The 144,179-nt window shown below is 37.7% G+C and overlaps 3 protein-coding genes across 4 annotated transcripts; 1 reads left to right on the top strand and 2 right to left on the bottom strand.

The window, feature by feature from the left end:
• Nucleotides 1–27,802: 27,802 nt before the first annotated feature.
• LOC127811394 (uncharacterized) lies at nt 27,803–81,393 on the bottom strand. Of its 2 annotated transcripts, XM_052351205.1 has the most exons (9): nt 80,490–81,393; nt 48,554–48,625; nt 34,437–34,526; nt 33,996–34,038; nt 32,634–32,740; nt 29,720–29,815; nt 29,042–29,232; nt 28,847–28,916; nt 27,803–28,190 (listed from the first exon to the last, which is right to left on the bottom strand). In XM_052351205.1, the coding sequence occupies exons 1-9, from the start codon at nt 80,502–80,504 to the stop codon at nt 28,083–28,085; spliced, it is 792 nt and encodes a 263-aa protein (XP_052207165.1). In that variant the 5' UTR covers nt 80,505–81,393; the 3' UTR covers nt 27,803–28,082. The 2 variants fall into 2 exon arrangements, with proteins under 2 accessions (XP_052207165.1, XP_052207167.1); XM_052351207.1 differs by lacking the exons at nt 48,554–48,625; nt 80,490–81,393 and adding an exon at nt 34,775–37,212.
• LOC127811392 (uncharacterized) lies at nt 74,825–137,750 on the bottom strand. Its single transcript, XM_052351203.1, has 10 exons — nt 137,411–137,750; nt 128,361–128,432; nt 114,155–114,244; nt 113,717–113,759; nt 112,385–112,491; nt 83,044–83,139; nt 82,365–82,555; nt 82,170–82,239; nt 81,400–81,528; nt 74,825–76,160 (listed from the first exon to the last, which is right to left on the bottom strand). The coding sequence occupies exons 1-9, from the start codon at nt 137,588–137,590 to the stop codon at nt 81,421–81,423; spliced, it is 957 nt and encodes a 318-aa protein (XP_052207163.1). The 5' UTR covers nt 137,591–137,750; the 3' UTR covers nt 74,825–76,160; nt 81,400–81,420.
• On the top strand, nt 91,077–92,093 carry LOC127811393 (zinc finger BED domain-containing protein RICESLEEPER 3-like). The gene is made up of 2 exons (XM_052351204.1): nt 91,077–91,651; nt 91,735–92,093. Exons 1-2 carry the CDS (start codon nt 91,091–91,093, stop codon nt 92,056–92,058), a joined length of 885 nt encoding a protein of 294 aa, XP_052207164.1. The 5' UTR covers nt 91,077–91,090; the 3' UTR covers nt 92,059–92,093.
• Nucleotides 137,751–144,179: the final 6,429 nt, after the last annotated feature.

Genomic DNA, 144,179 nt, shown 5'->3' with positions numbered 1-144,179 from the left:
CTTGATCTGCATAACTCCTAACTCCTCAATTAATTGTTTCAGCCACATTAGCTCACATGTTGTTATGACCATTGCCTTATATTTAGCTTCTACACTGGACTTGGCAACAACAATTTGTTTCTTACTTTTCCAAGAGACTAGATTTCCACCCACAAATACATAGTATCCAGATGTGGATCACCTGTCACTAGGTGATCCTGCCCAATCAACATCTATATATCCCACAATTTGACTATGTCCATGATTATGATACAATACACCTCGATCAAGGGTAGCCTTAATATACCAAAAAATACGAATCATCACATACTAGTGTGATTGTGAGGTAATTAAGTTTCTCAACTAGTCGACGGTAGAGCCCAGGGTGAGAGAGAGGTTCCCCCTGTCTCGGTAACAATTCGATATTCGGATCCATAGGGGTATCTATTGGCTTACATCCAAGCAACCTTGTCTCCTCTAGCATATCCAAGGCATACTTTCTTTGAGAACAATAGATGCCTTGCTTTGATAGAGCTACCTTAATACCCAAAAAATATTTCAAGGAACCCAGATCCTTAGTCTAAAACTGTTGGTGAAGATATGCCTTCAATTCAGTGATATCGACATCATCATCCCCTGTAAGTATTATATCATCAACATATACCACTAGAAAAATGTGACAGCTAGACTAAGAGCGATAAAAAACAGAATGATTAGCTTCACTATGAGTTCACCCAAACTCAAGAAAAACTAAACTAAATCGACCAAACCAAGCTCAAAGAAACTATTTTAAGTTGTATAAGGATTTTTGAAGGCTAACGAAAAGAGAAAATAAGGAAATGATTCAAAGAAGGTAACATCCGCTAAAACAAAATAGCAAGCTAATTGAGGAGAGTAGCAATGATACCCCTTTTGAAGGCGTGAATAATCCAGAAAATCACATTTGACGGAACGAGCGGATTGCTTATCATGACCTAGGGCAAGATGGCAAACAAAACAAGTACTCCCAAAGATACAAGGAGGAAGAAAATATAAGGCAACTCGAGGAAAAAAGAACAGAATGAGGAATTTGGTCATTAAAGACAAAATATGGCATTTGGTTAATTATGTAACATGCAGTTAAGACAACATCATCCTAGTATTGAAGTGAAACATGCATATGAAAAAGAAGCGTGCGGGCTGTCTCAATTAAATGACGATTCTTTCGTTCAACCACCCCATTTTATTGTGGGGTTCCAGGATGCAATGTTTGGTGAAGAATCCCATTAAATTCCATATAGGATTTAAATGATGAGGACAAATATTCAAGAGCATTATCACTACAGAGAACACAGATAGGCACATTAAACTGAGTTCTAATTTCAACACAAAATGTAGTGAAGATAGAAAACAATTCTGAACGCATTTTCATTAAATATAACCATGTAGTTTGAGAAAAATCATCAATAAAGGTTACAAAATAACGAAAATCGTCTTTTGAACTAATACAACTAGGACCCCATGCATCCGAATGGACCACTGAAAAAGGAGAACTAACATGTTTATTGACTCTACTTGGGAAAGAACTACGACTATGTTTCCCAAGTTGACAAGACTCACACTTTAAGGAAGAAATATTAGAGAGACTAGAAACCATCTTCTTGAGATTGGGAAGAGATGGGTGCCCTAACCGATAATGGACCTGTAGTGGGGAAGTAGTCGTCGTGCATGCCACTGATTAAGTAGGGTGAGACATATAGTAGAAATCATGAGACTCAAGCCCCGTGCCAACTGTCCATCTGGTCCTGAATAAGAGCAGAATCAGACAAAAATGTTTTAGAGTAATTAAGACGACTACGAGTGAGTTGACTTACAAAAAGCAAATTAAAGGGACACCATGGTAAATGTAAAACAGACGACAATGGTAAAGTAGGAAAGGGTGACGCAGTGCCGATACCCACGACTGAGGCATGAGAGCCATCAGCCAATGTAACAGGAGGTAGAGACTTCAAAGTTTGAATATGAAATAGAAGAGAATGATTACCAGACATGTGATTGGTGGCACTAGAGTTGAAGATCCAGGGGTCAAGAGAAGATAAGGACTTAGTAAAGCAAGTAGTGGGGTTACCGGTGAGAGCAAGGGATATGATAGGTGAAGTGGCCTCTTTTTGCCTTGGGATGGCTAGTGTTGTAGTTCTGTGCTCTGCTCGAGGTTTGGCCCAGCTGTGTTTGTAGACGTTTGTGCGCTTGTTTTTTTGTTCTATATATTTCTTATTTACAAAAAAAAAAAAAAAAAGAAGAAACTAAAGGAATTGAGCATACTCCTCCTCAGAGATAGTCACTGGTGAGGAATCACTAGGTGTGATAGATGCCTGACCCTTTGAAACGCCAACAACAGTGTTAATAGTAATAGCTGCTTAAGGTGGGTGACTGTGTAAGTGATAGCAAGTCTCTCGAGTGTGACCAAGATGATTACAATAGGAGCACTAGGGCCGAGGACACCCACCACCACCACGACATCCACCTAAATTACTTCCATGACTAGGATGAGAATCAGTTTGGGTAGTAGCAAGAGCTAAGTGATTTTCAGGTACAGACATGTCATGATCAGTAGTAATAGAAGAGGCTCAAGGGTTAAGTGATCTCCAGGTACAAACATGCCACGACCAGTAGTAATAGAAGAGGCTCTAAGTAACATGGAAAATACTTCCGTCAAAGGAGGTAGAGAGGCATTGTCGAGAATCTGTGTCTTAATTGATTCAAGATCAGGTCGAATCCCATGAAGACAGAGGACAGTAAACATTTGATCACGTTGTTGTTGCTGTTTCTTGATATCTGTATCAAAGGGCATTAACTCGTTAAAATCAGTAATGGAAGCTTGGAGCTTATCCAAATAGGTGGTCATATCTAAATCAACATGTTGTAGATTGAACAAAACACCAATCACATCATAAATACGAGTGATGTCACTCGTATATAGCTCACGAACCTAAGTCCATAGAGCACTACACTCACGAAGAGGGCGAAATATATGCATCAAAGTCGGAACAATAGTTTGCCACAACAAACTTAGTAATTGTGCATCCACTTGTCACCAAAGAGGTTGATTTCCCTCGAAAATAGTTGAAATGGTCATTGCCAAATGATCCTCAAGGCCATGTGTAAGAAACCAAATTTCAATCGTGGATAACCACACAAAATAATTTTATCCATTCAATTTCTCTGTGGTAATAATTGGTGTGCCCGAAAAATGGAAAATAGTTATAGTTGTGGACGTGGTGGAGAGGCTTGTGGTGAGTGTTTTGTAGATAAAGACATGATACGGAAAGAACAACCCGTTGTTCTGCTAATTGGAATTAGAGTAGGGCGGATTTGGGCTAGATCTAGGCAAGATCTGGGTGAGAAATGTGAAGCTTCTTCAATGATAGAAGCTTGTAGGGATCGACCGCAACAAGGAAGCTAGAACGGTTGCCGACCACGTGCAATGGAAGGCCAATGGTGACGGTAGATTGGGGACACAACAAAGCGAGATTTGAAACGACCGCAATGGAAGGAGGCATGATTTGAAACTGGTCGTGACAAAAGGAGCAGCGATGGCAATGGTAGATCAGCAAAGCAATAGCAATGCATGAGATATGAGAACTAGTGTTGGATAGCGGCAGTGACGGCGACATACGAAGTGACTGGTGGAGGTACCATCAGTTGGCGATAGCGACGACGACGACGGTTGGATCTAGGGTTTGTCTAGTGGCTCTGATACCATGTGAATAAAATAATATGTGTATATTCTACTAAAAGTGTATAATACAAGAGAATATATACACAAGTATTTTAAGTTAATTACACTAATACCCCTTACTTATCTTATTTAACAACCATATTGTACTTTGTTTCTGCCATACAAGTTGTACCTTTCAGTTAACAGTTGTAACTACTTGAAAACAACTTGCATCCTTCAGTTAGCAATTACAACTGAAAGCTAGCAAGCCTATAAATAGGCCACTACTTGGAGAATGGGAGATGATGATGTGAAATAACAAGAATTCATTCTCTCTGTCTTTTCTCTCTCTCAACTCTTTCTTTGTTCTTCATGTTCTTTCTATTATCTCTCTCTCTCTATGTTCTTTTTAATCTCTCTCTCTCTCTCTCAATTACTTTTTCTTTTTGTTTCTTTCTAATTACTTAAGAAACCCTAAGTCAGGTTCAAGAACCTGACATTTGGTATCAGAGTAAAGATCCTCGGTTGTTGAATTCAGAATCAAATTTTGAAGGCGAGCAGTGGAGATGGTCGAAGGAACTCACACAAAGTAGTTGGAGGCGAGATTGGATACAATGGAACTAGGCTTACGACAAACTTAGAAAGAGGTGAGTCGCTGTCGAAAAGAAAGTGTTGTGTCACGAGAGGAATCCCATTTACCTATCCTGAATTTTCTTATTGCTGTAACTTTCTAATTTTTCTTTTTCTGCTGTAATTGTTAGCTTTCTTGCTGTCATTTTCTGTTGAGAAGTAGTTAGTCCTGGGCCCCACACATAGTGGCTAGGAAAAAACAAAAATGTTGGTTGCAACCGAATGAGGGAGTAGGATCTGCTACAGCGGACCTACCTCCCACGGCTGAGTATATATTCTCCCTAAGGCTATCTTGGAGGTGTTCCCTTAATGATTTTGTTGTTTTACCCGAAGGTATGTATTTTGAATTCCAGAATGTCCCCCCAATGGAGATTTGTGTAGGGCATGCAAAATTTTCCTCTTGAGGTTGACACAATCACCTATCACAATTCGGCCTTCATATCTTAGCAACCCATCCACCAATGTATACCCTTCCCATTCCTCTGATCCCACAACCACTCTTTCCAACACTTTCTTCACCTTCTCGTCACCCTCATAGCTTTGTATTACCTCCAGGCACCAATATGGAATTACAGCAGTCATGGCTGCATTATTGCCTTCTTCATAACATCTTGATAGGGCATCGTGACCCTGTTTTTCGTGCCCTTCCGGTACTGGATTGAGTAATCCAAACCCATCAGCTTATCATGGCTTCTTTCAGTTTCTCGAAGGCTTCCTCTACTGCTATTCCCCAACTGAATCCTCATTTCTTAAGCAACTCATTAAGGTGGAAGGACAAGCCAAGGAAGGTAATCTCATGATCTTAATCGACAGTAGGAGTACCCACAAATTTCTCGATGAAAGCACGGCCAGGCGAATGAAGTGTCCACTCTCGGGAACACCTCCCTTGAGCGTGATGGTGGCTAATGGCCAAAAGGTGTTGAGAAGGTCGTTCTGCAATGGTTTCTGTTGGAAGATGCAGGGAGAAAAATTCGAGGCAGATTTGAGATTGCTACATTTGGGGGGGCTGTGATGTGGTTCTGGGAGTAGATTGGATGAAAAGGGTAAGCCCTATCAGCTTTGATTTCAACAAAATGGAGGTATCTTTTGAGAAAGAGGGGAGGAGGATGACATTATCGGGTAACAAGGAGACCGGATCTTGCTAGATGATCTCTGGAAAAAGGCTACAAAAGGTATTCAAAGGAAGATGGAATCAGCTGGCACATTTCTTTTCAATGGTGGCCATCAAAAAAGGAGTGGAGGATCCAATGATGTAGGGGGAGTTCGGCCTTACTGTCAGCAAGCCCCAGGGGGGTCCCGACCAGGTACACTACTTAGAAATCATTAATAAACTGCTAGTTGGTTATGAGGATCTATTTGTTGAGCCTAAATCCCTACCCCCAGCCAGACTGTTTGACCATTCAATCCATTTAAAACCCAATGTAGAACCCGTCAACAGTAGGTCCTATCGCTATCCCCCAATCTAAAAGAATGAGATTGAAAAGATGGTTAGAGAAATGCTTCAACAAGCAACCATTCGACCTAGCCAAAGTCCTTTTGCTTCTCCAGTCCTACTAGTTAAAAAGAAAGATGGTTCATGGCAATTTTCCGTGGACTATCGCCAACTTAATGCCATAACTATCAAAGATAAATTCCCTATACCCTTGGTGGAGGACCTTTTGGATGAGCTTCACCATGCCCGATACTTCTCTAAGCTGGATTTACGTTCGGGATATCATCAAATTAGGATGAAACCCGAGAATATCTACAAAATTGCTTTTAGAACCCACCATGGGCATTTTTAATTCTTGGTGATGCCATTTGGGCTCACCAATGCCCCAGCTACTTTCCAATCCCTCATGAACAGAATTTTTGAACCCTATCTTCGAAAATTTATACTTGTATTCTTTGATGACATACTTGTCTATAGCCCTACCTTTGATCAACACTTGACTCACCTTAAATCACCCTTGATATCCTCAGATCTAGCCAGCTCTTTATTAAGAAATCTAAGTGTGCATTTGGACAAGGACAGGTAGAGTATTTGGGGCACATTATCTCAAATGAAGGGGTGAGCACCGATCCAAAGAAGGTGGAAGCTATGATGTCTTGGCCAAGACCGACCTCGGTGAGGTCCCTAAGGGGATTTCTAGGGTTAACCGGTTATTACCGCCGGTTGTGTTAGCTTGTGACATTTGTAAGAGATGCAAGTATGAAAATACCACGTACCCAGGACTATTGCAACCTCTGCCAGTTCCCGAACAGGCTTGGTCGAGTGTCTCAAAGGATTTTATCGAAGGGTTACCAAGATCTGAAAGGAAGGATAGCATCTTGGTAGTAGTAGATCGGTTAACCAAGTTTGCCCACTTTATAAGACTGGCCCATCCTTACACCGCCAAAGAAGTGGCTCGGGTTTTTTTGGATCAAGTGATAGCCATACATGGGATCCCCAAGATGATAATCTCTGACCGTGATAAGATTTTTACAAGCCTATTGTGGCAAGAAGTCATGAAGGCACTGGGGATTAAGCTAAATATGTCCACCGCTTACCACACTCAATCGGATGGGCAAACCGAGAGGGTGAATCAGAGTTTGGAAACCTATTTAAGGTGTGTATGTATCCTACAAACCAAGACCTGGCATAGGTGACTGACTTTAGTCTAGTGGTGGTATAATTCAAGCCACCACTCCTCCCTAAAAATGTCACCATTCGAAGCTCTCTTTGGGTATAAGCCACCTCTCTTACCGGCCTTAGGGAATCATACCTCTGCAGCTGCAGTTGAGGAATACTTATTGCAGAGGAGAGAGGTACTACGACAATTAAAATAGGAATTGGCATCCGCCCAAAACCGAATGAAGCAAGTAGCTGATCGAAAGAGAAGTGATCAAGAGTTTATAGTGGGAGAGAAGGTGTATTTGAGGCTGAAACACTCCCATATCAAATCAATTACACGAGGGCATGTATCAAAACTCAGCCCCCGATACTTTGGACCCTTTACTATCGTGGCTAGGGTGGGGAAGGTGGCCTGTAGGTTGTAGCTTCCTGAAGAATCCCAAATTCACCCAGTTTTTCATGTCTCGCTTTTGAAGAAAGCAGTAGGTACTGAGCTGGTGAATGCAACATTACCCTCCCTCCCTAGGGAAGAAAATATAATGGAGGAACCGGAGGCCATATTGGATAGGAGGGTAATCTACAATTAGGGAGCCCCACTCATGCAAGTGTTAGTGAAATGGAAGGAAGGATCGGCTGAGAACAACTCATGGGAATACTTGCCTGACTTACTCAAACAATTTCCAAGAGCTGCCAGCCTCCTCATGATTTCTTGAGGACAAGAAATCTGTTAGGGGGGAAGAATTGTCACAAGAGGAATCCCATATTTACCTATCCTGAATTTCCTTATTGCTGTAACTTTCTAATTTTTCTTTTTCTGCTGTAATTGTTAGCTTTCTTGCTGTCATTTTCTGTTGAGAAGTAGTTAGTCCTGGGCCCCACACATAGTGGCTAGGAAAAGACAAAAAGGTTAGTTACAACCGAATGAGGGAGTAGGATCTGCTACAGCAGACCTACCTCCCACGGCTGAGTATATATTCTCCCCAAGGCTATCTTGGAGGGGCATGAATGAATTGAATACAAAATCTCCGTTTCACAAACACTCCCTCTCACTCTCTCTCTCTTTTCCCTTTAACGTCTTCTTCCCCCTTCTACCTATATGTTCTTGTGTTGCTCTTAAGCTTCCTAATTCAATCGGAATTAGAAAGCCGACCACTGTCTCGGACTAGCCGTGACATGTTTCAATAAGAGAAATTGTGTAGACATTAGAGAAATGAGTCAAGGAAGACTTTGCTAAGTTTGGCCACAAGTTGGACGAATTTTTGAATAGGTTATCAAAAATGCTTCAGGCCAACCTACTAGTGGATTTTCCTCCAAGATCCACTACAAAATCTATTTTTACAAGAGTTGGAATCCTTCCCCATACTTCTGACTTATAGGAAGATGAGGAACAATTTGAATTGGACCAGTCATTTGTAACTTAAGATTTTAGTGACTGTGATTTCTTGGTAAAAAAATTGATTCATTAGATATTCTGGCTATAAATCACGTCGGAGATGAAAGTCGCGATTATGAGATCTTTCATGCATTTGGTGAGATGTGTCCCTTTGGCATCTATTCTAGGCTGGATCAAGTTTTTGACGCTCCACATGTAGTCAAAGAAGTTTCAATTGGGCAATTCAGGCTAGAACACTCTTATACCGGTTCCCTCTGATGCATGAAAATGGCTCAGAGATGCCATTTCGGTGTTTTCGAGATGTTTCCTATTTCAAAAACGTTAAAAACTGCCAAAAATGTTTTCTGGGCAGTTTTTGTAATTTACGAAACATTTCGAGGGCGTTTTGCAATTAAAGAAAACTTTCGGAAACGCGTTTCTGATTGGAAATGAGTTTTCGTCCGACGACTGAATCTAGTTAGAGATGGAAGTAGCAAATATATATATATATTATATTGCTCATGTTGCCGTTGATTCGAGCCTCGATCCTCTCATCGTCGTTCCTTCTCGCTGTCGCCGTCGGTTGCTTGTAGCTCGATGCTCATGTCATCGTTGATTTGAGCCTCGATCCTCTCGCCATTGTTCTCTTTGATCGTCACCACTGATTGCTTGGTTCTCATGTCGCCGTCGATTTGGTTGCTCACTAGTCAATTACTTGTATTATGTTTTTTAAATTTATTGTTTGTTTTTAATTACTAAGTCATGGTGAACAATGATAGAACTTATGTTTATTGTTGATGGTTGCTTGAATGCATTATGGACTTTATATTTATGTTTGTTTGAATGCATTATGGAAGTTATATTTATGTTTGTTTGAATGTGTTATGGATTTTGTATTTATGTTTGCTTGAATGCAACGCATTATGAAATTTATGTTTATGTTGATTGAATGCATTATGGAAAGAATCTTTGTTTACTTTTAGATTGAATAACTATTTTTCATAATTTTCTATATTAAAAATTATATTTATAAAAAAACCCTATATTTTTTTAATTTACACTTTATCTCGCATTTCCGTTTTCTACTTTTTTTTTTTTTGGAAAAATGTTGTTTTTTCATTTTTGTTTCATATCGAAAACATTTCCCATTTCTGTTTCTGTGCAACCCAATTGGTTCCAAGGAAACTGATTGTAGGGCTGATGAGGTCCTAAGACTGAGAATTTTGGACCTTTAGACTCCAGAATATCATTACATATGGTCTAAATCTAGATATAGAGGTCATGTTTCAGCCATTGTGGAACCTACAGAACATTCTCGTCCCTTCCAATGCAATCAGGATGTTGGGAAAATTGAGAGGCTTAGGACTAGGAAAATAGAACTTGATGAAACTATTGAAGTCGCAGATGGAAGTCTGAAGTTTCTTCAAATTGAAATAAGACATACAAAGGATGAAGCATCTAAACTTAACTCGAGAAGATTAACAATATTATACAACTTGAGAAGAGAAAATGGCATGACATGGAAAACCGTGTTAATCAAAGGAAGAGAAAGTTGAAATCAATGGAACAGAAAGAAGACTGGGATACTGTCATTGCAAATGAGAAAGAGGTGGAGGATTGTCGAAGGCAATTGTTAGTTGCAAAGAGGCATGCAAAATCAATTGCCATAATCACTACAGAACTTTATTGTGATTTCTTGGGGATAAGAAATCTTTTAAGGAGGGGAGATTGTCAAGACCCTAGGGCTATAACAGTAATTACATTTTGTTGCAATTACTATACATACTTTGTTTTTGCTATACAAGTCGTACCTTTCAGTTCACAGTTGTAATTGCCTAAAAGCAACTTGTATCTTTCAATTAATAGTTACAACTAAAAGCTAGTATGTAACACCCTGCCTCGCCAGGCGTGTCATTATAAGGGTATTCCCGAAAATCTTTTTTTTTTTTTTCCAAGTTCATCACGCGCTGTGATTTCAAGAACAATCTTCACATGCAGATAACTAACCCAGAGAATCTTAGTCTTGCCCGTTTAACAATATCACAAATCTTAAAGACTAAGCGAGACATATTATAACGCAGGGGATACATTAACATCAAAATACCGTGGCCTACCACGGGTTCTTACAAGGCGTTTCTACACCAAACCACTTATTACAAAACTACCAAATAATAATCAACATTATCATACTACCATTCATACATATACTAAGATAATTACTATCACCTCAAAATGATACAATGACTATCATTCTAAACACCATTGGCCCTCGACTGGCCACGTCCTCGCCTTCGCAGCAGTCCCTGGCTGGAACGTTTGAATGTTCCAAGGGCATAACCCAGATTAGATGATAAAACATCTAAGTGACGGCATGAAACAGTTTACATAATGCATAAAAGACATACGAGCATGGCATATACAGAAAAAACGACAACATGCATACACGTCTAACTTGAGAAATCTCCTTGACATACTCAACCTTCTGTGGAAAATCAATTCCACACACCATTGGGGTTGACCTTGTCGCGACATACTTAATCTCTCGAGTGCCCTACCGTGTCACTTGTCACCTGGATTAACCTTGTCCCATTCCCAAGAAGACCCCATCCAATCCCATACGAACCCAACAACGACACAAAAACCGACACCCCGATGATATGAAAATCACACGCCATGCACCAACTCTTTTGCAAGTAAAAACAGTTGATGCAATATACCACATGTTCAATATGCATACAATGCCAAAGTTACATAAGTAAAACGCATAAATATAACATCCTGAGTTCTTAAGGGTACAATCACCCACCCGAACTAGTTCAATCACGAGTATCCTAAGCTCGGAAGGGTACAACCGCTCACCAGAACCCACTATACACACACCAAGACATTTTCAAGACAAGGTAAAACTAGGATCAAACCACTCACCTCGAATGTATTCGGATTACCTCGATCCTCGTGCACTGCCTCGATTTGCGTACCAAGTCACAAACCTTTGAACTTATACTCAATCTCGAGCCACGATACTCCCTAAACATCATATTTAATCAAGGAAGCATTAAAATCCATTTTCCTTAATTTTTCCATAATTTCCTCTATTTTCTCCCAATTTTCACTTCGATAATTCCAAAATAATTATCTCCTCACACATTTTTCCAAATTTTTCAACACAATAAATCCTAAAATAAATATAGAAAAATACTGGCAAAAAAATTACTGAAATACCCCTTCTCACGCGCCCTCACTCGCCCAGCGCGTGAGTGCGCGTGAAGTGTGGCACGTGCAGCTCACGCACCACCTTCTTCTCCGATTTTCAGCCGGCGACAGCTCATCTGATGACCAATTTGAGCATACCCCCTTCAGCTCACTCTATGTCGATCACGATGGGGCTAGTTTCAGGCCGAAAGACCACCAGAAAGGGGCCTAAACGGCCGGTTGTAGGCGTGGCGAGGCGGGCCGCCTCCAGTTTCCGGCCGACCCTCGAACGGCCACCAAACGCACTCCAACCGCTCCCAAATGCTCCAAAAACGTTCTCCTTGATGCAAGGAGAAAAAGCCCCTTAACCACTCCCTTCGATTCACTCCCAATCACGAGCAATTTGAATGTGAAATCTCGGCCAAAAACCTAGCTATTTATAGCAAAATTCCGGCCGTTTTGCAACCAATCAGAGGCCAAGGCTTGCCCCCCAAGCCTCCTTGAGCCGTATAATACCTTCCCCGAACCACCCTCGGCCGTCCTATCGCTGGAGATAGCCTCCACGTGCGGTGGATTTGCGGCGGCCGTTTTTGGCTGTTGTGTTCACACCCCAAACTTTCCATTTTTTACACTTTCACCCCCTAATTTCTTCCAATAATAGTTCTGGCCTTTCCCAAGCACCCTTGATCTATCCAATACCACCATTAAGGCCCATAAGTTTTGTACTTCTCATTTTACCCTTGAAATTTCTGAAAAACTACCATTTTGACCTCTCTCCGACAAATTTAGAAAATTATATTTTGGCTCGATTGATCATTTTGACCCCAAATCTCTTCGTTTCAACCCGAAATCGCTCAAGGGTTATTTTATAGATAAAATCTAAAACCCCAAGATACTCCATTGACTTTTCGGATATTCCCTACGTCGATTCGGTTTTCTCAGCCTGAACGACAGCTGTACCGAAAACTGTTCTCGATCCAATTTCTTTCATCACCTAAAATCATAATTCATATTACTCGTCGGTATTATATCATTTTCCTTAGCTATCTAGGGTCTGGGGTACTCCCTCCGATCAATTCGGTCTCTTAAAACATTGATAGTGTACCCTACTGCCTATTTCTTTCAATAATTTCGGTTATACCCTTCATCAAATACCCTTTATACTCTTAATAATTTCCTGGGTATTACATAGTAGGCCTATAAATAGGCCATTGCTTGGACAATGGGAGATCATGATGTGAACTAACAAGAATTCATTCTCTTTGTCTTTTCTCTCTCTCAGCTCTTTCTCTCTGTTCTTCCTGTTCTTTTTGTTATCTCTCGTTCTCTCTCTATTCTTTTTTATCTCTCTCTCTCAATTACTTTCTCTCACAGTTTCTTCCTAATTGCCTAAGAAACCCAAGGTCAGGTCTAGGAACCTGACAGTAATCAATTACAATAAAAGTTGATTGTTTTAGGTTAAGTAATTGTTGTTATAACTGACTCTTATGCAAGGTAGGCAAATACTTTTCCTTCAACTTTTGCTTCATGACACCCCATTGGGTGATAGGAGGTTCACATAATCTCTCAAAATTTTATTGAGCCTTTTGCCAACATTTCTTTGTAGGACTAATCAATTTCATCTTAGCAAAACGAACCCTCTCAATGTTGAAGTAATCTTCCATATTGTCTAACCAATCTAAGAACACATTGGGATCTAACTTGCCATCATACTCTAGAGCATCCGCTTGGACATTCCTAGTAATGTCCTTATAGTCTTCCTACCTATACCAATGGGGAGGCGGTGATTGCCCATATTCTCTGTCTAAAATTCTATCACAGTGTGTAGTGATCCTAGGGTTGCCACTTATGGGTGCTTCAAAAGTTAGAAGCCTTCAATCATACCTAGGTGCTTCCTAATGGTAATCCAAATGATGTGTATCTCTCTCATGGTGTTGCCTACGTTCTAAACAAGGCTTCCTATTTGAAGCAAGGTGTATCCCATAAGAATGAAGCATACCATGCACAAACTCACTAGAATGAGAGTACTCCACTTAGTTATCTCCTGTCTTTTGCCTACCTAATATTTTGAGGACTTGTGCCATGCGTTTAGTAAGTGTTACCACCATATTTGAAAGACCCTCAAGATTGTGCATTTTGGTTTCAACAACTTCTATGGAACTTTGCAATGACTGGAGGTCAGCAAATATAGTGGAAGAAGTTTGTTCTTGTTTGTTGGGAGCCATGAGAAATCAAACAAGTGATATTAGGAAGGTCAAAAATAGGTGATGTAAGAGATAGGGAATGTTGAAGAATCAAATTGCAACTTAAATGCAACTAACAAACCTAGCATGGTGCACAAAAATAGGGCTATGAAACTTAAATTAAATAACAATGTTAATAACAAAAAAGAAAATACTTTGGTACATAATTATGTACACCTTGGATTACACAATGATGTACCAATGTCTAAAATGACCTCACCCAAGGCGGTGAGATGAGAGGTATTTATGTCATTTATGTGCATTGTGTAGCCTAAAGTGTACATAAATGATGTACAAATAGCATGGCCCTAACAAAAAATAATGCTCAATATGCAACAAGGGTAAGGGAAAGAAAATTAGATGGACCTAAAACAAATTTACTAAACATACCCAATAAAGAAATATCAATCAAGCCTTCAAAGTGAAGAATATACCTTGACCAGTGGAATTGAAACCTTGATGGTTCACAAGGAATTAGGCCTGTTGGTAATTGGATTAACTAATTAATGGCAAGGTTAAGCTTTAATGGCTTTCAGTTGGGTTGTGCAATTGTGGATGCAACAATCCAATAGGTAAAGGCATCAGGTTGGTAGATCAGAGGGGACGGGTTGTTGGGTTAAATGGGTTGGGTAATTGGGTTAAGTTGCTGGGCTGTTGCGTTTTCAAATTGAGTTAGGGTTTTGGTAGAGAAATTGGGCAATCTGGGTTGAAGAAATTGGGTGGGGGGAGGCTTATGGTGAAGGCAACAAGGAGATTCAATGATGATGGTCGTTGATAAGTTGCTGTAACGTCCGACAAGGTCGGTGAAGGCTTTTGGCAAAAAGAGCAGGGTTGGCATGGCCAAAGATTGAAGTTGTGGCATTGAAAAGATCTAGGAAGTCCAACAATAGCATTTCCCGAGTTCATCGACATCAATGAAGGCTTTTGATGAGACAAACGAGTGCAATGACAACTGCAAACAAGTTGAAGGGGTTCCAATCTTGTCAGTTGAGGATTCTGATAATTTTGTTGGCTTCGGATGTCTTTAATTGCAGCAGTGAGTTAAACTGGGGTGGTAACTTCTAGTTTGACTTTGTTGAGGAAGAGGCAGTTTTGCTTAGGATTTTTTTGAATAACTTTAAGTGATTTAGTTTTTAATTTAAAAGTTAGATATTATTTAAATTAATAATGTATTTGGATAGATGTGCTTTTAAGTTGTCAATTATTAGTTATGTGTTTAGTTTATAAAAGTTAATAAGCTATCAAAACTTAACAAAAAGACTAAAATAGACATGATACTGAATAATATAATTAAAAAGCATAAAAATACTATTTTTATCAAATAAATTATAAATTAATTTTTAATTAATAGAATACTTACAATTACAAGTTAATAAATTATATATAATTATCAAAAAATATTAATACAATACGATTATATAATTATCAAAAAAATTATATGCAATTACAAGTTTATACACAATATATTTTTTTATATGTAAATAAAAAAATATATACAACTGATGAAATAAGTTATATATAAAAAATATATACATATAAATACAGGAAAAAGAAAATAATACATAGCATATATATATATATATAAGCTGATGAATAGAAGGAGGAGGTTGCAAAATATACCAGAAGGGACGGACGGATCTGGAAGAATGAGGTTGTTGGAAGAAGGAGGTCGCTGGAGATAATGGCGACGGGCGGCTTGCGGCGATGAATCTGGAAGAAGGACCGGTGATGGCGCGACCCGGATCTGGAACGAGGCTGCTTGCAACGACTCGCTGAATGACAGCGATGACAGTATAAAAGAGTGGTGACGGCACAGCGACGGTAATGGTAGCGTAGAGGTCCTGGAGAAGATGATGGGTATTTTGGTATTTTTGTTGGTCAACTTACCAGCTTTTGCTAAACGCTGCTATAACAACTTTTCAGTAGGGTAGTGTATAAGTTGAAATGCTCAGCCAAACACTTAAGCATCAAACGCATGGCGGATAAACTCCTATAATGGCTTATACGCGGTCAAACCGTTAAGAAGTCAAGCGGATTTTCTAATGTTGGTGAGCAAACCTTCACTTGGTCCGGAAGTTGACAGACATGGTTTTTCAATAGTTCGGATGAAACCTGAAGATACAAAACTCCTCCACGATGGTTTTCAAATGACCTTCGATTGAATGTTCTAACGTGGTCCGATTTGACTGCCTGTAAGCTATCATTGCAGCTTAAATGCCGTATAATTTATTTTGGAGTCATGCTACTTGTACATCATTTATGTACATCTTAGAGTACACAATGCACATAAATGATATAAATATTCCTCACCTCATTGCACCTCAACGCCTTGAGTGAGGACATTTTAGACATTGAAACATCATTATGTAGCTCAAGATGTACACTATGATATACCAATAGCATTTTTCTTTATTTTTTTACATGTTTCTTAAAAATTTAAGAAGTTAAACGGTGTCAAATTTAGAAACTGTGTTTATGAGGGTTTTGAAAAAGGTATATCCTACATTTTCAAAATAAGTTGTTGGTAGCTTATTGGGTTGATCAAGATATTTGTCATTTTATCCTTTTAAAACTCTAATATTTTATTCTCTGCCCTTAAACATTATCACATTTATAGTCGTTACTCTCATCTCTTGCTCGCCATCTCCATCAGTCCTATCTCGATCGTTGCGTCCAACCCCATCATTGTCACCTCCATCTCTTCCTTCATCATCGCCTCCAACTTCCTTTATAGCGCCTCCTTCATTATTGTCATCAATTGCTTCATAGTTTCATTGTTGGCTGCATCGAGGTCGCTGTCTCCGTCGCTCTGCCTTTATCTTTTGTATAACATATATATATTTATATATTTAATATTTTTATAAATTAAATCTAAATTTAAACATAAAATATTATATTAATATATTTTTAAATAATTATATATAATTTATCAACACATAATAGTAAAAATTTTATTAATTGGATATCAATTTATAATTAATTTTTATTAAAAATTAATATTTATGAATTCATTTTAATTTTTTTTGTTAAGTTTTGATAATTTATCAATTTTTCAAATCAAATATATAATTATATAAATGACAATTTAAAATACTTTTATTAAACACGTTAAATTTTACATAATTTATAAATTGAAAAACTTATAAGCTAAGAGGGGGGGGGGGGGCGGGGGCTAAGCCGCCCTCTGAATGTTGTGATGTTAAATGATGCACATTGTGGGCTTCGACGACTGAAACCGGTGGTTGATGATGATTATTGGAGCAGTGACGAAACGATGCATTGATTACTGTGAGGATATATAGTCAATTTTCTTTTGTTTTTTCCAGCAAATTTTAGAAAGCCCCTAAACAGATTTAGGAGTTTCAGCTCTCAAATTAATTGATAAAGAACTCAAAACAAAACATAAGAGTAATCCAATTATTCAAATTAATTCTCAAATTCAATATCATTATCAAAATCTGCTTAATAATACATCTTAAAAGGATTTATATAGACTAGAGATCCTAACTAATTAGAAAATATATTGAAGATAAAATCCAAACCTAATTAGCATCCCAAATGTTGGGAATATAGTATTTTTCAAAATTAATTAGGAAATAAATAAACAAAAATATTCTAGAATAAATAACAATATATATTATTAATATCTTCTAAAATACTTCCTATATTGTCCCATGATATAGTCTTCACATTAAAAGCTAAAAGAGAAAGCAAATAAAGTTAGAAGTAACACAATGGCTTTTGTCAAGGAAAACAAAAATTCATATATCAATTTTTTACCATAGAGTGGTCATTATGCCATATTCTCTTAATTTTGTGTGAAAATATTATGATATTCGTATTGAGCAACATAATATTTGTCTGACGCGCCGATAACATAATATTTGTCCGACACGAATAAATTAAGAGGGGGGTCATAGAAAATGACCCCCCTGACAAGTCCATGTCAGACGACATATTATTGCTCGACACGAATAATATAATAGACTTGTAATTTCGTAAATATGTTTGATTAAATACCTAAAAAATAAATAAGACGTTCTTTTAATGTGCAAGGATTGTATAATAAATAACGTATAACTTGCAAGTATCAACAGAATCATACAACAATAAACCAAGTTCAAGGGAAACTTACCTTCTCCTATATGTAGTATGAAACCATTTACTTCGTTCTACATAGATCTTATTCCATTTAGTGTCATGAGGCCATGGCTTGTGTTATACTTGAATAAATTTCTTTGCACTTCTTACTCTTGCGATAGCTTGACAATATGTGTTGTGTCCCCCCTCCCCTTTGGAAGACCAACACGAGGCATTCTCAGAGTTGTTCTCAACTGGTACCTCCAAAGTGGTTTTGATAAGAGATTTGGTTTAAGTCCCAAGGTCATAGGAACAATTCCACTCCTTGGGGGTGTGCAAACAACCTGTAAAATCCTAGAAACCAAATGGAACCGGCTTTGGTTCACAACTTTAAATAATCGTAGAACTTGGTTCAGTTTTGATCATTGATGTTAGAAAACTAAATCAAATTAAAATCCGAACTAAGATTGATAAAAACCAAACCAAATGAACATTTTTCGAACCAAACCCACCTATGAATAATAGAGAAAATTGCTTACTGATCTATGCAATTTCTCCAAGATTTCCTGATTCCAAAATTTATCTTTTACCCACCCCAAATTATTGATCAAATTTCAGGTTTGACTCTTCAAATTTTATTTTTGGTGTGTTTATGTATTCAAGATCTATAGAAAGGAATAGGTACATTTAATAATCTTTTTTTATGTTCTTTGGCCACAACTTTATGCACTCAAATTATTATATATCTCGAACAATGCTTTTACATGTAATTGTTTTGTGTTCCTTCATCAGTTCTAATCATTCTTTTTCTTTTCCCCATCACTGCTTCATTGACTTTGGTCAAACATATATTTTCTCAACTGTTGTACAAAAATTATGTTTACAGAAAATTCATTTTCAAAAACATGAATGTCTTAATGCATTGAGCATGTATGTTTCTTAGGCAAACAAACATGTATTTTTCAAATTTTAGTAAAAAAAAAATAAAAATAGTCGTTTAACAAAAAAAACTAAAACAGAGCACTCAATTTCCGTTTAGTTTGCCACTTCAGTTCGATTTTGGTTCGAAGATTCTTAAAAATCGAATGATTTGGTTTAACTTGTTTTTAATTTAACCGAGTCATGCACTCCGCTAGAAAAACATTATGTCAAATTGTACATATGGTAAATGTGCAGTACTGGGGCTCTTGTAGAAGATACCTGCCAAGTGCACAAGGGGTTGGGATGCTTCACGTTCCTAAAAATTGATCTTAATGGCAGGATCTCAAATTTTCCCAAATGTATTTCAAAACAACTGTAGCCCATTTCACGCTGGCATGGCCAATCTCTTATCAAAGCACCTGTACTCCATCCAACAATGGCATCCTACCACAAACAGATGTTTTACTATGTTTAACCATCATGTCTGGTAATGGTCTCATACCATTAAGGTCGCATATCCGTATCCTATTGCTTCAGATTGACAATATTACTAACAACAATATAAAGCCGAGATATGTAATCATTGTATAGCTTATGTGCCCGGACATAGAAAGTACCAAGTCTTGTACAGCTGAAAGATATTTTGGATCAAAACAGATTGCCAGAGTAAACAACAGAGTTGGGCATCGATTTTCTTCCTCATAATCTCATCAGTGGTGGGAAGATCATTAGATTTATTTGTTAAGTGCTCTTCTTGTCCCTTTCCTATAAACCCAACAAAACAGATGCCCAACCAGGACAAATAATTTTTTAAAACTAATCTATTTCTCAATGTTGTTAGTTGTCAGAATATCTTGACAATATTACTAGAATATTTTATACATCTGTTATGTATTCTATTCTTTCTAACCTTTTCATAGTTGTTTATTACCATTTTAGATTAGTCTTCATTGTTAACTTTTTAACCCATTGTGTACCTTTTATATTATTATAATAGTCATACAATATTTTCTTACTTTTACTTGACATCAGAGCCTGTTTAGTTTATCTCATGAGTCTTGTGCTTTTTGTAAGTCTCTTGTTTTCGCAAACAAGAGAGATTGATTATGGGAAATAGCAATGATTATTGATCCTCTTTTCTTGCAACATATTTTCTTGTTTTTCATTTTTATTTTCTTTCTTCCACTGCATGTCTCTTAGCCAAGGCATACTCGCTTCATCATCAACTTCTTCCACTTTGATTGGTACCTCTAAAGCATGGAAAAAGCTTGGAGGTACCATTTCAATATTTTCGAACTGTTTTCCGTTTTGAAAACGACGAAGATGGCCTAAAACGTTTTTTGAGTTATTTTTGTAATTTGTAAAACATTTTGAGGCCATTTTACAAATTATAGAAAATGGCCAGAAACGCATTTTCGGCAATTGAAGTCTCAAATCCCGAAGTGTCCTCTTTTTAGTCTTATTCTTCTTCTTTCAGTTCTTTGTTTCTGAATCTCGAAGTTCTCTCTCTCGATTGTTAGAACGTACTGCTCCAGTGCTCCTTTATTGTTGTTTTCGATCGTCGTTGCTACTCCAGTGCTCCCAAAGTTCTCTCTCTTAGTCGCTGTTGTTGTTGCTTAAACAAAGGCTACATAAAGAGGACAAAAGTGAAGAAATGAGTGTCCATTAGAGATGACAAATGGGCCGAGCGACCCGCCTCACAGCCTGCCCCGTCCCAGTACTATAGCAGATGGGCCGGGCCAGCCCAGCCCGCCCAACAAAATGAGGGTCGTGCCGGGCCAGTAATATGTGGCCCGCAGCCCGGTTCACCAAAATGGCCTGTGGATCGGCCCACCAATTGGCCGACCACCAAAAAATAAATAATTATTTAAAAAATTATGTTTCTAATTAGTAATTATAAACATATTTTAAACATAATAATTAAAAATTATGTTTGTAAAATTATGTTTACTGTAAACATAATTTTATTGTAATATTTACTATAATGTTTGTAAACATAAATTTACTCTAATATTTACTGTAAACATTATGTTTGTAAAATTATATTTATAGTAAACATAATTTTACAAACATAAAAATTATAAGTAAGCATTGTTTATTTATAAACATATTTTAAAAAATATTAGTTATATTTAAGAAAAAAATAAAAAAATAAAAAAATTAAAAATAAATGACTCACATGCCGACCCAGACAACCAGGCCCACGGCTCGGGCCGGCCCGCTTTGGCCCATTTATTAAGAGCCACAGGGACATGTCGGGCCCCAATTTCCATTTTCCTGGCTCGGCCTGGCTCCCTTGTCGGCCAAATTTGGCCCAACCCACCAAATGAGTGGCCAAGCGAGATGCGGGCTGAGCCGGGCCGGTCCACCCATTTTCCATCTCTAGTGTCCATGCATGTGTACTCGGCTGGGCTGCCTTCTTTTTCCTCTTATTATATATATTATTATCATATAATATATTGTGTATATTTATATATTATATACATAAGCAAATCAGGACAGTCAAGAGGAGAAGCATTTCTCTCCCTTTCACTTTCACTTTCAATTCAATTTCAATTTCTTCTTGCAGGCAGGCATAGGATTGCGCCTACAGCCCATTGTCTCACCCCCATCAATCCATTATTCCGTGCATTAATTGCGCATCAGCTGAAAGTCATATCTAGAGTTGGCAAATGGGCCGGGCAACCCATGGGCCAGCCCGGCCCGCCTCCTAAGCCAACCCAATACTGTAGCAATTGATCATTTCTTAATATTAATTAAGTATAATAATTATATAATTAATATTTTTATAAAATTATAAATGTATTTATTAATATATTTGTTTGTATTATGTTTGAATTATATTTATAAATTTTTTTATATTTTTTAATTTACATTTTATTTCGTATTTTTTTATTTTTTTAAAAAATATTATTTTTTATTTCTATAATATTTTTCCTTTTTATTTCGTATATGTTGGTACAACTGTCAAGTCACCAGTTCCTTTGTTCGAGAAGGTCGCCAACTGCGTCCGGTTGGGTCACCATGATTAACCTCTCCCACGTCTTGTCGGGTTGGGTGTGGAGAGCGCTCGGGATGAGCGATTTCACCTTTTGGACCAAGAAGGTCCGACTACACATGTTCTCCATCTGCAGCCACTACTCACTGTGTCTGGGCCTTCTTACCCCTCTGCTACTGCTGTCCTTGATTTGGTTGCTGCTGGGTAACTCACTGTTTTTTCCTCCTTCCAGTTTATCTTTTCCGACAAAGGTCATTGTTGCATGACTGCTCCATCCACTCACCTGCAGTTGTATCACCGACCATTTCACACTGTCCTCTGTTTTTCCAACATAGCCACCACTTTTATGCGACAACGGCGACAAGCCTCTGTTAATCCTGGTTGCTGTGGTTTGCTATCTGAGTTCTATTTGTTCCCTGCTGTTAAAGGAAGAAGCAGCCACTGCCGCTCGTCTGGCTCGGACACTCTGCCATTGGATCGCACACAATTTGGACCATTGTTGCATCTTAGTCTCCACAGCAGCGGCAGCCGTCGAATCTCATCACATCAGCTCTCAAGTCCTTATTGATAGGAGAATGAGTGTTAAATATCCTGTGATTCTGCTCCACTACCTTGGTGGCATCATCTTCGATCTTGCTCTCACAGCTGCCGTTATGGACACTAGATTCCACACTGATTCCGTTGCCGGAGACAAGAGAATTCATAATTCCTGTTCCTGTTTGTTAGATCCTACGGTTGTTAACTGGTTTGCACTGTTGTCCGCTGCTTGGGTAGCCACTGTTGTTTATCTCCCAACGTTGCTGTATGGATAGGTGAGATCTACTGTCACACTGCCACAGGAAGCCTCACGCCTCCGCTGCTTGGCCGCTGATTCTGCAAATTTATTTGTCCACTGTCGCTGTTTTCAGAATTGGCCACCAAGTTCAAATTGCCACTGGTTTTGTGCAATATACATGGGGCAGTCTTCAGTTGACTGCTTTGATTCCCTTCAATTTATTATTGAATCGATTAGTGCAATTGTTAACCTTCAAAGTCTTCACTGATTGAAGGGCCAAATCTGGTTACTGTCTCCCCGCTGATGTCGTTCTCCATCACCTTTCCGAGTTTTTTTTATTTATTTATCAATAATAAAATATATAGATCAAAATGAACTGTACAAATACATATGGCATGCCCAGTTAATACAAAAGAAATGACCAAAGCTAATGACCCATAGCAAGGGCCTCATAGTGAGTTAAAATATGAGGATACAAAGCAAAAACAACCCTATATACATGTGTTTTAAATCTCTTAATGATGTTATTCATGGATGGACTTTGGCCTTAAAAAAATATGACGGTTCCTAGCTGTCCAAAGAAAGTAGACCGCACTAGCAAGCGTAATTTTCTTGACCTTACTCTGCCAAGAAGACCCACGAGCCTTTTTTTTAAGCCATTTTAAGGTGTTAGCAATTGAAGACATACACCTGTGGATGCCAAGCCAGCTTTATGCCCCCAAATCATTGAACTCACTAAACACTGGAAGAAAACATGCTGATGTGACTCGTCACAAATCACAAAGACCGTAGCTTCTGTTGATGTCCAAAAATCGCATATTATCCTTCATTAACAGCTTGGATTTAACACTAAGCCACAGCATAAAGGCATGCTTAGGGGTAATAGACGCATTCCAAACGTCACCGGCCCATATCTTTAATTAGAAAAGACCATGCTGCTGCTCGTCATGGCTCTCATTGGCCTACTTCTCTCCGCTAGTGCGTCTTTTTGGCGATGCCTCTCACTAGCTGACTCTCTCAAGTGAGTGGTAATCCCTGTTGCTCAGAACAGGTTGCGGCCCTCTAGATCATGATCGTGCGACGCAGGACCCTCGGTATTTAGAGATCATGCACTTCATCTACATAGGTGCTTCCATGAGTTGATATCCAAACTCAGGTGTAGCTAACTTCTTAGCTTCTTGAGTTGGAGAGAGGATATCAGAATATCTAGACAACATTACTTGAATATTTTATAGATCTTTTACATATTCTTTGTAATCTTTCCATAATTTTCTATTACCTTTTTAGATTAGTCTTCATTACCCTTTTAGGTTAGTCAAAGAAGCTATATATACCCAGTATACACCTTTTACATCACTATAACAAACATACAATACTCTCTTTAACAATAACAAGTCCTCATTGAAGAAGAATCATACATATGTTGCTCATGCTAATTGGATCACTAATTGAACAATTTTTTAGACAAGTGAATGTATTTATTGTAAAAAGGTGTTAGTCAATTTAATATCGCGCTCCTAGGTATGATATGTATACACAAGGTCAAAGAATACAAGAATATTTAAACCAATGCCTTTATACCATATACTAATTCCACTCAAAGCTATATACCATGTGCACCCAACTTCTTGTAAATATAACACGACCTTTACAAAAATGATAAACATGTCAGCTAATTGATCATTTGAGTTAACAAAATCAATAGCTATATCTCTTGAGAGTAACTTCTCTCTAACAAAAATGACAATCAATCTCTGTGCGTTTGGTTCTCTCATGAAATAATGTGTAAAAATTGTCTAGTTATCAACAATGAGTTTCATAGTGCCAGTTTCACCACATTTCAACGAAGGAGATGTTTTAGCCATATAAGCTCACAAGTTCCTAAATCCATGGCTTAATATTCAACTCTTGCACTTGATTTTGCAATTATACTTTACTTCTTACTTTTCCCATACATATTGCAACCAATAAGAACACAATACCAAAAAGTTAAATGCCTATCTAGGGAGAACTTGCCCAATTTGCATTTGTGTAACCAACAATTTGAGCATGTCCCTACCGGTATAATAACTACCCTCTTCCTAGTGCTTCCTTTATATATATGAGAATCCAAACCACATCCCACCAGCTATCACATGGTGAATTCAAGAATTGACTAACAACAATGACTGCGAGGTAGTTTGGTTTTCCAACAAATCATTAGTATCTGCTAGTATCAAGTAGTAACTCCCCCTGTTCTAGTACAAGTTGGACATTTGGATCCATATGAGTGTCCACAGCCTTGGAACCCAAGAGGCCCATTTCTTCAAGAACATCTAAAGCATATTTTCATTGTGAAATTAAACACCATCTTTTGAATTAGTTACCTTTATTCTCGAAAAGTATTTTAATTTTCCCAAGCAGATGCTTCAATTGGAAAATACCTTCCTAATCATCCCCAATAATGACTATCTCATCCAAATAGGCAACAAATAAATGGAGAGATAGATTGAATTACGACGATAAAAAACAAAATGATCTACCTCACTCCAAGTCATACCAAATTGTTGTATAATTGTACTAAACCATCCAAACCAAGCACATATAGAGTGTTTCAGATCATATAAAGAATTATGGAATTAGCATACTAATCCATACTCTCTCCTTAAGTAACAGACCCAAGTGGTTGCTCCATGTACATTTCCTCTTCCTGTTGATGATGCGGTTAATGCTGAATGGTGGTAATACAAAGAAATAACAGAGAAAATGTATCGCCATGGTCCATATTAGAATTTGAACAAATCTTAGCAACAACACAAAATATATCACCATAGTCCATATTAGAATTTGAGTATGAACTTTGGCAACAAGAATGTTTGAGGCAGGTGGATCCTCAAAATGGGAGCAAGGACGATGATGATAAGTCTGATATGATGGAGCTAGGGCAAATGCAAAGGAGCCAACAGAATATGGAGTTGGAAGGACATCAAAGCAAGGAACAAGAAGAAAATAAAATATAAAAGATGAGTTGAAGCTAATGTGAGAGAACAATGGGGTGGTCTCAAAGAAGGTGACATAAACAAAGATAAAGTACCGATGCAAATAAAGAGAATACACTATTTTATGAAGCCGAGTAGCCCAAAAAGATGTAATTGATAGCCTAAGAAAAAAGGTTGGCCCCTCCAAGAGTAAGATCTTGGACAAAATGGGTACACCCAAATATATAAGGAGGAATCGAATACATAGAATCAATGAGAAACAAAAGAGAGAGGAAATGCATGGTGAAGCATTGGGGAAGGCATGCAATTAATCAAATACCAATAATTAAGAACATCACTCCAAAAATGAAAGGGAACATGAGCATGAAGTAGGCAAGTACGTATTGTTTCAATCAAATGACAATTTTACGTTCAAGAACTCCATTTTGTTGTGGGGTATGAGAACAAGAGGATTGATACAAAATACCTTGTGAAGACACAAAAGTGAAATAAGAAAAATATAATCACTAGCATTATCACTTCACAAAATATGAATAGGGACTCCAAATTGGGTATGAATCTCAGCACAAAAAGATCGAAAGATTGAAAACAACTCAGAATGTTCTTTCATTAAAAACAACTAAGTACAATGAAAATAATGATTAGTGAAGGTAACAACAAAATGTTGAAATCCAAAAGATGAACGAACATGACTCATACCCCATACATCATAATGAGTAATAGAAAAAGTAGACTCATCTTTCTTATGAACTTGACTAAAAAAGAAGTATATGTTTCCCTAACTAACACCACTCACAATCCAAGGAACTTAAACCAAAAAGATTAGGGACCATCTTCTCAAGCTTAGAGAGATTAGGATGTCCCAAATGGTCATGAGTCAAGGCAGGAGCATTTGTGGTTGTGGCAAGAACAGATGATGGAGGTGGAATGAGATGGTAGAGCCTCTGTGACTCATGTCCTATACCGATTGTTTGGACCGTAATCCAATCTTGCACAAGAACAAAATCAACAATAAAAGTGATAAAACAATGAAAAGTGTGGTTAAGCTGACCAATGGAAATCAAATTAAAAGGGCACCTAAGGATATGCAAAACAGAGGACAAGCGTAAGAAGGGAAGGGGTTGGGCATGCATGTACAAGACCTTTGGTAGGTGATTGGCAACAATTTACCATAGTAATAGTAGGAAAAGACTCAGAACATTCAATATTAGTAAAAAGAAAGGGATTACTAGAGATATGATGAGAAACACCTGAATCTAAAATCCAAGGACTAATAGAGGTAGACTGAGAAACAAAAGCGGCAGAATTACCAACGTTAGCAACAAGTGCGACAGATGATGAAAACAAAGACTGTTTGGATGCTTGAAAATATAAGAACTCCTGATAATCAGAATCAAATAGTGAAATGGTCCGAAATGATTTCTTGACTGATAAGTACACAGTAAAATTAGTTCTAGTTTGAGCAACATTAGTGGTGTGAGGCGGTTTCCCAAGAAGAGAGTATCAACCATCTTGTGTGTGGTAGCACAATTACAATTGAGTGTAAACTGTGTAGTGCGGGCAATTACCCAGCCCCCTGCCACTACAATTTCCCCCACGACCTCCTTAATCACTAGTTTAAGAGGATAAAACAGAATGGTCAGCATGTACAAACTGAAAAAGGATAGTAAAAGAGGATACTAGCAACAACTAAGAGAAGACATCATCCATAGAAGTAGTCTCACAAGCCAAAATTCATCAATGAATGATGGAATCAAGATCTACCCAATGGGATGATAATGTCAAGGACCACAAAAAATTTGTCTAGTTGAGTCCGTTTCTTTATCAACAATAAGGGTAATCTGCATTGGCTCCTTAAATTCCTCCACAAGAGCCTGAATCTGGGCAAGAAAGGTCTGCATATCAATATTATGTTACTTCAAATTGACATACTAGAACCACTAGGGCTAAAAGGTGGAGTGGCCAAAGAGAGAGACAGTTAGAGACTGAAGACGCCAGTGACAAGAAGAAAGTATGGCAGTAACGTCACCTATTGCTTGAAATTACGATGAAGGCTTCTAATTTGTTTTGTTTTGGGGAATTAGGGGTTTTGACCAAAAAAATAGGGTTAGGCTTTCATACCACGTAAAAAAGAGCTACTAGTGCACGGGACTCCTCATTTTATGAAGGTCGTATTTATACACAAGTTCTTAATTAATTTGCAAAAAGGGGGTTTCCACAACTCAATCCCGTGAGCATGACCTTCACGTCACAAAGGAGCAACCTCACCATTTCTACCAACACCGGTAGACCAAGGATACTCATGTTGTAAATTTAAGCTAAGAACCTTAAGTCAACACAACATCAATGGTTCAATAAAACACACCATACAAGCACCATTTTCCCTCTTAGAAACTACAAGAAGCTCCAACAAATAAAGTAGGAAAGCATAAAAAAGAAATAACAATTGGCCACAGTTAAACTAGACTAGAGTCAAGAGATGTCTTCATTCCACCAGTCCAAGACTATTGATCCAAGTAATTACTAAGAAAATACCTCAATAACACAACATAATTAAGACATAATACTAAAGCCCAAAGGGCGACAAAAGAGAGTTTCGATACCACTTGCATGTCACTTTAACATTAGTTCATTCGCATATGGTCAAATTCCCTTCTAGCTTGCAGTGCAACCCGACGTCCCTCGACTTTGTCAAGCAATTGCTGTAACCACCTCGTTGTTGTTGCATCTTCCTGAAAGTACAATATCACTGAAGTTATCATCCACCAAATTAAGGAAGAAAAATGTATTTCATCTTTAAAGCACACTTGGAAGTAAAGGGAGCTCCACATGCTTAAGAATACATTATCTCCACACACACAAAAGGGTAGTATGGGATATGTAGTTGGGAAGAAAATTACCAGTCTGATTGAGTATGCTACCAAAAAATTTCTATACCCCAAACACGCACATATGCCCCCACACACAACATATAAATGCCATTTATTTTCTGAATAAACAGATTTATCAACAAAATTGCAGCTACATAAGAACAATGGTAACACATTGAAAAGTCAACATATAATGAAGATTAGACAGGCAATTAAACTAGAAGATTGGTTGTCCATAAAATTCATATCTATAATGAACTTGGTTATGAAGGAAAGGGCATTCCCCTCTAAACTAACACGGTATGTTACAAAAGGCTAACACCCGTTAAAACCCATATTTTTGTTATTGTGATGCGCTAGCATGTATGAAAGACTGCCACATGGGGCAACCTCTACACAAAAGAACCCAAGAGACTACTCACAGAGGTGACTGGTGAGCCATATTAAGTTCTGAGAAGTTACACAACGAATCCTCAAAAACCAGAAGATGGAATCTAAATATTTTAATGAATACTTACCTGAAGGGCAGCACTGAAGGTGCCATCCCTCAGCATGTCTGGCAGGCAGCTAGTCAGTGCATCACAAGCCCTGTATCACGAGGACCAAATTTCGATCTAGTACATGGCAGTGCTGAACCAGAGAAAACATAAACAAAGTGCAAACATACTATAATCTTATGACTGCTTTCACAGCAAACTAAACAATTGACCAACCTCCGGTTGTCAGATAGCCGAAGATAACAGCGAATAATATGTTTTAGCAGGCGTGACGAGGGTTGTTCAGCAAGTGCAGTCACCATATTTCCCAAGACTTGAGCTACAGCGTAAAACCGCTCCGCTGTCATACATATATAATCCAAGCCCACATCGTCCGACAAAATTTTTTGAAGAATAAATGTAGCAACCTGTCAGTATAAATATTTAATCAGACTTCAATTGACCTAAAAGCCAAGTCTATGGAGTTGTAAAAACATTTTTGCATTTGATTAATTTGAAAATGAAAATTTTAGATATGAAAGATCAGAATCTTGGTAAATTGAAGTAATTTTATTTGATATTTGAGTGTTCTATAAGTTAAAAAAGGAAGCAATTAGAGAAATGTGATTTTCCAAAAGGAACCATGTGCGTCTTCCCATGCTACACCATAGTTACGAGCCTATTATCTGGCTCAGCAATCACATCTATTTTCTTCCAAGAATCATACAAGTGGCCAATAATGACATGCATATGGAACAAAGATCATTCAGGTATAACCAAAGATAATCACTTCTTCCACGATTCAAAATGGTGACATCAGACCATTGCCTATCAGCCACCATCAAGTGAATGATGTTTGACCAAAAATTGTAGAAGGGTGGGCGGAATTTGAAATGATTCACAAGGAGAACATACTGTTTTTGATAGTTCACTGCCCATCTGCATACTCTTTAGGCATAGAGGAATTATTTCTGTAGAGAGAAGGAAACTGATGACCTCTGTATCATCAACCTGAAGTAAAAAGAAAAAACAAACAGGTTAGGTTTCAGAGAAAACTACAAATCACAAAAATGAATGTAAAATTGAATTTCACAAAATTTTCAGAAAAGAAAAATTATTCTGCTCTTGGAGTTATAGAAAGCAGCAAGCAATGGTGATAATTCCTTTAGTTTGTTCACAAAAGAAAATGTTTCCAACAACACCACCACTAATGTGAACAAACAGCATTTCTTAAGATCTTCACGGCCAATGTTTTTATGGGTATAAATTTTGATGGCTTTAAGGGAGCATTGTATGAGAACCTCTCTGAAACTACACTAAATATGCAAGCCAAGGTGACATTAAGAAAAATATGCCAAATAAAAAGAACAAATAACTAGCTGCTAACTACCCTATATTATCAAATGCTGAGGGTTTAAAATTTTAAAAGAACGGAGAAGTGGACAAAAGAAGCACTTAAGGAACAAATATCATAAATAATTCAACATCACTAACAGCAAGATAGGGAGAGAGAGAGAGAGAGAGAGTTCAACATCACATTCATTAAAAGAATAATAAAAAAACCTCTGTTATAGTAAACAAAACTTCAAGAGTACCCTTGAGGTCTTAAAAACAAGATCTAAAATGTTGGTTGCAAACTGCTTCTCTATATACACAGCTGCCTTTAACAAATAACATCAACAATTAAGGGACTGTTTCAAGATGCTAGTTTTTTTTTGTGTTTGTTTTGACAGTATGTTTCATTCCACTTGTGCCGTGTTCATTTGGGCTAAAAAATATGGAAATCGAGCCTGAAAACAATGATTGATTTTGGTAATCCGTGTCCTTTTTTGTTGAAAAAACATGATAGAATCAAATTTTTTATTTTGTCAATATGTTCTTACCTACAAAAATTTAGCCAAATTAAGAAAATCCAAGAAAATAATAAGAATAAATTGAGAAAAAATTCAGAGAAAATCAGAAAGATACTTCTTCTTCTTCTTCCTTCTGATTGTGTGTATCCATATATATATATATATATATAGAGAGAGAGAGAGAGAGAGAGAGCAGTCAAGGGTTACTGAAAACCAGATCAAGGGTCATCTTGTTCATTTTAGTGTGCAGTGTGTGTGTGTCCACATATACACATATATAGAGAGAGACCCGAGAATGGGGGTCATGGAACCCAAATCTGGGTCCGATTATCAAAGATCGGGGGTTAATGAACCTCAATCTAGGTTTGGCAACCCCAAATCTTGGATTGCCCTATTCATTTCTGTGTGTAGACAGAGAGAGAGAGAGAGAGAGAGAGAGAGACCTCGAGCAAGATTTTCAGTATGCATATGTATACATAGAGAGCAAGAGAATCATTAGAGGCCATTGTAGGAGTCATCGTTGCTGTCGAAGAACGAGAGAGAGGGTTCGTACAGAGAATGCTAGTGCCTGAGAGTGAAATGGAAAGAGAATGGGATGGAAATCTTTTACAAGGAAAGGGTTTTTTCCTGCTGCCGTTTTTGCAGTTCATTTCATTTGTTCTCATTATTTAGGATAGAAAATGAGATAGCCAAGCAACCTTCCAAATTTTCGATTCTGAAATTACGAAAATAAAATACAAAATGCAAAAATGGCCACGTTTTCAGACATGCCCTAAATGGTTCTGTTTGTTGTCTTGGTTCAAATTTCCACAGTAAAATACTCAAATAAACATAAGACCAAGGAAAAGTAGGGGAAGGGTAGAGGGAGACAGGTGACCAATACCTAGACAAAGAAATCTTTAAATAGAGCAAAGTGTAAATTTATAAATTCTATGAATGAAAAATAGCATCTTAGTGCACGAGACTCCCCACGTCGCATAGGATGGGGGAGGGTCATGTTTATATGCACCATTCCCATCACTTTTTTCTCAAAGAGACTTCACAATTCTAACCCATGACCTCTTACTGTCACTATCAAAGCTAACCCTCTAAATTCTAAGAGTGTATAATATTAATCAAAATGCCAGGAGCACTAAAAACCCATGCCTATAATTATCAGAGTATGAAAATTGGTCAATGATAGCCTATGAACCACAAACATGGAGAAAAGACATTTTCTAAAATAGTAGGATACAACACAACCAGGAAACAGTAATTAATAAAATAAATTTTTATATATCTAATAGCATAATAAGTATCAAACTATATTCCAAATAATCCAAGTATCCACTTGAATAAGTCTAATATAATTAGCAATCAACTCACAAATCATTACTCATTTCAAATTCAACCACCAAAAGGTTGAAAACTGAAGTGCCATGGATCAAAACGACAAAAAACTGAAGAGTAATGCAATTGCCAAGTCAAGAAAGTGAATAGTTATACATACATACATATATATATATATATATATATAAACTTAGTCTTTGAAGTGTCCATAGAGGGAACCTGTGTCCTATGTGTGTCCCCTATCCTTCAAAGAAAATAAAAAGAGTGTTAGATATGCCATATGAGGATGTCCACATTGGTGGCTTCAGTGACAGGCCAATGACACCAATACAGCAGCCCCTAGAGAGTGCCTGTGCTTCTCATGTGGAAGATACTCCGATTCCTGATTCACTTCCTGCTAGAAGTGGAGTTCAAGAGATAAGATCAAGTATGCATCTCATGCTACCCATGATTATTCTGCTGTGAAGTCATTTTGGAAATTTGTACACAGAAAACCTTTGAATTTTAGATGAACAGGCATTTCTTTTACTAGCATACATATAAAATATGTCCGCGAAACCATCCCGTATCAAGATTGTTTATGCACCTCAACAGTAAAGATTAAGAATACCAGTCACACAGAAAACAATATCAGTTGGATGAAGCACCTTCACCAATGCACCAATGATGCCCAAGGAATTAAGCCTTAAATACTCAAATGGCCTTGAATTGCTGGTTATCTTAAGGAAAGGGTACACATATAAAGGAATTTGTGCTGCAAAGGAAAAACCATCAATTAGAACATTTTCAATAAATCCAGACGGACTTCAAGAAATACGTGTAAAGCACAACCACAGAAACACTATTTTTGTAATATTACACTCCCAAAGAGGAAGAAATATAGTACTTCAAAGGCTAAAAGGTATATACAAATGACCAAAATCTAAAATATTAGCCTATGAAAAATATTAACTTCAACTATTCATAAAAGGGTCAGCGGAATTTAGTTGTCTATGAAAAATGAGGATAAATAGAAATCAAATTCCTAGCTGGTTGGAGAACTTTATGATCACTAGCAATCCACAGATCCTCTTAATACATTGTACTGCAATAAGCAAGAAGTGTAGCACAGACAAAAAGGTATGTGACATGGAAATCTCAAAAGGAAGAAAAAGACAGGCGCCAATAGCAGGTATGCTACTCACAGACCATAACTGAATCTATTGTACTGCAATAAGAAAGAGGTGGAGAACCCACAAAAAGCACGTGACGTGGAAATCTCAAAAGGAAGAAAAAGACAGGCGTTGATTCAGGTCATTTATTTGCACAAATAACCATTACCAAATCTAATGTTCAGCGCTGTAGCAGTAGTAATTATTAGAAGAGGAAAACTAGCAAACTGACCATTACAATATGTCCTCTTCATTTATTTGTAACTAACCCAAAATGAAGTTTTGGAGATGAGAATTTTTTAGTATTCTGAGAGGACTAATATACTAAGAAAATGCCCATACAAGAAAGGTAAATATGTAAATAAAATCAAAGCTAGAAAGTTGGACAACACTACTGAACCTTTTGTGATGTTAGACTTTAATTCCAAGTTAGAAAGATACTGTCAAGTATCAGAATCCTTGACTGTTATTTCCATAATCTCCAATTAATACGGAAAAAAAATAATAGGGAAATAAAAAAAAAAGGACCCAATTCCCTTCCAAAAACAAAAGAACAAAAAAGGGGGCTGGGGGGCGGCAGGGGGATAGAGGGACAGAGAGAGAAGAAATACCTGAAATTGATTTAAGCATTTCAGAATGTTACAGGTAAAAATAAAAGATGTTATACTTGATTTCGTGCGTTTTTAACACAAATTAACTACAAAAAGAAGCCACGTAGAGAAAGGCATATGCATGATTATACATAAAATCAAAAGGGGGAAGGAATCTTTAAACACGGTAAGGAATTATAACCTCATGCAATTACAATTTGTGCAGGTAATGGAGCCTTTATGTGCTAACATAATGAGAGAAAATTACCACTGAGGAATGGCATTCTCGTTTCTGGGTGTGAGGCGACAGACTGCAAAATAGATTAATGATATACTTTGTAAGTATTCAAAAAAATAATGATGAAAAAAAGATGGCAAATATAATATCCTCAACCTTTGACTCTACTCAAGTTTTCAATGCTATCCTTCAACTTTTGATTTTTCTAGTTTAAACCCTTGCACTTCAATAATTAAGTGACTGAAGTCCAACTTATTAGCAGAAGTTAGAAAATTGAAATCAGTGTATCACTAGAATCTTGCATTTCAACGTAAACTAGACTTGAACGTTATTTGTAACTGCAAAAGCTTCATCTCTCTATCTTGTATTCGTTCCCCCCACCCCCCAACTCAAAAGAACTCCCCACCTTCCCCTTATTATAATTGTAGTGAAAAAATATGTATTAAAGAAACACCAAAACAAACAAGGTACCTGGAGAAGAGCAAGTGCATTACAAACTCGATTAGATTGTCCTGGGGTAAGGTTTGGTGGGGATAAAAGAGGGTACATTGAAATTATCTCCTGCAAATAATGAGCAAATTTGGCAGGATCATACAGACGGAATATATGACATAATCCAGTCAATTAGTAACAAAAAAGTGAAATACTAATCCTAAAAATTTACTTATTCCTGGTATGATGGGCTGTAAGTAGAAAGAGAAAATGAAAAGACTAAAAACACAAGTACTTTTCTTGACAGAACAAAAATTGAAGTTTAGCATAACAAATCACGATTAATATATATTTGACAAAGCTCGTCTGATGCCCACCTGATTAACAAAAAAAGTTTTGGACCACCATTAAAGGCTTCCACAAACTTGGAGGCCAGAAATTCAGTCTGGACTGATTAAAGCTACTTTGACTCTGTCCATGCCACCTTTTTTAGTAAATAAAAGTTTTCTTATAAGAAGCAATGCATCAAAAAAGGTAATGCCTTGAGGAGAACAGTATTATGTGATAAAAGAAAAGCCTATCTCTGGGTAGAAATGATTCAAAAGATAGACTCTTTTGACATATAATCAATCTTACCTAATGAGATTATGGCTTTGATTTGTTGTTTTTGTAAAGAGAAGAAGAGAAGATAATTTCTTCTCTTTGCCTGCAACCTTATTATAGGAATGCAATGCCCCTGTAACAAGGAAAGGACATTGTGCCCTCGTAATAGGGAATGTTCAGAACAGAGTCCCTCCTTTGTTACATGGAAGCAGTGTCCTCGTTACATGGAAGTGATGCACTTTGTGTCCTTATACCTATGTGGTACCAGCAATAAGTGAACACCATTATGACATTGGCTGGTACCTTAACTGATATCTTAACTGAAACTGAATGACAATATTTTTGTATCAAAGTGTTTCTGGTACAATATGTACAAGCCGTACAAAATTGGATTCACATATTGTTCAAACTCATAACTTCTAGCCTATTCTACTACCATGTTAGATTGTTAGCCAAAAGCTCATCTGAAAGTTTAAACTTGAAGAGAAATGGGTAATTATTTTTTTTATATTACTATCGTTGCTCCCAGTGGCCCATAATGCCTCCACTCATCTGTTAGTATAGTGAACCAATTCATGAATCCTAAAGAAGAACACATGGAAGCAGTGTATTGCATTCTAAGGTATCTAAAATTAACTCCATGCAAGGGATTAATGTTCAGAAAAACTGCAAACAGAGATGTGGAAGTATACAGTGATGTAGGCTGAGCTAGTTCAGTTCTAGACAGGAGGTCAACCTCCGGGTACTGTTCATATGTGTGGGGAAATCTAGTTACTTGGCACAGTAAAAAACAATCTGTGGTCTCTCAAAATAGTGCGGAAGCTGAATTCAGAGCTATGGCTCAAGAATTTTGTAAAGGAATATGGTTGAGAAGATTACTACAAGATATGAAGATGAGTATTGCAAAACTAATGAAAGTACTGTGTAACAACCAATCTAGTATTAGCATTGCAAAGTATCTAGTTCATCATGAACGAACAAAACATATGGAATTTGATCGACATTTCATCAAAGAGACGTCGTAAGAAGGGGTATTTCAACTTATTTATACACCTACCAATAGTCAAGTCGCAGACATACTCACTAAAGCCTTGCTGAAGAAAATATTTGAAGATTTGAATTGCAACCTTAGTCTAAACAACATATTCAACCCAGCTTGAAGGGGAGCGTGGAGATTTCAAGCAATATCAGTCATTAGCCGACTGATTATTCTGTTTCCTATTTTCTTAGTTTACTATTTTTTTTTTTTGTGATAAAGTCAACTTATTTCCTTGTTTGAGTAGAGAGAATAAATCAATCTCTCAAAGTTAGCTGTAGGTTTCCTAAATAGTGTAGATGTAACTTCCTATTTTAGTGTACATAATAGTAAACTAGAAAGGATGTATTTTGTATATATATCGTTCACTTTGATGAATACAAAAAAAAAAGTTATTCTTTGTAAAATTTCTGCACTATTTAACCAAAATCTAGACCTAAAACAATTACCAATTTTAAAATGAAAATTCCACCAAAAATATAATCTTAAACAGTTACCACCTTCAAAACAAAAATTTAAAAAAAGTCTGCTCAAACTTTCAATCCCTCAACACCCCTCTGTGATGCCACCACCCAATAGGACAAGAAAAGGCACCAAATACCACCCAACCCACAAACTACCATACTAAACCACCACCAGACTAATAAAATGCTACCCCTTCTATAATCAGCCTCGAAGGAAACTTATTGAAGGGCATTGTCAATGAATTTAAGATTCTCAATCCCCAATCCACGCATCAACCTAGGAGGCTTGCACTCCACACCAACATTTGTATCATCCATAGGATCACCAAGAGACAAACAATTATGCAAAGGTAGAGAACAGATGGTGCTTTTATAAAGGAGAGCTTCCCGGCTTTTAACAAATATTAACCCTTCCATTGTAGCAAGTTTTATCTTAATTCTCACCAACACAACATTCTACATAGATTTGGGCTAGGTTTGAAGCTATGGCTAGCCCTATATAGGACAAGGGTAGAGACTCGACACTACACCCACAGGAAGTAGCCAAATACCCCAAAAGTTGTTCATACAACCCACCAAAATCATCTCACTTTTAGTCAAAGTAATGTGGAGGCCTAACACAGTCTCAAAGCACAAAAGAACACACGTCAGGGTCCTCAACTCCCTTTCATGGCATCAAAAGCAAGGTCCATTAAATGCCAAATCCCTTAACTTGACCCAATGGAAAATCACATTTTCTACTTCATACCATAGTTAAACAATTTGTGGCACCTCCCCCCCCCCCCCCCCCCAAATGAAACTGTGTTTCCGATCACATGAATCTATTTGCGATACAAGCATATATTGGAACAGTGATGGATGTGACTTGGATGGCCAGAAATGATGATCCCAAAATTATGAACAGTACAAGGGCTGATAAACTGGTTTTATTCATTCAAATATTCATCTTCAATCACGGTTTTGTAGGACTTTATAGAAGATGGGATACTGATACGGATAATGATAAAGGATTTTGTTACTAGATTGGAGGAGATGAGATGTAGTTCTCTAGCTATTGAATATGTTGAAATGCCAAGTGAAGAGGAAGCTACACAAGATTGCTCAAGAGGGTTGCTTGCTGCCACATACAAGCCATCATCTAAGCTTGTGAAAGGAAGCAATTCTAAAGATAGGGGGGAAAGGTAAATCATAAACAAGGTGGATAGAGATGTGGGATTTAGGTGCTCTTATCATTAAGCTTTTGAGATGATTGTTAACTTTAAATTTATTATGTTAGCATTCAGTTGTTTTTTCTTTGTTTCAGTTCTACTATTATGGCTTTATGTAACTGCAGACTTGCTTTTAGTTAAGTTGAACTTTATTTTCTTTGCAATATCTTATGAACATACAAAAATGTTTCCTTCGAATTTTAATAAGCGTACCAATACATTATTCAAAGTGAACCATGAACCAAATTGGCATACCAACTAATCCTACCCCCCAAGAATGTGTATCTAGCTAAGTAAGATACCTCATACCTGAATTGGGATGGCTTAGCCTCATTTGGAAGTATAATGTAGTGCCCCACCCCTGAGATCATTCGACAACCAAAACTGGGGAAGACTAAATTACAAAAACCCAAATGCTCGATATTAAATTTTAAATTTCCACACTCCCCAGCTAAAGGTCACTCAATTAATTAATACTAAACCTCTAGTGGGTTTTACCTTTAGTCATGTTTAACTTTCATTACCATTAAGGGTGAAATTGTGCAACAAGATCAAACCTAATCACTATACAACCATTATTTACATATATCAATTCTCGCAAAAAACCAGAATGGGCACAGTATATAAATTGATATATCATTACATAATTGACAAAATTTGAGAGAAAAAATAATTGCTTGATTTCATTCATTCTTTATACATACAATCAATAGAAAAATCTACAAAAGGAAAAATTTTAATTATGGAATTCCTATAATGGAAGGAATCCCTCATCTACTCTCTAATTTACTGACTAAAACTATCAATATCTGTACATTGAATCTCTATCTATACATTAGGAAACTATGCCAAATATCCCAAATCTTCTTAATTCATAGCTTTCCAAAAATACTTGAGTAAATTTGCCAATTATCTGATTAATTAAGCCAGCTTGTTTTCTAACACTCCCTCTCAAGCTAGTGAATAGATATTTGTCCATTCCCAGCTTGGAAATTAATATTTGAAACTGAGGGTTGCCAATTCCCTTTGCGAACACATTTGCTAGTTGGGACTCTAAAGGCACAAAAGGAGTACAAATGAGACCACTGTCTAGTTTTTCCTTAACGAAATGTCTGTCAACTTCAATGTGTTTTATTTGGTCATATTATACGGGATTTTGTGCTATGTTGATGACTAACTTGTTGTCATAGTAGAGCTTCATAGGACCATCCTACTTAATCTTTAAATCTTCCAAGATAATCTTTAGCCATAGTAACTCACATATCCTCTGTGCCATAGGTCGGAATTCAAATTTAGCACTTGACCTTTCCACCACATTTTGCTTTTTGCTCCTCCAAGTGACTAAATTTTCTCCAAGAATTGTGCAATACCAAGAGGTAGATCTCTTGTCTGTCACTGAACTTGCATAGTCAGCATCTGTATAGGCTTCAGGTGCAATCTTTGCATGCTTTTTGAACAATATTCCTTTTCCTGGAGTCCCTTTAAATAGTGTAATACTCTATAAACTGCCTCCAGATGTATTTCCTTCAGATTATGCATGAATTGGCTCACAACACTCACTGTGTAGGCGATGTTTGGGCATGTCTTAGATATATAGATTAGCCGATCAACTAATCTCTGATACATTTCTCTATCTATTGCTGTGTCACCTTTAGCTTCCTTAAGTTTGTGATTCAAATCTATAGGTGAGTTCACAGGCTTGCATGCCAACTTTCTTGTATCCCTTAATAGATCAGTAATGTACTTTTGCTAAGAAATGAAAAACTCTATCTTGGACCGTGCTACTTCAATTTCCAGGAAGTATTTAAGGTGTCCAAGCTCCTTAATTTCAGATTCCTTCCTCAAGCGTTCCCATAGATTATGCCTTTCTTGCTGATCATTCCCTGTCACTATTATGTCATCCACATATATAATGAGGGTTGTGACTCTCTCTAAACCTAAATGTTTGATAAACAGAGTGCGGTCTCCTTGACTTTGTTTGTAGCCCATGCTTACCATAACTTTAGTGAATCTCCCAAACTAAGCTCTAGGCAACTGTTTCAAACCATACAGTGCTTTCTTAAGTTTGCATACCTTATTTGAGGCTACGTTCTTAATGTAACCAGGTGGAATCTCCATATATATTTCTTCCTCAATATCTCCATGTAGAAAGACATTTTTCACATCAAACTACTGAAGGGGCAAGTCAAAATTTAGAGCTAAAGACAATCGAATTCTCACAATGTTTATTTTTGCTACAGAAGCAAAAGTTTCTTAGTAGTCTATCCCATACGTTTGCATGTATTCTTTTGCTACCAGCTTGCTTTGTACCTTTTTAGTGTTCCATCTGCCTTGTATTGCACGATGTATACCCACTTGCACCCTACTAGTTTCTTCCCTTTTGGTAGTTCTACAACCTCCCATGTATTGTTCTTCTCCAAGGCTTGCATTTCGACATTCATAGCATTTTTCCAATTCTCATATGATAAAACCTTAGAAAGGGTGCTGTGAATTGTCACGGTGTTTAAATTTGTGAGGAAGCATCTATGACAGGGTGAGCATCTCACAAATGACACAAACTTTGAAATTGGATACCGTGGCTGTTTAGTACATTCTCTGGTTCCTTTCCTAATGGCAATAGGCAAATCAATTTCAAGTGTAGACCGAGAAGGATTAGAAGGTATTGCCTCATTTCTGGGATCTGGATTTGATGCTTGAACTAGCCTTGGTTTAGGAGCTAGATCTTTCCTTCTTGAGTAGATTTGAGAAAACTTGTTATCAAAAACACTCATTCCCCCCATCTAAGGATACAAGCTCCGATTCAAGTTCAAATGGGGCTTTAAGTGGATGTTCAAAAGGTTTAGGATCAGGTTGAGGTTCAGAGGCTTTAAGAGGATGTTCAAAAGGTTCAGGATTAGGTTGAGGTTTAGGGAACCGTTGATGTTGCCTGGTTGTTAGTAGGTCTAGGAGAAAAAAATCCTTATATTTCACAAGTGTTGGCACCCTCTGAAGATAAGGTTTGGTGAAGTGTGGCTTTGTTTCATCAAATGTTACATCAGCAGAGATGAGGAATTTTCTGGCTGGTGGATGATAGCATTTGTACCCCTTTTGAGTTGAAGAATGTCCCACAAAGATGGTTTTGAGAGCTCTTGGATCCAATTTCCCTTGGTTTTGATCATGGACATGAATATACGAGATACATTCAGATATTCTAGGAGAATGATGGTTGGTGATGCTAAGACTTGAATAAAACTATTATGGTACTTCCATGGGACTTTTGAGACTCAATACCTAGGTAGGAAGGTGGTTGATAATATGAGTGGCTATGAGAACTGCTTCCCTCTAATAATGTTTTGGAACATTCCTTTGGAATAGTAATGCCCGGGTTGTGGAAAGGAGATGACCATTTTTCCTCTAGGCTACAATATTTTGTTGGGGGTATAAACACAAGATGATTCATGAATGATCCCCAAACAATGCTATTGAAGTAATCCCTAGCATTGTTTGTTTGAACCTTTTAACTTGGACATCGAATTGGGTTTTTATCATGGAAAGAAAGTTTGGAAGTACATCACTAACTTCACTTTTGGATTTGAGCAGATATACCCAAGTAACTTTGGTACAATCGTCAATGAATGACACAAACCAACGAGCCCCAAAAATATTAGAAATTGTGGATGGACCCCATATGTCACTATGAATCAAATCAAGGGAATAGAGCTCCTTTTATTGTTAATGGGAAAGGATGCATGTTTGTGTTTTGCAAACTCACACACCTCACATCCTTTAAACAAGAAAGGAAATATAATTTCAAGAATTTTAAAAAGGGATGACCAAGTCTATAATGATGAAACTAGATCAAGTCTTCATTGGTGGAGTGGTGGTGTTCGGATAGGAGAGTTAGTGGATGATTCTGCTCGCTGATGTTTGGTTTCTCAGACACATCAAGATAGCATAATCCGTCCTTTTCCTCCGCACGTCCAACCATCATTCTTGAATGCTAGTCCTGAAATAAACATTGAGTTGGAAAAAATATAACTTTACAATTTAGATCTCAAGAGATTTTGGTGATTGATACCAAATTTGTGGACAATTTCGAAACACGAAGGATATTTTTGAGGGTGAGGTTTGGACTTGAAAAAAATAAATATCCTAAGTAGGACTAACTTAGGTAGGATCGGAGACTAACAAATCAACTTGCTTCTCACTTTGTATTGAGTTTGGAATGAATATATATACACGAGCTTAGCCACGGTTGCTACTAAAATACTGGGGTAAAGTACAAGAATACAATTTCAAACATGTTACAACTAGATAGGATAGACTTTAAACTTGAATGGTAGTTTTATCCTATTTTTATGGAACCACTTTATCTCTTCATCCTCTCATCTCCTTAATTTCAAATATGCCTTATCACTTCACCATACTTTCGGTTTTCTATTCAAAACAACAACTTGAATTTCTGGTTTTTCATCTTATCTTCTTTAACAGGACTGATTCTTATATTTCTTATTCCAGCTACTGTAGTTGGTGAGCCATCTACAGTGGATATTTTTCGATTACTTGAATAGGGAGTATATGTTCTAAAGTTTTGAGAGACATGGGTCTTGTGATATGTGACTCCCAAATCAATAATCCATGAGTTTCTAAAGGACCTTTCTAAGACATTTAAACCATGAGAGATTGGAAACTTACTTGAATGTGCCAATGAACAGGTACTTGAAGGTTTCTCGAGAGATGCCAAGAAGTTCCGCAGTTTCTCAATCTCCTCTTTATTGAAGTCTTTTGATTCCTAGACTTTCTCTCTTCTCCTTGTGGTGCTGTCACTTGGTGTGCTTGCCCTTTTTGCAGCTTATTCTATCCGCCTTTGTTTCCCCACTCTTTGTTAGGAGGATTCCCATGCAGTTTCCAACACTTCTCCCAAGTATGTCTTCATTTGTTACAGTAAGTGCACCATAGAGAGTCCTTTTCTTCCCCACTTGCAAACTTTGGTTCAGTCTTCCAATGCTCCTTTGGACCACGATTTGCAGCCTTTGTCAGCATGGCCGAAGCTTCCAATGGTTGTCTCCAACATCAATCCTCTTTTACTCTCCTCAACCAAAATGATTGATACTACCTCAATAAGTGAAGGCAGATCTTCCTTACCCAAGACTTGGATTCTCAAAGGATCAAATTTTGCACTTTGTCCTGCCAGAAAATCATAGGTTCGATCCTTCTCAATAAATGCCTTTAACATGGCTGCATCCTCGCTATCTTTCATTTTTATCACTTGGTGTTGGTCCATCTTTGGCCACATCCCTTTCAAAAAATTCACATATTTTGTGATAGTTTTATCTCCCTGCTTTGTTGACATGGTTTGGACCCTCAACTTGTAAATTTGAGTCGCATCCTTGACTTTGGAATAGGTTTGTCAAATTGATTCCCAAATCTCCCTTGCAATTGGTAGAAACATGCATGTGTCATTGATCTCCGGTGACATAGAGTTCCAAAGCCATGCCATAATCATAGAGCCTTGCTTGTCCCATGAGATGAAATTGGGATCACCCTCCTTGGGGCCGGTTCCAAGTGTGATTGAGTTTACCTTTTCCCTTTAAAATGGTCTTAATCAATTATGACCATTTTAAATAGTTCTTCCCATTGAGTCGATATGCAGCACTAATTTGCTGTAGTTTGTCGGTCGTTGGAGTTGATAGCACTTTGTTTGTGGTGTGAGAGATGACTTTAGTAGAGGCAGACACCCTTAGGAATATGAAGGCACTTAGGGAAACAACGATTTAAATGGCAATGGAGGCCTTGATAGACAGTGGCAATGAAGGCCGTAAAGGAGAATTGCCCACGAAAGGCTGACTGAGCAGCAATGGAAATGAAGGCCGAAAAGGGAAAAATTACCCACAAAAAGTATTCCTAAGGCTCTGATACCATGATAGAATTTGAGAGAAAAAATAACTGTTTGATTTCATTCATTCTTTACAGTCCTATATATACAGTGAATAGACAAATCTACAAAAGGAAAACCATTAATTAGGAATTCCTATAATGGAGAGAATCCATAATTTACTGACTAAAATTGTCAATATTTGCATATTGAATCTCTTATCTATACATTAGGAAACTATTCAAAATATTCCAAATCTTCCTAATTCACAAATTTCCAGCTTTCAAAAAATACTCGAGTAAATCTGCCAATTATTCGATTAATTAAGCCAGCTTGTTTTCTGACACTGACAAAACATAACCGAACCCAAGTAATTTTACATCCACATAGAGGGTTCCTTTTGCTTCTTGAGCTTTCCTTGCCCTTCCTTAAACATGTTACATCTACATATATATAGTTTTATACTTTCACTTGTTTTTTGATCCTTAATTGTCCTATGATCACGGAATGCTTTATGATCACCAAGTAATTGACCCTTGCCCCTTACTTAACAACCCTTGATGAGCTATAAGCTTACCCTATAAATTTTCTATATTCAATGTGACATCAAAATCTATGTTGATTCATTAATTTCAATCATTTTCAACTTGAACACACCCTTGGGCTTGTTATAAAAATCCTGACAAAATCTCTACGCTTAATTAGCTTACTTGTTGCCCCTTTTGCTTTTTAAACTCAAACACTTGATTATTCCTAATGAAATCAATTAATTAACTTAATTTCTCAAAATTCACAAATAATTATAAAAATGTAAATTTCCGTTTTTAATAAAAATTCTAAAAAAATACATTGTAACACAAGGTGTTACATGTCCATGGAAATACAAAAAACCTTCAACATTCAAGAACATACGTCTTAGGAAACACCACATGGTGTCAAGAAAATGAAGATATCTACATTTTTTTCAAGTATAATTCAAGAAACTAATGGGCTGTTCAATTGTGGAAGACAACGCCCGTTTTTCAAAAAATTACTCCATAGAAAATGGAAAATAAGAAAACTTGTTGAAATACACAAATTTTCTAAATAAAAAATGAACAGCTGTAAAATGCGGTTTTCAAAAATTAAATTGAGTTTTCCAAGTTCACAAATTTGGAGATTTGGAAAACAGGATTTTTCCACAAAACTTGCCCCAAAATATCTCTCTTTTTTTATCATAAGTTCCAGGTTTCTAGATTGGCAATTAACTTTCTGTACTTACTAACATTTGATCTATGCAAATAAAAATCAGAAATTTTATAGATAATAAGAGATAGAAAACTAGAAATCATTTTCCACAAGAAAACAACCCTTAAGGATCAGTCATCACCTCCACTTCTTGTACACTTCCCACAAATAACGGTGTCATGTTCCTAGGGGCAGGGCAATAATTGTGTTTTTTCTCTTATGCTTGTTGCGTGTACTTAGTTAAAGCGGTTGTGCTTTACTAGATTGTACATTTTGGATAGATGTATTGTTAGGCTATAAATAAGCCATAGCTAGAGGTTGGAAATCATCGTGTGAATGAAGTGAATCCTTTCCCCCCACTTCTCTCTCTCTCTCTCTCTCTCTCACACACACACACACACACACACATTCTCTTTCCTTCTTGCTGTTTCCCTCCTTTTCCGTCTGAACTCTCCCTCCAAATTCTCTATACTTCCCAATTCTACAAGCGACCCCTTGCCAGATCTGAGGATCTAACAATTGGTATCAGAGCGAGGCAGTTTCCGACCTTGCAACAAAGCAGAGTTCTATGAATTGCAGCCATCGACAATGATTGACTTGGAATTGTGGATTGTCGATCCACAGTGGGTGACGACATGAATCCGCGATTGATTGCGAAACTGATCGAGACGCAATAGGAGTTCTTGGAAGCAGCCATAGAATTGATCAAACAATTGAGTCGATCAATTATAGGTGGTGAGCGTAAGGAGGAGCGAGGCGATTTTTATCCAGCAAACTCGGAAGCGAACCAGAGCCAGGCGATCCTCGGCCATCTGATTTCGATCAAGCGGACGACAAGTAGTAAATCCAAGTGATTGAAGATCAATGCAACTGCGGTTGGATACGAGAAAGAGAAAGTAGAAAGGGAGGGAAAGACATAACTGAACAGAGAGAATTGAGGGAGAAGAGAGAAAGAACTGAGGGAGAGATAGGAGAATTAAGAGAGAAAACTGAATTCAATTCATTCATCAACATAAACCCCATCCTCCTACAAGTGGCTTTTATAAGCATCCCTAACTAACTGAAAGCATATTCTAGAAACAGCATCCATGTGCACTTCAACAAAATTAATAGCATCTCCTAACAAAAAATTGTAACTAATTACAATATTACCCCTTTAATTCTCCTTGGGTCGTGACAAATACCTCCACTGATTAGATCTGGTGCATTATAGTAGTTATTTGATCGAAGGTGTGATTGGTGAATTGAGTGATGGTAGAAGAAACTAGAATGAAGTAGCTGGAAACTCGATTGGATGCATTGGAGATTAGCCTTTAACAGAATCAAGAGCAACTGGAGAAGAGATTGGAGACGTTGGAACTCGGCCTTTGCTAGACTCAAGAGGAGGTGAGTCGAGGCAGAGTTGAGATGATGATCTTGGAGAGAAATATGATAGAAGACTTCTCTAGTCTCAGAGAAGAATTCTTTGGTTTTGGACAACAACTAAGCACCGTCTTAACAACTAATCACCGTCTTAAGCCTTGTTCTTTAGAATGCCTAACACAAGCTTGTCAGAAGACTTTTCTCTGAGGACCAACACGACTCCAATTCTTGTTGGATCTTAGAGGTAGACAACATACTCTTGATCCTATAGAAAAAGAGGAGTGGATGGAGTTGGTGCCGGAATCGTCAACAAGAGGAGCCTATAGAAATCCATACCATACTCTAATGCCAAGATTGAACGTTACAATATTCGAAGGAGACAAACCAAGATGCTGGATAAAACGATGTGAACAATTCTTCTACCATCTCTATTCATGGCCATATCTTCTTTAAGGCTATTGTATCCTAAATCAAGAATGGAACCTTTATTAGCAGCTGGTTACAAAGACCTCACATTTCTTTTTGCAGAGTAAAAAATGTCATCATATGATTTCATTTTTTTTTTAATTTATTTAAATATCTACACAACTCTCTCAATTTTATAGAGAAACTAACATGTGATGAAGTTCTGACAGTCATTTACATGTTAATTCTTCTCTTTTACCTTGTTTTCTGGGATTCAAACCCCATGCATAATTAACTTGAATACTTATGCAACAAGTAGACTACAATATTGTTGCGAATAAACTATTTAATGAGTGTCTTTAGACACCCATGGTTCCTGAATTTTATAATTCTAGTTTTCTGAATGTTTTTCTCCCTGTAAGTCTCAACAAGTTCAGTCTTTCATGAAGCTCATACTCAAATGGGGCCCAAGCTAATCGAGTCAGGGACAAATGAGATTATCATTCAACCGGTCTGAAAAGACATTTCTACAAAGGTTTTATGCACCACATTAACCTCACTTTGGGCATGTATCCCTTTTAAGGATGCTTAAAGAAACACAATCTATGTGTGATAGACAAAAAGATAAGTTAGAACAACTTGTTCAATAAGCACATCCAAATTAGCCAGTGATCAAGGAAGAATTCTGCAGCATATTTTGACTGAAAGGAGAAAGACTTGTTGAATGTTGTATTTATTGTATAATTGACTCAGCTGATTAGTTGATTCTGTAGGATGATTTATAGGTTGATGTATATTTGATAGACTGCTTTATAGGTTGATTTGACGGGCTGTATTTCAGGCATAATTCTTTGCCTAATTTTTTGCTTTAAATACATTCCACATTATTATAAATATAGATTAAAAACGAAACTCTTGCTCTCAGGCATTCAGCCAATTCTCTCTTCCCACATGGTATCAGAGCAAGTGTGAGAAAATTCTTTCCCACTATGCTATCCCTCCAGCGGTGCCTTTCTTCTCTTTCCTGCTGTGCTCCACTAGAGGTGCATTCCCTATTGGGAATTTTAGTTATGGTGTGCATCAGAAAATTCCAGTCGGCCTATTCTTGAAATCTCGAGCCTGCATAACTTTTTCACGCGCTTCATGTGCCGTCGCGTCCTTCACTGGACAATGCCAAACCTTCTAGTCTGTTCTCTCATTATGACATCCACAAAGGTTACTTCTGACATGGCAATGAATTCTCCCACTTTTACCTCTGTTTTTACTGGAACCCCTATCAGTACCTATGAATTATTGGTGCTGCTAAAGATCTATCTGGGTTGCTGCCATTGAGTTGTGGTTCATAGGCCAGGGGCATGAAGATCACTTGACCAAGCAAGCTGAATATCAAGCTATGGCTTTAGAAACCTGTGCACTCATAAGGTTGAAGCAATTGTTTCAAGAACTTAAATTTGGAGACATAAGGCAAATGAGTTGATCTGTGATAATGAGAAAGCTCTTCACATTGCCTCTAATCTAGTTTTTCACAAAAGAACCAAACATATAGAAATAGATTGCCACTTTGTTAGAGAGAAGGTTCTTTCAAAAGATATCGTTATTGCATTTGTGAACTCTAATGACCAACTAGCCAATATCTTCACTAAATCCCTCCGTGGGCCAAGGATAACTTACATGTGTACCAAGCTGGGTGCATATGACATGTATACTCCAGCTTGAGGGGGAATGTTGAATGTTGTATTTATTGTATAGTTAACCATGCTGATTAGCTGATTTGATAGACTGATTTATAGGCTGATTGGATAGACTGATTTATAGGTTGATTTGACAGGCTGTATTTCAGGCATAATTCTTTGCCTAATTTTCTGCTGTAAATATGTTCCACATTATTATAAATATAAATTAAAACTGAGACTCTTGCTCTTAGGCATTCAGCCAATTCTATCTTCTCACAAAACTGACTAAGAAAAAAGTGTAATGAGCAGTAGTATGGAGCATACCTGTAAGAGTATAATAATAGTACCAAAGGAGTTCCACAACAATGGAGCCAAATCTTGGAACAATTCTCTCATCTTAAAAAAGAAACAGAGAAGACAACGAAGAATTTAACACAGGATATAACAATTTGAATTGTGTATATATACACACATGGATAAGGATATGAAATGGATACAGAAAAAAGAGAATGTTTTTATATTTTTTGATAATAATGTTTATGGACAAAAGAACCAAAAAGAGCCAACAATATTAAAAGAATTACCACCAATCCAATATGAATATTCTATTTCAACCACAAAGATAATAATATATAAATATTAAAAAGAATACCACTGACTCAACAATGAAGACACTCATTCAATCCATAATAATTACTATATAAACATAATAACATTATGCCTACTAATCCATAAAAACTAACAATACATTTTATTGGAGTTGTCATCATAGGATGAGGCACTGTTGGAGTTGTGATCACTACCACAGCTGGCTTGGTTGGAGGTCATGAAGAAAGAAGAGTGATTTCACTGAAAATTGAAAGAGAGGGAAAGAGAGTGAGGAGGAGGAATATAGAGATAGAGGCAGGGTGGGGGCAGAGGGAAAGAGAAAAGAGCCTGCTCTTTCCATCACACAATGTCTATAGTTTGAAAGAAATTAAGGGCTCATTTGACACTGATTTTTTTTTTGTGTGTGAAAAAGTTGCCTTGCAAACCAATAAAAAAACAAAAAAGAAGTCTGCCTTAAGAAAAAAGGCTATTATGGAGTGTTTGGCTTTTCTTTGTCATTTTCAATGTAAAATAATTTAGAAAATGATAGCAATATCCCTAGAATAAGATAAATATTATACTTTAACATAAAAGTGAAAATATTTTCTTCATTCTACTGAAAATTGCCCAAAAAAGGAAGTCATTTTTGTACTTTTTTTCTTGTTTTTTGGATTTCTTTAAATACTACAATCTTAAAACTTTTTTAAAAAATGGTACTGATTTGAAATTTTTCTAAAAATGCTACAATCTCTCCCTAATCAGCATCCACGGTGGATAAATGCAAGGGTGGCCATTTTAGCTGCATGGAACTCGCTACTAGGAGTAGCGAGTTCCTTGCAACCATTTTAGCCAGTTAGTTACTCACTCCTATTAGGAGTAAGTTTCATGCAGCTAGCTAGCATTAATTCATTGTAGATATTAAATTGGAAGAATTTGCAGCATTTTTGTAAAAAGTTTGAAATTTTTTTATTTTTTTTTATATACAACCATCTTAAAACTTATTTAAAAAATGCTACTGATTTGAAACTTTTATACAAATGCTACAATCTCTCCCCGATTAGTATCCATGATGGAGAAATGCAACCTTGGTCATTTTAGTCACATGACACTCACCATTAGTAGTAGCAAGGTCCATGCAGCCATTTTAGTCAGCTAGTTACTCACTCGTATTAATAGCGAGTTTCATGTAGATGGTTGGCATTAATTTATTGTGAATGCTAACTTGGAAAAATTTGCAGCGTTATTTTGTAAATAGTTTGAAATATGTACTATGTTTTAAATAAAATTTTAAATTGTAGAAGTTTTATTTATAAAAAAAAAGTCCCTTTTCTTAGCCTTCTATATTTTCTTGCCCAAAAAGCTCTTTTTTTGAGCCAAAAAAGCTAGCAGCCAATTGCCCTTTTTTTTTTTTAACCAAAGGAAGAGCAAAAGAAACTAGTGCCAAAGGGACCCTAAACCTCAAGTTGTCCTTTTCTTCTATTCCATACACAAAAAAAAAAAAAAAAAAAAAACTATATTTGCATACCTTGCTCTGAACTAAGTTTTGAAAAATTATATATAGAACCCCAAATGTTTGCCACACACCCTAGATATATCAAGAAAAATAATAATAATAATAAAAAAATTAGAACACACCACTTGGCATGTTTGTTGTGACATATCTATGACATGGTACCCAAAATAAAATGTTAGTTCTTACGTGTAAGAGCTAGAGAGAAAACATAAATTAAAAGGAAATAAAGAGAGAGAATCAAAACTGTACAGACTGAATTGAATGAATATTGCAGCAAGAGCAGTGAGTTTATATACTGGTCTCTGTTATTCAACAACCTGACAAGCCAGCTGTCAGTAACAAACATAATACTAGTTGTGTTTTCCGTATGTAACAAACTGACTGCCACATAAGCTAAGTAGGAAACCGCAAATAAATTGTCCACAAAACAAGAAACTGAATAAATTCTCCTCCTTGTATTCTCTACTCCCTCTATCCTTCACAATTAGAAGTAATATTCTCCTTAACATTCCCCTTCAAAAGACACCTGGTACCTTGCATAGAAGCATTGTGCTCTTCTTGCTTGAGTCTTAAAATCTTTTAAAATTCCGTCTTCAGCACTGTCCTTTAAAGGAAATCGAGGAGAAATCTTCAAACATAACTTGTAACACAAAGATAAGAAACTACCCTGAGAAAGCCCCTTTGTAAAAAAATATCTTTTGTCTGATGCTCATATGGGACATATCTGATATCAACATCACCATTTTCAACTTTTTCCCCAACAAAATGAATATCAATCTCAATATGTTTAGTCCAAGAATGAAAAACAGGATTTCTAGCTATACTTTTTGCTGCAAATATTGTCATGTCATAGTACAGATGATTTGGGAAAAGGATAATCAAGCTCAGAAAACAAGGACTTTAACCACAACACTTCTGTGATTACTTGAGCTAGAGCTTTGTATTCTGCTTCACCAACTGATCTTACCACTACTGAGTTTCTTAGAACTCCAAATAAGTAAATTTCCAACCAAATAGACACACAGACCACTTCTAGATTTTCTGGTAACCATATAGCCAGCATGATCTGCATTTGTGTATAGCTCAATATTTAAGTGAGATGAGGGAGTGAAGAAAAGTCCCAGTCCAAAAGTACCTTTAAGGTACCTTAGTAGTCTCTTATAAGCCTTTCCAATGTTGCTGTTTAGGAGCCACATGAAATTAATTCAACCTATTCACTGTAAATGCAATATCTGGCCTAGTGTAGGTCAGATACTGAAGGGGACCAAAAAGTTTTCTATATAAAGTAGGATTAAAAAATAGATCACCCTCAACAGTAAGCTGAGTACCAACTGTAAAAGGTGTAGGACTAGGTTTACAATTCTCCTTACTGGCTTTGACCAACAAATTGGTAGTATACTTGGACTGTGTGAGATATAAGCCTGTACAATCTGTGAGCTTCAAAACCCAGAAAGGTAACTCACTGAACCAAGAGTTTGAGGACAAAAGCAGCATCAAGATCACAAATGAAAGATTGTAAGAATGCATGGTCGAAACTAGTCCCAAGAATATCAGCAGCATAAACCAAAACAAACAAAACAACTGACTGCACTTTTTAATGAACAAAGAGGCAACAAAAACTGCATTTTGGAAACCCCAAGATTTAAGAGCAGTCTTAGGTATGGTATACCATGCTTGTAGGACTTGTATAAGTCCATAAAGAGACTTCTTATCTTAAGTTTACACATATGAGCAGGATACTCAGAATCGTCAAACCCCTCAGGTTGAGACATATAAACAACTTGTTTAAGTCCATAAAGAGACTTCTTAAGTCTACACAAATGATCAGGATACTTAGAATCGTCAAACCCCTCAGGTTGAAACATATAAACAATTTCTTCTAAATCTCCATTAAGAAAGACATTATTTACATCAATCTATTGAATATCCTGGGCAAATGTAACTGACAGAGAGATAAGAACCAAAATAGTAGGAGCCTTAATCACTTGACTGAAAATTTTTAGAATAGTTAATGCCAGGTGTTTGATGAAAGCCTTTAGCAACAAATCTAACTTTGTACTTAAGAATTGAACCATCCCATTTATAATTTGACCCGAAAGATCCATTTACAACCAATCAGATTGATATCAATAGATTGTGTATCAAGTTCCCAGGTCTTGTTATTCTGCAAGGCAGCAAATTCCTCTTGCATAGCCATGAACCATCTAGGATCTAATAAAACATCTTTAACTGAACAAGGCTCCCGTTCATTCACTAAGGCAACTGATGGAATAACAGGTGAAATGGTAGAAGGAGACATGAGTAACTTGCTCTCTGATCTGGTAATCATAGGATGAACCGAGCAAGGAAGAGGATTAGGTTTTGGTTGGGAAGTAGGCAGAAGAGGAACTGGAATTGAATTGAGAGATTGCTGAGATGTAAAAGAAGTGTTCTTATTGAGAAGGAGAGGTACCAGGAAGTAGTGCCATAGAAGAACAAGGAAATGAAAGGCTGAAGAATGTGATTGGTAAACTAGAAACTGAGTGTTGGTGAATAGGAGATTAAACGATGTTTAAACAAAGTCTTAAAGTCTTAAAAATGACAAGTCTGGAAATATAGATTCTTCATTAAGGATGTAAGCATTTGTATCCAGCATACATTTGCCTATATCCAATGAAAACACACTTAGAAGAATGAAAGTAAAATTTATGATGGTTATAGGGTTGAAGATAAGGAAAACAAGCACACCCAAGCGGCTGAAAATGGAATAATTTGGATGCTTGTTATAGAGCAGCTCAAAAGGAGAAGAAAACTTTAGAGCTGAATGAGGTAATAGGTTAATGAGAAAAACTGCAGTTTGAAAGGCTTCTACCCAGAATTTTAAGGGCATACATGCATGAGCAAACAGGGTTAAACCTGTTTCAGCAATGTGTCTATGCTTTCTCTCAGCAACACCATTTTGTTGGTGAGTGTGAGGACAAGGAAGTCTAGGTAAAATTCCATGTGGCTGAAAATGAGGAAGAAAAACTTTAAACTCCCCACCATTGTCGGACTGAAAATGTTCTAGTGTTAAACTGAAGTTCAGCAAGTTTATTAAACTGAACAAAGGTAGAAAGGGCTTCAGATTTTAGTTTCAAAGGATATAAACAGTGATCAGCAAGTGGGTTTACTCAAGTAAGGATGATAAACTTACTCGAATAAAGGATGAATTTCGCTGCCTAACAAGAAGGTTTGCTCAAGTATGAATTAGGGTAACTGACTAATTGAAAACAGCACTTGGGTAGAAGGATAAATGCATAAGAGAATGAGTCTGTATATTTGTGGAAAAATAGACTAGAATTCTTTCTTACATTCTGTATGAATGAGACTGCCCTATTAATAGGGAATTAAGTTACAACATTGGAAAGATTACACGTGTTAACAATAAGGAAAAAGTAAGCTGTACAAGATATAAAAAGATTTCCTATATCAAGGATAGGAAAGTATCTAAATCTGGACAAATAATACTTTCCAAAAAACTGAAGATTAGATCAGGAATAAATCAAGGATTGCATAGAAGTTCTACAAATCTCTTGGCAGGCAATCCCTTTGTCAATATATCAGCCAATTGATTTTCAAAAGAAACAAAGGGTATGCAAATCAACCCAGCCTCTAATTTCGCCTTTATGAAATGCCGATCTATGTCAACATGTTTTGTCTGATCATGTCGCACTAGATTATGTGCAATGCTGATAGCTGATTTGTTGTCACAAAACAATTTGATTGGACCATGACTAGTAATCCTTAGATCATCTGCAACAATCTTTAGCCACAACAACTCACATAGACCAAGGGCCTTAGCTCAAAATTCAGCCTCTGCACTAGACCTAGCCACTATACTCTGCTTTACTCCTTTGGACATTGGATTCACTCCTAGAAACACACAATATCCTGTCGTATACCTTCCATCCACAAGAGAACTCCCATAATCAGCATTTGTGTATCCGATAACAGCCAAGTTATCCCTTGATTTAAATAGAATCCCTTTTCCCGGTGTTGCCTTTAGATAGCACAAAATCCTCCTCATTGCTTGCATGTGCTCTTCTATTGGGCTGTGCATAAATTGGCTAACCATGCTGATAGCAAATGCAATGTCAGGCCTTGTATAGGATAAATAGATTAGACGCCCCACCAACCTTTGGTATCTTCCTTTGTCTACCAGCTGATAGTTAGGCCTCTCCCCTAATTTGAGGTTTGGTTCCACTGGTGTACTAGCTGCTCTTCCTCCTAACTACTCAATTTCCTTTAACAAATCCATAATATACTTCCTTTGAGAAAGGAAGATGTCATCTTTAGAGTAGGCTACTTCTATTCCCAAGAAATACTTGAGCTTACCAAGATCTTTAATTTCAAATGCACATGCCAAACTTTCCTTCAGCTGCTTTTGTTCCTTAACATCATTTCTAGTGACTATAATATCATCCACATACACAAGCAAAGCTATCACTCTATCATTCTCGGAGTGTTTAATGAAAAGAGTGTGATCTCCCCTAATTTGCTTAAATCCTATCTATCTCATAGCTTTGGAAAATTTGTTGAACCAGGCTTTTGGGGATTGCTTCAACCCATAGAGAGCCTTTTTCAACCTGCATACCTTGTTTGAAATCCCTCTAGTGCAACCTGAAGGTGACTCCATAAACACTTCTTTCTCTAGATCACCATGGAGTAAGGCATTTTTCACATCAAATTGTTGTAACTCCTAACCACAACAGCTAGCCAGTGATAGAAGTATCCGAACTGTAGTCATTTTTTCCGTTGGAGCAAATGTCTCCAAGTAATCTATTTCATAAGTTTGTGTGTATCCCTTGGCAACTAACCAAGCCTTATGTTTCTCTAAGGTGCCATCTGCATTGTACTTCAAATTAAACACCCATTTGCAGCCCACAGGTTGAACCCCCTTTGGTCTAGGAACCATCTCCCATGTTAATTCTTCTCTAAGGCTCTCATCTCTTCCTGCATAGCCTGTGTCCAATTCTGGTCCTGTAAAGCCTCCTCAATTGTCTTAGGAATGGTTATGGAGTCAAGGGAAGACAAGAAACTCTTATGCTTTGGTGAGAGCCAGTGATAGGAGATGTAATTGGCCAAGGGATGCTGAGAGCAACTTCTAACTCTTTTTCTAATATCAATAAGTAAATCCAAATCATTGGGAGTAGGATTAGAATGAATAGGTGACCGAGGTGGTTCAATACCTGGCTTTGGAACAAATGTTGATTCCTGCTAAGAACATGAAATAGGCTGAACTCTTCTCTTGAAGACATAGGGTGAACCCCTAAACCTAGCAGGTGATGGCATCAATGGTTGTGTTGGAAGAAAAGAACTTGAACCTAGTTTTGGTGATGACTCAACGGAACTCAAGGACTCTAGCACAGGTAGGTTAGAACTATTCTATGGATCAGGTGCAGTTGAGACCAACTTTGGTGTAGTGTTAGGTTGTGCCAAGTCCAAGTTCAAGTCCAAAGTGGGAAGATCTCCATGGTCACCAGTGACTGTCTCCCCCTGGTGTCTAAGAAGAGGAGACCCAAAAAAGGACTGAGTTTCAACAAAGGTAACATCCTTGGACACAAAGAATTTTCGAGTTGGAGGATGATAGCACTTATAGCCTTTTTGAGTAGGAGAATAATAAAGAAAAATGAATTTAAGTGCTCTAGGACCAAATTTATCCCGGTGGTGTTTAGAAATGTGACCAAAAGGCACATAACCAAACACTTTGAGGGGAAGAGAGGCATGAATACCAATTTCAAGAAAGTGAGAGGACAAACCCTAAAAGGGGCTAAGATTTTGCAATAATTTAGAAGGAACTCGGTCATTAAGATAGGCTGCAATCAATATTGCCTCTCCCCAAAAATACTTAGGAACATGATGGTGATGTATAAGGGCTCGAGTAACATTAAGTAAATGCCTCATTTTTCTTTCAGCAACCCCATTCTATTGTGGAGTATCAATGGAAGAAGATTCATGGATGATACCTTCTTGCTGAAAAAGTAGATGTAGGTGTTGATTAAAATAGTCTCCTGCATTATCAATCTGGAATCTCCGAATGGAAACTTCAAATTGGGCAGAAATCATCTTATGGAATAGTGGCAGAATATTGCTAATGGATGCCTTACCCTTTAATAGGTACACCCAAGTCATGTGTGCAATCATCAATAAATGAAATGAACCATCTAGCCCCAAAACAATTAGGAATCCTAGATGGCCCCTAAACATTAGAATGCACCAAGGAAAAAGGAATGGACGAGAGTTTATTGCTAATTGAATAAGATACCCGATGATGTTTAGAAAATTCACACATATCATAGTGAAAATCAGTAATATCTAACCCATGAAATAGAGAAGGAAACATAGTTTTTAACAAGATGAAAGGAGGATGGCCTAATCTAAAATGCTGAACCCAGACATCAGTCTTGGTAGGAGTAGGTTGTGATGAGCAGGCTAGGATAGGTTGATTCTTGGTAGGAAGCTCACAATCTCTCTTCAAGTAGTACAACCCATTTCGTTTCTCAGCAGCACCAATCATACTGCTCAAGTCCAGTTCCTGAAATACACAAGTATGTGGAGAAAAAACCAAATGGAAGTTAAGGTTTTTAATAAGCTGATGAACAAAAATTAGGTTGGTGGAGAGGCTAGGCACATGAAGGACATGTTGGACAGGAAGTGAGGGGTTCAAAAACACACTTTCTTGACCTGCTATAGGGGCTGTATGACCATTAGCTGCCATTATTCGTTTGGAACTAGCTACCTGGGGTATTGGTTGCAAAAGCATTTAGGTCATAGGTCATGTGGTCTGTAGCCCCAGAATCCAAGATCCATAAGTCATTCTTAATAGTATGTGAGGTAGTAAAGGACTTAGAATTAAAACACATACCTGTTTGGGCTAGAGAGGATGATCCATCTTGAATAGTCTTTAGGAAAGATTTTAGTTTACTGATTTCTTCAGCATTTAACTCACCCAAATTAGAAGTGCTAGTAAACTTATCCTTTTCTATTAGTTCCCTTTTGCTCTTTATGATATGGTCACCGATCAAGACCAGGCCCAAGGCCAACCCAACCACGCTGGAACAGTATTGCTAGGACAGTAGCGCCAGAATAGTATTTTAACACTTCATATGCTTTAGGATTCTACTTAATTTATGATTCTATTTCGTGTTTCTACTTGATTTAGGATTTTATTTTATGTTTCATTAGGGTTTTATTTTTATTAGGATTCTAGTTGACTTTTACTTAGGATTTATTTCTATTAGGATTCTAGTTGAATTTTAGTTACAAATATTAGATGGATTTAGATTAGCCAAACACTATAAATATACTTAGAAGTTAGGGGTTGTAATAATTTTCTCAATAAAAATTTCAACAACCTATTTGGGTTTTCTTAGCAAAACAGCCTTATTTTTGCGTCTTCTTGAAAGCTAAGCTTCGGTCATTGAAATTTGTTCTTTCAAGAGTTTATTTTGATGTGTTTTCTTCACACACGTGCTACACACTACATCACTTTGGTTGTAAGATGAACCTGTGCTTGATTTCTGGACTGCAAGTTTCCGAATCCTCCCATCTTGCTTAAAACATTCTCTTTCCCATGCAACTTAAAGCATGTCTCTCTAGTATGTTTCAGTTTCTTGTAGTATGAATGCCATAGACCCTTTGGTTCTATGACTTAGAGTGAAAATCATTCATTCCTTACTATAACTTAGACCAAGATCCCTGCTCCTTGTTAGACACCATAGCTAACCCCTCAAAATTAGGATCATTAAACATTGCTATCCTCTTATGTTCTTCACTATGAATTATGAAGAACACCTCATTCAGAGATGACAACTTCTCTCTAGTAAGAATCTATACCCTTACCTGATCATACTCAGGATTAAGTCCAACCAAAAACTCTACAATCCTATCTCTTTCAAGCATGGAAATGAGAATGACAACATCTTCACTACACACCATTTTAATATCCTGGTAATCATCTAACTCAAGCCAAAAACCATTCATCCGATTGTAGTAATCGGTTACTGACAGTGACCTTTCTTAGTATTACTAATTTTTGTTTTAATCTCAAAGACAATAGATACATCTTGCACCTTAGAATAAGTCCTCCTTAACTGTTTCCCAAATATCCTTGGCTATAGATAGAAACATATAATTCTTGTGTTGAGTTATATGGTTATATTTATATAGTACACCTAGGGTTAATCTTATGTTAGAACCCATGGCCCATGGCCCGTTTGTTTTTTGTATATATATAGGTGTATAGTCTATGAGTTTAATGTATGGTAGATACATATTTCTTATAACTAATTAAGGATAAGGATAATATAGCTTGATTGATTCAAATAAGCAAGAACAACATCCTCTTTTAAGGAGAGGATTATGAACAAAGAAGGAAAGAAATAAACTAAATATAGACAGCATCCTAATTTACATCTTTTACTTAATATATTTACATAAAACATAAATCCTAGAATATTCTAGGATCAAAGTCAAATCTCCCTTGATTTAAGCATATTTCCAGCACTCCCCCTCAAACTGGCTTGTAGATGTCTTCCATAACTAGCTTGCCAATAAATTTATCAAATTGCTTCTTGTGAAGACCCTTAGTTAGAACATCAGCAATTTGTTCAGTTGTTGGAAGATATGGCATGCATATTATTCCAGCATCGAGCTTCTCCTTGATGAAATGTTTGTCCACTTCTATATGTTTTGTACGATCATGTAACACCGGATTATGAGAAATAGAGATGGCAGCCTTGTTGTCACAATAGACTTTTATTGGTTTCGACTGAGGAAACTTCAGTTCTTCAAGTATCATTTTGATCCACATTCCCTCACAAATTCCATGAGCAACAGCTCTGAATTCTGCTTCTGCACTACTTCTAGCCACCTCATTTTGTTTTTTGCTTCGCCAGGTAACTAGGTTTCCCCCAACAAAAGAACAGTAGCTTGAAATAGATCTCCTATCATTAACACTTCCTGCCCAATCTGCATCAGTGTAGATCTCAACTTGCAAGTGGCCATGTTTCTTAAACAGTAAGCCTCTTCCAGGAGTCCCTTTCAGATATCTTAGGATTTTGTAGACTGCTTCAAAATGCTCTGGCCTTGGTGAGTGCATGAATTGACTCACCATACTTATTGCAAAAGCAATGTTAGGTCGCGTATGAGACAAGTAGATTAATCTGCCCACAAGTCTCTGATATTGTTCCTTGTCCTTTACTTCTTCAGCTTTGGCAGCATATAGTTTCACATTAGGCTCGATGGGAGTCTCTGACACCCTGCAACCAAGTAAACCTGTTTCTCTAAGAAGGTCAAGAACATATTTTCTCTGATTAACAAATATGCCTTCTTTGGATCTTGCAAACTCTATTCTAAGGAAGTATTTTAGGATCCCCAAGTCCTTGATTTGGAACTCCTTTGCAAGTTTCTGCTTGAGGACTGCTAACTCTGTCTCATCATTACCAGTTAAAATAGTGTCATCAACATAAACAATCAATATTGCAACTTTACCATTTTTTGAGTGTTTATAAAATATAGTGTGATCTGCCTGACTTTGAAGGAAGCCATAACTAGTAACTGCCTTTCCAAAGCGTTCGAACCATGCTTTTGGGGACTGTTTGAGACCATACAGGGATTTCTTCAGTCTACATACTTTGTCACTCCCAAGTTTATTTTCGAATCCCGGTGGCAAGCTCATGAAGACCTCCTCTTCAAGATCACCATTAAGAACCGCATTTTTGACATCAAGTTGGTGTAGAGGCCAATCTGAATTTACTGCAAGAGACAACAGGACTCTAATAGAGTTTATTTTTGCAACAGGAGCAAAGGTCTCCTGATAATCAATCCCATAAGTCTGAGTGAAGCCTTTAGCTACTAGTCTGGCTTTGCACCTATCAACACTCCCGTCCGCCTTACATTTTATTGTAAACACCCATTTACACCCTACTACTTTTTTGTCTTTGGGCAGGTTAACTAACTCCCAAGTACCACTTCTCCTTAGAGCATTCATCTCCTCTATAACTGCTAATTTCCAGTTTGGATCATCCAAAGCTTCCTATATATTCCTTGGCACAAACAAGTGCGAAATCTTAGATGTGAAAGCCTTATGATTCTTTGATAGTCTGTGGTAGGAGAGATATTTAGCAATAGGATATTTAGTGCAACTTCTGACACCTTTCCTAATTGCTATAGGAACATCAAGATCAAAAATAGTAGGTAAGTGATTGGAAATAGTTAAAGAATCAACTTGAGAACTATTAGGTAAAGTGGAAGAAGGTGGACTAAATGTTGAAGTGAGATTTCCTGAACTTACAGTGCCATTTCTCGGGTTTTCAGGCTGATTTTGTGCAGGATTGACATTCAAGTCTTTGTTCATTTGATGAAATCTCTTCCTAGTATAAACCTGAAGCTCAAAATTTAGATCATGATGATCAGTTTGTAGTAATTCTCCCCCTGCTCGTGAAACCCCTTTACTTGGCATCAAGGAACTAGAATCTCCTACGTGACTATTATCAGAAACATGCGATTCCTGAGTAGGACAGATTGCGTTTGGAAGAGGGGCAGAAACATCCCAAAAATTGTCTTCATCTTCATGTTTCTCCCCCTGAAGGAAATTTTTGGAAAAATAGGGTTTGTTTTCAACAAAGGAGACATCCATACTCACGTAGATCTTTTTTGTGAGAGGATCATAACACTTATAGCCCTTTTTTTGAGAGGTATAGCCCAAGAAAACACATTTGACAGCCCGAGGATCAAGTTTTGAGCGAAATTGAGCAGGGATATGAACATACACAGTACATTCGAAAACTTTGACAGGGAGGTCCGAATGCAATCTAGTGTTGGGAAAAAAATCTTTTAGACACTCAAGGGGTGTTTGGTACTTTAATACTTTAGTAGGCATCCTGTTTATCAAATAGGATGCCGTTAAAACAGCTTCACCCCATAAGTATTTTGGAATATGCATAGAAAACAGGATGGCACGTGTTACTTCGAGTAAATGTTTTTTTTTATGTTCAGCAATGTCATTTTGTTAAGGAGTATGTCGACAAGTAGATTGGTGGTGAATACCTTTGGTTTTCAAAAAATCCCCCAAGTGCTCATTGAAATACTCGGTGCCATTGTCAGAGTGTAAAATGCCAATTTTGGTTTGAAATTGGTTTTCAATCATAGTGTAAAAGTTTTTGAATAAATATTCCACTTCAGATTTTTTGTGCATCAAATAAACCCAACACAAACGGGTATGATCGTTTATAAAGGAAACATACCATTTTTTTCTAGATAGAGTAGAAATTTTAGATGGACCCCAAACATCACTATGAATTATATAAAAAGGTTTGGATGCTTGGTAGGGTTTTGGTAAATACATAGAACGATGATTTTTTGCTAAAATGCAACTTTCACATTGAAAAGAAGAACAATTCATTCCTTTAAATAATTCAGGAAACAAACGTTTCAAATAGGCAAAACTAGGATGTCCTAGTCTTAGATGCCATAGCATAATTGTATCGTGAACAGGAATTGAACTAGTACTACTAAAGCCCTGAGCTTTTTTATTACCAGACGAAATTTCATCAAAGTGGTAAAGACCTTCAATCATCCTAGCACGCCCAATCATTGTCCCCAAGTTCTGGTCCTGGAATTCACAATGGGATTCAAAAAAGGTAACACGACAGTTAGAATCTTTGCAAAGTTTACTAACAGACAAAAGATTGTAGGCCAAGTTAGGAACATGAAGGACATAATTGAGATTAATTTTCTCGGTTAGTTTAATAATTCCTTTTCCTACAATAGATGAAAAACTTCCATCGGCAATTCTGATTTTTTCATTGCCAGAGCAAGGATGATAGGTATTAAATAAATAAGGAGAACTAGTCATATGATCGGAGGCTCCAGAGTCAATAACCCATGGAGAGGAATGTAGACAAGAAAGAGCTTTAGGTTTTCTACCGCCAAGGAAACACTAGGAATACTAGATGAGGAACTGGATTGTAACAGCTTCAAGAGTTGATCAATCTGCTCTTTGTTGAAGGGACTTGTGTCAACCTCATTTGCAATAGGGACCCCACGATTACTGCCCTTGTCTCCTTGCTTGTTGCTCTTCCAATTTGCAGGTTTGCCATGAATTTTCCAGCAGGTCTCATGAGTATGGCGTGGCTTGTTGCAATGGTCACACCAGACCCGAGGCCGTTCATTGCTCCAACGCTGGTAATTTGCAGCCTTGAAGGCAGTAGAAGCAGTAAACAACGCAGAATTTTCAATCAACTCACCAACAGTTTTTTTGCCAAGCATGACACTCCTTCGGCTTTCTTCCCTTCTAACCTTAGCAAATACTTCACCAATAGGAGGAAGGGGAGATCGACCAATAATCCTCCCTCGCACCTCATCAAATTCGATATTAAGACCAGCAAGAAACTTGTAAATACGACCATCTTCAACCAGTTTCTTGTGGTGATTGCAATCTTCAGTAGATTTCCACTCATAAGTGTTGAAGAGGTCAAGATCTTGCCACAATCTCTTCAAAGAATGGAAGTACTTAGTAACAGAATCATCTCCTTGCCGAATCTCTCCCAGCTTCAAAGTTAACTCAAAAACCTGAGATTGGTTACCCAGGTCAGAGTACATCTGATTTACATTATCCCACAATTTCTTAGCAGTAGGATAACACATATAATTGGAACTAATTTCTTCATCCATAGAATTGACTAGCCAAGTCATGACCATAGAATTTTCAGCATCTCAAATGGAATGGCTGGGTCATCCATTGCAGGTTCCATCTTGTCTCCCGTGATGTAGCCAATTTTTCCTTGCCCGCAAATATACATCCAGACAGATTGAGACCAACGAAGAAAATTATCACCATTTAAACGAATGGTGGTGATTTGGACAGAATGGGAGCTAGAATGGTTTGGCTGGGTTGCTGGAATTTTTGTTTGAATGGTAGCAGTAGGGTTTAGGGTAGTTTCAAAAGTAACTTCCGACATAGCTTATCACTGGAAAAAAAGACTAAGGAACAATAGGGTTACGAAGATCTGGACAATGGCCAAGGCAGTAGGTGGCTGAGGCAGAGAGACCGCAAGCAATTGGTGGCTAAAGCAAACCCAACAGACCCAATCGAAGTGGGTGTCTCCTTCCTGAAACGATCTGGCGGTTGAAACGATCTCGCCCAGAGAGAACTTGCACTCGCAGGAGGTAGAAACGATCTTGGAGAATGACAATGGAGAGAAAACGACCTTGGGTAGCAGCAACTAGTAGACCCAGAGAGCAGTGACGGCTAGGAGATCTGCGTGGCCGCGACCGATTGACTGAAAATGGCCAGCTTCAAGCTTCAGCGGCCAATAGAGAGGCTCCGACAGTTGCAAGGTATGGCAAAGGGCAAAGGGCCTAGGTAATGGATGGCTGAGATTTAATCTGAGGCTCTGATACCATCTTATAACTAATCAAGGATAATATAGCTTGATTGATTCAAATAAGCAAGAACAACATCCTCTTTTAAAGAGAGGATTATGAACAAAGAAGGAAAGAAATAAACTAAATATAGACAGCATCCTAATTTACATCTTTTACTTACTATATTTACATAAAACATAAATCCTAGAATATTCTAGGATCAAAGTCAAATCTCCCTTGATTTAAGTACATTTCTAGCAATATTAACAGCTAGGGTTTTCTTCCTAAGCTTCACATCTTGCTTACCTCTGGGAACATAGAACTCCAAAGCTAAGACACCAGCACTGAGTCCTCTATATCAAATGCAATAAATGTTGGATTAGAGTTCTTAGGTGCTGGTCCAGTAAGATGAGTTATTTTCCCTCAACCCTTTAAGAATGTTCTCACTAATTGCGACCACTAAAGGTAATTTCTGCCATCCAGTCAGTATGAGTAATGCATCGTTGGTAGCTCGCTAGCAAGAGCACCGCCAGTTGGTTGTTCGAAGGGTATAGCATTCTCTTGTAGAGATGGGAAATGTTGTTTTAGAGATTTTAGACGTGGTATAAGGCTACAGAAGGTCGATAAAGAAACATGGCAAAGGAAGACAACTGTGGCAATGAAGGCACACAATAGACAACCGGAAAAGGATTAAGTTATGACTCTGATACCATGTGAAAAATTATACTAGAATTCTTTCTTACATTTTGCATGAATGAGATTGCCCAATTAATAGGGAATTAAGTTACAACATTGGAAAGATTACACATGCTAACAATGGGGAAAAACTAAGTTGTACAAGATACAAACAGATTTCCCGTATCAAGGATAGGAAAGTATCTACATGAGGACAAATAATACTTTCCAAAAAACTAAAGATTAGATTAGGAATAAATCAAGGATGATTTAACTAATGAATCTCTTGAGATCATAGCCAATTATCCCATAATTTGACAATTATAGTAGGTACATTGGGACCAAGATTAACCACCATGGCCACTACAACAACTCCTTCCATTACCTCCGCGATTAGGATGGGATCCAGTTTGAGTTGTGCAAAGGGAAAACTGTTCTCTAAGAACTGAACCACCACGATCAATAGTAGAGGACGAAGAGTGAAGTAATCTAGCAAAGACCTCAATCAAGGGCGAAAGAGAGGTACTACCTAGAATCTATGTTTTGACAAGCTCAAGCTTTAAACAAATGCCTTGAAGGCAAAGAACAATAATCACCTGATCCCACTGTTTTTGTTGCTTTTTTATATTTGCATCAAATGGCATAACCTCATTGAATTCAATAATTGTGGCCTAAAACTTACCTAAATATGTCATCATGTTTGACTCATTATGTTGTAGACAAAATAATGCACTATTAACGTCGTAGATACAAGTTATGTCACTAGTGTACAACTCACTGGCATAATTCCAAAGGGCCCTACATGCATGAAGAGGGCAAAAAATGGGCATTAGGGTGGGTTTAATTATCTATCGCAAGCAGCATAATAACTAGGCATCCACTTTTTTCCATGTTAGTCGATGGTTCGTAGGAATATCAACAATTGTCTTGGTCAAGTGATCCTCAATTCTTTGACTAAGAAACCAAATATCTATGGCAAGACCAAGTGGGGTAATTTTGGCCATTTAGGTTTTTCGTGTTAATAATAGGTGTGCCAAAAAAATGTAAGACAATGATGGTCACTAAGATCTTAGTGACTAGGGTATCATTGGCTGGCATGGATGAAGATCAGATTTGAGATGCACGAAAGATAGCTGATGACGAGGATATTGCATAAGACAACAAGATTTGACTTAGATTTGGGTCAGTAGATTTGGCTCATCGAAATTTGGGTTGATAAGACGACAAGAGGAATTAGAGTGAAGGGTGGTCGATGACAACTGCTAAATAAGATAAGTAAGGGGTATTAGTGTAATTAACTTAAAATCCTTTATATATATATATTTTCTTGTATTATACATTTGGTGAAATACATACATTATTTTATTCACATGGTATTAGAGCCACAACCCTAACCCTAATCCCAGTCACTGTTAGTCGCCTTTACCGCGGTCGTCGGCCTTCTCTATAGCTCGACCGGCTGCCTTCGTGGCCAACGATCAGCCTCTGCCATCTCGACCTCTGTCTCAGTCACCATCGCTGGTCATTCCCTTGTGGAAATCATCGGCTAGCTAGCCAGCTGTCATCGTTGCCTTCCTCGTCTCTGCCTGTTGCCGTTGTTGTCGTTGTTGCCATCGCCATTACTGTCGACTTCTTGGTCGCTTTTGCTTTATTCAATCATGCCTCACTGTCGATCGGCCCTGTTCAGATTCCGCCTTGCTCCATCACCTCGCCCAGCAACTGAACGATTGTCAGCTTTCTCTGGTCATATTCTCTGTCAGCCACCATCACCGATCTTCCTCGTAGCCGTTGTTGCTTACATCGTTTTCCAATTTCAAGTTCCAAGTTGCTATGATTTTGACCAAGCTTCTCACCCGAATCTCAACCCAGATCTGGTTTGTCCTACTTGGATCCACGACCCGCTTCAGATTTGGTCAGCCCTAGAGTTGACCCATTATTTGAGTCATCTCCTTATTTTCTCCCTTCATCTAAGTTCTCCAAGTTTGTGTCCACTGGCTTACCTTTGCCTATTCTTTTTCTTGACCTTTCCTCTTCTCCTTCCCCACCACCCTCTACATCTCACCTTGATCACCCCAACCTTCAGGCCTATTAGCAACGTCCTCAACCTGTGGCTCCACCAACAACACCTATCGTCGCCAGTCCAATGGAGCCCTCCACTGACTCAGCCTCTGTGCCCATTGGTTCTTCCTCCACTGGTTCATCTCCCTCGGTTTCTAATCTTGACTTACCTATTGTTCTTCGTAAAGGTACTCGTCATTGTACTACTCTCCATCCCATTTCACATTTTGTTAGATATAATTCTTTCTCTCCTGGATATTCTGTTTTTGCTTCTTCCTTATCTTCTATTTCTCTTACTAAATCTGTTCCAGAAGCTCTTTCCCATCCCAGGTGGCAGGCTGTTATGGTTGAAGAAATGATTGCCTTACATTCCACTGGGACTTGGGACTTGGTACCTCTTCCCAAGGGTAAGTCTACTGTTGGTTGTCACTGGGTTTACATAAGGTTGGTCCTAACGATCGGATTGATTTCCTTAAGGCTCGCCTTGTTACCAAAGGATACACTCAGGTTTTCAGTATTGATTATGGCGATACATTTTCTCCTATTGCTCAGATCTCCTCTATTTGCCTTTTCTTGTCCCTTGTTGCTATGTTTCACTGGCCTCTTCATCAACTGGACATCAAGAATGCCTTCCTTCATGGTGATTTATAAGAAGATGTGTATATGGAGCAACCTCCTAGCTTTTTTGCTCAGGCGGAGTCTGGGCTAGTGTGTCGTCTTCAAAAATCCTTATATGACCCAAAACAGTCTCCTCAAACTTGGTTTGATCAATTTAGTTCAGTTGTTCTTAAGTTTGGGTTAACTCGTAATGGAGCTGATCATTCTGTTTTTTATTACTCTTAGTTTGACTGCCACATTCTTCTAGCCGTATATGTTGATCACATGGTACTTACAGGGGATGATGATGTTGGTATCACTGAATTGAATGCACATCTTCACCAACAGTTTCAGACTAAGGATTTGGGTCCCTTGAAATATTTTTTGGGTATTAAGGCAGCTTGGTTAAAGCAAAGCATCTATATTTCTCAAAGAACGTATGTCTTGGATATGCTAGAGGAGATAGGGATGCTTGGATGTAAGCTAACAGATACCCCAATGGATCCGAATATTAGATTGTTATTGAGACAGAGAGAGCCTCTTTCTGACCCTGACCGTCAACTAGTCGTGAAGCTTAATTACCTCACAGTCACACATCATGATATTTCATTTTTAGTGAGTGTGGTAAGTTAGTTCCTGGATTCATGCAATCACTGGATTCACCTCTGGTCGAGATGTATTCTATTAGAATCATGGACACAATTAAATTGTGGGATATACGGATGCTGAGAGCAAGATCACCTAGTGACAGGCAATCCATATCTGGATATTATGTATTTGTTAGTAGAAACCTAGTCTCTTGAAAAAGTAAGAAATAAACTATTGTCGCCAGGTCCAGTGCAAAAGTTGAATATAGAGCAATGGCCATAACATGTGAGCTAATGTGGCTAAAACAATTAATTAAGGAGTTAGGAGTTACTCAGGTCAAGTCTATGCAATTGATTTTTGACAATCAAGCTGCAATGCATATTACTCTTAATCCCGTTTTTCATGAGAGAACCAAGCACATTAAAATCAATTGCCACTTTGTTAGAGAAAATGTGTTCTCTGGGGATGTAGTTACAACATAGTGGGTTCCAAGAATCAATTGGCTTTTTTACTCACCAAGTCACTTAGAGGTTCTCTTGTGAATTATATTTGTACCAAACTGGGCATGCTTAATATATATGCTCCAACTTGAGAATGAGTGTTAAATAAGATAAGGGGCATTAGTATAATTAACTTAAAATACCTACTGTATAAATATATATATATATATTCTCTTGTATTAAACATTTGGTGAAAAACATACATTATTTTTTTCACAAGAGCAATGGCAACTCAAATCTAGCAAGGATGATTAACAACCAACAATCTAAATGGGCAATAGCAACTGGCAAGGATGACTAGTCATTGATGAGACCGACCAAATGATCTTGATGAGGTGTGCGAGGATGGCTAACGACGAAAAATTCTAGCTGCAATTGCAAAGGCAAACGATTGAGATAGCGTTGGAAATGGATGACGACTACGATGGAAGGTGGCTACTACTGCTTCTAACCTAACTTAACAAGGGAAGGGTTAGGGTCATGGCTCTGATACCATGTTATAGAACAATGCATCTTTTCCCTTCACCGTTGAATGGTTATATAGCCTTTATATGCATGAACTTAGACTATTAAAAAAGGAAATAATATATCCTAGATATATTCTATATATCTCAAGATACATGGTTACTATATTGTAGAGATATTGTATACAAGTCATATCTTAATAGTACCCAAAATAAAATGTTTGTATTTCTTAAGATACTTGTGAGAGAGTTGTAACAACTAACAGCAACAAAAGAATACCATAGAACCAAAAAAGAATGTTGAAACTAATCCATGCTAAACAATTTTTTTATATTTACATTAATTAAGGACCAAGTTACCATATGCAAAGATAGAATTGGGAAAAAAGAAAACAAAAGAAAAGAAAAGAAACACGCTAGAATAATTGCCTATAACAATTTCTCAAAAATCTCCATAAAATCTTTAAAATGATTGTTTAGGAAAGGTTCATCACCCCCCAAAGAACCAACTACACTAAAACAAAGAGGAGCATTATTCAACCTAAGAGCGTCTTTTAAGTCTTGAAAAGATTCCAATCACCCCTGTCACAAATAATCCATTTAGCCAAGCCATTTTCTCATACTAACTATATATCTTCCAATATCCAAACATAAGATCGTTATTGTTGAAAGAAAGAACCAAAGAACTGAAAAATCCAATCTCTATTGATTCATCCGTAGGTTACAGAATATATACAGGCCTACAATTCTAAGTTAGGCAGTCTTCCAAGAAGAGAAAGATATCTAAACAACCTTAGGAAATATCTACAATAAGGAAAGATTGTACAAGATACAATCCACTAGTAATACAAGGAAATAAATAAAATAACAAGAATAAAGGAAACAAATTAGAGAAGCAGTAAAAGGAAACAAATCAAGAAAACAATATCAGCCACTGAAGGAAAGATTGCACAGTATGAAGAGCAGTCCATGTGTGTAAATTCCAACAGTTACCATAACATCGAAACTACAAAAGAATTACCATGGCACATATAACACCAACAAACCAATTTGACCATGAGGAATCCGAAATGAAAATTCTAATGCAAGCACAATCCATTTCAAGAATAGAAGATGATGAAAATATTTAGGGTTTTAAAACAACAAAAACAAGAAGCCCTAGTTCCTCAGTGTAATGTCAACTACATGCCTCATATTTCCTAAATTTTGTCCATAAACACAAAAATTGAGCATTATTTTAGGAAACCAAATCAATGTAAGAAATAAATTTAACTCTTTTCTAATAACTCCAAAACAAAACAGATATGTTGCTAATTCAGAAATTCCACCTATTCCATATACCATATATGAAGCAACAAATCACCGAATTAACATATCTACCTTAGATAGCTTGAGAAGAGCGTTCTCTCGGAGATCATGGTTACTAAGATCAAGCACTAACTGCTGGACCACTTGCATATAGCAATCCTTGTTTCCTTGAGTTCCGCCAGTGCTTGGAGCCAAAGCTAACGATGAAGGGCCACCAAATGGAGAGTTCATGAAGAGAGATTGAGGGAGCTTTGCCATGGAATGGAAGGAATCACACTCGCACTACTTTCCCACCGTTTTTCTCACACTTTCTTTCTTTTGCTAATTGGGAGAACTGAAGGGGTAAAGATTTTTTTATGTTAATTGGGGTTTGAGTGTTGAAGAGACAATAGGGAGTTGAGAGTTGAGGTGTTTTCTTCTCCTCATACGTGTCAGTCTTAGAAACGTTGTGTCATTAATGTGTATTATTATGTAATATTATGAAATCTATGTAATATTCCATACATTATTATGAAATCTATGTAATATTATGAAATCTGTGTAATATTTAATAACTTATTAATATGTAATATTTCACACATTATTATGAAATCTATGTAATATTTCATACGTTATTAAGAAATTCGTGAAAGATTTCATGTTATTATGAAATCTATGTAATATTTCACACATTATTATGAAATCCGTGTAATATTTTGTATTATTATGAAATATGTATAATATTTCATAAATTATTATGAAATTTGGTCTCTCTTACCTTCTATTTTGTTAAATATGTTTGTTTCGTCTAGTGGTTACTTCTTGTTATATATGCAGTAAAGATTTTTGACCCATTAATATCATGGGATGTGCTCACATGATTAGTTGAGAATGGATGTCAGGTGACACGATGGAGGACTTGCACACCCAATTGACGCATACACTTCAAGCCCTTGTAAGGATAGTGTTAGAACTTCAGGGACTTAGGTTAGAATCGAATGGTAGAGGTTAAAGTTACCCTACAGCTCATTCTCTTTATTTATATAGAATGGAAAGTACAAAATAGGAAACATAAAAGAAGGAAACAATACAAAAGGAAATTACAGAATTTACAGCATATTTATAGAATAACAAAAAGCTATCTCCCTTGACTATTGCCTAGGAACTAGCTGTCATAATTGGTTGTCATTCTAGTCAACCATCCTATATTTAGCTCATAATATCCTTTCCATAATTACTTCCAACACTCCCCCTCAAGATGGTGTGTGAATATACTTCATGCCCATCTTGCAAATAATAGTATAAAAATCTTTACTACTTAAGACCTTAGCTGATGTTCTGATTTCAGAAATTGTTGATTGATTCTCGAAGCTTATGAGGAAATTGGATGATGATCTCTTGGGCTAATCTTCCTAAATTAAGACATATTCTAAATGAGGCATCCTAATTAAAGCAAGTTGTGTCCCAAAAGTATGAAGTGTACCATGCACAAACTCACTAGAAGAGGAGGACTCCACTCAGTCATCTCCTATCATTTGCCTAGCTAGTATTTTGAGGACTTGTGCCATTTGTTTAGTAAGTGTCACCACAATACCCAAAACACCCTCGAGATTGTTCATTTTGGTTTCAAGGGCTTTTATTGAATTTTGCAATGATTCTGTCAACAAGTGTAGCGGAAGAAGTTTGTTCTTGTTTGTTGGGAGCCATGGGAAATCAAATTGGTGATGTAAAAGATAGGGAATGTTCAGAAGACTCAAAAATAAACCAAGTACGTTGCACAAAAATAAGAGTATGACATTTAAATTAAATGACAATGTCAATAACAAAAATAATGCTTATGTTTTTTTTTTTTTTTTCCCTTTTGAGGGGGGCTTATGAAAGAAAATTAAACATGGACCTAAAACAAATTTACTAAACATACCCAATAAACAAAAATCAATCAAGCTTTCAAAGTGAAGAATATACCTTAACAAAGGAATTGAATGCCTGATGGTTCAAAATGAATTAAGGCTACAGGTAATTGGGTTGGCCAATTAAAGGAAAGGCTAGGATTTAATGGATTTAGGTCCTATTGTGGGAATTTGATTGTAATAGTTCAATAGGTAAAGGCATCAGGTTGGTAAATCAGGGGCAAGTTGCTGGGTTAAATGGGTTGAGTAACTGGGTCGAGTTGCTAGGCTGTTGGGTTTTAAAATTATGTTAGGGTTTGGGCTGAGAAAATTGGGCAATCTAGGTTGAAGAAATTGGGTGACAGGCTTATGGTGAAGGCAACAAGTGGATGCGACAATGATGGTTGCCAATGAGTTGCAGCAACGTCCAGCAAGGTTGGCAAAGGCTTTAGGCAAAAGGAGCACTATTAATAATCTTTACTAATTGTTGGTGTATGAAATTCCAAGGAGAAAGGGAAAGCAGCTGTCCACGACCACATCTAGTATGTTAAGGATTTTTTAGAAGTTTCCAAATTCTATTTTTGGATAGTTTCCTAATTTCAAATTTGGATACTTTCCTAATGTGTCATATTGTAATCTTTCTTAAGTTGTAAATATTCAACCCTATAACTAAGGTTGTATGTTAATGAAATACACAAGCGTTTCTGTTCAATCTTATATGGTATTAGAGCTTTGCTTCTAAGATTGTTCCAGCCTTCATTTCCCTCTAGCACTATGTTCTTCTTCTAGCCTTCATTGCCATTCCCCGGCCATTGGTGCCCTTAACTACTTCTTGTTGTTCTTCCTTTATTGCACTATTCTACTCCATCTACCTTTCCAAACATGTCTGAAATTTTCGAAATTGCTCCATCTACGGCCTCAGGAGAGACTAATCCTTTTGATACTCCACTAGCAGGTCTGCCTACTGGCGATATACTTGGGATACACCAATCTTACCAATTAGATGGACGGAATTACCTACAATGGGCTTAGTTGGTGAAGATCTTCCTAAAGGGAAGAGGAAAGCTAAGTCACTTAATGACTCCAAGCCCCAAGGCATCAGATCCCGTATTCCCAGCATGGGATATAGAAGACTCCGTGATCATGTCATGGTTATAAAATGCTATGCAGCTGGAGGTTAGTAAAAACTATATGTATATGTCCACTGCTAAAGATATATGGGAGACAGTTAGGCGTACTTACTCTAAAGTCCGGGATGCTTCAATTATTTTTGAAATTAAGATGAAATTAATTAGCACTAAGCAAGGGGCCTTAACAATAACTGAATATTACAACAAGATGAATGGGTATTGGCTGGAACTTGACCACTACCAAGACATTAAAATGGATTGTAGGGCTTGATGTGGTAGAGGCTGTCAGGAGCTTCTTCTCCTCAGGCCGTCTTTTAGGTCAGATGAATGCGACTATCAATAGTCTGGTTCCTAAGGTCCATCACCCCGAGTCGCCGTCCCAGTTTAGGCCAATTTCTTATTGTAACATCTTATATAAAGTCATCTCCAAGATTTTGGCCAATAGAATCAAACCCGTGCTTTCTGGTCTTATATAAAGTCATCTCCAAGTGCAAGTGGCTGGGATCCTTCACATTCAGAAAAAATGTTAAAAAATATTCAGATGGCAGGATCTCAAATTTTCCCATGAATGTACTTTTTTCTAAATCTGGGGTCCTTCTGCATAATATTAAAAAAATATTTCAATATACTACATTTCCCAATAATTTCAATATCCTAAAGATATTAAAGAGTTTAGGATCAAAACAGATTGTCAGAGTAAACTAGAGAGTTGGGCATCAATTTTCTTCCAGATAGTTTGATGAATAGTGGGAAGATCATCAGCTTTATTGTTTAAGTGATCTTCAAGCACAACTCAACAGATGCCAATCAGGACAAATAATTTCTTAGCACCAATCAATTTCTCAGTGGTGATAAATTGTTAGAATATCTTCACAATTTTAGTAGAATATTTTATAGATTTCTATATACTTTGTAATCTTTCCATAGTTGTTCATTACATTTTTAGATTAGTCTTTATTACTTTTTTAGGTTAGTCAAAGACCCTGTATATACCCATTAAATACCTTCTACATTACTATAACAAGCATACAATATTCTCTTGCTTTTAACATGGTATCAGAGCCTTGTTGATCTCATGAGTATAGTGTTTTCTCAAACATGAGAGATTGACTATGTTACCAATCATTATTGATCCTCTTTTCTTACAACATATTTTCTTCGTTCTTTTCCTTCACCATTATTTTCTGTTTGTAATTTTCATTCTTCAGCTGCATATCTCTTAGCCACGACACTATGTCTTCATCATCATCTTCTTCCACTCAAGGGCGATTGGTACAACTATCCATTCGCTGGTTCCCTTGCCTGAGGTTGCCGGTTGCACATCATCTCCATTGCTGACCACTATGCAGCCTCTACTTGCCGCCACTAGGCCTCCTTGCCCTCTGCTTCTGCTGCTGTCCCCGATTGGTTGCCGCTGGTAACCCAGCATCGTCTCCTCCCTGCAGCTTTATCTTTTCAGATCAAGGTCGTCGTGCTCTGCTGCTCCATTCACTTGCCAGGGATTGTCACCACCATCTGTTGCTCCATCACAGCTGCTGCCGTCATGTGACAATAGTAAGAAGCCTCTATTGACCCTGTTCTCTGTGGTTTGCTTTCTGATTTCCATTTGTTCCCTGATGTTAAGGAAAGAAGCAGTCAACCCACTTGTCTGGCTAGGTCACTCCACTGCTAGATCTCACACAATTCGGATTTTGTTGGATCTTAGTTTCACTGCCATAGCTGTTGCTGTCGGATATCATCACATCAGCCCTGTGGTCCTCATCATTGATCAGAGATCAACAGCTACATCTGGTGGTTCTGCTCTGTCACCTTGGCGGCATCATCTTCGATCTTGTTTCCACTGCTGCTATTGCAGACACTAGATTTCACCCCTGATTCCGTAGCCCGAGATGAGAGAACTCATTATTCCTGTTCCTGTTCGTTACATATTATAGCAGTTTACTTGTTTGCATTATTGCCCGCTGGCACACCTCCACAAGAAGCCTCATGGCTCCGTTTCCAAGTCCCTTAGTAATATATGTTACTATTACGCTAACAGTTGATATATATTATTTTGGATCACTAATTGAACAAGTTTTTCAACAAATAAACGTGTTTATTGTAAAATGGGGTTAGTCAATCTGACTATATGCTTCTAAGTATGATGTATGTATATACACACAAGGCCAAAGAATACAAGAATATTTGCATAAATACCCTTATACTATACCGTTGTCAGTAAGAACAGAAAAGAAAAAAACTTCGGCTTTTTATATATTGAAATATTACAGCCTATATATACATATTATATCTGAGATAGGGAACTATCTTAAAGAATAATAGGCTAGAAATCAGGCCTAATAATTAGGCATTATAAAGGATAATGTGCACCATAATGACTCCTAAAATTATTTTATCAAACACTCATCAACATATACAGGTATACTAACAATCCCCTTCAAGCTGGAGCACCCAGCTTGTTGCAAATATAGCTCACTCTAGAACCTCTAAACAATTTGGTAAACATGTCAGCTAACTGATCATTTGAGTCAACAAAGTCAGTAGTTATATATCCTGAAAGTAACTTCTCCCTACAAAATGCCAATCAATTTGTATGAGTTTGGTTTTCTCATGAAAGATTGAATTAGAAGCAGCGTGTAAAGCTGCCTAGCTATCATAAAAAGGTTTCATAGGACCTGCTTCACCAAATTTCAACTCCTGAAGGAGGTGCTTTAGCCATATAAGGGTCACAAGTTCCAAAAGCCATAGCTTGATATTCAGCTTCTGCACCTTGCAACTACACTTTTCTTCTTACTTTTTCAAGAGATCAGATTCACAACAATAATGTAACGCCCCACTTTTCCAAATACATGATGATATCAAATATAAGTTAACATCACCTATGGGCGTTATGGAAACCCTTACCAACGGAAGCATTGAATCGAACCTGCAAGCTTAATCAAAGCTAAATAAAGGGGTTTCCACTATATTTCCTTTATATGTACAAGAAATGCATATACAACTCGCAATAAATACAAAAGATGGAACTCACTACTTGAAATTACAACTGCAACACACGCCCAAACTAGTGAATAAACCCTTATCATGGAAGTCTTACATAACCCTTGTTTATACAATTGCGATACAAAATTCTCATTTAAATCCAAAGGCTACACAAGATCCATAGCACATGATCAACATGGAGTTAAACTAAACATTGGCCTCCTCATAGCCTTTTCTCCTGCTTGTCTCCAGGGTACCTGGCATGCTAATATACCTGGGACATTGAATGTCCCAGGGGCATCAACCCAAGTTAGATATTGGCATCTAAGTGAGATGGTTTCAAGAAAGAAGTAGATCATGTATGAAATGCAAGTATGCAAAGTGAAACCCCCTTTGTGGAAGCCATGCCAGGGTGTTGCAATCACCCCCGCGCACGCCATGCTCACCTCAAACACGCATATGTGACTCCACGAGTCACTCATGGCGGCCACTAGCTTGCCACAAACAACCACATGCCATGAAATGATGAAACAAGTAAAGTAACATGCTAATCAAAGAGAGCAAGTGAGTATGTCCACATTCAACACAAATGGTTCAAGTAATGATCAATATGAAGTACAAATAATGCAAGAAACCACTCACCTCGATCGTTTCCCCTCGGTAGCACTGTTTATAGCCCGATTTCGAGCACCAGGGGTTGTTCTGCAGAAATCACGTATTTCGGTGAACTAAACCTTAAATATTTCTACTCAGGGTTGTAGGTAATTAAAATAGAAGAACAACGGTGAAAATTCCAGGCCAATCGGAGGCTGGATGCGCCCTCACATGCCCCCGGAAGGTGGCCACGCGCATCCTTCTCTATTTTGCAACCCAAAATTAAAACGGTCATATCTTGCTCATTTTAACTCCAATTTGCTCTCTGTTTGAACCTACGGACTCCTCTTTTCATGCTCTACGATCCTACAGAAAGAAAAGTGGCTTACCTTTTAGGTTTCTTCCCCGTTTTTGGTGATTTCCAATCTGATCTCTTTACTTTGGCTTCTTTTGTTTTCTTCCTTTGGATTCTTCTCTCCCTTGCTTTTCTCTTCTATTTCTCCTCTACGTGGTCCACTTCTCCAACCCTTTTATAGCCCTTTTTCCTCCAAGCTTATGGGTGCACTTACCTCTTTTGATTGGCTATTTTCTTCCTAGCCATAATTACTATCTTTGAAAAACTTACCCTTTGATCTTATCTTCTCTTGGAAGCCTTTACTCTTCCAATCTAATTCTTCCATTTGCCCATTACGTGACTACCTATTCAACCCATCTTATCTTCACCTTTTAGAAAGCCAATAGGATGCTTCCAAATCTACTTACTTTTGAATTAAGGGATAAGAGTAATCATGGTTATCCTATCTTTAAGACTTTTGTGTAAAATCATCCAATACTATTTTACCATCTGAAGGCTTCTCAAACAAGCCTTACCATCCTCTTTCCTTGCAAGCAACTCCTAGCCAATCCTAATTCTCCAAGTGTAGACTTTAGGGTAAAAATCAATCATTACTTCCTTTGAATATTTTTATCTTCCTATTCAAGCTTCTCCTTTCTTCCAATCTTAAACTTCCAAATACTCATTCACATGGCTTTAGGATAAGTTCTATCATTCTCTTCTTTTGCAAGCCAATATAAACTTTCCAAGTTTCAAGATCACACTTAGCCTTTAAGTTATCTACTTTTCTCCCCTAGTAATGATGGCTTATCTTTGAAATTCTTTCCACTTGATTCTTCCTTCCTTTAGAAGCCTTTCATTCTTCCAATCTCATGCCTCCAATTGCTCCTAACGTGGCCTCCAAGACAACCCTTCTTATCCATTTGCTTTGGTGAGCCAATATAATTCTTCCAAGTTTTCTTCACTTTGACTTTAAGGGTGAAAGTAAGTATTATCATCATAAGCTTTAGGACTTTTAAGTTAACCCTCCAATCCAATTTGTCCAACTCAAAGCTTCTTAAATAAGCATTTATCATTGCAATATTCTTATTGTTGGAGAAGTTATCCTTTCTTACCAATTATGATATTTGCTTTTGGGTCCTAAACCATTTTCCATTTACACTTAAATTCAAAACTTCCATTTAAAGCACTTTATTGCATCATCCAACTTTTACATAAAATTTTGGGGTATTACAAATAAGAACACAACATCCTGAAGTTGAATGCCTGTCTAAAAGAGAAGTTGCCCAATTTGCATCTGTATAACCAACAATTTGAGCAGGCCCCCTATTGGTATATAATAACCCTTTCCCTATTGCTCCCTTTTTATATTTGAGAATCCAAACCACAACATCCCAATGGCTGTCACATGGTGAATCCAAGAATTGATTGAAAACACCCTGCAAAGAAGATATCAGGTCGAGTGGTTGTGACATAGTTTTGTTTTCCAACAAGTTTCTGATATCCACTAGGATCAAGTAGTAACTCCCCCTATCCTTGTATAAGTTTGACATTTGGATCCCAACATGCTCGGTTCTTCAAGGATCTCCAAAGCATATTTCCTCTATGAAAGGTACACACCATCTTTTGAATTATCTACCTCTATTGCTAGAAAGCAGCTTAATTTTCCCAAATCCTTGGTTTGAAAGTGACAAAAAAAATGATGTTTCAATTGAAGAATGCCTTCCTGACCATCCCCAATAAAGGCATCGGGTTGGTAGATTAGAGGGGACAAGTTGTTGGGTTAAATGGGTCAGGTAACTAGGTCTGCAAATTGGGTCGGGTTGTTGGGAATTTGAGTTTTCAAATTTATTGAGAAATTGGGTAATCTGGGTTGAAGAAAATGGGTGAGGGAGGCTTATGGTGAAGGCAATAGGGAGATGCCATGATGATGGTTGCTAATAAGTTGCCGCAATGTTCAACAAGGTTGGTGAAGGCCTTTGGCGAAAGGAGTAGTGTTAGTGTGGCTGAAGACCTAAGTTAAGGGTATGGGAAGTCCAACGACAACGTCTCCTAAGTTCATCAGAGTCAATGAAGGCTTCTGACAAGAGAAACGCGTGTGATGACAGTTGCGAATAGGTTGAAGGGGTTTCGATGTTGTTGGTCAAGGATTCTAATAATTTCGTTGGTCTCGGATGTCTTTAATGAGGGTAACAAATTGAACTGGGTCGGTAACTCCTAGTTTGACATTTTTGAGGAAGTCAAGTGGACTTTCCAATGTCTGCAAGTAAACCTTCATCTGGTTCTGAAGTTGTTGGAAGGGTTTTTCAACAGTTTTCATGAAACTTGAAGATAGAGAACTCCCCCATGATGGTTTCCAAACAATCTTCTGTTAAATGTCGTTATGTTGAATGGTGAACACTGTGGGCTTCGACGGCTGGAACTGATGATTGATGATGATTATTGGAGCAATGATAAAACAACACATTTAGGGAGTGAGGGTAGTTTATTTTCTATTTTTTTTCAGAAATTTTTAGAAAAGCCCTGAACATATTCAAGACTTCCAGCAATAAAATCAATTGATGCAGAATGGGTGATGGAGGTGGAATGAGATGGTAGAGCCCCCATGACTCATTTCCTATACCAATTGTTTGGACCGTAGTCTAGTGTTGCACTAGAACAAAAAATCAACAACAATAAAAGTGAGGAAACAATGTAGAGTGTGGTTAAGCTGACTAATGGAAATCAAACGAAGGGAACCCAGGGATACACAAAACAAAGGGTAAGTGTAACAACGGAAGAGGTTGGGCATGCATGTGCAAGACCTTTGGCAGGTGATTGGCGACAATCTACCATAATAATGGTAGCAAAAGATTAGGAACATCTAATATTAGTAAAAGAGAGGTATTAGTAGAGATATGATTAGAAACACCTGAATCTAAAATCCAAGGACCAAGAGAGGCACACTAAGAAACAAAAGCAATGGAATTACCAATGTGAGCAACAGGTACGACAGGCAATGAAGACAAAGACTGGATGGTTGAAAATGAAAGAACTCCAGATAATCAGCATCAACTAGTGAAATGGTCCAAAATGATTACCTGCCTGATAAGTTCGCAATAGAATCAGATCTAGTTTGAGCAACATTAGTGGTGTGAGGGGGTTTCCCAAGAAAAGAGTATCAATCATCTCGTGTGTCACCTATTACAATAAGTGCAGTGTGCTTCACGCCCGCCACTACAATTACCTCCCCGACCTCCTTAACCACCAGTTTGAGAGGCTAAGACAGAATGGTCAATGAGAACAGACTAAAAAGGGATAGTAAAAAGAGGACCCTTGCAACAACTGAGAGAAGACATCATCCATAGAAGAAGTCTCACTAGCCAAAATTTGTCAATGAATGATGGGCTCATGATCTAGCCAAAGGAATGATAGTTTAAGGACCATAAAAAATTTGTCCAACTAAGTTCGCTCTTTAGCAGTTCCCTAAATTCCTCCATAAGAGCCTGAATCTATCCAAGAAAGGCCTGCATATCCATATCAAGTTGCTTCAAATTGACAATATTACCAAACACATTATAAATCGAGAGGTGTCATTAGTATAAAGCTTACGTACCCAAGCCCAGAAAGTATAACAAGTCTTGCATAGTTAAAAGATATTAATGAGTTTAAGATCAACAGATTGCCAGAGCATACCACAAGGTTAGGCATAACTTTCGTCAATATAGCCTGACTAACAGTGGAAAGATCATCTGCTTGCTTGATAAAATGCTCTTCTTAGCTTGTCTCAAAAACCAAAGCTCAATAGAGGCCAACCAGGACAAAAAAACATTTCCACCAATCAATTTCTTAGTGGTGATAATTAAGAGTTCCTAAGAAAGCAGGAGCAAACGTGCTAGAACCACTAGGGACAAAAGGTGGTGTGACCAAAGAGAAACACAGTCAGAGACTGATGATGACAACGACAACAACCTATTGCCTGAAATTACGATTAAGGCTCCTAATTTATTTTATTTTGGGGAGTTAGGGTTTTTGATTAAAAAATAAGGTTAGGCTCTGAAACCATGAAAAATTTGTTACTAGTGCACAAGGAGACTCTAATTTATTTGTTTTGAGGAATTAGGGGTTTTGATTAAAAAATAGGGTTAGATCCTGATACCATGTAAAAAAAGAGTTACTAGTGCACGACTCCTCATTTTATGAAGGCTGTATGTGGAAAAGGAGGTTTCCACAACTCGATCCCTTGACCTTCATGTTATAAAGGATCAACCTCACCATTTCTACCAACACCAGTGGACCAAGGATACTCATGCTGTTAATTTAAGCTGAGAATCTTAAGTCAACACAGCATCAATGGTTCAACAAAACACACCATACAAACACCATTTTCCCTCTTGGAAACTACATCAAGCTCCAACAAAGAAAGTAGGAAAGCTAAAAAAAGAAATAACAATTACCCACAATTAAACTAGATGAGTGTCATGATCTTCATTCCACCAGTCCGGGACTATTAATCCAAATAATTACTAAGAAAATACCTCAATAACACAACATAATTAAGACATAATACTAAAGCCCAAAGGGCGACAAAAGGGAGTTTCAATACCACTTGCATGTCACTTTAAGATTAGTTCATTTGCATATGGTAGAATTCTCTTCCAGCCTGCAGTGCAACCCGACGTCCCTCGACTTTGTCAAGCAATTGCTGTAACCACCTTGTTGTTGTGGCATCTCCCTGAAAGTATAATATCACTGAAGTTATCATCCACCAAATCAAGGAAGAAAAATTTATCTCATCTTCAAAGCACACTTGGAAGTAAAGGGAGCTCCACATGCTTTAGAATGCATTATTTATAATATGGGATCTGCAGTTGGGAAGAAAATTACCAGTTTGATTGATTATGCTACCAAAAAATTTGTATACCCCCGGACATGCCCATGAGCCCACACACACAGCATATATATGCCATTTATTTTCTGAATAGACAGATTGATCAACAAAATTGCAGCTACACAAGAACAATAGTAACACATTGAAAAGTCAACATATAACGAAGATTAGACTGGCAATTGAACTAGAAGATTGGTTGTCCATAAAATTCATATCTATAATGAACTTGGTTATGAAGGACAGTGCATTCCCCTCTAAACTAATACAGTATGTTACAAAAGGCTAACACCCATTGCAACCCATATTATTGTTATTGTGATGCGAGAGCATGTATGAAAGACTGCCACATGGGGCAAACTCTACACAAAGGAACCCGAGAGACTACTCGTAGAGAGGTGACCAATGAGCCATATTAAGTTTTGAGAAGTTACTCGAGTCCTCAAAAACCAGAAGATGGAATCTAAATATTTTAAATGAGTACTTACCTGAAGGGAAGCACTGAAGGTGCCATCCCTCAGCACCTCCGGCAGGCGGCTAGTCAGTGCATCACAAGCCCTGCATCATGAGGACCAAATTTTGATCTAGTACATGGCAGTGGAGAACCACAGAAAACATAAACGAAGTGCATACATACTATAATCTTATGATTGCTTTCACAACAAACTAAACAATTGACCAACCTCCGATTGTCAGATAGCCGAAGATAACAGCGAATAATATGTTTTAGCAGGCGTGACGAGGGTTGTTCAGCAAGTGCAGCCACCATATTTCCCAAGACTTGAGCTACAGAAAAAAACCGCTCCGCTGTCATACATATATAATCCAAGCCCACATCCTCCAACAAAATTTTTTGAAGAATAAATGTAGCAACCTGTCAGTATAAATATTTAATCAGACTTCAATTGACCTAAAGGCCAAGTCTATGGAATTGTAAAAACATTTTTGCATCTGATTAATTTGAAAATGAAAAATTTAAATATGAAAGATCAGAATCTTGGTAAATTGTAGTAATTTTATTTAATATTTGAGTGTTCTATAAGTTAAAAAAGGAAGCAATTAGAGAAATGTGATTTTCCCAAAGGAACCATTTACATCTACCCATGCTACATCACAGTCACGAGCCTATTCTCTGGCTCAGCAATCACATATATTTTCTTCCAAGAATCATACAAGTGGCCCATAATGACATGCAATATGGAACAGAGATCATTTCAGCATAACCAAATATAATCACTTTTTCAAAGATCTAAAAATGGTAACATCAGACCATTGCCTATCAGCCACCATCAACTGAATGATGTTTTAACAATACTTGTAAAAGGGTTGGGAAATTTAAAATGATTCACAAGGGGAACAAACTGTTTTTGATGGTTCGTTGCCCATCTGCATACTCTTTAGGCACAGAGGAATTATTTCTGTAGAGAGAAGGAAACTGATGACCTCTGTATCATCAACCTGAAGTAAAAAAGAAAAAGAAACAGGTTAGATTTTGGAGAAAATTTACAAATCACAAAAATGAAAGTAAACTTGGATTTTGCAGAGTTCTCATAAAAGAAAAATTATTCTGCTTTCAGAGTTGTAGCAAGCAGCAAACAATAGTGAAAATTCATTTAGTTTGTTCACATCAGAGAAATCATTTCCAACAACGCCACCACTAATGTGCACAAACAGCATTTCTTGAGATCTTCACAGCCAACGTTTTTATGGGTAAAAGTTTTGATGGTTTTAAGGGGGCATTGTATGAGAACCTCTCTAGAACAACACTAAATAGGTCATGTTGCCTCTCATGTGAGAGGGAGATTACTGCAAGCCAAGGCGACAACAAGAAAAATATCCCAAATAAGAAGAACTAATAACTAGCTGCTAACTACCCCATATTATCAAAATTTTAAAAGAACAGAGAAGTGGAGGACAGAAGCACTTAAGGAACAAATATCATAAATAATTCAACATCACAACTAGTAAGATAGGCGGAGAGAGATAGAAGAGAGTTCAACATCACACATTAAAAGAATAATAAAAAAACTCTGTTATAGTAAAAAAAAACTTCAAGAGTACCCTTGAAGTCTTAGGAACCAGATCTAAAATGTTGGTTGTTAACTGTTTGTCCATAAATACAGCTGACTTTAACAAATAACGTCAACAATGAAGGGGCTGTTTGAGATGCTCAGTTTTTCTGTGTTCGTTTTCAAGATGGTTTCATTCCATTTGTGTTGTGTGCGTTTGGTTGGGCTATAAAACACGGAAATCAAACCTGTCATTTGATTTTTCTGTCAGTTGTGAAAGAGGTGGAAAGAAAAACTGGGAACGATGTTTGATTTTTCTAATCTGTGTTCCTTTTTGTTGAAAAAGCATGATCGAATCAAATTTTTTATTTTGCTAATATGTTCTTACCTACAAAAATGTAGCCAAATTAAGAAAATCCAAGAAAATAATAATAATATATTGGGAAAAAATTCAGAGAAAATGATAGGACCTTACTCAATTGATTGAATTTTAGCTCTTAGTAGGAACTACCAATTATAGTAGCTTACAGCAATGGATAATAGGAATAGCAAGAAAAGAAAACAAAAGAAATCAGGCCTATTCGAGAGGGCCCCACTCTCCAACGGTTTCTTCAAAAAATTTCCAGATGTCCTCTCCTCCTCCACCCTCCCCTTTTATACCTCTCTCCTATTCTGTTTCAGCCACGTGAATGAATATTCTCTTCTAACCAACTTCTGACTCTTTTGCCCCTGACTCAATTCCCTTGGTTGCCCCTATTGTTCCTCTCCTTTTACACCTTTGATAGGTGAGACTAATGGGAATCCTAACAATACTCCCACCCACAAGTTTCACCTTGTCCTCAAGGTGAAATTCTGGAAATTGATGCAAGATTTGTTGATAGGGTTCCCAAGTGGCCTCTAGGGGTGGCAACCCCTTCCATTGTATCAGGGCCTCAAGGCTCCGTAGATTCTTTCCCCGGCCCGGCCTTACACCCAACAAAAATTCTAGATGTACCTTCAATTCCCACTTAGCTGTTAACTGGTTGGGAAATTTGGTTGTTTCCCACACCGCTCTCTTCGCTTTGCAAAGCTGGGAGACATGCAATACCTGATGGATCGCACAAAAAGGTGGTAGGGACAGCTTGTAGGCCACCTTCCCGATCCTTTTCTCTACTGCGAAGGGCTCGTAGAACTTAGGTGACAACTTCTCATTCATCCGAGTAGCTAAAGTCTTCTGCCTATAGGGCCGAATTTTAACATAAACCAAGTCACCCACCTCGAATTCCACATCCCTCCTCCTTTTATCTACTGTCTCATTCATCCTCGCTTGTGCCCGTAACAGTTGGGACGACAACTCTTTCAAAACAGAATCCTGCTCCAACAACTGCTGTTCAATTATCAAAACAGCCATGGTGCCCCTTCTCGAACCTCAACAATAGGGGAGGTTCACGTCCATAAACTATCTGGAATGGAGTCAATTTAGAGGAGACATGAAAAGAAGTGTTATACCAATATTCAGCCCATGGCAGCCAGCTGCACCATACCTTAGGCTTGGAGGAGGAAAAACAACGAAGGTATGTCTCCGAGGTGCGATTTAAGACCTCCGTTTGGCCGTCGGACTGTGGGTGGTAGGATGTGCTTCTTCTCAAGTGAGTGCCTTGTAGCCTGAATAACTCTTCCCAAAAATGGCTAACAAAAATTTTATCTCTATCGGAAACTATAAAACTTGGAACTCCATGCAACCGGACTATCTCCTTCACAAAAATCCCCGCAATGCTAGCTGCTGTAAAAGGGTGTTTCAAGGCAATAAAATGTCCATATTTACTTAGTCGATCCACAACCACCAAGATAGTATCCATCCCAGCTGACTTAGGTAACCTCTCGACGAAGTCCATGGACACATCTTCCCAAACTCAACTAGGAACTGAAAGTGGCTGCAGCAATCCATTGGGTGATAGAGCCTTATATTTATTCTGCTGGCACACATGACATTACTGAACATATTGTTGAATATCTTGCTTCATTCCAACCTAATACACACCGGCGATTATCCTCTTATAAGTCTTGAGGAAGTTGGAATGACCCCCAACCAGTCCATCATGCCCTTCCTTCAACATTAACAGAATTAATCTCGACCCTTTAGGAAGATACAGCCTGCTCTTGAATAGCAAATGGCCATCCACCAACGCATAGTTGGGTCTGCTAGAAGGATTCACCTGTACCTCTCCAACTGGCCATTCGCCTGCTCTTTGAGTTGGTCTAGTTGCACTATTTGGGGAATGGAAAGAGCCATCAAGGTGGCGGAAGAAGGGAGGCGTGAAAGAGCATCGACTGCTCGGTTCTCCAATCCGAGACAATATTGAATCTCAAAATCGTACCCCATCAACTTCATGACCCATTTTTGACACTCCGAGCTAACAATCCGCTACTCCATAAGAAATTTCAGGCTGCGCTGATCTGTTCTAATAACAAACTTACGCCCAAGTAGGTAATGTCGCCATTTCCTCATTGCAAATACTATTGCCATCAATTCCCGCTCATACACAAATCTAACTCGACCAGTGGGGCTTAGGGAATGGCTGAAAAAGGCAATTGGTCGCTGCTGCTGCATCAACACTGCCCCTAATCCCTGCCCTGATACATCAATCTCAACAATGAATTCCCTTGAAAAATCCAGCAAAGCCAACACGAGCAGATTGGTCATTGTCCGTTTGAGGGATTGAAAAGCCTGCTCCGCCACTTCATCCCAAAAGAAATTACCTTTCATCCCAAAAGAAATTACTCTTCCAGAGGCGATCTGTCAATGACCGTGCCACCTTTCCGTAATCCTTCACAAATCTGCGATAATACCCCGTAAGACCCAAGAATCGTCGAAGTTCACGTAAGGATTTGGGGCTGGGCCATTCCATAACCGCCTTAACCTTAGAGCTATCCACAGCCACCCCGTCTTGAGAGATGACATGCCCCAAATACTCAATCCCCCGATACGCAAACTGACACTTCTTCACATTGGCGTACAACTGGTGGACTGTTAGGAGCCCCAACACACACCTCAAATGTTTCTTATGCTCAGCCATATCCTTACTGTAAATCAAAATGACGTCAAAGAACACTAAAACAAAGCTCCTCAAATGCTCCTTAAAGACCTCATTCATCAAAGATTGGAATGTAGCGGGGGCGTTTGTTAGCCCAAACGGCATAACCAAAAATTCATAATGCCCCTCATGTGTGCAGAAAGCAGTTTTAGGAACGTCATTAGGTGCTATTCGAATCTGATGATACCCCGATTTCAAATCCAACTTGGAAAAAATAGCAACCCCATTCAACTCATCCAATAGTTCTTCGATAACTAGAATTGAAAATCTATCGGGAACTATTACCTTGTTTAAAACTCTGTAGTCGACACAAAATCTCCAGCCACCATCCTGCTTCTTGACCAGCAACACTGGGCTGGAAAATGGACTCACACTCGGCCTGATAAGTCCAACTGCTAACATTTCTCGAACCAGCCTCTCAATCTCGTTTTTCTGAAGGTGGGGGTACCAATAGGGGTGCACATTCACAGGGGACACTCCTAGTTGCAATGTAATCACATGATCCCGCCTCCGATGCGGAGGAAGCCCACACGACTCCTCAAAAACCTGCCTGAACTTCGTTAGCGGCTCCTGCAAGCTGCCGGGGACTACCCAGCCAGCATCTTTTTCTTGGGTAGTTAAACTCCCCAACTCCAACAACACCCTTTCTCCATTCTCTGTAAATGCCCTCATCATTGACTTCAACATTACCAAAATTTTGCTGAGGCTAGGATCCTCATACAATGTGATGGTAGTCCCCCCTGCTCTAAACTTCATGACTAATGAGCCCCAATCCACTTGTGTTTCCCCGAGAATGGCCAACCACTTCATACCAAGGATTACCTTCGAGCTCCCCAGCTCCAATGGCATGAAATCTTCCACTACTTCCACATTTTGCAGCATTAAGGTTATCCCTTTACACACTCCAGCCCCCTAAATGGCCATGCCCGACCCCATGATCACGCCATAGCCTCTCATTTGCAACCTGACCAATCCCAGTTTCTGCACCAATTCCGACGCTATAAAGTTATGGGAAGCCCCGCTGTCAATGAGAACCATCACCTCCTAGCCTTCTATTTCTCCCCTGATCTTCATGGTTTGTGGAGGGGTTAAACCAACTATCGAGTTTATAGACAGCTCCACTACTTCCCCCGTTTTGACCATTTCGCCTTCCTCCCCTGAATTCTCCCTTGTTTCAGCTTCTCCTATATCTTCCCCTTCCTCTTCCCTTTCCCCCTCGTGACTTACCATCACCTGCAGCTCCTTGTTCTTACATTTGTGCCCAATCATATATTTCTAGTCACAACAGAAACACAACCCCTTAGCTCGTTTAGCTTGCAATTCAGTCTCACTTAGCCGTTTAAACGGGGAATTGTTCCACTTACCGACATTAGGAGGCCGGTGAGAGGAGCCAGGGATGGTGGTAGTCGATCGGGGTGATGCCACCGGGAGAGGCGAGACCAGCACTCGCTGGTGGTTGGCAGCTGAAGGTCTGTGACCTGGTTGCACCTGGACTAGAGTGGCCCCCTCGCACCACTAGATTCCTTTCCTTAATTCATTGGGCTAGGTCCATCATCTCCTCCAGCCTAATTGGTCTTAGTACCCTCATCTCCGCCCTTATGTCAGCCTTCAATCCATTTATAAAGTGGCCTTCCAGCAGCGTCTCTGGCATGTCCTTGAAAGGAGCAGCCAAAGTCTAGCAGAGGCGGCAATCCTTGACAGACCCTCACTGCCGGAGCGCCAAGAACCGTTCTTCCACCGTGCCTTCCTGCGTGGGCCGGAATCTATTCCTCATCATTGCCTTAAGCTCCTCCCAGCTTCTCACCCGTTGTCTTCGCTGCTCCCATTGGAACCAAGCAAGAGCTGCTCCTTCAAAGCAAAGAGCAGCAGAACCTAATTTCTTCGCATCCGATAGCTGGTTCACGGAGAAGTACCGCTCGGCCCGAAACACCCAACCATCTAGGTCGTCACCTTCAAACAACGGCATCTCCAAGCGCCGGACCCTTCCATCTAACCTCCCATACGAATCGAACTCACCGCTAGCTTCCCTATGCCGATTTCCCAGTTCTGGCATGGCCTCCCTAGTGAGGGTCGAACTCACCGGCATGTGCTCGCCCGACTATTTCCCCTTCCTCCCTTTCTCCTGATCCTCCCATCTCTCCATCAACAATCCAAATTGTTCCATCATCGTCGCCCTGTTTTTCTCGATGTTCTACACCCTCTGGAACTCTTTTTTCATTGATTCTAAACCCATCTGTAATCCCTCCATCTTCCTTTCAATCTGCTGTTGATAATTCTCCATTCTTCCCTCCAAATCCCCCACTCTCTCAAAGACGGTCACCCCCATGAATCGTTGCTCTTATACCAGATTGATAGGACCTTACTCAATTGATTGAATTTGCTGGAATTGTGCTGATCTAACCTTGATCCTAGAATATTCTAGGATCAGTGTTTTATGTAAATATCATGTAAATATAAAAAGATAATAATGGTAGGATGCAGTCAATTATTTCTTTCCTTCTTTGCTAATAATCCTCTCCTTAAAAGAGGATGTTGTACACATTTATTTTGTATAGAGATGGCAAAATGGGCCCGGCTCGACGGGCTGGCCCGTTGGGGCTCGGCCCGAGACCGGGCTAGGGCCAGCAGTTTGCTGGCCCATTTAAGGCCGGGCCGATTTGGCCCGGCCCGCTTGGCTCGGCGGGCCAAATGGTGGCGGGCCGGGCTGGCCCGCTTGGCCGGCCGGCCCGTTAATCGCCCACAAAACCCCCCACCCTCAGCCTCGCCCTCGCCCTCACCCTCGTCTCGCCCTCTGTCGCCCTCGCCCTCACCCTCTGCCTCACCCTCGTCTCGCCCTCTGTCATTCTCGCCCTCGCCCTCGCTCGCCCTCTGTCTCGCCCTCGCCCGCACCCGTGCCCCTCGCCCTCGCCCGCGCTCGCCCTCTGTCTCGCCCTCGCCCTCTGTCTCGCCCTCGCCCTCGGCCGCGCTCTCCCTCTGTCTCGCCCTCGCCCTCGCCATCGCCATCACCCGCGCCCGCGCCCCTGGCCCGCGCCTCTCACTCTTGCCCTCGCTCGCCGCCCTCGCCCCTCAGTTGCCCTCGCTCCCCCTCTATCGCCCGCACCCCTCGCCCTCTCTCGCTCACTACCTCGCTCACGCCGCCTGCCTCTATTGCCTAGCTAAAGCAAGGTAAGTTAAGTTTTTTTTGTTAATTATTTGCCTACCTAAAGTTTTGTGTTAATTATTTAAAATGAATTATTTTAATTATTTACAGTGAGGATTCTTCTATTAGAAATTTAGAATGGATGGTGATGATCAAATTTCGAGAGGAATCCCTAGTAATGTTAATGAGGAATTCATCTCACAATCACAATCAAAAAAGCCTAAGATTTTAACCTCTGATGTGTGGAACCATTTTGTGAAAATTGGTGTTGGTAGTGATGGCAAACCAAGGTGTAAATGCAAGGGGTGTGGTAAAGAATATTCATGTCCATCTAAATCAGGAACCTCTCATTTAAGTCGTCATATTCCTAAATGTATGATGATTTCTAAGTATAATGATGCGGGAGATATGCTTATTGATTATGAAGGGAAGTTGAAGAGAAAAAAATTTGACCCTAAAGTAAATCGTGAACTTATTGCTCAGATGATTATTTCACATGGTGCTCCCTTTAATATGGTTGAGTGGAGGGGGTTTAGAAATTACCAAAAGTTTCTGAATGAACATTGTAAGTTCATTTGTAGAAATACTGCTAAAGCGGATGTCTTGAGAACATATGAAATAGAGAAAGAGAAGTTAAAACAACAATTGGCCCAAATTCCTGGTAGAGTTTGTTTGACTTCTGATGTTTGGACTGCATGCACTAATCATGGATTTATTTCTCTTACTGTTCATTATGTTGATGGCAATTGGAAGTTAAATAGTAAGATATTGTCATTTGCTCATATGAAGCCACCACATAGTGGACATGAATTATCATTGAAGGTGTTGGAATTTTTAAAGGATTGGGGATTGGAGAAAAAAAAATTTTCCCTCACTTTGGACAATGCCACTTCAAATGACAACATGCAAAATATATTGAAAGAACATTTAAATTTGTCGAATACTTTGTTGCTTAATGGAGAGTTCTTTCACATTAGATGTTGTGCTCATATACTGAACCTTATTGTTCAAGATGGTTTGAAGGTAGCTAGTGAGGCATTGCATAAAATAAGACAAAGTGTTCATTATGTGAGGGGTTCAGAAGCTAGGATGAGACAATTTTATCAATGTATTGAGCAAGTTGGTGGAATTGATACAGGAATTGGGTTGAGACCGATGTTGTCACTAGATGGAACTCCACCTACATAATGCTTGAGAGTGCACTCAAGTATCGTCGTGCATTTCATAGTTTAAGCTTATGTGATAAAAATTATAGGTGGTGTCCATCAAGTGATGAGTGGACAAGAGGGGAGATAATTTGTGAATTCTTGAAGCCATTTTATACTATCACTAATTTGATTTCTGGATCCTCTTACCCTACATCTAATTTGTATTTTGGGGAAATTTGGAGGATAGAGTGTCTCTTGACATCCAACTTGGAAAATGATGATGAGTTGATTGCAAGTATGAGTGCAAGGATGAAAGAAAAATTTGATAAGTATTGGAGTGATTATAGAGTGGTTCTTGCATTTGGGGCAATTCTTGATCCAACCAAGAAGTTTAACTTTTTGAGGTACACTTATTCAAAGCTCAATCCTTATAACTATGAAGAGAAGTTGGAAAGGGTGAAGACGGCTTTGTATAGGCTTTATGGTGAATATGTTAACAATGGTTTATCAAGTTCAAGTTCAATGCCTTCCTCAAATGTTAGTGGATCACAAATTTCCATTGGAGGTGAACAAGCAAAGAAGTCAAAAAATATATATGATGTAAGTCTATATTTTTTTAAAACACTTGTTCATATATAATGGATATAAATATTTGGTTGACTATTTTTTTGATTATTTGATAGGATTTTGAAGCATTTGATTGCCAAGTTTCTAACGATGCCGGAAAATCCCAACTTGATCTTTATTTGGAAGAGCCAAGGATTCCAATATCGGGAGCATTTGATGTCTTGGCATATTGGAGAGAGCGAGCTAATAGAGGGAAAATTATTACAAAGATGGCTTGTGATATATTGAGTATTCCGATAACAACTGTAGCATCGGAGTCCGCTTTTAGCATTGGATCTTGTATTTTGAACAAGTATAGAAGTCGTTTGCATGATGAAACAGTTCAAGCTCTCTTGTGCACACGGAGTTGGTTACATGGTTTTGGAGGTAATTTTTTTTAAACTTTCTAATATCTAGGATTTAACATAATATTAAACATTTCTCTTATATGATAAATAATTAACATATGTAATTTTTTATTATAGATGATGATGAGGAGGAGGAGTCAAGCATTGATGATATAAGACTTTCTAAATAAGACTCAAATGTTGTTGTTGATGAAGAGGATGAAGATTAGAGGCATAATTTTTAATTGTTTTTTTTTCTTATTTGTAATTTGGCCTCCAGAAATGACTTTTTGAGCAGGTTGTTTTTCTTCAAAGTGGGCTAAATGGCCAAATATGGTATCAAAAAAAAAAAATGGGCGGGCCCGTGGCGGGCCGGGCTAGGGCCAGCAATCTGCTGGCCCGTTTTTAAGCGGGCCGATTTGGCCCTGCCCGCTGGCCACTTGGTGGCGGGCCGGCCCGGCCCGTTTGCCATCTCTAATTTTGTATCAATGAAGAGATTTATGGGTCTGATTTCTTAGTTGGTATCAGAGCCAAATTAAATCACAACCATACACTGTGAAAAAACCCTAGGCTGCTCTGTCAGTCATCTGGAATCACCAAGCCGCCAGCGCCTCTCCATTGACAACCCTTAGTCGTCGCCAATCTCAGATCTATCGGCCCCTCTCCATCGGTAACTCTCAATCGCCATCCCCAAACAACATCGATGCCGCCGACTGTGTTCCCAGATGCCATCGACCGCACGTGATCCCTGTGCCACCTCCTCCCAGCATCGTCTCCTTCCAACGTTGTTGCCGCTGCCTCCCAGAGTCGCTGCCGCCTTTACACCAGCAGCTTCTTCCCTGATCTTATCAACCAGTTTAATCTTCCTCAGCCATGTCCGGAGTTACCTCTGAAATCTCTGCTGTTGTTGTCCCAACAAAAATGTCAGACAACCCATTCTGTCCAAATCACCACTATCCGCTTAAATTGTGATAACTTTCTTCGTTGGTCTCAATCAGTCCGGATGTATATCCGTGGGCAAGGGAAAATTGGCTATCTTACTGGGGACAAGAAGGAACCTGCAGCGGATGGCCCATCCCATTCTATTTGGGATGCTGAAAACTCCATGGTAATGACATGGCTAGTCAATTCCATGGATGAAGATATCAGTTCCAATTATATCTGCTATCCTACTGCAAAGGAATTGTGGGACAATGTCAATTAGATGTACTCTGACTTGGGGAACCAATCTCAGGTTTTTGAATTAACTCTGAAACTGGGAGAGATCCGGCAAGGAGATAATTCTGTCACTAAGTACTTCCATTCTTTGAAGCGATTGTGGCAAGATCTTGATCTCTTCAACACATGAGTGGAAATCTACAGATGATTGCAACCACCACAAGAAACTAGTTGAAGATAGTCGTATTTACAAGTTTCTTACTGGTCATAATATCGAGTTTGATGAATGGCGAGGAAGGATCATTAGCCGGTCTCCTCTTTTGCCTATTGGTGACGTATTTGCCGAAGTTAGAAGAGAAGAAAGCCGAAGGAGTGTCATGCTAGGAAAAAAGGCCACTGGTGAGTCACTTGAAAATTCTGCCTTAATTGCTGATGCTATTGCCTACAAGGCTACAAATTACCAGCGTCAAAGCAATGAGCGACCTCGGGTTTGGTGTGACCATTGTAACAAGCCACGCCATACTTGTGAGACTTGTTGGAAAATTCATGGCAAACCTGCCAATTGGAAGAGCAGTAAGCAAGGAGACAAGAGCCACCGTGGGGTCCCTATTGCCAATGGGGTTGATACCGGTCCCTCCAACAAATAGCAAATTGATCAATTTTTGCAACTGTTAAAATCCAATTCCTCATTTGGTATTTCTAGTGTTTTCTTGGCACACAAAGGTAGAAAACCTAACGCTCTTTCTTGTCTTCATTTCTCTCCATGGGTTATAGATTCCGAAGCCTCCGATCATATGACTAATTCTTCTCATTTTTTTAATACCTATATTCCTTGCTTTGGAAATGAAAAAATTAGAATTGTCGATGGTAGTTTTTCACCTATTACCGGCAAAGGACTTATTAAACTGACTGAGAATATTCATCTCACTTATGTCCTTCATGTTCCTAACCTACCCTGCAATCTTTTGTCGATTAGTAAACTATGCAAAGATTCTAACTGTCGTGCTACTTTCTTTGACTCTCATTGTGAATTTCAGGACCAGACTTTGGGGACGATGATTGGGTGTGCTAGGATGATTGAAGGTCTTTACTACTTTGATGATATCTCTTTTGATAATAAAAAAGCTCGGGGCTTTAGTAGTACTAGTTCAATTCTTGTTCCAGATACAATTATGTTATGGCATCTTAGACTAGGTCATCCTAATTTTGCCTATTTGAAACGTTTATTTCATGAATTGTTTAAAGGAATGGATTATTCACTTTTTCAATGTGACAGTTGCATCTTGGCAAAAAATCATCGTTCTACATATTTACCAAAACCCTACCAAGCATCCAAACATTTTTATATAATTCATAGTGATGTTTGGGGTCCATCTAAAATTTCTACTCTCTCTAGCAAACGGTGGTATGTTACCTTTATTGATGATCATACATGTCTGTGTTGGGTTTATTTGATGCACAAAAAATCTGAAGTGGAATACTTATTCAAAAATTTTTACAATATGGTTGAAAATCAATTTCGAACCAAAATTGGTATTTTACACTCTAATAATGGCATCGAGTATTTTAACGAGCACTTGGGGGATTTTTTGAAAGCAAAAGGTATTCACCATACATCTATTTGTCAGAATACTCCTCAACAAAATGGCATTGCTGAACGTAAAAACAGGCATTTACTCGAAGTCGCACGTGCCATAATGTTTTGTATGCATATTCCAAAATATTTATGGGGTGAACTTGTTTTGACGGCATCCTATTTGATAAACAGGATGCCCACTAAAGTGTTAAAAGTACAAAACCCCTCTTGAGTGCCTAAAAGAAGTTTTTCCCAACACACGGTTACATTCAGATCTTCCTATCAAAGTTTTTGATTGTACTGTGTATATTCATATCCCTAATCAATTTTGTTCCAAACTTGACCCTAGGGCTATCAAATGTGTTTTTTTGGGTTATGCCTCACATAAAAAAGGCTATAAGTGTTATGATCCTCACACAAAAAAAAAATCCATATCAGTATGGATGTTTCGTTTATTGAAAAACAACCCTATTTTACCCAAAATTCTCTTCAGGGGGAGACACATGAAGTTGACGATAATTTTTGGGATGTTTCTTTCCCACTCCCAAATGCAATTTGCCCTACTCAAGAACCACATGTTTCTAATAATAGTCACTTAGGAGCTTCTGGTTCTTTGGTGCCAAATGAAGGGGTTTCTCATGCAGAGAGAGAAGTACTACAAACCGATCATCACGATCTAAATTATGAGCTTTAGTTTTATACTAGGCAGAGATTTCATCAAATGAACAAAGACCTGAATGTCAACTCTACACTAAACCAATCTGAAAACCCGAGCAATGGCACTGTAAGTTCAAGAAATCCTACTTCAACATCTAGTTTGCTTCCTTCAATTGTACCCAATAGTTCCCCAGTTAATTCTTCAAATATTAACAATTGTTCTCCTACTATTCCTAATCTTGATATTCCTATAACAATTAGGAAAGGTGTCAGAAGTTGCACAAAACATTCTATTGCTAAATATCTCTCTTACCATAGACTATCAAAAAATCATAAAGCTTTCACATCTAGGATTTCACACTTGTTTGTTCCAAGGAATATACAGGAAGCGTTGAATGATCCGAATTGGAAATTAGCAGTCACAGAGGAGATGAATGCTCTAAGGCGAAGTGGCACTTCTACCTGCCCAAAGGCAAGAAAATAGTAGGGTGTAAGTAGGTTTTTACAATAAAGTGTAAGGCCAATGGGATTGTTGAAAGATACAAAGCTAGACTGGTGGCTAAAGGCTTCACCCAAACTTATGGAATTGACTATCAGGAGACCTTTGCTCCTATTGCTAAAATAAACTCTATCAGAGTCCTATTGTCTCTTGCAATAAATTCAGATTGCCCTCTACACCAGCTTGATGCCAAAAATGTGTTTCTTAATGGTGATCTTGAAGTGGAGGTCTTTATGAGTTTGCCTCCAAGATTCGAAAAGAAATTTGGGAGGGACAAAGTATGTAAACTAAAGAAACCCTTGTATGGTCTCAAACAGTCACCGAGAGCATGGTTTGAACACTTTGCAAAGGCAATTACCAGTTATGGCTTCCTTTAGAGTCAGGCAGATCACACAATATTTTATAAACACTCAAAAGATGGTAAAGTTACAATTTTGATTGTTTATGTTGACGACATTATTTTAACTAGTGATGATGAGACAAAGTTAGCAGCCCTCAAGAAGAAACTTGCAAAAGAGTTCCAAATTAAGGACTTGGGAATTCTAAAATACTTTCTTGGAATGGAGTTTGCAAGATCCAAAGAAGGTATTTTTGTCAATCAGAGAAAATATGTACTTAATCTTCTTGGAGAAACAGGTTTACTCGGTTGCAGGGTGTCTGAGACTCCCATTGAGCCTAATGTGAAACTATAGGCTGCTAAAGCTGAAGAAGTGAAGAACAGGGAATAATATCAGAGACTTGTGAGCAAGTTAATTTACTTGTCTCATATGCGACCTGATATTGCTTTTGCAGTTATTATGGCAAGTCAATTTATGCACTCACCAGGGCCAGAGCATTTCGAGGTGGTCTACAGAATTCTAAGATATCTAAAAGGGACACCTGACAAAGGGTTAATGTTCAAGAAACATGGTCACCTAGATCTACACTGATGCAGATAAGGCATCAAGTATTGATGATAGAAGATCTACTTCAGGCTATTGTTCTTTTGTTAGGGCAAACCTAATCACCTAACAAAGCAAAAAACAAAGTATGGTGGCTAGAAGTAGTGCAGAAGCAGAGTTTAGAGCTGTTGCCCATGGAATTTGTGAGGGAATGTGGATCAAACGAATACTTGAAGAGCTGAAGTTTTCTCGCTCTGTACCCTATAAAAGTCTATTGTGACAACAAGGTTGCTATTTCTATAGCTTATAATCCAGTATTACATGACCGTATAAAACATATAAAGGTGGACAAACATTTCATCAAGGAGAAGATCGATGCTGGAATAATATGCATGCCATACCTTCCAACAACAAAACAAATTGCTAATGTTCTAAAAAATGGTCTACACAAGAAACAGTTTGATAAACTTATTGGCAAGCTGGCTATGGAAGACATCTATAGTTTCAAACTCCCTTACACTCTTTAAAACAACTCTTCCCTCTATGCCGTATATATTCTGAGTAACCCTTAAAAGTTTTTGAATGTACTTGCTTTGTTTATGTTCCTCAAATATTTCGTTCCAAATTGGATCCCATAGTTGAAAAATGTGTCTTTCTAGGTTATGCACCAAATAAAAAAGGGTACAAATGCTTTAATCCTGTCGCCAAAAAAACTTATATTAGTATGGATGTGTCTTTCCTCGAAACTCAACCCTACTTTCCCAAAAATCATCTTCAGGGGGAGCATATTGAGAAAGAAGATAATCTTTTGCATTCTAGTATTGAGGAGGATAATTCCTTAAAACTTTATGATCCTAGTCCTACCATGATTGGTGCTTCTCTCCACTCTGATAAACAACTCAAGGATATAAATGTTCCAAAGATTGTGGAACAGGGCGTGTCTGGTTCACAGATGCCTAGCATGATAGGATTAGAACCAGGGGGAGAATTACCACAAACGGATCAAAATATTCCAAAACCGGAGCTTCAGTTTTATACAAGAGGGCAAACCCTGAACAATACTATCAATTCGAATATTCCTCTAACTACTGAACAATCGACATCTTCGAATGATGGGCCTTCCGATAGTACTTCTTCATCTCATGGTAACTCTAAACTCACTCATTCAGATTACTTTTCATTTGACTTGTCTGATCTTGATGTCCCTATTGCCACTAGGAAAGGAGTGAGATCTTGTACCAAACACCCAATTGCTAAATACCTGTCATACCAAAAATTGTCTAATTATCATAAGGCCTTTCTTTTAAATATTTCTAACTTGCATGTCCCAAGAACAATTCAGGATGCCCTTGGTGACCCAGATTGGAAGTTAGCAATCCAGGAGGAAATGAGTGCTCTTAGAAAAAATGGAACTTGGGAGATTGTGAACAAACCAGAAGGCAAAACAACAGTAGGTTGTAAGTGGGTATTTACTATAAAATGCAAGGCAGATGGGAGCATAGAAAGATACAAAGCAAGGCTAGTTGGTTGCTAAGGGATTCACCCAAACATACGGCATCGACTATCCAAAAACATTTGCTCCAATAGCTAAAATAAAGTCCATTCAAGTTCTTCTCTCCCTTGCAGTGAATTTTGATTGGCCACTCCACCAATTTGATGTAAAGAATGCCTTGCTAAATGGTGATTTAGAAGAAGTGTTTATGGATCTTCTACCAGGATTTGAGAAGAGTCTCGGTACAAACAAGGTATGTCATTTAAAAAAATCCTTGTATGGTCTAAAATAGTCTCCGAGAGCATGGTTTAAAAGATTTGGAAAGGCGGTGAAAAGCTATGGTTACATTCAGAGCCAAACAGATCACACACCGTTCTTCAAGCATGCTAGTGACGGTAAGAAAGCAATCTTAATTGTCTATGTGGATGATATAATAATGACTGGTGATGACAAGGGAGAGATTGAAGAGCTTAATAGGAGATTAGCTCATGAGTTCGAGATCAAGGACTTGGGTTCTCTAAAGTACTTTCTTGGGATGAAATTTGCAAGATCTAAGGAAGGGATCTTTGTTAACCAACGTAAGTATATTCTAGATTTGCTCAATGAAACAGGGAATACTTGGGTATAAGGTTGCTAAAACTCCCATTGAACCCAACTTAAAACTTCAACCTGTCGAGGCCAAGAATGTGGTAGAAAGGGAGAAATATCAAAGACTTGTAGGTAGACTTATCTATCTATCTCATACTCGACCAGACATAGCCTTTGTTGTAAGTGTTGAAAGTCAATTTATGCACTCACCTGGTTCACAACATTTTGAAGCTACCTAAAGAATTTTGCGGTACCTAAAGGGAACCCCTGGGAAAGGTCTACTTTTTAGAAAACGTGGACATCTTCATATAGAGGCTTATACAGATGTAGACTGGGCAAGCAGTATAACTGATAGAAGATCTACATTAGGGTACTGGACCTTTGTGGGAGACAATCTTGTTACTTGGAGTGTAAAAGTTTACAAACAAGAGATTGAAGCTAGGGTTAACAATGAGAAAGAAAACCAAGAGCTGTAATATTCTCAACTCAACAGAAAAAAATGAAACACAGAATGAATGTTGCTTATATACACAATAGCTATACACAACAATCTTTAATAATGTGCACCAACACAAAGCGCACATAATAGAGAGAAAGAGCAGGCAAGCTAACTACCAAGATTAACAATCAGATAAAATATAAACAGAAGTGAAAGACAATAAAAACAAAACATAGCTTCCTTTCACATTCCCCCTCAATTGTAACTATCTTTTGTCAAGTTGCCTGCATATAGAGTCATCAAAGCTTGAGACTGATTGTATAGGTGACGTCTTGAGATTAAGTCTCTCACACAAAAACTTGAATCTACTACTAGGCAGTCCCTTAGTAAAGATATCAGCCAACTAATGCAACGAAGGCACATACCGAATGTCAACAATACCATTTTCAACCTTCTCACGAACAAAATGAACATCAATTTCAATATGTTTGGTGCGAGAATGAAATACTGGGTTTTCAGCAATACTTTTGGCTGCTAAATTATCACTCCAAACTATAGGAGTAAAGGCACACTTAAAACCCAATTCAGAAAACAAAGATTGCAGCCATAAGATTTCAGTTACTCCTTGAGCTATGGCTCTTTATTCAGCCTCACCAACTGATCGGGCCACTACTGCTTGCTTCTGAGAGCTCCAAACAATGAGATTAGGACCAAGAAACACACATATTCCACTTGTAGATCGTCTGCTGACTTTATAGTTAGCATGATCTGCATCTGTGTAAACTACCAAAGGAAATCCAAGAGGAGCTGATGCAAAGAATAGACCCAAATCCAAAGTACCCTTAACATATAACAAGAGCCGTTTACAAGCAACCTAGTGTTGTTTCGGAGAAGATAAAAACTGACTGAGTTTGTTTACAGCAAAAGATAGATCTGGTCTAGTGTAGGTAAGATACTGAAGAGAGCCAATAATAGTACAATAAAGAGAAGGACGATCAAACATTTCACCCTCATTGGTTAAGGAATTTATGGCAGTCATAGGTGTATCACTCGGTTTACAGTCTAGCATACCAGCCTTTTTCAATAGATCCAAAGCATATATGGATTAAGTGAGATGAATTCCAGCCTTAGTTCCATGAGCTTCAAAACCAAGAAAATAATGGACTGAACCCAATGTCTTGAGAGCAAAGTTTTTATCCAAATCATGAATGAAATCTAAAACAGCTTGAGCATCTGATCCAGTTACCAAAATATCATCCACATAGATCAAGACAAATAGAACAAATGTAGAGGTTCGTTTTATGAAAAGTGATGCATCAGATACTGATCTCACAAATCCCCATGACTGAAGAGCAACTCACAGCTTGGTGTACCAGGCTCTTGGAGCCTGTTTTAAGCCATAAAGAGATTTCCTTAACCGACAAACATGTGAGGGAAAAGACTTATCCTCAAACCCTTCAGGTTGAGACATATATACCTCCTCTGTTAAGTCACCATTCAGAAATGCATTGTTGATGTCTACTTACTGAATATCCCAGCCAAAAGTCACTGCTAAAGTAAACAAAACCCTGATTGTTGGAGCTTTAACTACTGGACTGAAAGTTTCCATATAATCTACACCCGGGTTTTGAAGAAACCCTTTAGCAACTAATCGGGCCTTGAATTTTAGAACTAAACCATCAGGATTGTATTTAATTCTATACACCCATTTCCAACCAATGAGATTCATACTATCAAAATAAGGAACTATCAAAATAAGGAACTAGCTCCCAAGTCCCATTCTGTTTTAATGCTGTAAACTCTTCAGTCATAGCCTTAACCCATCTTGGGTCTAAGAAGGCCTCATGTACAGAGCTAGGAACTAAAGAACTGGTTAGAGCATGAGGAGAAGTTAATTGAAGTTGTTTAGCCTTGGACCTGGTAAGCATAGGATGAATGGAAGGCTGAGACAGAGCTGTGTATCTGGAAACACGTTGTATAGATCGAGAGGAAGACTGAGGTACAGAAAGTGCAGGTTGAGAAGTAGTAGGAGAGTTAGGGACTTGATTAGAAAGAGATCTCACAGACTGAGAAGAATGTGAGCTTGATAAGGAAGAAATCTCAGGTTGTGCTACTCCAGAGAGGTTAAACAAAGACATAGACTCAAAGTACGAAGTTGGAAAACTAGCAGAACAAGAATGAGGAGCAAGATTAGAAGAAAACAATGAATTGTATGGAAATTCATCAGGATTAAACTAAACATGCCGAGAAACATAGATCTGACCTGAAGGATGCAAACATTTGTATCCGGCTTGTGTATGACTATATCCAATGAAAACACATTTAGTTGAATGAAATTCAAACTTGTGTTTGTTATAAGGACGCAAATAAGGGAAGCAAGCACAACCGAAAGGTTATAGCATGAGATAATTGGGTTGTTTGTGGAAAAGAAGTTCAAACAGAATTTGAAATTTAAGAGTAGCAGAAGGTAACAAATTGATAGTATATACTGCTGTTTGAAAAGCTTCAACCCAGAATTTAAGTGGCATATGAGAATGAGAAAGCAATGTCAACCCCATCTCAGCAACATGATGGTGTTTACGTTCGGCCACGCCATTTTGCTAATGAGTATATGGACAGGTGAAACGAGGTTGTATGCCACAATTATGAAGATAAGGTAAAAATGCTTTGAATTCTCCTCCATTATCAGTTTGTAAGGCTTTAAGCTTTGTTTGGAATTGAATTTCAACAAGTTTATGGAATATCTTGAAGACAGAAAGAGCATCCAATTTAAGCTTTAATGGATATAGCCATGTATATCGAGAATAAGCATCCACAAAAATGATATAATACCGATATCCCACAATGGACAAAACAGGAGCTGGACCCCACAAGTCAGAGTAAATCAACTCTAGAGGCTTAGTTGTTGTAATTGGACAATCAGCAAATGGCAATTGACTAAGTTTGTCTACTTTACAAGAGTCACAAAAGACTGCTTTAGAAGAAGAAGAAGGCAAACGTATCTTATTAAGAATCAAATGCAGAATATTGGAGGATGGATGCCCTAACTTGGCATGCCATCTACGATACAATTGTTCTTTACAAGCAAGCTGAACATTAGGAGACAGTCCATGATAAAATGGATCTAATCTCTTACATTTATTTGCAAAAGAAAAGGTATTTTGCAAAGAGGTTATAGGCTGAGAATCAAGGGATTGGGCCGAGGAAGATGAAGTAGCAGGAACAAATGCTAAACTTAGCTGGTATAGCCCATCCTTAAGATGTCCTTGGAGTAGCATTGCCCCAATACTCTTGTCCTTAATCAAACAAGAACTAGAATTAAACTCAGCAACAAGATCATGATCTCTGGTTAGTTGAGAGACACTGATTAAGTTCTTCTTTATATTAGGAACATGTAGGACATTAGGTAAAGAAATAGAAGAAGTAGGTTTGGTTTGAGTATACAAATGTCCAAGACCTATATTAGAAATTGAGAGTTGCTTACCATTTCCAACAAAAACACATTCACTGCCACTGTAAGGAGAGTGAAGTGAAAGGTTGTTGAGAGTAGAAGTTATGTGATTTGTAGCTCCTGAATCAACAAGCCAAGCAGGATCTATAAAGGATGACTTTGAGGCATTATCAATTGGCTGATAAAAGTGATTGTAAGAAGACTGAGGAAACTGATTATAAGAAGGTCCTGATATAGTTCCTAGCTCATTCATGTAGACCACATTAGAACCATTCAGGGAGGCTGAAAAAGCATGAGTATTTGGTTGGGAAACCATCTGAGGCAGTCCAACATTCTGATTATATACAAAATTTCTCTGAAAATTGCTATCAAATCGATGATAGCACTTGTCAACAAAGTGACCTAGCTTACCACATAGTTGGCAATAAATTCTCTTACCAAACTGCCGTCGTCGACCTCTTCCTCCTCTATTTCCACCACCTCTGTTTAACTGAAAACCTCCACCTCAATGATTGCTAAAATTCCGTGGTGTAAATGCAATCATATTAACATGCATTGGTGAGGACATAACTAATTCAGCATTAACAGTAGCAGACGCTACATTCTTTGACTGCAATCTTTGTTTGTGCATTAGTAAAAGATACTACACTTTTTCAAGATCTATATCATCCATCTGATAAGTAATTAAACTTACTACAGTCTCATACTCATGATCTAAACCATTAAGGATTGCAAGTAGCAGATCCTTATCACTAAGAGGCTCTCCTATTGCTGCCAGCGAATGTCCTATTGTCTTGATCTTTAAAATATAATCATTAATTGATAAGGCATCCTTTTTCACAGATCTAAGTTGTTGTTTCAACTGAAATGATTTAGCTATAGTTTGACGAGAATATAAGCTTTCTAAAGACATCCATACCTCAGCAGATGATTCACAATGAATCACCTGCGCCAAAACTTCCTTATTAATCGTGGAAAAGAGCCATCCTAGCAGCAATTGATCTGATCGCATCCAATTCATGAATTCTGGATTCAACATTGTTGCTCCATCCTCATCGGCATTCGGATCAGATATAAATTTTGCAGGAGTCGAACCTTTGTTGAGAAACGACTGAAGATCAAAGGCACGTATCATAGCTGATATTTGTGCCTTTCGGAAGATATAGTTGTTAGGATCAAGTCGAATTGGTATATAATTGAACGCCTTAGCCATCGCAGTGAAATCGGATTGCGAAGCTAATGAGAACGATGATGATGAGTGAGGTGGAACATAGGAAGAGGTACTTCAATCAGGATTAGACGCCATGTTTGTAAAAGTTTACAAACAAGAGATTGAAGCTAGGGTTAACAATGAGAAAGAAAACCAAGAGCTCTATTATTCTCAACTCAACAGAAAAAAATGAAACACAGAATGAATGCTGCTTATATACACAGCAGCTATACACAACAATCTTTAATAATGTGCACCAACACAAAGCGCACATAATAGAGAGAAAGAGCAGGCAAGCTAACTACCAAGATTAACAATCAGATAAAATATAAACAAAAGTGAAAGACAATAAAAACAAAACATAGCTTCCTTTCACATGGAGGAGTAAGAAACAAAATGTGATAGCCATAAGCAGTGTTGAAGCTGAATTTCGTGCAGTTGCCTATGGTATTTGTGAGGTCATGTGGATAAAGAGGCTTCTATCAGACTTAAGGGTCTCTACTTCCCTACCAACTAAAGTTTACTGTGATAATAAAGCTGCAATCTCTATTGCTCATAATCTAGTTTTCCATGATAGGACGAAGCATGTAGAGGTGGGTAAACACTTTATTAAGGAAAAAATTGATAATGAAGTAATTTGTATGCCCTAAATTCCAACAGTTGACCAAGTGGCTGATATTCTTACAAAAGGATTACACAAAACTCAGTTTGAGAATCTTGTGAGCAAGCTTGCCATGGAAGATATCTTCAAGCCAGCATGAGGGGGAGTGTAGAAATAGAAGTATTTTGAATATAGAATATTCTTTGTATATCTTAGAAGCTATGTATATTCTGTGTATATTCCTCTTTTCTTTTTGTTATTTTCTTTTTGTATTATTCTCTTCCTCTATAAAGGAAAAGGGGGGAATTAACGTGTAACCTTAAGAAAATAGAGAAATATATTTTTCTCAACCTTGTTTAGAATATGTTTTTGGCTTCAACAAAAGAGATTTAGGAAACGGTGAAATAGACTTACTCTAAGATTCAAAAAGCCTCATTAATTTTTGAAGTTAAAACAAAGATTAGTAGCACTAAACAAGGGGGATTGACTGTAATAGAATATTATAACCAAATGAATGGTTTGTAGCTAGAGTTAGACCATTATCAAAATGTCAAAAAGGTGTGCAGTGAGGATGCTTCCACCCTCATCTGAATACTTGAAAGAGATAAGGTTGTGGAATTCCTAACTAGTCTCAACTCAGAATTTGACCAGGTTAGAGTGTAGATTATTGGCAGAGAGAGACTCTCTTCCCTTAATAAGGTGGTTGCTATTGTTAGAAGTGAAGAGAATCGGAGGATAGCCATGCTTAGTGAACAGGTTCAGCTATGGTGTTAAATAAAGGGGAAGGAGAAAGGCTTAGAACTGGGAAAGCATAAGTTCAAACTAAAACCTCCAATAGAAAAGGACTATGGTGTACTTACTATAAGAAGCCTAGGCACACCCGAGACACTTACTTTAAGCTCCATGGGAAGGAGGCTATTCTAAGCTGAATGGAAGGCTTCAAAAGCCTAACAATAAAAAACCAGGCTTATTTATCTAACAAGGGACAAGAAGAAGGAGGACTTGTTGATAAGACAGAATCCATCTCCGGTTCTAATCTTAATTAGTTGAATTCTAAAGAAATCAACAAACTCATGTCTTTCTTAAAGACAATTCAGGATGGGGCATGCTCACTTGCTCATCAAGGTAATCCAAGTATTTGTCTACATTTTGCTTCCTTTCCTACCTCAAAAACTGATAAAAAGACATTTGGATCCTAGATTCAGGAGCAACTGACCATATGACTCCTAATCTAAATGTTTTTGACACATATAAACCTCTTGAAACCTCTAAACAAATCACAATAGCCAATGGAACCTCAGTTCCTATCACAAGATAGGGCAAGGTCATCCTTAGCCCAAATTTTCCTATTAAATATGTACTTCATGTACCAAATTTATCAACCAATCTTGTGTCTATTCATCAACTAACCAAAGATTTGAATTGTTGTGCTATTTTCTCCCCTCATATGTGTGAATTTCAAGTCATGAAGACAAGGAAGATAATTGGTGTTGCTAGAGAACAGAATGGGTTGTACTATCTAATGAGGGAGGGGCATTATCCTAAAGGGGATCAGCTAAGAGTTGCTTGCTCATCCCAGGCTACCTCAGATCATAAGGATATTTGGCTGCATCACTACCATCTTGGTCACCCTCCTTTCACTCTCTTAAAGAATATGTTTCCTGCATTAGTTAGTACCCTAGATCCAAGTATGTTTCAATGTGATGTATGTGTAATATCCAAATAGCATTGTGTGTCCTACCCAATCAACAATAAAATATCTTCTAAACCCTTTACCATAGTTCACTCTGATGTGTGAGGACCCTCTAAAATACCTAACTGTTCTGAGGCTCACTGGTCCATCTCATTTATTGACAATTGTACTCGAATGATTTGGATTTTCTTGTTAAAAGATAAAGTAGCTATTGGAACTATCCTACCAAATTTCTATAAAATGATTTCAACCCAATTTGGTTCCCCTACACAGAAATTGAGAACTGATAATCCAAAAGACTTTCCATCATCACTTGCATAAGTTCTTCCAACAAGAGGGGATTATCCATAAATCTTCCTATATAGATATTCTACAACAAAATGGAGTAGTTGAACAAAAGATGAGACATCTCCTCAATGTTGCTAGATCCCTTCTTCATCATCATAATGTTCCTAAGACTTTCTGCGGAGAAGTTATCCTTACAGCAGCTTATCTAATTAACTGAGTACCATCCAAACTGTTACAGCATCAGAGTCCATTTCAGTGTCTATCTACTTATTTTCCTACTCTAAGTTTACATACTCTTCTTCCTCTAAAAGTGTTTGGTTGTGTCTCCTTTGTTCACATACCTAAGCATCACCGAGATAAGCTTGATCCTAGGGCTATTAGGTGCGTTTTCCTAGTTTACTCTCCCACTCAAAGGGGGTACAAATGTTGCCATCCCTTACTAGGAAGTTTTATGTGTCTAAAGACGCCACCTTTGTTGAATCTAGTCCTTTCTTTCGTCCATCTCAAGAAGGTCACCAGGGGGAGACTTTGGTTCATGGTGACCAAAGTTGTTAGATTTATATTTATGTCATGACTCACTTAGTATTAGTATAAATAAGTGTACCATGTATTTGTTTGGTGAGGAATTTATTTCTTCCCACTACGGTTTGGCTCTCTCAAGTTCTCTAATTCAACAAAAGTAATGGTGATATCTTCTTTCCTAGCCTAGGATCATCACCTATCTGCTCAAGTATTGATCAATAGCCCTGCTCTATCCCCTCTCCTCAACCTCCTATCCATTCTTCAAGCAGCCATGACCAAGATACTAAGCAAGCTGCTCCTGAGCAAGTAGCCTCTCAAAAGCTGCCATCTCCAAAAAGGTATAAAGGATCTCCTTGTGAATTCAAACAAAGGCAGCCTACTCTAGAAACTCAGCATGCACCAACATCAGTCTCTAGTCAAGGTACGGACTTCATACAGCCTTCAACCTCAATTCAAACTAATCCTATTCCTGATGATTTAGACCTGCCTATTGCTGTTAGAAAAGGGGTTAGAAGTTGTACCCAACACCCCTTGGCCAATTTCCTGTCCTACCACTGGCTCTCCCAAAACCACAAGAGCTTCCTAGCATCTTTGGATTCCATTGTGATTCCTAAATCAGTTGATGAGGCTCTAAAGGATTAGAATTAGAGGCAAGCTATGCTGGAAGAGATGAGGGCACTAAAGAAGAATCATGCATGGGAGTTGGTGTCCAGGCCAAAGGGAGTCACACCAGTAGATTGCAGGTGGATTTTCAATGTAAAATACAAGGCTAATGGAACCCTAGAAAGGTATAAAGCTAGGTTAGTAGCCAAGGGCTAAAATCAATCCTATGGCATAGATTACCTTGAGACATTTGCCCCTGTGACAAAGATGACTATGGTGAGAATTCTCCTTTCACTAGCAGCCTATTTTGGATGGAACCTACACCAATTGGATGTAAAGAATGCATTCCTACATGGAGACTTGGAGGAGGAAGCCTTTATGGAATTGCCTCCCAAATTTCAAGAAGGGGATGCAAGGAAAGTTTGTAGGGTCAAGAAGGCTCTCTATGGGATCAAACAATCCTCAAGTGCCTAGTTTAGCAGATTTTTCAAGGCCATGAAAGCTATGGGATACAACGAAAGCATGGGTGATCACGCTCTCTTCATAAAACACTCAAGGGGAGAGTAGCTCACTGCACTATTGGTGTATGTGGATGACATAATCGTCACCGGAAATAATGAAGAAGAGCAGAAGAGTCTCAAGGAAAATTTAGCTAGGGAATTTGAGATTAAAGACCTTGGTATGCTCAAGTATTTTCTAAGAATTGAAGTTATCTACTCAAAGGCCGGAATATTTCTCTCTCAACGAAAATATGTATTGGATTTATTAACTGAAATAGGACTAGCAGGTGGCAAAGGGTCTAATATTCCAGTTGAGCCTAACAACAAACTATGGGACAATCCTAGCAATCAGCTAGTTGACAAGGGGAGATGCTAGCAGCTAGTTGGCCGATTGATATATCTGCCCTGCACTAGGCCAGACACTGCCTTTGCTATTAACCTAGTGAACCAATTTGTGCACAGCCCAACCAAGCAGCATATGCAAGCAGTAAGGAAGATTCTAAGCAATTTAAAAGCTACTCCAAGTAAGGGAATCTTTTTCAAAACAAGGACTAAATTGGACATTAAGGGATTTATAGATGCTAACTATGCTAGATCCCTTACTGATAAAAGATCAACAAGTGGGTATTGTGTATTCTTATGTGGAAATCTTGTGTCTTGGAGGAGTAAGAAACAAAGCATTGTGGCAAGATCAAGTGTAGAGGCAAAGTTTAGAGCAATGGCTCGTGAGTTATTGTGGTTAAGGATCATCCTAGAAGATTTGAGGATCAAGGTTCAAGGTCCAATTGGTCTGTTTTGTGACAACCAATCAACCATTAGCATTGCCCACAATCATGTTCAGCATGACATGACAAAACATATAGAAATAGACCGGCACTTCATAAAGGAGAAGTTGGATACAGGTCTAATTCATCTACCTTATGTTCCATCCGAGGAACAAGTGGCTGATATGTTAACTAAAGGGCTGACAATCAAGAGGTTTGAAGATCTAATATGCAAGCTAGGAATGATAGATATACATTCTCCAACTTGAGGGGGAGTGTTGGTTCTCGTGAATTTATTAAAGAAGGATAGTTGTGCTGGTCAAAGTGTGTAGTTTAGAAGTTTCCAAATGTATCTTTCCTTTTTTGTGCGATATAGGTTTTCTATGTTGTACTTTTTCCTCCTCCATAAGAGGACTCATCGTGTACGTGTCAATATATGAAGAAATTATTCAGTTTCAGTTTCTTACAAGAAGAGATAATGCGAATGGGAGGATGTGAATGGAGGAGGATTTGGCATGGGGTTTGGAATTTGAGAACTCGGGAGGGCAGCATGTTATATATAACGATCAAACTATACATAATACACTGGGCATACCCAGGAGAAAACAAAAGGACCAAACTAATGCCCCAAAACATAATGCTCGTGCTGGACTGAAACATGGGGATACAAAGAAAAAATAACTCTGTATACATGTGTTTTAATCCGACGAATAGTGCAATCCACATGAGGCCTAGTGCCCTCAAAAATCATCATATTCCACGCATTCCAAATCTGATAAACAGAGCAGGCGAGAGCAATTCTCTTCACTTTACTACGCCAAGAGGACCCTCAGCCTTCCTACTTAATCCACTTTAAAGCACTAGCAATAGAGGACATGGGCCTAGAAATGCCCAACCAGGCTCTGATGTGGCCCCAAATCGTAGCACTAAAAGTGCATTGAAAGAAAAAATGTTGAACAAATTCCTCCCCCGCCCCACATAGAGGGCACGTGTTGTCAATATCTAGAAAATGTAGCATGTCCTTAGTCTGAAGCTTGGACTTAGCTCATACCCAAAGAATGAAGGCATGCTTTGGTGTGATACAGCTGCTCCATACAACCGCAACCCACTGTCTCTTGGGCCCCTTAACTCTGAAGAAATTGAATGCCTCCTTGATACGAAATCCTCCTGATCTGTCCCAAGATGAAATCAACCGAATGGCTTCTGAGACAGACCCCACTGCCTGATTAATACGGTCTCTTATAAGAAGGATTTTCTTGAACAGAGGAGAGTCGTCCCTCCTAACCCTCCTCTCCCAGATGGATGCGTCCTTAAGATATTCATGGATGACCCATTTGACCCACATGGAATCCTTTTTCCTGTGGATATTCCACAGGGTTTTGCATAATAAAGCATCATTCCAGATTTTAATGTCCTTGAAACCCAGCCCTCCCTCCCTCCTTAGGGAGGCACACATCATGCCAGGCAACAAGCGAACTCTTAAGAGTTCCACAAAAACATCCTGCAAATCCGATAAACCCTCTCGATGACAGCAGCAGGAATAGGCAGAATAGACAGCCAGAAACATTCGACCCCTTAAAGGACCGATCGAATAAGCTCCGCACGACCCGCATAAGAAAGAGACGCTGCAGTCCAAGCGTTGATATACGAGAGGGCAATATGTTGATTAGATAAGTTGCAGTAAGTACAGCTTCTCCCCAAAAAATGCTTAGGCACATGAGTAAATGTTGGAGAGTCCTAGTGTTGGAAAACTCCTAGCAACTAAGGAGTTATCAGAAGAGAAGAAGCCGCAGCCGATATGCAGCAAGAGAAATTCAAATCTGATGAAGATAAGGATCAAGAGTAGTGGAAGATAAAACTCCTAAAAATCAGGATATAGAATAGGAAAAGATAGCAGTTATCTTGTTTAATTTGTAATCTAAAATCTGTTGTTCTTTATCTCCTAATTAGTAGGATTAGATAGCATAGAAACTTGTATAAAGAAGAGTTCCAATCTTTGAATGAAGTAATTGAGTTTTTCATCTCATCTCTCGATCCAAGTCTTAGGTTCCAAGTTAGGAACCAATTGTGTTCAGTAAACAACATGACAGATCTAGCAACTTCAAGTAGATGTCGATTTTTCCTTTCAACAATGTCATTTTGTTGAGGAGTATCGACGCACATACTTTGATGTACTATGCCTTGCTTCATCAAGTATCATCCATTGTCAGTTATAAACACTTGTATCTTGGCTTGGAATTGGGTTTGAATCATGTTGTTGAAATTTTGGAAGATTTGGCCCACTTCATCCCAAACTTTTCTGATGTGTTGTCAATGTTGGAGTAAGTTTCCTTTGCCACATCCCAAATTTCTTTGGCAGTTTTGTAGTACATCAAATTTTCTCCAGTTGATCAACCAAAACATCACCATGCTGTTTTCCAACTTCCATCCTTTGAATTTGGGATCATCCTCCTTTGGAGGAGCAGCTACTCCAATAAGGTAGTCTTCTTTTCCCTTCCCACAGATGAACATCATAATGGATTGGGACCATTGAATGAAGTTTTGTCCATTGAGTTTGTCCCTTGTAATTTGGAGGACAGAGACTTTGAGTATCGTGACAGTTCCTGGATTGGAGGTAACCTCCAATGTTGCACTCTCCCGTCTACTTGCCATATCGGACTTTGAATGTCCAGGGTTTCAATGGTTCAGATTTTGTTCTCTAATTCCATGTAGAAATTTGGTAGAAAAAGTTATCTTATTCATCTGCCTCACTGGAATATATATATATATATATATATAGACAAAAGAGAGAATATCCTAGCTTCCCTATTTCGAGATTTACACACATTAAATTAGGAAGCTACAGCTAGCATTAGGATAGATTTATTCTCCAATCAAACTAGGAAACAAGTTAATGGACCCGAATCACACACTATACCAAAATAAAGCTTCACTAAAATAGATATTGTAAATTATTTTAAAAAGATCAAGATCAGATTTCTACAAATAGTTATATAAAAAACAAATTTAAGTGTTCAAAGCATCCATAGAGGGAATGTGCATCCTACGCGTGTCGCCTTCGGTATCCTTTAAAGAAAAGAAAAGGGCGTTGTACACAGCATGTGGGTGTGTCCCCAAATTGGTGGCTTCACTGACAGGCCGATGACACCAATACAGTAGAGCCCCTAGGGAGTGTCCATGTTTTCTGAGGACACTCAGATTCTTGATGCCACTTCCTGCTAGAAGTGGAGTTCAAGAGATGAGAACATGTATGCATCTCATGCTACCTGTGATTATTCTTCTGTGAAGTCATTTTGGAAATTCACACACACAAAACCTTTGGGTTTTAGATGGAACAGGCATTTCTTTTAGTAGCATGCACAAAATATGTCCACGAAAGCATCCAGTATCAAAACTCTTTACAGTAAAGATTAAGAATATCAGTCACAACAGAAAACAATGTCAGTCAGATGAAGCACCTTCACCAAAGCACCAATGATGCCCAAGGAAGTAAGCCTTAAATACTCAAATGGCCTTGAATTGCTGGTTGTACTAAGGAAAGGGTAAAAATATAACGGAATTTGCGCTGCAAAGGAAAAACCATCAATTAGAACATTATCAATAAATCTAGATGGACTTCAAGAAATATGTGTCAAGCACGAGAAGAGAAAGACTACTCTTTTTGTAATATTACACTCCCAAAGAGGAAGAACTATAGTACTCCAAAGGCTAAAAGATATATACAAATTGCCAAAATCTAAAATATTAGCCTATGAAAAATATTAGCTTCAACTAATCATAAAAGGGCCAGTGAAATGTTGTCTATGAAAAATGAGGATGAATAGAAATCACATTCCTAAGTAGTTGGAGAACTTTGTGATCACTATAAGCAATCCAAGATCTTTTTAATACCTTGTATCGCAATAAGAAACAGGTGGAGCACTGACAAAAAGGTATGTGACATGGAAATCTCAAAAGGAAGAAAAAGACAGGTGTCAATAGCAGGTTTTGCGATGGTACTTGCAGACCATAACTGAATCTATTATACTGCAATAAGAAAAAGGCGGAGCACCCACAAAAAGGCATGTGACATGGAAATCTCGAAAGGAAGAAAAAGACAGGTGTTGATTCAGGTTACACGATGGTACACAAATGATCATAACCGAATCTAATGTTTGGTGCTGTAGCAGGGAAAACTAGCAAAGTGAACATTACAATATTTGCTCTTCATTTATTCATACCTAACCCAAAATGAAGTTTTGGAGATGAGAACTTTTTAGTATTCTGAAAGGGTCAATATACTAAGAAAATAGCCATTTAAAAAAGGTAAATATGTAAATGAAATCAAAACTACAAAGTTGGACAACAATACCGAACCTCTTGTGATGTTAGACTCTAATTCCAGGTTATAAAGATAACGTCAAGTATCAGAAACCTTGACTGTTAATTCCATAATTTCCAATTAATATGGAATAAATAATTGGGAAATAAAAGAAAAGTCTTAATTCCCTTCAAAAACAAAAGAACAGGGGGGAAGGGGATAGAGAGAGAGAGAAGAAATATCTGAAATTGATCTAAGCATTTCAGAATGTTACATATAAAAATAAAAGACGTTCTCTAGTTCTACTTGATTTCATGCGACACAAATGAACTACAAGAAGAGGCTACTTGGAGAAATGTATATGCATGACATACACAAAAACAGGAGAAGAAAGGAATCTTTAAACATGGTAAGCAATTATAACCTCATGCAATTACAATTTATGCAGGTGATGGAGCCTTTATGTTCTAACATAATGAAAGAAAATTACCATTGAGAAATGGCAGTCTCGTTTCTGGGTGTGAGGCCACAGACTGCAAAAATAGATTGATGATAGACAGCATAAGTATTCAAAAAATAATGATGAAAAAAAGATAGCAAATATGATACCATCGACCCTTGAACTCTACTCAAGTTTTCAATGCCATCCTTCAACTTTTGATATTTCTAGTTTAAGCCCTTGCACTTCAATAATTAAGTCAATGAAGTCCAACTTTTTAGCAGAATTTAGAATATTGAAATCATTATATCACTAGAATCTTGCATCTGTTCAATGTAAACTGAACTTGAATTTATCTGTAACTGCCAAAGCTTCCTCTCCCTATCTTATATTGGTTCCGCCCACCCCCACAAAAAAATTCCCACCTTCCCCTTATTATAATTATAGTAAAAAATATATATTATGAAAACAGCAAAACAAACACCATACCTGGAGAAGGGAAAGTGCATTACAAACTCGATTAGATTGTCCTGGGGTAAGGTTTGGTGGGGATAAAAGAGGGTATATTGAAATTATCTCCTGCAAATAATGAGCAAATTTGGCATCATCATACAGATGGAATATATGGCACAATCCAGTAAATTAGTAGCAAAAAAGTGAAATGCTAACCCTAAAATTTTACTTAATCTTGGTATGATGGGCTGTCAATAGAAAGAGAAAATGACTAAAAATGCAAGTACTTTTCTTGACAAAACAAAAATTGAATTTTAGTATAACAAATCACGATTAGTATACATCTGCCAAAGCTTGTCTGGTGCCTGCCTGATTAAAACAAAAATATTTGGACCACCATTAAAGGCTTCCACAGCCATGGAGGCCAGAAGTTCAGTCTGGAATGATCTAAAGCTACTTCAACCCGGTCCACACCACCTTTTTTAGTAAATAAAAGTTTTTTATAAGTAATGCACCAAAAAAGGTAATGCCTCGAGGAGAAGAGCATTATGTGACAAAGAAAAGCTTATATATGTCCAGGTAGAAATGATTCAAAAGATAGACGTATAATCAACAGTACCTAATGAGATTATGGCTTTGAATTGCTGTTTTTGCAAAGAGAAGCAGAGAAGAGACTGCAACCTTATTGCAAGAATGCAAAATTGGTGGGATTCAAGAAAACTGATAGGATTCCGATTAAGTAAGGAATTCGCTGCTGGTATTTTAACTCTAGATTACAAGGAAAAAATGTAAACAAAGGAAAAGAATGGGCATTCGAGAGGCCCAGAACTCTCCTGTAGAATCTACTCAATTTCTTCACACCTTTCTCTCTCTTCTATTCCCTATTTATAGGTTGTTATTCTCCTTCCATAACCGCATCTGGTTATGCACATGCTGGTTTGTTACACAAACTAGCCAAGTTCTGATTCTACCCTTGGTGCACATGTTGGCTGTTATGCAAACCCAGTTGTGTTACCATTCTTCCCTTGACTCCTGAAGCGCCTTTGATAGGTCCGTAGGGATGTGCAATCGGTTTTAACCGAACCAAACCGCCCGAAAATTACGAACCGACCAGCATATAATAACCGAACCGAACCGACTAACCCCACTAACCGAACTAACCAAACCCGAACTAACCGAAACCTAAATCATGATAACCGAACCGAACCGAAAACCGAACCAACCTAGAATACTAAAGAGACCGAGCATCTATTATCGCTGGCCACCTGGCCGGCCGGTGATTCCAATGATCGGAACCGATTATTGGATTCCCCCAACCATGGTGATTCATATATCAAAAAATGACTTTGATCGGACGGTTGGTTTTTTGTAGATCTAAAAATTAATTCCATAGTTAACAAACTCAAACAAGTTTCTGGAAAAATAGAAGTTGCCAAAAACCTACCGAAGGGCGAGCACAGTGGTGGAAATCGGATGAGAGAGAGATGCACTCGTCGTAGGCGTTGAAGTCAGCGTTGCTGTGTGACTGTGTCAGAGGTCCAAGTCGGCGTCAGAGGTAGAGAGGAAGCATCGCATCAGTGTTAACGATGGCATCGGAGGGGGATATGGTGCCGCCATGCAAGAGAGTCGGAGACGATGGGGGCGAGCAAACGGAAGGACCAAGGATCAGTTCGGTCCTTCCGCCTTCTAGGTCTTCTCTTCTCTCTAATCTACGAAGTACGAAGCCTCGAATAGCAAGAGCCTTCGTCTTCGTCTTCGTCTTCGTCTTCGTCTTCTCCATCAGCGATGGCGACGTCTTCTCCAGCAGGCTAGATCTAGGATGAAATGAAATGGCGAGAGAGAAGGAGAGGAAGAGGAAGAGAGAGAGTGACGAAGAGAAAATGAAATGGCAGTGAGACATGGGGTGCTGCACCCGCGTGGGGGGGGGGGGGGGGGGAGGGGTCACGGTTCGGTTCCCGCGGGGAGGGGGGGTCACGATTTATTCCACGGTTCGGATCGGTTTTGGGCTATTTTTATCAAAATAACCGAACCGAACCGCGAACCGATTTTTTTTAAAATAAATAACCGAAATCGAACCGTGTATTATGGCTAACCGAACTGAACCGACCGGTTCAGTCGGTTCGGTTCGGTTAAATCGGTTTATCCGATTTTTTGCACACCCCTATAGGTCCGCTGCACCGGACGCCTATCAGCAATGTCCCTGTAAAAAGGAAAGGACATTGTGTCTGTGTAATAGGGAATGTTCAAAACAGAGTCGCTTCCTCATTACATGGAAAGCAGTGTCCCTGTTACATGGAAGTGATGCACTTTGCGTCCTTATACCTATGTGGTACCAGCACTATGTGGATACCATTATGTTATCGGCCCAGTATCTTAACTAAAACTGAATGCCAAAATTTTCGTATCTAAGTGTTTCTTGTACAATATGTGTATGCCAGTACAAAATTGAATTCACATATAGTTTGAACTCATAACTTTTAGCCTATTCCAATACCATGTTAGATCGGTAGCCAAAAAGCCCATCTAAAAGTTTAAAACTTGAAGAGAAATGGGTAATTATATTTTTTATATTACTATTGTTACTCCCAACAACCCAAAATGCCTCCACTCATAGAAGGTGCAACCCTGATCCCAGAAACTACACACACACACACACACCAATAATTGATACTTCACTAAATAACAAACAAAAGTGGACAAACCTTTCTGGTCACTGGATAAGGAAGCAGCAAGTCAAGTCAACTCGAGACTCTCCTTTTACAAACAGCACCAGTCTACTACAATCCGACCTCTTCTTCATAGGTTATTCACCATAACAACAAAACTAGAGGAATAAGTCAAGACAAAGAAGGGAGAAATGGAGGACCCTTGACATGGCTATAGCTTCTGTTAGTGTAGGTGTTCTAAATCCAATCAGATTGGGCATGTTGTACACTAACAATTGTAATCATATTTATTATTTGAATAAGAAGTTGTTCAAATTCACAAGAAGTCATTCTATTAGTTTCTTGTTATTATTATAATAACCAAATGAAACTAGATAAAAGTCCATATGATATATACTGTGATTAATCTATAAAGATATGAGATGATGCATCACAGTTTCTAGACATCATTAAACGTCCCAAGTCGTAGCAATGTCAAGAATGGACATTGACAATTGTGGTAAGACTTGTATGTGCTATGTTTTTGCTATGTGATGCCTAGACAAGTACATAGGTGACCAATGTTGGAGAACGTGTCACTGGACATGACTCACCATAAGAATCCATTTTGATTATATGTTGATGGAATTCTCATACGAGATGGGTGTAACTAATCCTTAGACCTGAGGTTATCACAGTCATCTCATAAGAAGATCGATATGCTTTGACATCGTTTCGATGGGCCTAGATAAAGGCTGCATGTGGGCGATCGTTGGGTATATCGTGAGGCTTATGGAGATGGGTGCATAGCCAAAATGGGACTCGTCTATCCCTTGATAGAGATGATGTATCTAAGGCACCTTCGGTGGATATTCACTTTAAATCCATGGCCATGGTAAAAGATATCCGGAAGACCGAAGACAACTCATGTGATTGTTATCAAACAATACATCACCATACTTGAGATCACATAAGATACATTGACGAGAGGATCGTATTACACGGTAACCATGCTCGTGAAAGATTATTTGCGGATTATGAATCCTTCTGAATAATTGGGTAGGCATGATGCCTTGCTAGAGGCCAATCTTGTCTTATGTGTTCGTACCGACACATTGCCACATATTCGGAAGCCTAATGAGTCATACGTAATAGGCACGGTCCCTGTCTTAAACTAGGAGAGTGGACGTATGGTTAAGTGGGGCACTTCAACAAGAAGTTGTGCCGTCGTAGGTTCTCACGGAAAAAAAACAAATAGACGTAATGACGTCGATATGACGAGAAATCGTCATAATGAAAAGAGTTTCCTAAAATGGCAATTGATTAAATTAGGAAGGAGTTTCTAATTTAATAATTTTCTATTTGTTGGAGTGGTAAATAGGAAATAAAATATATTTGGGCTTAAGTTAATATTTGGACTAAATTAGATTTGGGCCAAATATTAAATTAAATATTATATTTGAACTAAATTGGATTTGGGTCAAATATTAAAATAAATATTATATTTGGACTAAATTGAATTTGGGCCAAATATTAAATATTATATTTGGACCAAATTAGATTTGGGCTAAATATTAAATCTTATATTTGGGCTTGAATTAGATTTGGGCCAAAATATTTTATTTAAACCTATAAAAGGATTTGGGCCATTTAATTATATTTCTAGTTGGACTAGAATAAGCCTACTTAAGATTCTAATTAAATTAAAATTAATGGGCTAACCCAATCCATTAGGGTTTTAGAAACCCTAAGATATTTCTCTATAAATATCCCTTTATAGGTTGCCCAAAAGTAAAGTGAGTTTTGGTGTTGTTTTTCAATAGTTGAAAAACATATTGCCGTTCACTCTTCCTCGTTTCTTTTTGGCATCAATTTGAAACGTGGGCGTTTTTTTTTCCGTCCATACACAAGTCGCGAAAAGGAGAAGGAGCTAGCATTCCTATTCCGCTCTTCTTGCCAACGGACGCGTGCCACGTATCACGAGTTAGAGGCCGAACGCTTGGACGGCTCGAATCCGCGAACGACTCGATAATCTAAAGGTTAGATTTATTTATTTGTTTGTGAATGATTTAATTTCGACATTGATCCAATCGGCGGGATCGGGGTAAGTTCAAAAATTTTGAACTACGTTGTTTGCCCCGTAGCGGTCTTGCTTTACTTTCACCTTCTAGGGGAAAGGCTTTCAGAGATCAAATGGAACACCATAGAAAGATGGAACGGAGAATAATCCTCCAAACTGCATCTGTTCACTCAGTGTCTAGACAAGGGGTGATTATGAAGTATCTCAAAAAAGTTGCCAACAAGTCAAACCTCCCAGTCTCACTCCAAAGATATCTCCAAAGCCATAGGATCCAAATACAATCCTTAGGCCTAGAACAAAAGCACTCAGTCACTGTGACCTCAGATGTGACACCCCATAAATTTATTAATAAACACTGGAAGAGGGTCCCAAGATGACACTTCAAAAAGGTGAGGAGCTATTCTTAGACAGTTGTTAAAACAAAATATGTAAGGTCATAGCCAAGTAGGTGAAACCTCATATAAGCAGCTGAATTTAAAATCAGTTTTTGGGGACTAAATCAGGCGATAAATATCTGCACTTTAAATATGTTATTAGGCATAAAAAAAAGGATTCCAGTGATATGGAAATTATTAATTTTGGTTAAGAATTGAGAAAATTGGATTAAGGACTTAATTAAGGGGAATATGGTTAATTAAGCAAGAATTAGTGAAGTTCCAGCTATTGGGAATCTGCAGAAGGTTTTAGAAACATGGTGAGGTGACTGAATTGCTGAAGCATAGAGGTGAGGTGTCTTCCTACAGGAAAGGTTTCCATTTAGGGCTAGGTGGCAACAAAAAAGACAAAAGGGTGGCAGCTGCTTCAGTTGAAGCATGTCGCTGGCTATCTCTGCAGGAAAATGCCACAAAACAAGAGCCAAGTGGAAGCCATTGGGGCTGCCATGTACTCAGCTGCTTCAGCAGAGAAGTAGTCTGTTTCCATGGCCTATAAATAGGCCAGACCTCCTTCATTCCACGGAACGGCTGAAATGAGAGTGAGAAGATCACCATAAGAAAAAGTGCTAGAGAGACCAGATTTAGTTGAAGAGAGTTGCACCAAACTTTGGGATAATTTAGTCACTTGGAGGAGTAAAAAGTAGTCAATAGTATCAAGAAGCAGTGCGGAGGCTGAGTACCAGGCAATTGCACAAGGTATATGTGAGTTAATTTGGGTGACCAGATTAATGGAAGATTTATAAATCCCCCTAACATCACTAACAAAACTTTATAGTGACAACAAGTCAACTATAAGTATTGTTAATAATCCTATCCAACATGATAGGATGAAGCATGTTATGATTCATAGGAGTTTTATCCAAAGAGAGATTGATCAAGGAGGAATCAAACTAACTTATCTACCAACAGAAAATCAGGAGGCAGATATATTTACTAAGGCCATGTCAAGACCTGGTTTTGAATCTCTTGTTAGCAAGCTGAGAATGAGAGATATCTATTCACCAGTTTGAGAGGGGGTTGTAGAAGAGTTAGATAAATGATAGTAGATTCTCTCTCTTGGTAACGGTTGCAACTGAATATAATACGAGTTGTTTTATGTTCTGTTGTAGCTTGTGTATAAATAGCTTAGTTGGTCTTGTAACTATTCGATTTTATTCTGCAATAAGATTTGCTCGAGGTATTCTTCATCTTGAGATTTTTCTTTCTTCCTACTTTGAAACTCTCACTTCATGGTATCAGAGCCAATCTGACTAACGTCGATGGCTTCGCAAAATGAGGTTAGCTCCACACCTAATTCCAGATCTACACTATCATTGGAATTCCAATTCGATTTCGCAACTATAGCAAAGGCATTTAGTTTCGTTCCGATCAAGTTAGACTCCAACAACTATGCTCAAATCTCCACGATGATCAGAGCGTTCGATTTGCAGTCTTACATAAATAAGACACTGGCTTCGTCAAAGTGTGTAAATGATCCGAAAAATCAAGATCGTAATACGCAAGTTGTAAATCCAGCCTATCTGAATTGGATCAGGTCAGATCAACTCCTCTTAGGTTGGTTGTTTTCTACTATCGATAAAGATGCTCTAGCACAAGTTATTCATTGTGAGTCTTCAGTTGAACTATGGACGGTTCTTGAAAATTTATATTCACAACAGGCAATTGCAAAGTCTTTTCAACTGAAACACAACTTTGATCTATGAAGAAAAATGATTTATCGGTTAATGATTACATTTTGAAACTCAAAACTATAGGCCATGCCTTCGCTGCAACCGTTACCAAGAGAGAGAATCTACTACCATTTATCTAACTCTTCTACAGGGGTGTTGGAGATCGAGATTAAGTAGAGGAAGCTGAGATAGGATGCATTCGAATAGAGGGATAATTTGCTAATTATTAGGTTATCAAGAAGCGAAAAAACTAGAGATAAGAAGATAAGTTCAATTTAAGATATTGTATACTATTTATCTGTAAATTAGCAGCTTGGTTAGATATTGTATTGTTTATCTCTAGAGTAAAAGTCGTAGGTCATGAGCTGTATTTATATGGTGTTCGATCAATGCAAACATGGAGTTTTTGATTGATTTCATTCTTCGTCAAATATATAGTTGTTTATTTTTTTGTTCAAATAGTAATTGTAGAAAAGATGTATTTATTTCTTGTTGATCTTGTTGTACTTTAAGCTGTTGTAACAGTTGTACCTTTCAGTTGTATTGTAACTGAAAGGATAGTAAAGTCTATAAATAGGCTAGAGCAGTTACAAAATGGATATAGTTGAGTGATAATTTGAAATTTCAAACTTCTCTCTCATCGATTCTCTCTCAATTTCCTCTTTGATTTCTCCCTAATCTTCTCTCTCTTTTGTCATGTCCCTAGGAGGATTAGAAGAGTAATATTGTGATAGAGATATAATAAAGGGGTAATATTGTAATAGGCTTATATTAGTTTGTTAGGAGATATTTGGTTGTTTGTTAGGAACACATGGGTGCTGTTAGAAATTAGTTAAGGGGCTACCTATGCCTATAAAAAGGCCATTGTAAGAGGAGATGAATATGCTGAAAAATTATTGAATTGAAATTCTATTTTCTTCCCTCTACCATTCTTCCTCTCTCATTCTTCTTCCTCTCTCTTCTGTTCTTCTATTTCTCCCTCTCTTTCTTCTCATTTTCTTCCCCAAATCTGTCAATTCTTGGTTCTAAATCAATCGGATCCTTCTGATTGCCGATTTCAACCCGTTATGAACCCTAGGTTCATGACAAATGGTATCAGAGCCGTACCATCCTCGGCTGTGATTCTGTTGCAGCTCTGATTTGAAGGCGAATCCGATTGGGGCCAGCAGTGTGCTGCTCATTTGGATTAGAAGGTGATTCCGACCAGAGCATTCGTTCCTCGACTGTGAGTTCAGTAGTCATCCGATCTGATTTTGAAGTAAACAAGCCGATTTGAAGTAGAACATACAATTCTCAGCTAAAGGCGAGGAAGAATTCCATAAACGATTTCATAAGTGCTATAATTCAAGCAATTATCAAGATGTCATTCAGAATCGATTACGAAAGCCAATAGTACTCAGGCAAGTTCGAGCAGTGATCAGCAACTCTCGGAACCTATCTAGGTCGCTGCACGTGGGCGAGACGAGAGCGGGCAAGCAAGCTCTACGATCAATGACGGTGATTGGTGAGACTAGTAGAAGATCCACGAACGAACAGACAATCAAAGATCCATGGGACTTGAGCCCATCATCGATCAGTACAAAGGAGAATTCGCGATTGGTGGGGGAGTCCGCCGAAAGAGGTGACGTGGACATCCAGGTGGGTCGTGAATGGAATGAGCAACTGGTGCAGGAGTTCCAAGCGATCGCAGTTTGGTCGGGCAAGGAAGTTAGTGTTGCAGTCGAGTTAATTGCAGTAGGTCTGGCAATTGTGCAACGGGTTCCTCACAGTGGTGCAGTGGGTGTCGCGGTCATTTTCAATGGTTGGTGATTGGGCAGAACTAGAGGAAGGACCCGAGGTGAGTCCAGCAGTCTAAGTGAACAGATTGAACACCTCCGATCGGAAATATCGCCCAATCGAGATTGGAAGGAGTTCCACTGACGAAAGTTGTTGAACGCAAAGGATCACAGGAAGCAATCCTAGATACAACAAGGAATGGATTGAATAGCTAAGTCGATCTATTCGGGAGGCTATGCTGGAGGCGACTTGGCCAAGTGGTGCTGGCAGTGCATTTGGTGGCTCTCAATTTGAAATTTAATGGGTGTTGGTCGGAGCTTACGGACGAACAGACAAGGCGTCTTCGAAGGAAGGGTCGACGACTGTTGTGAAGTAAAAGAGCAGGTGGATTGCATCTATTTTTGAGGTTGGGCAGTGTGGGTCAGCAAGCCGAAGCAGATTTGGCGGAATTGTAATTCCTAAACTACTGCAACCATCAAATTCTCAATTCTGGAGAATTCTGTTAGTTGCAGCACACTCGAGCAAGGGAGGCGAGCATCCCAAGCAATTCCAGCAGTGAATTCCAACGATCTAGGGAATTCCGACGAGTAGAAGGAATACACTTGACTCTCGGCAATTTCTTAATGGTTGAGCTTGGATTTTGGAAGTGCAATTGAGTGGTTGGATAAGGCGAGTCCGACGACGATTCCAACAGGTATAAGGAATCATTGCAGCAGGCGAGTCAAGAGAATTGGTAGGCCTAAGGGACTTTAGAAGGCTGATCAAGTCGCTGTAAGTGTGCAATTTTTTTTGCTGTTACAATAGACTTGGTCTTGAAGCATAACAGTGGCTGCAATTTGCCACTTATTGGATCAATTTTAGAGGTGATTAGGTGAGGCAGTTACAGAAGGTAATTAGGATGGAAAGAGCTGTTGTTTCTTGGCTTATTGCTTTTCCAGCCAGTGAGATTTTGGCCAGGAGGAGTAGTGCACGAAGGAGTACCATGGAGTCTCAATTGCAGCAGAAGAATGCTTCATTTTCAGCTAAAAGGGAGCCTCAATGGCAGCCAAAGAAGGCTGCATTTTCAGTGGGCAGCAACAGGGACAAACGAACAAGCAATGGGATTCATGAAGAGTGTAAGGAATTTGGTCGAATGTTCCGCGAGAAGTTGCAAAAGTTTGCAATGATACTATCTAAGGAGTATCATTACAGTTTTCCCGCCGAATACTTTGATGACTATCATGGAAGTTTCAACAAAGAGGAGTTTCTTAAAATGGAGAAGCCGAAGGAAGAAAAAAGTGAGGAAAAGGGATTGGAGGATGACACTCAATCAATTGACAGCCTCTTAAGCACTCTTACTAGTGCTGAGACTCCTGATGCCATTTATCTCCAGAAACAACAAAATAAGGAGTCTAAAGAGAAGAAACAAAGAATTGCACCGGGCACCTTGCTTGGAACATCCCACATGTATGTCATTGGCACGGGCACGCAAGACAAAGCAAAGTTAACATTGCAGCCTGAAGAGTTGGAGGATGGGGTTGTAGGATTGACGGCGCATCTGGAGCAATGGAGGACGTAGTGAAAGTAAAGCAAGATTGCTACGGGGCAAGCAACGTAGTTCAAAAATTTTGAACATTGCCCCGATCCCGGCGATTGGATCAACGTCGAAATTAAATCATTCACATATAAATAAAATAAATCTAACCTTTAGATTTTCGAGTCGTTCGCGGATTTGAGCCATCCAAGCGTCCGGCCTCTAACTCGTGATGTGTCGGTTGGCAAGGAGAGTGGAATAGGAGTGCTAGCTCCTTCTTCTTTTTGCAGCTTGTGTATGGACGGAAAAGAACGCCCGCATTTCAAATCGATGCCAAAACGAAACAGGGAAGAGTGAATGGCATTCGTTTTTCAACTCCTGAAAAACCAAACAACCAACCATTAATTTTAGGCAACTCATAAAGGGATATTTATAGAGTAAATATCCTAGGGTTTCTTAAAGCCTAATGGATTGGACTAGCCCATTAATCCTAGTTAAACTAGAATCTTAAGTGGGCTTATCCTAATCCAACTAGAAATATAATTAAGTGGCTCAAATCCATTTATAAAATATTTAGCCCAAATCTAATTCAAGCCCAAATATTTATTATTTAATATTTGGTCCAAATCTAATTTATCTCAAATATAATATTTAATATTTGACTCAAATCTAATTTAGTCCAAATATAATATTTAATTTAATATCTGGCCCAAATCCAATTTAGTCCAAATATTAACTTAAACCCAAATATATATTATTTCCTATTTGCCACTCTAACAAATAGAAAAATTATTAAATTAGAAACTCCTTCCTAATTTAATCAATTGTCATTTTAGGAAACTCTTTTCATTATGACGACCCCTCGTCATATCGACGTCCTTACGTCTATTTGTTCTTTTTCCGTGAGAACCTACGGCAACATAACTTCTTGTCGAATTGTCCCAGTTAACCATACGTCCGCTCTCCTGGTTTAAGCCAGCGACCGTGCCTATTGCGCATGACTCATTAAGCTTCCGAATATGTTGGCACTGTGTTGGTACGAACACATAAGACAAGATTAGCCTCTAGCAAGGCATCATGCCTACCCAATTATTCAGAAGGATTCATAATCCGCAAATAACCTTTCACGAGCATGGTTACCCTGTAATTCGATCCTCTCGTCAATATATCTTATGTGATCTCAAGTATGGCGATGTGTTGCTTGATTACGATAACATGAGTTTTTCTTCGGTCATCCGGATATCTTCACTTAATAGAAAGTGAATCAATAACTCCTTATTGATCTCTTTCACCATGGCCATGGATTTAAAGTGAATATCCACCGAAAGCGCCTTAGATACATCATCATCTATCAAGGGATAGACGAGTCCCATTTTGGTTATACAGCCATCTCCATAAGCCTCACGATATGCCCAACGATTGCCCACGTGCAGCCTTTATCTAGGCCCATCGAAACGATATCAAAGCATACCGGTCTTCTTATGAAATGACCGTGACAACCTTAAATCCAAGGATTAGTTACACCCATCTCGTATGAGAATACCATCAACATATAACGAAAATGGATTCTCATGGCGAGTCATGTCCAGTGACACGTTCTCTAACATTGGTCACCTATGTACTTGTCTAGGCATCCCCATGCCTATGGGTGTGAGACCCCATTGCTATCACATAGCAAAAACATAGCACATACAAATCTTACCGCAATTGTCAATGTCCATTCTTGACATTGCTACGACTTGGAACGTTTAGTGATGTCTAGAAACTGTGATGCATCATCTCACATCTTTATAGATTAATCACAGTATACATCATATGGGCTTCTATCTAGTTCCATCCAGTCATTACAATAACTCCTTATTCAAATAATAAACATGATTACAATTGTCAGTGTACAACATGCCCAATCTGATTGGGTCTAGAACACCTACACTAACACGCAGAATGATAAAGCGAAACAAGATGAAAGGAAGAAAGGGAAGGACTTCTTTGTTGAAGGGACCGAGACCCTTGATGTTTTGCTCATTCATGTTTCCATTGGTGTGGCAGCAAGCCATAATACTGTTGTTGCTGAGGAGAAAGAAAAGAGAAGGCAAAAGAAAAGGGAAAAACAAGATAAGAAGAAGGAAAAGCGAAGAAAAAACCACTGGGTGAAGATGGGCATTGGATAAAGAAGCAATGGTTAGGTGGTAATAAGTTTCTTGGGGACAAGAAACATTTCAAGGAGGGGAAATTGTCATGTCCCTAGGAGGATTAGAAGGGTAATATTGTGATAGAGATATAATAAAGGGGTAATATTGTAATAGGCTTATATTAGTTTGTTAGGAGATATTTGGTTGTTTGTTAGGAGCACATGGGTGATGTTAGAAATTAATTAAGGGGCTACCTATGCCTATAAAAAGGCCATTGTAAGAGGAGATGAATATGCTGAAAAATTATTGAATTGAAATTCTATTTTCTTCCCTCTACCATTCTTCCTCTCTCGTTCTTCTTCCTCTCTCTTCTGTTCTTCTATTTCTCCCTCTCTTTCTTCTCATTTTCTTCCCCAAATCTGTCAATTCTTGGTTCTAAATCAATCGGATCCTTCTGATTGCCGATTTTAGCCCGTTATGAACCTTAGGTTCATGACATCTTTCTCTATTCCTCTTGAATTATCCCTCTCTTTCTATTCTCTATCCCTCAGTTCCTTTCAATTTCCTCTTAAAACCCTAAGTTAAACCTATGTACATGACATTAATTAAATTAATTTCTCAAAATTCACATAATTATAAAATTGTGAATTTTCATTTTTAATACAATATTCTTAAAAAATACATTGTAAGACAGGATGTTACATATTGTCCTTGGAAATACAAGAAATCTCAATATTCAAGAACATACCATCTCAAGGAACACCGCTTGGTGTCAAGAAAACAAAGATATTTACATTGGTTTTTACAATTCGAGAAACGAAACGAATTGAGTTATTCAGTTGTAGAAGACAGCCCCAGTTTTCCAGAAAATTGCTCCATAGAAAATGGAAAACAAGAAAACTAGTTGAAATACACAAATTTCCTTTATAAAAATGAACAGTTGAAAAATGCGGTTTCCCAAAATTAAATTGAGGTTCCAAGTTCACAAATTTGAAGATTTGGAAAACTGGATTTTCCACAAAATTTGCCCCAAAATCTCTCATTTTTTATCATAAATTCCAGTTTTGTTGATTGGAAATTAGCCAACTGTACTGCTAACATTTGAATGCATTTTTCAAATTTTCTATGGAAAATAAAAATTAGAAACTTTATAGATAATAAGACAGAGAAAACTGGAAATCATTTTCCACAACTAAACAGCCCTTAAGATTTGGCCCTCATCTTCCACATCTTGGACACTTCCTACAAATAATGAGATCCATGATCTTACGTGCTTTGCTATTATCTTAGAATCAGCATATGCAAAAATTATTTCAAGTTTACTTGCTCTCTAAACAACAAAAATAACAACAAAGCTTTAATACTACTAGGTCGACACATGAATTTTAGATCTCCAACTATTCGTGGCCATATCTTCTATAAGGTTATTGCATCCTAAACCAAAAACACAACCTTTACTAGCAGCTGGATACAAAGACCAGACATTTCTATAGCAGAGTCAAAAATGTCATCATATGATATCATTCATGCTGTCAATTTATTTAAATATCTACACAACTCTCAATTGTATTTAGAAACTATCATGTGACAAAGTTCTGACAGTCATTTATGTGTTAATTCTTTTCTTTTCACTTGTTTCTGGGATTCAAACACCACACATAATCAACTTGAATACTTATGCAACCAGTGGACTATGATATTCTTGTGAATAACCTATTTAATGAGTGCCTTTAGACACCCATGATTTCTGAGATGGTATTTCTACAAAGGTTTTATGCATTACATTGACCTCTCTTTGGAAATGTATCCCTTTTAAGCATGCTTAAAGAAAACAAGCTATGTGTGATAAACAAAAAGATAAGATAGAACAACTTGTTCATTAAGCACATCCAAATTAGCCAGTGATCAAGGAAGAATTCTGCAGCATATTTTAACTGAAAGGAAAAAAACTGATTGAGAAAAAAGTGCCATGAGCAGTAGTATGGAGCATACCTGTAAAAGTGCAATAATAGTACCAAAGGAGTTCCACAACAATGGAGCCAAATCTTGAAATAATTCTCTCATCTAAAACAGAAACAGAGAAGACAACAAGGAATTTAACACAGCATATAACAATCTGAATGTGTATATATATACACATGGATAAGGATATGAAATGGATACATACAGCAAAAAGAGAATGTTTTTCATATTTTTTTTGATAAAAATGTTTATGAACATGAGAACCAAAAAGAGTCAACAATATTAAAAGAATTACCACTAATCCAATATGAATATTCTATTTAAACCTCAATGATAATAATAATACATAAAAATGTTACTATATAGTAATTACTATATAAACATAATAACAATATTCCTACCAATCCATAGAAACTAACAATACATTTTGATGGAGTTGTCATCATAAGATGAGGCACTGTTGGAGTTGTGATCACTACCACAGCTGGCTTTGTTGGAGGTTATGAGGAAAGAAGAATCATTTCATTGAAAATGGGAAGAGAGGCAAAGAGAGTGAGGAGGAGGAATATAGACATAGAAGCAGGGTGGGGGCAGAGGGAAAGAGAAAAGTACCTGCTCTTTCAATCACATGATGTCTATAGTTTGAATGAAATTAAGGGCCCATTTGACACTTACTTTTTTAATGTGTGTGAAAAAGTTGGCTTCCAAAGCAATAAAAAAAAAAGGAGTTGGCCGTAAAAAAAAAAAAGGCTATGACGGAGTGATTGGCTTTTCTCAGTCATTGTCAATGTAAAATAATTTAGAAAATAATAACAATATCTTGAGAATAAGATAAATATTATACTTTCTAAAAAGAGTAACATAAAAGTGAAAATATATCATATTTCTTTCATTCTACTGAAAATTGCCAAAAAAGAAGGCATTTTTTTTACTTTTTTGCTTGCTTTTTGAATTTTGTAAATACTACAATCTTCAACCTTTTTTAAAAAATGCGGCTGATTTGAAACTTCAATAAAAATGCTACAATCTCTCCCCAGTCAGCATCCAAGGTGGATAAATGCAAGGGTGGCCAAATGCAAGGGTGGCCATTTTAGTTGGATGGAACTCGCTATTGAGAGTAGCCAATTCCTTACAGTCATTTTACCCAGCGAGTTACTCACTTCTATTAGGAGAAAGTTTCATGCGGCTAACTAGCATTAATTAACTGTGGATATTAAATTGGAAGAATTTGCAGCGTTTTTGTAAAAAATTTTAAAGTTTTTTGTTTGTATTTTTTTTATTTTTTTAAACTACAGCCATCTTAAAACTTATTAAAAAAAAGGCTACAAATTTGAAACTTTTACAAAAATGCTACAATCTCTCGCTAGTCACTATCCATGGTGGATAAATACAAGGGTGGTCACTTTAGTCACATGAAACTCGCTACTAGTAGTAGCAAGGTCCATGCAGCCATTTTGGCCAGTTACTCGCTCATACTAATAGCGAGTTTCATGCAGATAGTTGGCATTAATTTATTGTGAATGCTAATTGGAAAAATTTGCAACATTTTTATAAATAGTTTGAAATATGTAGTTGAAGATTTTTTGGTAATTGCATATATTCATAAAACCAATTTACATTGGTATTTAAGGTGGATCCCAAAACCTTCATAAGGAAACTAACTACTAAGGAAACATGTCTCCTAAGGAAACCTGTACATTAGGAAGCCAACTAATAAGGAAAAACTATCTATACATTGAATGCCTATACATTAGGAAGCTAGAATCACTTAATTTAATTAATATAACTCCTTAATCTTCGTTATTCAACAGTCCCCCACAAGCTGGTGAGTTCCCAACTTGCTAGCAATCTCTTGAAATCTTGAAGTAGGTAAGCCTTTGGTTAGAACATCAGCCAATTGGTTTCCAGATGTCACGTGAGGAATAGTGATGAGTCCACCATCAATCTTTTCTTTGATGAAATATCTGTCCACTTCCACGTGCTTCATTCAATCATGTTGAACCGAGTTGTGTGCTATACTAATAGCTGACTTGTTATTACATTATAGCTTCATTAATCCACTTCCTTCGATCATTAAATCCTTAGAATTATTTTGATCCAAACAAGTATACAAACACCAAGAGCCATAGCATGAAATTTTACTTATGCACTTGATCTAACTACAACGTTCTATTTCTTGCTCCTTCAAGTAACCAAATTTCCTCCTATGAAAGTGCAATAGCCTATAGTTGACCTTATGTCTGTAAGAGATCATGCATAGTTAACATCAGTGTATACTTCTATTGTCAAGTCACTTCCCTTTTTGAACAAAATTCCTTTTCCGAGAGTTGCTTTCAAGTTTCGAGAATCATCTGAATTGCTTGTAAATGTTCTTCCTTGGGATCATGCATGAACTGACTAACTACACCCACAGCATAAGCAATGTCAAGTCTAGTGTGTGAAAGAGATAAATCAGTCTCCCTACTAACCTCTAATAGCATCCTTTATCAACAGTTGTTTCTTCCCTGCTTTCTTGGTCCATTCTATGACTTGGATCAATTAGAGTATTCAATGGTTTGCACCCAAGAGTACCTATTTCCTTGAGCAAAATGAGGATGTACTTTCATTGGGATATAAATATCCCTTGTTTGAAGTATGTCACTTCAATCCCAAGGAAGTATTTTAGTCTCTGTTGGCGTGAGGAAATTCAAGAGAAAGAAAAAAGCCAGCTATGGCTGCTTCTAGAATGCTGAAAAGAAGCCAGCTATCACATGTTGAAATCTTCGGTCAAAGAGGGCTGGCAAAACAGTTGTTACAGCTGTAAATATTAACATATTAATGGCAAAATTTATGGAGGCAATCAAGGATGACTTTTGTATTCGTTTCTTTTGTTTAAAATTCCTAAGCTGTAAATTATATGGTTATTGTTGAGTTATATGGTTATAGTCTAGGGTTAATCCTATGATAGAGCCCATGGCCCATGGCCCATTGTATTTGTATATATATGTAGGTGTATAGTCTATGGATTTAATTAAGTGATTTTATACATATTAAAAGCTAGGTTTATTTCCTAAGTTTCACATGGTATCAGAGCCAAAATAAAAACCCTAGTTTTTAATACAAACCCTAACAGTGCTCCGATCTCTCTCACCAGTGCTCCGATCGCAACGCCGTCTTCACCATTGGACTCGCCTCCTTCAGTCCATCCCAGCCCAGGTGGTTTCGTCGCCATCCGCTGCCATCCACGGCCGTCGGTCACTAGCATCCACCATCTGTCGTCGCTCCAGCGCACCTGTTCTTTGTGCTGAATCATCCAACCTCTATTTTTGGTTTATTTAACCCTTTGATTGCAGATATGTTGATCTTGTAGGGCTTTCTTTTATCCAACATGGCTAGTACTAGTAAATTTGGCTCCTTTTCTAGTATTTTGTCTCTGTTAGTAAACTTACGCGTGCCTTAAATTGTTCTATCACCTTTGATGATCATTCTGTTACTATCTAGGATTGCGGTACGGGACAGATGATTGGCGTCGGATGTGAGTCGCAGGGTCTCTATCATCTCAACCTTCCTGCATCGCCTATTGCTTGCTCAATGACTGAGTCTCCTGCTCTTCTCCACAATCGTTTAGGACATCCTAGTTTGGCTAAGTTTCAGAAGATGATCCCCAGTTTATCTAGTTTGTCATATTTTCATTGTGAGTCTTGTCAACTTGGAAAACAGTCTCGCACTTCTTTTCCAAAGCGTGTCAATAATCGAGTTGTGTCCCCGTTTGCTTTAATTCATTCCGATGTCTGGGGTCCTAGGCGTGTCGTGTCTGTTTTGGGTTTTCAATATTTTGTAACGTTTATCGATGATTATTCTCGTTGCACATGGTTATATTTAATGAAAAATCATTCTGAGTTATTCTCAATTTTTGAATCCTTTTGTGCTGAAATCAAAACGCAATTTCATACCTCTGTCCAAGTATTGCGCAGTGACAATGCCCCTGAGTATTTTTCTATTCCATTTACTACCTTTATGTCTTCTCAGGGGATCTTGCATCAGTCGTCTTGTGCATATACACCACAGCAGAATGGAGTTGCTGAGCGTAAAAACAGACATTTGATTGAAACTGCTCGCACTCTTATTCTACATCATCATGTCCCCTTTCGCTTTTGGGCTGAAGCTGTCCTTGCTGCTTGCTATTTCATTAACAGGATGCCCTCATCAGTTCTTCAGCACCAAATTCCTCACTCTCTCTTATTTCCTGATCAACCATTATATATTCTTCGTCCACGTGTCTTTGGTTGCATCTGTTTTGTCCATAATCTGTCTCCCAGTCATGATAAATTGTCTGCTCGGTCCATCAAGTACATTTTTCTTGGTTACTCTCGCCTTCAAAGAGTTATCGGTGTTATTCTCCTGACACTCGCCACTATTTTCTTTCGGCGGATGTTACCTTCTTTGAGTCGTCTCCTTTCTACTCTTTGCCTGATTCCGAGTGTCAGCCCATTTCTGAGGCCATCCCTCTTCCCGCGAGTCCTCCTGCTCCTATTCTCCCTATTTCTTCTTCTACCCCATTGCAGGTTTATCATCAGCATCATCAGCCTCGGTCTCCTCCCGGTGGAGATGTTGCTCCTGCGCCTTCTCCCGCATCTCCTACTACTTCAGCGACTCCTGCTGCCTCACATCTTGCTCCAGTCTCTCCACCTGCCGCGGTCTTGCCTTTTGAAGATCTGCTTCCTATTGCCCTTCGGAAAGGTACCCATTCTTCTCGCAATCCTCACCCCATTTATAATTTTCTTAGCTATCACTTCTCTCGTCTCCTTTTTGTGCTTTTGTGTCTTCCTTATCCTCTGTTTCAGTACCTAAGATTGTTAGTGAGGCACTTTCTGATCCGGGGTGGCAACAAACAATGGTGGATGAGATGACTGCTTTGCATTCCAATGGTACTTGGGATTTGGTTCCTTTACCCCCAGGGAAATCTCTTGTCGACTGTCGGTGGATCTATACTGTCAAGGTGGGTCCTGATGGGCAGGTTGATCGCCTCAAGGCTCGTTTGGTTGCCAAAGGGTATACTCAGGTTTATGGCCTTGACTATGGTGACACTTTTTCCCCTGTTGCTAAGATGTCCTCTGTGCGTTTGTTTCTCTCTATAGTAGCTATGCGCCACTGGCCGTTGTATCAACTGGACATTAAGAATGCCTTTTTACATGGTGAGCTTCAGGAGGAGATTTATATGGAGCAACCTCTTAGGTTTGTTGCTCAGGGGGAGTTTGGGCAGGTTTGTAAACTCCGTCGCTCACTATATGGGTTGAAGTAGTCTCCTCGAGCCTGGTTTGGTCGTTTCAGTGTTGTCATTCAAGACTTTGGTATGACTCGTAGTGAGTCTAATCATTCGGTTTTTTATAAACACACATCACAAGGGAGGTGTATATATTTGGTTGTCTATGTGGATGATATTGTTATTACCGGTGATGATCAGGATGGTATTATTCAGTTGAAGAAACATCTTTTCCATCATTTTCAGACTAAAGACTTGGGGTTACTTAAATACTTTCTTGGCATAGAAGTTGCTCAGTCCAGTTCTGGTATTGTTATCTCTCAATGGAAGTATGTGTTAGACATTCTAGAAGAAACTGGGATGCTTGATTGTAAACCTATAGATTCTCCTATGGACCCTAATGTAAAACTCCTACTAGGACAAGGGGAGCCTCTTGCTAATCCTGGAAGATACCGCAGGCTAGTCGGAAAACTTAATTATCTCACTATCACTCGCCCAGATATTTCTTTCTCAGTCAGTGTTGTCAGTAAATTTTTACAGTCTCCTTGTGATAGCCATTGGGATGCGGTAGTCCGGATTCTCAGGTATATTAAGGGAGCTCCAAGTAGAGGACTATTGTATGAGGACAGAGGTCATACTCGAGTAGTCAGATATTCTGATGCTGATTGGGCAGGTTCTCCTTCTGATAGACGGTCTACTTCAGGATATTGTGTTCTGGTTGGAGGAAACCTAGTATCTTGGAAAAGTAAGAAGCAGGAGGTTGATGCTAGGTCGAATGCCGAAGCAGAATATCGTGCTATGGCCTTGGCAACGTGTGAACTTATCTAGTTAAAACAATGCTTCAGGAACTCAAGTTTGGAGAGATATCACATATGAGGTTAATTTGCGACAATCAAGCTGCATTACATATTGCATCCAATCTAGTCTTTCATGAGAGGACCAAACATATCGAGATAGATTGTCACTTCATCCGAGAGAAGATTTTATCTGGCTGTATTACCACAGATTTCGTCAATTCCAATGACCAGTTAGCAGATGTCTTCACTAAGTCTCTCAGGGGACCTCGAATTGAGTATATTTGTAGCAAGCTTGGCGCATATGATATATATGCTCCAGCTTGAGGGGGAGTGTTGAGTTATATGGTTATAGTCTAGGGTTAATCCTATGATAGAGCCCATGGCCCATTATATTTGTATATATATATAGATGTATAGTCTATGGATTTAATTAAGTGATTTTATACATATTAAAAGCTAGGTTTATTTCCTAAGCTTCACAGTTATAAATAAAGAATAATCCAAAGGGGCAAGTGTCTTAGCTTGCTACTATTTTTTACATGGTATCAAAGCCTTGCTTCTAAAATTATTCCAGCCTTCATTGCCTTTCAGCATTCTCCAGCTCTTTTTGGCCTTTATTGCCATTCCCCGACCATTGGTGCCCTCAAAGTCCTTCTCATTATTTTTCCTGAATTGCAATAGACTACTCCATCCACTTCTCCAATCACGTCTGAAATCTCCAAGATGACTCCAATTATGACTTCGGAGGGGACCAACACGGTTGATACTTCAATGGGAGGCCTGCCTACTGGTGATCTACCAGGGATGCACTAATCCTACCAATTGGATGGACAGAATTACCTACACTGGACTCAGATGGTAAAGACTTTCCTAAAGGGGAGAGGGAAGTTACATCACTTGACAGATCCAGGCCCCAAGGCATCAAATCCCAGGGTTCCCAGCTTGGGATATAGAAGACTCCATGATCATATCATGGCTGTGGAACGCTATGCAGCCTAAGGTTAGTAAAAATTACATGTTTTTATCCACTGCTAAGGACATATGGGAGACAATTAGTAGTACGTACTCTAAAGTCCAAGATCTTCAGTTATTTTTGAGGTTAAGATGAAATTGAGTAGCACTTAACAAAGGGCCTTAACAGTCACTTATTACTATAACAAACTGAATGGGTATTGGCTAGAACTTGACCACTACCAAGACATTTAAATGGTTTGTGGTAAAGACACAGCCATTCTCAATTCTATTCTTGAAAGAGATAGAATTGTGGAGTTTTTGACCGGACTCAATACTGAGTATGATCAGGTAAGAGTTCAAATTCTTGGAAGAGAAAAGCTTTCATCTCTCAATGAGGTTTTTTCAATTGTTCAAAGTGAGGAGAATAGCAATGTTGGGGGAAATCAATTCTAAAGGATCAGCCATGTTAACTAACAAAAGAGAAGGGTCAAGGTTCAAATCACAAGGAGGAAGGACTGATGGGTAGTTTAAGTCACACGGGAAGGAAGATTTGTGGTGTTCCTACTGTAAAAAGCTGAAGCATACTCAAGAAACCTGATTCAAGTTGCATGGAAAGGAGATTGTGCTACAGAAACTGGAGGGATTTAGAAATATATCCTCTAAGAATTAGGCCTATTTTTCCAATAAGCAAGAAGAGATTGTGGAAAAAGTAGACTCGATAACTGAATCGAAGTTGAACCAATTGAATGCTAATGAAATCAGCAAACTCAAGATGTTCTTGAAAACCATTCAAAGTGGATCATGCTCCATTGCCCAACAAGGTAACCAGCCAGGTAATAGCTGGAAACTTGGGTAGAAATTTGGCTACTTGGAAAAGTAAGAAACAATCTATCGTGGCCAGATCAAGTGCAGAATCAGAATTCCAGGCAATGGCACAGAGGATATGTGAACTATTATGGTTAAAGATTATTCTAGAAGATCTAAGACTCAAGTGGGAAGGTCCTATAAAGCTCTATTGTGACAATAAGTCGGCCATCAACATTGCACACAATCCTGTGCAACATGATCGAACAAAACACATTGAGGTGAATCAACATTTTATTAAAGAAAAATTGGACAATGATCTTATCTGCACGTCTTATATATCAAACGAATCACAGCTAGCTGACGTTCTAACTAAGGGACTCAAGAGTCAGGTCTTTCACAAGCTTACAGCCAAGTTGGGAATGGATAATGTCTATTCACCAGTTTGAGAGGGAGTGTCGTGAATCAAGACAATGATTATGTGTGTGATTGGTCAAATATTTTGTAGATTTAAATGTTGTAACAATCCCACAATCTATGGGATTGATTACCAATCCCAATAAATCCCTCAATCTATGAGATTGATTATAATCAATCTTAATTGTTGAAATTGATTGATTGATATAAATTAATAATTGATATAATTAGGATTACATCTTTTTTTCCTTAGTTATAGGGATTTGATTGATTTCTTTCTCCTAAATATATTATAATCAAGTGGAAGTGGAAATATATCAAGTTTTCACTTTTCTTCTACATTTTTAGTTTTCTTCCACAGATTGTTTAAGAAGGCCCACCGCCCTCAAAAGAACCAACTACACTAAAACAAAAGAAGCATTATTCAACCTAAAAGCTAATTCTTTCAAGTTTTCAAGAGATTTCCTATCACGCTCGTCACAAATAATCTATATAGCCAAGCTTTTTTCTCTTACTAACTATGTATCTTCCAAAATCCAAAAATAAGATCGTTAGCTAATGAGATCCAAACTACAAAAGGATTAGTATTGCACATTCAACACCAATAAACAATTTGGCCATGAGGAATCAGAAATAAAAATTCTGATGGAAGCCACAACCCATTTCAAGAATAGCAGATAATGAAAATATTTGGGGTTCTATAATAACCATTAGAAGAAGCCCTAATCCCTCCACATGCGCAAATTCAATCCTGCATGATGATCCTAACTTCCGTCCATAAACACAATAATCCACTTTTGTTTTAGGAAATCAAAGCAATGGAAGAAATCAATTTAAAAAAAAAAAAAAAGAATACACATATATACCTTGGACAGTTCGAGAAGAGCGTTCTCTCGGAGATCGCGGTTGCCGAGATCCAGCACCAACTGCTGGACTAATTGCATATTGCGATCCTTGTCTCCTTGAGTCCCGCTGGCGCTCTGAGGTGGCGAAACGGAGCCGGCGAGCGGAGAGTTCATGAAGAGAGATTGAGGAAGCTTCGCCATGGAATGGTACTTTTCACACCGTTTTTCTCGCACCTTTGCCGATTGGGAGAACTGAAAGGGCTTGAGTCTTCAGTTTTGAAGAGCTGGGAGTTGAGAGTTGGGGTGTTTTCCGCTCGACTTCTAATTACGTGTCAGTCCTACAAATGTTGTCGTCACTCGTCAGTCGTCAGTGTGTACATTTGGATTAGCTGTCCCTCCTATCATAATCATAAGAATATATATAGCAAATTTAGGCCTCTAAAATTTAAATTTCTCTGTTCATATTTGAATTTTATTTTAGATTAAAATAAATGAAATGGCTTGTAAATTTTTTTTGGGTTATAATATGAATTTTGTCACTTATAAAGCTCAATTTTATTAAAATATTCAAATTATTGTAGAGATTGTGAACATTTTTTACCTTTTTTTTTAACGCACTGTCACGAGCGCCCCTACTATTTGGTTAATGTAAATTAAGGTACTTATCAGTCAGTTCAACTCCTAGTCTTTTCCTATAAATGCGAGAGTGATCTGATGGTCTTTTATTTTCAAGATCACCTTAACTATTTTTTTTTTTCTGACAATGACTCGAACAAGAGCAATACCCCAATACATTCCTCCTTTGCCAATCGATTCATAGGACAACATTTTTCACTCACTCTTTATATCATGGTTAATGGTGGCATGAATTAGCTGAAAAAGGACATCAACGGTTTGCATGCACGTTAAGCCCAATGCATAATGATAAACTGGTTGTTGGGGATGTCATACAGATGTGTAAGATTTTCAAAATTTTTCACAACTCTTATGCGTAGTGAAAATAAATACAAAACTCATAAAAGTTCAAAGTTCAAGTGTTTTAATAATATGCAATAACCACACAACAAACTAAAATTTTCAATAATGGTTAGCTTTTTGAAAAACCAACGTTTGATATAAAAGAAGCTTCACAAGCTGGCTTTCTTCTCTTCAAATGTGAAGCCTAGTTGGTCCACGCCAAGTTACCTTTCAAAATTCCTTGAAACTCCTTTGATGACATCTAAAGGCTATAAAGGTATGTTTAAACTTGCAGTAGTCTTTGATTTTAAAAATCATAGCTCAACTCTCGAGTTAATTGAGAGAAAGAAAAAAAGATTTTTTACTTGTGAAGCTCAATCTTATTAAAGTTGTTGAAGACATTGCGGAGATTTTTTACCCTTCATATAATAATACCAAGTGTTGGCAGGGCATAACCATATCACGGATGAAAATGTTTAAACGTGACATATTATATTAATGGTCTTAAAAATTGTGACGCCATGGCCCTCATTATCAGGTATCATCATAATCTGCAGTTACAACTTCGATTTTTGAAAGACGATTATGCTCTGTCAATATAAAGTATTAAAATAATGTGAATGCCTTAAGTGGGTCCAAGCTTCGCCACTTTTGGCTGTCGAGAATTCGGGTTTAAAATACATAGGCAACGAAAAATCACCTGATTCTTATGCTCGATTAGGCCTTTAAAATATAAATCTAATTTCGTTAAACCATCACACTCAATAAAATATCCCAATAGTCAAGTATATTTAAACATACTTTATATCCCCAACTAGTTCAAACACACACTCTGAGTTACTCATAACAAGAACCTTAACTTGATCAGATTATATTTAAATCGTAACCATCTTCTGCAGTCAAACGCAGAGCACATATATTACAAAAGCGACACAGAAACACAACTCATTCTTTCACTATCTGTAATCACTGTTAACCGACGATTATTCTTCCAACACCGTTTTCCCTTTTTTAGACCTCGAACCATTTGTTGGGTTAGTGGGGGTAAATGAGTGAATCCGAATATTCAATAAAAGCAATATACAAAGCAGTAAATTAATAAGTATGACATCATAAATAAAAAAAAAATACAGTATGCATGCAAACCCGTCACACCGCACCTATCTCAAACTCTAGGTGGTCCCTAGTGGTTCTTTCTATAACTCAATCTTAGAACTCTCACGGTCAACAATTCATTGTCCCATGTCTAGACACTTTCTCAATATCTTATACAAGTCATGATAAAAGTAATTTACACACAAAACATATTAAACTCTTACCTTATAATATTATCCACCTATTAATTTTCATTGACCCGCTAGACATACTGGTGATGCCCCAAAATTCCCTTAACAGAATTACATATAATGTAAAGTCAATTAATTAAACAAATCACTAAACTAATTTCACTCAATTTCTAATGTACTTTACTTGCCTCACTGCTTGCCCCTTTCCTTTGAGAATTCTTCCTGCCTTCAATTTCATGCAACATCTCCCTATTAATAAGCCTCAGCCGCCCACTATTTAATTCTCAAATCCACGGGTGAAGCCGACTGAATTCATCTCCCAGTTCAAGGCTAATCATGATTCTCACTGTTGCTCACTTATCTCCACGCATATACATATGTCATATATTATATTTTATCTGTATTATATTATACAATATAATACACTGGTGCTTATTTGCGTATATATATATATATATCTTATACACTAATTAATTAAATTACATATTTAATACTTCTAAATTTTCTTAATTAACTTAGGAGATTGATTAAATGCAATTACACCCTCAATCATTAGTTTAATAATTATTGAGATACTAAAAATCCAATATTAATAACTTAAGCTTACGATTCGCTTTTATTTCTGTGCCCTTACAAGACAATTATTTTATCTTAAAATCACTTTAGAGTCTATCTTTATATAAAACTGGAGCCCCCTAAGAATTCTGTTGTCTTTTCAGAAGTTTCATTTGACCATCTTCTGACAATTCGATTTTTCAAACTCTATTTTAGCTCTATCGAAAACTATTCTCATTCAGATTGTTTTCATAGTAAAAAATCTCGTGTCGAGACACTAGTCAATCACATATTATTTTTCTTAAATATCTAAATTTCATGGCACTCTCTACAATTGATTTGGTCACTTATTAATTCAGTTCTTATATCAACTCTAGTTCTTTGAACAATTCAAGAGTTACTTGTAAAATCTTATCATCTGAATCTTTTCAGCCCAAAAATTTCATAGAATTCTAATTATTTTTCTCACTTCAAAAACATACTAAATTTAATATTTTTCATTAATTTCCTATGACTACAAATTTTCAATAAATCATCATAAACTCATAAATTATTTTAAACTCAAGAAATTTCACAAAGGTCAAATATCTTTAATAAATAAATTAGTTTAAATACAAAAATTAATTACTATTATTCTCCCAAAGTCAGAGATGTTACACAAATTTAGTATGAAATAGAGACATAAGAAAAAATAAAATATTTTTAATTCAATGGATTTATATTTTTATAAAGGAAAATATTTACATAAATTAAATAATTATTTAAAATTAAAAATTGATATTTCAATCATGTCCAAATTTAACACCCATTAATCTATTAGCATTTAGACCAAATCTTATGGATCTTGGTATGCCATAGTTTGAATCAAGAGTCTTTACAAGTAACTGTTGTCCCACTAGTAGGAGGATGTTTAATTTTCTTTTTAGATAGAAGAGTTTGTTTTTATATGTTATTAATAAATAAAATTTACAAATTGTGTTTGGCAACGTTATTTTATTTAAATTTTTAAATAAAAATAAAAAAACATATTAAACAGATGTAAACACTTAAACATGACAGCTAATATATTAATGATCTCACAAATTTATTATGAAATAAAGAAATAAGAAAAATATATATTTTTAATTCAATTAATTTTTTAAAATATATATATTTTTATAAAGGAAAATGTTTAAATGAATTGAATAACTGTTTTAATACATATTTAATAATTTCATATAATTACTTAAAAACTTATTATTTTAAAAATAAGAGATGCTTCAATCTTATCCAAATTTAACATCCATTAATATAATAGAGATTGAACTAAATCTTATTATGATCATAAGAGTTGATGCATGTTTGTTAGGGTTTAGGGTCACGACCCATTATAGGTAATTAAGACACTAGTAATTGGTGTGTGCTTGTTTTTATTTTTTTTTTATGTTATTAATAAAATAAAATTTAAATACTTTTTGGTAATGTTGTTTTGTTTAAATTTTTAAGACTAGTGGTGATGCAAGGGGATTTTTAATTAATTTTTGTACAATTTTTTTATTATTTATTTGTATAAAATTATATAAATATTGTTTAACATATATTTTGTAAAATTAAGTAATTATCTACACACTAGTTCAAGAAATTTTTTTTTTGAATTTTTTACTTATTTGTACATATTGTTGGCTCAACTGACAAGGCAATTGAGGAAAGGGGACGAATTGAATTTTTGAAATTATTAATTTTTTCTCAAATAACAATAAAATATATATATATCTGTTTGTAATAACTAAAATACAAAATTAATAAAATTAACAAAAACAACAACCAAGTATTCATACTTAAATGAGTGAATTTGAGCTTCACAAAATTTTACAGGTTAAAAGTGCCCAACAAAGATGAATAAGAAAAAAAATCAAGTAAATATAACACAATATTTGTAGTGATTCAATAACATGTCTACGTCCACTATCTTAAGTGTTTACTAAGGATTTTCAACTCTACTAATGAAGTGTTTTTTGAAGAGACAATATCACTATCATCTATATGATCACTTTTCAATAATATTGTATTTTTTAGGTAGGCTCAAGCATTAATCCTCTTTGTGTTTTTTTATGGACTCAAACACTCACATATAAAATTTTTAAAAGCAATAACCCACTTATAATATTTTTTAAGGCTGAAACAATAACTTTACAACCTAGAAAATGAAGTACAAATGCAGAGAAAACTCTCAATATTAGAGGTCATAAAAATAGACTCAATACAGATGAGAGGACAAGTATTTTCATAAAGACAAAAAAATAAATAAAATTAAAGAACTCTCTCTATAGATGAGAATGATATTAATCAGACTTTTGTTCTTTTTTAACTCTTTTCTTGCTCTCTTACTTTTCTTCTCATCGTTTTTTTCATGTAACTAGTATGGATATATATTTGTGTGTGTGAACATTCTCTAAGATCAATAGCAACAACTATTTTCCCTGTAAATGATTTGATAAAATATTTATTTGCTAATAAATATTTTTACTACATTTAATCTCAAGGAAATCATAGGTATATTAAAAGGAATGTGACATAAATTCAATTTTGAGAGCAATATTAAATGTGTATTTTAAATTACATTAAATGAAATCTAATGGTTACAAACGACTATAAATTTCAAATTTCAAGATTTGCAAGCTGTTACTTGAGTAATATATGAGTGTCACTTGAGTAATATTCTGAACACATATAAAATTAATTTTAGATTATTTGAGTAAAAAATACTTGTTACTCGACTAATTTTTTAATGCTTTTTGTTTCTCTACAAGTTATTTAAGTAATAAATACATATTATTCGACTAATTTTTGTGAGACTCAATTTTTACAAATTACTTGAGTAATATAAGGGCATTACTCAACTAATACTACATGTTACTCGACCAATTTTTTTGAGCATAGTTTTTACAAGTTACGCTAGTAATGTAAAGTATTATTCAACTAATTTTTTTTTTTTTTTGCACTACTTTGTAACCATAATTTCTTAATGTAATTACTCAACTATTAAACTTTGATACTTGAACAATGTTCTCAAATGAAAGCTAAGCTAGATTTCCATAGACAATACTTAATTAACTTATGATTTATTGTTTGATACTCGATTAAATTACCAACTTTTTTGATTTCTTTGTAAAATACTCAAGTAATATACCTCAATATTTGAGTAAAACTTTGCCTTTATAACTTTTTTTCCAGAATTTGCCTAAGTTACTTGAGTGGTATATTTTTACTTGGGCAAATACTTGAATAATACTTCCTACAAGCTTTTAAGCTTCAAAATTCAATTAGATTACTCGACTAATAATATATGATACTCGAGTAATGAGTTAAGATTAAGCTTCACTTATATATTACTCGATTGATATGATATATTTTTACTTGGGCAAATACTTGAATAATACTTCCTACAAGCTTTTAAGCTTCAAAATTCAATTAGATTACTCGACTAATAATATATGATACTCGAGTAATGAGTTAAGATTAAGCTTCACTTATATATTACTCGATTGATATGGTATATTTTTACTTGGGCAAATACTTGAATAATACTTCCTACAAGCTTTTAAGCTTCAAAATTCAATTAGATTACTCGACTAATAATATATGATACTCGAGTAATGAGTTAAGATTAAGCTTCACTTATATATTACTCGATTGATACATGTTTGAATACTTAAAAATTCATTTCAAATCATTCACATGTATCCTGAAATATGTTCTAACACTTACTAATTGTCATAAAACATTCAATGTTGCTTTTAAGCTTTGGATACTTAGGGAACCCTTGAGATTTCAATTAAATACTTAAACCATGTTTTGTTAAGCATCAAAATCAATCCAAGGGATTGTGCAACAGATTCAACACATAATAATTAAAAAATTATTAATCTTAAGAAAATATTACATATACTCAAGAATTTCAAAATGAGAAACTTTAGAGAAATTAACTAAAAGAAATTATTTCTCTCTTGTTA

Source organism: Diospyros lotus, chromosome 10, assembly GCF_014633365.1.
Source record: "Diospyros lotus cultivar Yz01 chromosome 10, ASM1463336v1, whole genome shotgun sequence".
Classification (NCBI taxonomy): domain Eukaryota; kingdom Viridiplantae; phylum Streptophyta; class Magnoliopsida; order Ericales; family Ebenaceae; genus Diospyros; species Diospyros lotus.
The sequence above is the reverse complement of the archived record's forward strand: the minus strand, read 5'-3'. Positions and strand labels throughout refer to the sequence as shown.

Excerpts from the sequence above, each read along its gene's own strand:
- LOC127811392 (XM_052351203.1), bottom strand. The coding sequence starts at position 137,590 with ATGGCGAAGCTTCCTCAATCTCTCTTCATGAACTCTCCGCTCGCCGGC. Across the intron at positions 113,760-114,154 it reads ATGCACTTTCCCTTCTCCAG|TCTGTGGCCTCACACCCAGA; the intron begins GTATGGTGTTTG and ends CTATTTTTGCAG. Across the intron at positions 112,492-113,716 it reads GAGACTGCCATTTCTCAATG|CGCAAATTCCGTTATATTTT; the intron begins GTAATTTTCTTT and ends TTTCCTTTGCAG.
- LOC127811393 (XM_052351204.1), top strand. The coding sequence starts at position 91,091 with ATGCTTGAGAGTGCACTCAAGTATCGTCGTGCATTTCATAGTTTAAGC. Across the intron at positions 91,652-91,734 it reads AGTCAAAAAATATATATGAT|GATTTTGAAGCATTTGATTG; the intron begins GTAAGTCTATAT and ends ATTATTTGATAG.
- LOC127811394 (XM_052351205.1), bottom strand. Across the intron at positions 34,527-48,553 it reads CTATTATTATACTCTTACAG|GAGATAATTTCAATGTACCC; the intron begins GTATGCTCCATA and ends CATTATTTGCAG. Across the intron at positions 32,741-33,995 it reads GAGAATGCCATTCCTCAGTG|CACAAATTCCTTTATATGTG; the intron begins GTAATTTTCTCT and ends TTTCCTTTGCAG.